This window comes from Atractosteus spatula, chromosome 6 (assembly GCF_055471065.1).
Source record: "Atractosteus spatula isolate fAtrSpa1 chromosome 6, fAtrSpa1.hap1, whole genome shotgun sequence".
NCBI lineage: Eukaryota > Metazoa > Chordata > Actinopteri > Semionotiformes > Lepisosteidae > Atractosteus > Atractosteus spatula.
Genome location: NC_142711.1, coordinates 1981016 through 2125194, shown reverse-complemented (window position 1 = coordinate 2125194; position 144179 = coordinate 1981016). Strand labels below are relative to the sequence as shown.

Below are 144179 nucleotides of genomic sequence, written 5' to 3'. Positions count from 1 at the left end.
ACAATGTAGAATGTACATTGCAAACATAATAAATAATGCAACCAGAACAATAAATATGTTGTAGAGAACAATAAATATGTTTTAGTGAAAAAAATATGCAAAAAATGCATAGTGCATTTGTACATATTTTAAATTATTTTTTAATTAATGAAAAAAAATGAATTGTCTCTATGTAGTCTATATTAAATTGTTCTGAAACACCTAAGGTTAAATAGCAACGACTTGATGTCTTCAATGTATTTGATATACCCTTATTTTGTTGAGTATCCCATCAAATCTGCATACATTTGACATTGCCTCTTTGAGTCTTTTTTAAGCAAATTATTTTTCCAACATGGCGAATTTCATGACTGATGCTTTCCAAGCTGTGTGTTTTCAGTGAGAAAGTGAGAACTTTACAAAGTACAGTGTTAAATTACATACAGTATTGTGTTTCATAATTGAAACAAGTGATGATCCTCTTCTGAGAAATCAATAATTCCACTTGATGGAATTTTGTTTATCCTCTGACATTTTTTTTTAATTTTACTGACTTAACTTCCAATAAAACATATGGAAAACATATTTGGATATAAAATAACTTTTAAAGTATGACATTAGAACATTATTTTTGCTCAATTTAATTTTGCATTTCGGATTTATTTTTTATTAAAATAACTTTTTTACAAATTACTTTTGTTCCTATATGTTCCTGTTGAACTAATGATAATGAGTCTAAAAATGAAGTAATAATGATAGCATAACTAATGTCTTTTTTAGGAGCGAAAACTTAAGCTTATTGCTTATAATGATTATTATATCACAGAAGATACAGTGTGATAAAAGTAGCCAGGTCAAAAATAATCTTTAAGAAAAGTAAGGGAAGCAAAGGATATCTGTAAGAAGAAATAAATTGTGGATTGTGGAAACAGTAGATACATTAAGGGGAATGTGCTTTCAAGGTCAACATTATGATTATCTCATCACTTTTAATAAACACGTATATCTCAGGAAGTATTGGGTGCAAGGCAGGACACACGCTGGATGGAACACAAGTCCTTTGCATAGACACAAACATGCACACACTCACACCAAGTTCAATTTTCCCACAAACCTACTAACCTTCCAGTATACCTTTTGACTGTAGGATAAAATTGAAGCACTGGGTACAAACCCACAAGAACATAGGAAGAACATATAAACTCCACATATATTGTACCCCAGGAATTCAAGCCGGACCCCAGCACTGCGAGACAGCAATGCTAACCATTGCACCACCATACCACCCAAATTACAATTTTAATATATAAGTACTATTTAATCATTTATAGGTACTTTATCTTTTGTAAAAATACAATATATTACTGTAATCTTTACCTTTACCATAGAGTTCTAGATATGGTACTCCTTGTGTATTCTCTTATATTTCAAATAAATTTTGTGACACATGGCAGAGTAAATTCCTCTAGCTTCAAACAAGAAGACTATGTTTCTGTCTGTGTAGTGTAGTTTGTATCTTCTCATTGTTAATAAACATTTGTTTAACGAAGTGTGCCTGGATTATTACTCCTTTTCAAAAAAAGTTGTACCAGAAAATTAAAAATCCTCTAATTATACCAACTGCTTGGGTATATTCTGGAGAAATCATTTACAAGTCAGAGGTTATAAATATTTATTTTACTTATTGACTAAACTGTATCAATATGAATGCGTATATAAAAATGTGGAAGTATACTAAGAGGCATTAAAACTAATGGTTCCAAAATATCGGTACCAATATCATTTGTTGTGTTTTTAATGCCTATCAGTATATTTTTCACATAGATAATGCTCAGAAAACTAATGAATCTGTGACACCTTGTGCCCTAGTGTTTACTTTTTGTAGTCATTTATGATGGCCATGTTCCTATGTCTCTACAGCCTGTAACCTAGTTCACTGAAGTTTATAGTCGACTCATTTAATGCAGGGCAGAGAAGATTAAATTTCCTACAAGGCAATTGGAAGGAAGTTAGATAACTAGTTGAAGCCCTAGGTTATGAGGCACAGCTGTTTTCAGTTCAGGCTGCATCTCATAGTACAAAAGGATAGGGCAAAAACAGTTCTTGGCCTTTGTTGAGATAAACTTCTGCTGCAGTTCTGTTTGCTGTGAAAGGATCAGGCTGTGCAGATCAAACACTTGGCCTTGACTCACATAAGCTAAGCACACTAATAATAATGAGAAAAAGAAGTTATTGACAGGAAGCACATGACAGAGGACAGCAGGAACAAAAGGGAGTAGAACCAGGAGGAAGAGCACAAGATGTTCCTGACAGGGTTACTGAGATATGATAATGAATAGATAGTTTTACCTTTGCATTTACCTGCAAATTTGCTCATCTTTCTGTCAGTTCCTGGGAAGTTGTCTTTAATTAGTGTGCTCCATACAAAGAATAAACCACTCAAAATGGGAAAACCGTTGATAGAGGAATATGGTTCCCTATTAACACTACAAAATCCTGATCTGAGATTTTGAGAGGGCGTAGGCAATGCAAGCACAGAGATGGAGTTTTAATGAATCATTGAATACAAGCTTTGAGTATCAGCAATTTATAGAAAGCCTACGCTATTTTGGTGTATTATTATTACAACTATTATTACAACTTTGATCATTAAAGTTTATTTTGGGTGAGAAGAAACCAAGATTGTCATGTAGCAGTCTTTATTCCACCATAATCAGATTATTCAAGAGGTGATCAAAAAAGTAAGTTATCCTTAGATGCCTATAGAAAGTGCTGTAGTAGCTAATCCATGGAATTAACTCATTGCCATGTGATTTTCAACATTAGCTGTATTTTTGTTTTCTTGTCATTTATAAAGCTAATGTCATACCAACAGTATTAGGTTTTGTGTTGTCCCTCACCCACTTCTAATTGAATAGGTTTGCTTAAATGTGCCGAAGATTAGGTTTTTACAACATGGTAAAAAATATGTATACTTTGAAAGATTAATAACAAAATTATGAGAAAAATGCAGTTCTAACAAAACCTTATTAATGTGATGGTATTCCATAACTTTCCAACACTGCATTATGATAAACATACAGATGCAGCCATTCAAAGTGCGCGTTACAGACACGTACCGCAGGTGACGTCGCTCAGTATGACGCAAGATGACGCGGGGCACCGCAGTACGTGATTGGTTGACCGACAGGGGCACTCGTGGTCCGTTGGTCTGTCGTAGAAAGACAGTAAACGTCTTTGCTGTGCCCGTTGTAGGTATTGAATTTTACCACTGAAGGGAAATCTTAGTAGCTGAGCATAAAAAGAATAGGAGCATACTGTAACGCGTGTGAAGGTCATAAACGATATTAATTTTGGAACATAAACATACAGTGTATAGCTGGTCTTGGTACTTTAAAGAAAAAAATACACACCAGTATTCCATTTCTCCCTAAACATTTTAAGCTTCGAAGTCTTTAACTAACGCGATACCGGAGTCAACAAGCATACTTTTAGAATTTGATTAAAAGGGAATATAATATGGAATCGCGTATCTAAAGAATTTAATAATGGTATTCGTGTGCTGCGACAGGGCTGTGTAGGGCTGTTTCGCCTGCCTGTTCATGTGAGCTGTCTTGTAGACGTGACTACCAGCTGACAGGTTGTGTTTTCGAATCCAGCTGGTGCTGGTCTTTTCTTTTAAGAAACATTTCTTCGAAAAAATAGAATAGCGATATTATGGACAATCAATTGACTTTTATATTTCAAAATATCGCAACATGATCGATATTTGCGATATTTTGAACATATCTTCCCTTCTGACAGCGGTGCCTGCTTCTATTGTGTGTGTGTGTGCAACAGAGTAAATTTTTAATAGCGTTTTAAGCGAATAGGTAATTAGATTGCTCGTAAACCTAATCGCTTTTTCTACATAAACACAGCATGATTACTCTCTGAAAATGCTTTTCCTTTATTTTTAAAGTAGGCTCAGATTTCAACTATAGATCGTATTATTATAAACTTTCTTGGAAAAATGTATTTTATGTAAACCATGTTTGCTATTAATTCATTTAGGGCTAAAATACGTTCATTGTCTTCCAATCGAGTCGAGTTGACATTGGAAGCCTGCCACACCCGGACTGTTAAACCAACGCATTAGCACGTCAAAGCCCATTGAGGGTATTGAGCCAGTATTGGCTTTAGTATTCCCCCCCTCTCCCCTCAATTCAATTCAATTCAAGGTGTTTTATTTGCATGACAGATGGGTACAAGCAGTGTTGGGTATGTATATTGTAACGCTTACGGCAGACAGGCACTGTGTAACAGCCGGCGCACCAGAGCAGCGCACCGAGGGAGCGTCTGCATTTATAACTTGGTTTTTAAAATTAGTCAAGCAATATGAAGCATCTTCTTTTACTTTTGAGTCCCTTAAATACATTGAACACAGCTTTCTCACCACTTAAGATTGCTCTTGATACCATCCTTACACAAAGCAGAAGGGAGATTTTAGTGCCTGAGCATAAAAAGAATAGGAGCATACTGCAACGCGTGTGAAGTCCATAAACGATATTAATTTTGGAACTTAAACGTTCAGTATATGGCTGGTCTCGGTACTTTAAAGAAAACATACACACCAGTATTCCATTTCTCCCTAAACATTTTAAGCATCGAAGTCTTTAAGTAACGCGATACCGGAGTCAACAAGCATACTTTTAGAATTTGATTAAAAGGGAATATAATATGGAATCGCGTATCTCAAGAAATTAATATGCAATAACTGAGTCAAGGGACTCAGAGGATCCAAGGCTAGACTGAGTATAATAGGCTTCGGGCTTCTATTGTGACATCTACTGTAAATTACAGAAATGTTAAAAGTAAACAAAATAAAGTAACTAAAATGTGGTCTAAAATCACCCCTTTAGACACCCCTTTTACTTCACTGGTGTCAGATATGAAAGGCAATAGTCTCCCGTTCTGTCTGCTGTGTGTTGCAGCAGAGGGACTCCCTGCCGCTGAAAGGGGCAGAGTAACTTGCATGCCCTCTAGTACAGTTTACACATGCACGACTTTAAAAGCTAGCAAGACAGGTTTCGATTCACATTAGCTGGCGAGCCTTGTTAAAAAAACGAATGATAATGTAACATGCCACTGTTCATGAACAAAGTTATACTGAGATTTCCTAAGATACGCGATTAAAAAATAAATAAATAAAAATTTGAATCTCCCGCGGAACACATTCCATAAGAATCAGTGGTTTTACAGTATATATCGCCTTTAAAGGTGGCTTCTCAAAACGCTTTACGGGATAAAAACAACCAGAACAGCAGCAACAACAATATTGTATTTCGTTGCACTTTGAAAACCAAGTAATAACTTAACTATACAGTACGTGCAAACGTTTCGTATGTTGCTGTCGTGAATGTCTGCGTACCCATAAGTATCTTATTTGCCTTGAGTCTGTCTACAGTATCTCTGTCCCACTACCCCCATCTCTCCCTCAATTCAATTCAAGGTGTTTTATTTGCATGACAGATGGGTACAATTCTTGTTGGGAATGTATACTTTGATATTTACACCCGGCGCGGCACCGAGGGAGCGTCTGCATTTATAACTTGGTTTTTAAAATTAGTCACGCAATATGAAGCATCTTCTTTTACTTCTGAGTCCCTTAAATACATTGAACACAGCTTTCTCACCATCCTTACACAAAGCAGAAACTGTCCGATGACTCACAGTACAAGTGGAAAGATTACAGATTTTAATCGTCTTTAATTTTGTCTTTAATTTTGCCTGTGGAGTGTATCTTATTAAGCTCTAAATTGCATTTTGAGCGCGGTTTTTTACTTTTTTTTAATTGCATTTTGGGCGCGGACAGCACATACAAGGGTTAATGAACTGCGCCAAGAAATTTAAAATAGTATTCTTTAGGTGTGAGGGTAGGAGTGGACCGCAGCAGGCATAATCAGCAAACCAGGAAAACAAAGAACAGGACAGGTGAGATGTGTATCCAGAAAGCGAGTGATCAGAAAAAGGAAATGGAAAACGCAGAAAAAGAAAACGCTTTACAGGATAAAAACAATAACAACAGTAGTGGCTGGGCAAACGATTTTTTTTATCGAAATACAAATTGAGATACTGTACTGTATAATGATGTGCATGAACAAAGGTATACTGCAATTTTCCTTAGATACGCGATTAATGCTTCGTAGGAGGAGGCGGTCTTTTCCTCTTGTCTAACAGTTTGTCCACAAACAAAACATTCCTGTTAGACAAAAGGAATTGAAAAAAACCAATTTTGTCAATGAAAACCGGTGTGTGTGTCTCTCCCTGCTGGATGTTCCTCTCACAAACTGCTGAATGAATAAAATAATTTTATTGAAAATGCGTTTGCGATTGTCTGGTATTTAATCTGGTCCCTTTTAACTGTTTTTCGATCTACTGTATTGCTTTGAGATGCCACTTTTAAAGGCGATATGTAAAATAAAGTTTTTTTTATTATTGTTATAGAGAAACATGATCAGATTTTCCCTGGTTCAGAAAAAAGATCTAAAGTGCTACACATAACTTTCTTAATTCGATGTATTTAAAGCAGTGAACTACTGTAGGTGTCACATAACATTCAGAAATACAATCACGTATTTGACAAATAAAAACGATTATAATCTAATCCTTCCACGTTTGATCCCAAAATCCCAAGAAATATAAATCTTGACGGGTAGAAAGCTATGCTGAAAGTTTATTAAGATGCTTAGAAGACAAAGATACTGTATCAATTTATGTTGCATTAGCCTGATTATGATTAAAAAACACATATAATTAAACACGCGTTTGCGATTTAAATCAGAACACGATTTAAATCAATATCGATTCCATATTATATTAGCAGAAAAGCTTAAAACTACCACTTTTTCACACGCTATTTCACATGCTAGTTAAATACTTCGATGCTTAAAATCGTTAGGGAGAAATGGAATACCGGTGTGTATTTTTCCTTTAAAGTGCCGAATCCTGGAATCTGACTGGCTGACACCCCTCTGAAGTGGTTCCATAAAATCTGGTATACGGAAAAGAAAGCGTTGATAAATACAAGTGTCTTTTAATACACTCTTTGCTGTGCTCTTGAGGCATGACTTTTTGCATGACTCCAAGGCATGACTTTTTTATGTATAAACATCAGTATTTACTGCTATTAATTACTGTACGATTTATAGTTGAAATCTGAGCCTAGATATAAAGTTAGATATAAAGTTAAAATCTTGACAAAGCAATGTAGGAAATACAGAGAAAATAAATTCTTTCTGACATCTAAAATCAGTTTCGATCAAGGTCTCTAAAACGAACAAGAAAAAGAAGATTTTCGGAGGGCAATTACGCTGTGTTTATATAGAATAAGTGATTTATGAGCAATCTAATTTCTTGTTCGTTTAAAACAGTGAAATGTCAGCTGTAAAAGATCGCACCAGAAACAGCACTCACTCTGCCTGTCATAGACGTTCAGGAAAGGCTGAATGAAGTCATGTCAAGTACAATAATTCGGAGAACAATAATACCAGTTGTAGGACAGTATATAAGGAGGATAAGGATTTTGAAGTTGACTCGAAATCTGATAGGTAACCAGTGCAAGGACTTGAAAACAGGTGTAATGCATCCCTGATAGGATTCTTGCTGTCATATTCTGAACATATTGAAGATTGCTCAGTGTGGATTTAATTTCCCCAGTGAACAGGATGTGCATTTATTAATTCTAGAAAAAAAGCCTTTCTTGATTTCTCTAGTTCTTAGTTTCTCTAGTTCCCTTTAAAATAAACTATTATTCCACAATGCAGAGTATTACATGGCCAGTATTTACACATGATATTTGTGATTTAAAGAAATTAACACAAGCAGCTTTTGGAGATTTAAGTGTTGGCTGAGTTATTGCAGGATAAAAGACTAGAGATGTTGGCAAGAAGAAGATAGTTTGGGGAAAGCTGAGGAATACACTTATAACAAGAACACTTCCTAATGGGGTTAGGCATACTTTTGATGAAGATGATGAAGTTAACAGACTATATGTTTACATAGATACTGAAATAAGGATTGTATTTTAGATTATGTGTAGTTGCTGGCATTGAACTGTGTGTTGGATGCACATGAATTGAAGGAATGGGCAAACATAGCTGATGCGGATCCACAGAGCCAGCATATTAAGATGTTTATAATTAGAGGCAATTTGTTTAAATAACTAGGTATGGATACTGATGTGCAAGAGAGGTGGAAAGGCTGTTTCCTTAAGCCAGCAGTAAAAAATATTTTATTCTCAGTGAGATGCTGCCATTTCATAGTGGGTTTCTAACACTGTGTATAGTTCCATCCACACAGTGCCTTTACTTCCATTTCTAATCTCTTTATCCAGTACAGAGGATTTGGAGCCTATCCCAGTAAGCAACGGACACAAGGCAGAATACACCCTGGACATAGCGCCAGTCCATCACAGGACAGACAGACACAAACACACACAGACCAGGGCCAGGTTTCCCATAAACTAATTAACTTACCAGTATGTTTTGGAGTGCGAGAGGGAGTCATATCACACATATGGAGAAAAACCATGTAACCCAGAGAGAACATGTAAACCCCACACACACAGGATGGCAGGAATTGAACCTAGGACCCCAGTGCTGCAAGATAGCAATGCTAACCACTTTGCCACCATTATAAATGGATGGATATCTTAGTTATCTTTCTAGTTCACAGGTTTGCATGCATAATTTAATTTTGAAAGCCACTGAGACATCAGGTACTACTGTTGTATTTATGAAAAAGAAACAAAACAAAAAACATACTAACAACTGTGCCATCCTACGCCTTAGCTAATACATTTTATTATTCATAAACAGTTAACATTGTTAGCAAAATATTTTGAATTATATTTAACCCTATTTTTTCTTTAGTTTTGTATTTAACTTATTATATGATAGTCAGACTTAATGTATATTTGAACAATGAAAATATATTTTTACAAGATTTTACATTAAGCACTTAAAATTAATATGGTTAATAATAGTAAACTGTAACATGCTGTAACAAGATCGGTTAAACAGCGAAGAAAATGCTTTCAGAGAAAATGTTTCAGGTGTGAAGAACATAGATCTCCAATGCAATTTCAACCAAACCTGTTCCCACACACCCTGCCCCCACTACCATTAGAATATACACAAAGCACTCAAATCTTTCGAGCTAATGATCAGGTGACCCGAGAGAGAGCGAGAGAAACACCAAGGGGTATCACCAAGGGTATTAATAATACGATCTATAGTTGAAATCTGAGCCTAAATAAAAAGAAAAAGCAAGTGATTAGGTTTATGAGCAATCTAATTACTTATTCGTTTAAAACGCTATATAAAATAAAGTTTATTATTAATTTGCTGCACAGAGCGGTGAATATTGTTATGCATAAGACAAAGATAACGATCCTGATCAGTTTAGAAATCTGTGTACGCTGTAAGGTTTTTACTTCTTAAACTTTTAAAGTACACGTTTTGAATAGAAAGAAATCCTCTTCCTGTTACAGTATGTATAGCAAACTAGCACGTCTTTTTTCTCCAATCAGAGGGGTGTCAGATGGTGTCAGCCAATCACCATTCTGCGTTGGGTAGCAACGGGTGACTGTTCTCAGGCGGAAGATGTAAACAGCTTAATGTTCGTGTTAAATAATTTTTTAAAATTCAATTAAACGGGCACAATTAAGACATTAAATATACATATACATACTGTATACAGTACAGTTTGCATACGGTAATATGTTACGCGATTAAAAAATAAATAAATAAAACTGGAAGGTTCAGCACCAGCTGGATTCGAGCACACACCCTGCCCGTTGGCAGGCACGCACCTAGACCAGTCGGCTACAGTCAGCTCGCATGAGCAGGCAGGCGAAACAGCCCTACACAGCCCTGCCGCAGTACATGGATATAATCATACCGTTATTAAATTCTTGAGATACGCGATTCCATATTATATTCCCTTTTAATCAAATTCTAAAAGTATGCTTGTTGACTCCGGTATCACGTTAGTTAAAGACTTCGAAGCTTACAATGTTTAGGGAGAAATGGAATACCGGTGTGTATTTTTCCTTGTGATATTTTAAGCTCTAGTTGAATGATAGGTGTCGCATTTTAAATCATTTTCGTAGTTAGAAATTATGAAACGCCCTGTTAAAAGCAAGGAAGTTTTTATGCCCGTTGAAGTAAAACAAAATGCCTGACAAAGTATGGCTTGGACAGATTCCAAGTGCTTGTACAAATGTGCTAAAGAAATTATACTTTGAGTATACAGCTTGTCCAAAGTCATCCATTATTAATACTATTAGTAATATCTCCGGTAAAGGCTTTGATGCATAAATATTTCTGATAAAGGTAGGTTGTGTACTTTTGTCCAACTGAGCAATCTTGCTTTCATAAAATATACCAACATTTTAATGACTGAAGATTAACATGCTGTAATACACTGTTCAAAATTAAAGGCTCAAATGCTGTACATGAGAGGTTAAGCTCCCCCTGGCGGTTTTACAAGGTGACGCCGGATAGTTTCCGGCAGAGCGTCAAATGACGCGCGATTAACACGTCACACTGCGTGACACTGCGAGATGCCGCGCCACGCCCACCGGGGTATGCCGCAAAATAACGCACGCATTTTGAATGGCTGCATCTGTACCAAACTGCTAAAAAAATGAGCTTCTTAGATGAGTTAATAGTTACTAAACCTGTACCTGTATGCAATTTAGAGACTTTTAAAAAAGTAAGACAAAAATTAGTGAGGGGCTAGCTGTAAAAAAAAAAGAAAATTAAGAGAAGCAAAGCAACATTCTTCTGTATCTTAAATATATTACAGAAGCAAACTTGTAAAGGCTTAGAATTTGGGCTATGAAATCATGTAAAGTGAAAGTGATTGGAATTGGGGTTTCTAACGATAACCACATTAGGCTAAATATATGGTATGCTATGTTATAATTACAACAACAGTGATTGAAAATTGGGTTTGAGGAGGTGGAAGCAGTAATATTAAAGCAAATCTTGAATGATTTATTCTGTTTAAAAACAGTTGAAATGTTAAATTATTGTACTGAATTAAATGCAGAAGTCGGCAATGTACAGTAAATTATTCATACCATATGATGGGTAACACTAGAACTTGAGCTTCTTAAAAATGCTTAGGTGTGCATGTGATGTTATAGAAGTCTTCAGAAAAAAATTGAAAAGCAGCATAAAAGATCAAAATCAAAAATAATATACAATTATTAGGTAATTCTATTGTTCTATTGTTGCTTTAATAGAACCCTGTGGGAAGTCATCTGATTTGATCTGGTTACCAAAGTGCAGCCTTGTCAAAACATCTGGGAAATCAAAATCTAATGTGTGATTTACTGGATGTGAAACCCATATTACAATGAAGAAGAATCTCAGGACATATTGAAAATGTATGGCTGGAAATATATGGATGTAAAAAAAACCTGAAGACACCTCTTCACACATAATGTAGGCTGTATAGAAACGGAAACAACTACTGATGTTTTTACATTTATTTGGGTGTATTGTGAACCGTTAATGAGGTGTTAGGAAAAGTAGTTACACACAATCAAGTGACTTAATATACTGAATTATTTCTCTTTGATTTTCTGTCTTGCAGCACTTGTTTTTATTTATAGTGAAATAATATCCATCAGGGGACATTCAATCACACAGAGGAATACTGTGTCTTGCAGTTGATTTGTTCTGTTAGAATCAGTCTAATTTCAGAACTGATATTTTTAAATTTACAAAAAAATGTTTTAAGACATGCATCTTTTTCATTTTCTCAATTATTTAGTTAGAATGTGAAACCAGTGACATCTCATTTATAATAGATGCTTGGTAGGCCATGAAACGCTTTACATTATGGAGACTTGAAAAAAAGTTCAGGAAGAGGGCAAACTATAATCTTCCACCTACCTACAAATAAATATCATACTTTTTGATTATGTGTTTCAGATTTGCATCCTTCCTCCTGCTTCATCTTTTCCCTTACAGCAGCTCCCTGTTTCATCCTTCATTAAAGGGTGGATAAGGGCTCTAACACCTCTTTCCTTGCAGATGAGTTGCTGGTCTCCTCAGCCAGGTGAGTTAACCCAGGAAAGCTCACTATTTGAGCTCTCCTTCAACTTCTGAAATGAACTACTGAAATGGTTCTTACACAAAATAAAAATTCCTCTGGTTAGGTATCAGAGGAAGTCCATCTCTACCACTGCCTCAGATTTTAAGACTAGAGTGACATGTTATGCACATATTTGGAAAAAATATCTACAATTGTTTTTCAAAGTCTTAAATATGTCTCACTAACTACAAATATAAGTAAACAGTTTAGAAGAAGTGCTCTATGTAAGGCAGGGGTAGGCAGAATATTGTGTTTTTCTTGTTAATCAAAAAAGTATGTCAAATGTCCTGCCTATGATTCTCATTTCTGAATAACTGTTGAATAAACAGTTGTTTTAGAATATTTTCAGCTCAATTAAAATAAAATATGCTGTTTATTTTATTATAATAAATTAAACAATTTAAGTACATTTTTTTTTCATTTACTATTTCTTTACATTGTTGAGGTTTTAGTGAGAATAATAAACCAGACTGCATTAGTTTCTTCAGCTCAAAGCAATTTCAAGGTGAAATTGCTGGTGTGTACAAGGCACATATAAATTGTTATCTATTGTTTAATTTGTCATAGCTTTTTTGAACTGTGACCTGTTTTGCAATACCCTTGATATATATATATATTATTATTATAAGATAACCATTATTACCACACACAATGTTTTTTTCTGGAAATAAAAGCTAATGATGTTGGGTTTAGCATTCAGCTAATTAGAATTCTATAAATAGGTTTTGGTGATATATGTGGTGTCAGAATTCCAGTGCTAGGGGAGGACCAAAAAGGCAGCAGCGATCAATACTGAGTTCTGAATGCATGACATTGCATATTCATTTAATGAACCCATGCTTTTATCTGTTAATTACAGCCAGGCTCTAAATTAACATTTGTTGGCAGTGTTGGATGAATTTCCAGGTTGTCCTGCAAAAGCATGTTTATTTAATTTATACTCACAAAACGTTGGTGATTTTCATTTTTAAATATTTTACAGCATGAAATAGTGCAAGATTTTTCAAAAAAGATGCTATGCCTAATTTGATAAATTTTCTACATCAATAGTATTTTAGAGACACTTTGACTTTGCGTGTCAAGGTGAGGAAAAGTAACACCCTATAAACCTATGAATTTTAAAGTGATCAAAATCTATATACTTTTAATCCACAACCCACAACTAAAAATAAATGATATTGTAACAAATTATATGTTGAACTACCTACAAGCAGTAGACAAATAATGGAAACACTAATGTAAAGTAACTTAATAGGGCATTGAACCAACATCTTTGCCAATATGGCCTGTATCACCCATGGTATACAGTACACCAACATTTGTAATTCTGCAAGAGGAATACAGTACCGTTCTTACTCCAAGAAAGTCAATCAGCTCACTCCTGGTTGAGTGAAGTCGAAAATGCTGTCTCGGGGGTCATTCTAAATATCCTATAAATGCTCAGTGTGGTTCAGAAGGCTATGATATATGGATAACAACATTGTTGTGCTTATCAACTGTTGGATGGCAATATGTGTTCTGTGGATGAGGGTATTGACATTCTGGAATCTACCTGTCCTGACAGAGAAGAAATGCTGCTACATGGAGTGACGTTGATCACTCAGTACTAGGGTAGCAACTAACATTGACCTTGCCTTCTAAGAGAAAGATGGCACCCAAGCCATACCACACAAATGTGCCCCAAAATATTAAGGAATCATTAAAACTCTTCACTGTTGGTACCCAGAGCTTAGGGATTTACAGTTCTTCAGGCTAGTGCCACGCGTGCACTTCTCTTTTGTCAAGAATATCAGAAATATCACAATTCTGGAGTATGTGCTTCCATCCACAGTTGCCCTTTGCTACTTATTGTTTTACGATGTTGACATCAAATTAAAACACTCCTACAATTTTCCTTTTTTCAATGTTACTCATGTCTTCACTTCCAGCCGAGCTTACCAGAAAAAACCTTGCAAGCAGGCCTGTCTAGAATTTTATGCGTAACCTAAGAATGCTGACGTGTTATTTGCTGAATTAAGGCATGAACTACATTGGTGTGGCTGTCCTTGTTTTCAATATACAATGGATCTCCCACTTACCCATTTTTTGTCCACTGCTTGTAACTGGTCATTTTGAATGGATAAAAAAAAAAGAAAGAGATGTATATGACTCGGATGTGCCTAACCTTTTGTGAGCATATTTCATACCTGCTGAAATTACTGTAGTATGTGGTACAGGAGCATTTTCTTATAGATAATAATAAAAAAAACTTTATTTTATATAGTGCCTTTAAAGGTGGCTTCTCAAAGCACTTTACAGAACGACAACTACAGCAATAAAAACAAACACAACGTATGCACAATGAGAATACACAATGAGAGGAGACAAATGGGGGTAACAGATGACAGAAGATGGGGATACTGAATACAGTAGGAGCGGAGGGGCAAAGAACAGAAACAGTTAAGTAAAGGCTCTTCTAAAGAAGAAGGTTTTGAGTATAGATTTGAATGAGTTTAGAGAAGGTGACTCTCTGATATCCTTATGGAGAGAGTTCCAGAACTCTGGGGCATAACAGGAGAAGGCCCTTTCACTCATAGAGTGTAGAGGGACTAAGAATAGTGAATATTGCAAGGTGGGGAGTAGGATGATAGTAGCTTGAACTTGAACTTTATTGCCATACTGTACGTAACCGGTACATGTACTGGTATAATGGGATTTTTACTTACAGAAAGTCTCTCAAATGTTAAAAAAAGTGCAAAACACAAAGTGCAGACAGTGCATCAAGAGAATATACAAACAAACAGTAGACAATGTACAAGTAAACAAATAAACAGTTTGAATGTTTATTCAGCAATGCAGATATGTAAACAATGACTACAATAAATAAAATTACAATAAGGTAGATGGTGTAGGTGTGGTCCGAGGGGCATGGCCAAATGTGTTTGCCAATTGCACTGCTTGGGGTAGAATCTGGTGGTAAGTGTTCGTATGCTCTTGTATCTCTTGCCTGAGGGCAGTGGGGCAAAGAGCTCATGCCCGGGGGAGTGACTGTCCTCTGCGATGGCCAGAATTCTACCACAGCAGCGGTCCTCATATAGCTGTTTAATCTCTGTGAAACCATAGCCAATGATCTTCTGGACCACATTCACAATTCTCTGCAGTGCCTTTCTCTTTCGAGAAGAGGTGTTGCCGTACCACAAGTTGATCCCGTTGGGTAGGACACTCTCGATGGTGCAGTGGTAGAAGTTCACCAACACAGGTACTGGCATTCCCCATCACTTGAGGCACCTCAGGAAATAGAGGCGATGCTGAGCTCAGACAGGTACTAAGGTGCCAAGCCATGCAGAGCCTTATAGGTGAACATGAGGATTTTGAAGTCAACATGAAACTTGACAGGAAGCCAGTGCAAAGGACCTGGTCAGGATTCTGGTTTCCAAATTATAGACATACAGGAGTTTGTTCAAAGTGGAATTAGAAACCGCAGTTAGTAGAGCGTTACAGTAGTCAATTTGGGAGAAGACATGTGTTGATCAGCTTTTTAGCCACAGTTAGCGATAACATAGGAAGGAGTCTAGCGATATTTTTGAGGTTAAAGAAAGATGTTTTGACAATATGTTGCACATGTGAGTCCAATGTCAAGCCTGAATCAATTATCACCCCCCAAGTTTTGCAATTTAGACAAAAGTTCAAATACAGTACCATCCACAGATAGGGTTACAGTATTGGCTTTACAAAACTGATGGGGGTGCCTATAAGCATGACTTCAGTCTTGTTACAGTTTAAATGAAGGAAATTTTGAGTCATCCATGTTTATACAGATGCAGCCATTCAAAACAAGCGGGGTATGCTTCGGTACAACGCAGTGGGCGTGTCGCAGTATACTGCATTATACCATATGCAAATTAGATTATGTTAATAGTATCCAGAATCACCTTGTAAAACAGGCAGGTGGAGCTAATAAAGCTTAACCTCTCCTGTACAGCATTTGAGCTGTCACCAGAAAACATCCGGTTTCGAATCCCGATCAATGTTGAGGGACAATCTTTATTCAATTAAGAATTTAAGTTGTATACTCTTTAGACTTTTAAATTTAAACTGTGTATTACAGCATGTTAATCATTATATATTGAAAAGTCGGAGTATTTTATGAAAGCAAGATTGTTCAGTTGGGCAAAAGTACACAGCTTACCACCTTTATCATAAATATTTTAATTATGTAGAAATATTTTATGCATCAAAGTCTTTACCGAAGATATTACTAATAGTATTAATAATGAATGACCTTGGACAAGCTGTAAACTCAAAGTATTACCCTGGTCCACATTCTTTGTAACCGTCTTTGTAAATGAAAAGACTTTATTTTTTAATTGACAAAAAGTAACACCACAGCATTTCGTTGATCCGATCACGCATTCATTTCCAATCATACAAAGTATGCCTTTCACATGCTCATAAAAGATAATAATTTAGGAACATAAACATATTACTGTATGTAAACTGTACTGTATATGGCTGGTCTTGGTAGTTTAAAGACACACCAGTATTCCATTTCTCCCTAAACATTTTAAGCATCTAAGTCTTACATGTGGTTATTTCGGAACCTTTTTTACGTGCTCCTTCTGACCATATTATTGTACGTTTATATACTTTGTGAAAATTGATTGTTTTAACCTTTTCTGTGAATACACTTGTTATCGGATTAAACAAAAGCATACATTTAGAATTGGATTAATAGGAAATATAATATGGATTCCCGTATCGAAATAAATTAATAACGGTATAACTATATCCATGTACTGTTGCACAAACAGTAGTATGAGACTTTCCATTGCTATGTGTGTGGTTGTCACTTGACTTGCATTGGTGGCGTGACAGCTTAAGTGACTGATTTATAACCCTGAGGTCGGGTGTTCAAACCCAGCTGTCGCCATTAGTTTTCTTTTAACAAATAAACATTTCTTTGAAAAACTAAAATAGCAAATATTATTGGCATTATATTGACATTTTTTATATTAACTATGCCACCGATAGCCTGTTTCACATGTGATGTTTGTACAGAGTTTAGGATTTCATGCCTGCATACCTGGGATGCATTTTTTCTTACTGTAAGTTCTCATTGATAGAGGAGCACATTTTTTTCTGTGTGAGCCAATCGCTTCTTTTGTATGTAGTATCTCTTATCTTCACTGGTATGACTAAATTAAAACGTTTATATCTGTTTTTAAAAATTATTAATGACAATATTAACAGTTTTTAAGTAAAATGGAAATTTCACCACCACCACCAAGAGAGAAACATACCACTGCCAGGGCTGATGTAAGAGAGCAAAAGGGGTGCTGTTCTTTATTTACAGTTTCTCTTTAATTTTTCTAAGGGAGTGTCGTGTTGGAGGAGGCAGAAAGCTGGGGATTCAACCATAAATAATGATTCAGTAGAAAATATATGTCTTGTATCATTAAACCTGGTACAACATACTGCATGAGTTTATAAATTAGCTTTTCATATTTTACAAAAATAGCTCAAAGTTTGCCTTTGCGAGTGCATATCTATGTTTTATGTTTACACGAATAAAGATTGTAAAAGATATCATTATTAAAAGTTCATCGGAAAAGCTGTTTTTGTCCCCCAAAATATAAAAATGCGACTGATTATAGTAACAGTAGTAAAATCATAGTCACATCCTCTATTTGAAAATGCTCATTATTTGGGTAATGAGTTGTGTTTACAGGAAAGTTTAAAAACTTTAATTTTCTTAAGTTGTTTTTATTTTTCAATACATGCATATGTTGCATTCCTTCTTGCTTGTTCTTGTTTTTTAGTCTGAAAATGTCAGAGTTAGAATGAAAAGGGTGATATAAATGAAACTTGCATAAGTACTCTATACCAGAAAAGTAAATGACTTCCTATACACAGCTACTATGAAATTGTAGCATATCTGCTACCAGAAGGGGGAGCTGAACTCACTTCAAACTTCTTCAAGCAAATATCAAAATCAACACTATTTGCATGTCTCTTCGTTGATGAGGAGTGGATTTCCAGACAATGACAGTAAAGATGCCTGTGGCCTTTCTCAGTTAGTGCTCTGAGTAATAAATGAGTTAATTTGAACATTTTAAAGATCATAACACAGAAGAAGAAAACATGCTTTTCATCTACTGTTTGCTTTTTATTACAAAATGCATTTTTATTACTACCATATATTGTAGGAGTTGTGTGAATTTACTGTCAATTTATTAATTATTAATAGTTAATAATCTTGATACCTGCTAAAGCTTAAGAAAGAAATACACTAAACATACTTAAGACTCCTATTTTCATAATTAAATACTGTTACTTACATTAATTAAATTTATATGTGTTAGGATAACAATCAAATTTTCAGGAATTATACTCATCCACAACTATGGATTCTAACTATTGAGCTGACAGCATGTGTCAAAGCATTATCCAATCTGTGCTCTGCTGGCTCAATGGTAATCCAGTCCTGGTGCGCTTGAAGTATTAGAAAGAGAGTTCTACTCTAACCTTTCACTGACAATTCTTTCTAGTGGGAAATCCGGGCTAGCATTGACTGAACTAGGACAGTCTTCTGCACAAGGGTTACTGTGAGTCACAAATAGAGAGGAACTCAGTTTTCTCCTGGCATTGCGGCTACTTATACTTAATAATTAATTAATTACTTAATAATGAGCTATTCAGGTGTGTCAGTGAAAGTCAAACCATGTTGATCTGGTGATTAGGCAGATGCTCAGTGGTAGCTACCTGGTCATGAAGTTTTGCTGTAACTTAGAACTCAGGCAGAATTCAGTCTTATGTATGCACTATCTCTAACTGGGTGGTTTAGCCAACAAGTTTAAGTCCCAAAGTTTAGACAAAAGTTTTGGCAGTGACAAGATTCTGCTGTCAACCAGACAAGTTGATTCGGCAGAGAGAAGCAAGTTAGGAGAGACATGCAGTGGTTTTTAATAGGGAAAATTCCGGCTGGTGACTGGTTAGGAAGTCACCAGATGGTGAGGGTCTCAATGTCTTGCAGGTCCTTGATTGGTCAGTCAACTTTAGGAATGATTGACATGACCAGTGAGTTTAAGATCATTGTCCAGATGTGTCCATGGCCCTCTGCTAGACATCCAAGCGCCAGCGGTGATCGTCCGTAATGGGGAGTGATGGTACTGGGGAGTGCTGGTACTGGGTTGTGTCACTGGCCTGGAAAATTACATTCCTTATGTTCCCACATGCAAACGCCACAAAGATCATTATGTGGCTGAGCTCACAGAGAAGAGCCTCGCTTGAGACTCAGCAACACCTAAATCTGTAATTTAGTAAGCATTGCTGCTAAAGTACCATATTATTGTGCTGGTGTTCAAATATTTAATTTAATTAAGCATTTAAACATTAATTCATTAATTTACTAATAAAGTAAACTTCATGAAATTCAGAAACCATATATTTTTAAGATTTCAGAGCAACAGAAAACTCTTTCTGTTGGTCTATCCAGTTGCAAGTTTCAGACTTCTACTACTCAGCACCTTTATTTATTTGGTATTTCTTTTCCTTGTATTTTGCTCTGTTCAAATATCTGAACAGACAGAACTAGAAAAATTGCAACAAATGTTTTTAACACTTTTAGAATGCTTAAAGAAAAGCTTTGTGCTTCTTTCACTAACACAGAAGCATGTGTTTCAATATTTAATATAATGTTGCCCATAATTCTGAGAGCCTGGACACCAAACAACCATTCAAACTGACAGAACCTTGCATTTAACCAGCAAGATTTTAATTTCCTGTGCTTATCTCTTGAATACATTAAATAAAGAAGTAAATTAGTGTCACAGGCAAGTTAATTATGGTATAATAATGAGGCCAAAAGAAAGATATAAAGAGTATACTTAATCTTTTGTACATACTGTGAATTAAAGTAAACAAAAATAATTTCCAAAGTTAGGTTTGAGTAACTGACAGTCGTAATCCAAGACAACTCTAGGGATTTTGAATTGAGAAGGTTTCACCATCTGTTATTTTCATACTGCTGCATACAGTTTAACTTTCATGAATTATATTACTTTTTCTGATTTTCTGCTTAGATTGTAATTCTAGGTAACTAATGCAACACAAATATTATACATTTCATTAACTGTTGAATAAAACAGAAAACATAATTCTGAAAATCATTTTCATTGATGTTGTTATTCTTCTATTGCTTTATTAGGTATTCTATAGCATGCTCTTAAAAAACCACTATTTAAGAAATGTAACCTATCTATACTACCCTACCACCATCTGAAAACAATAAGTCTCTCTGTCTTTATTGCCAATATTAAAATGTCAAATAGATTTTTACATATTCTGTTACAGTGGAAATATGGTATCATCAAGTATGATGTCACAAAGCCAACAACTAGTGATATTGTACAGATGTAGCCATTCAGAATGCTCGGTAAAACCCTGTAACACGGGAATTGGGCTGCAGGTTGATTTAATAGCCAAAAATGATCGACAGGTGACACTTGTGGTGCATTAGATGTTAGTGCAATATTTGCTTCATTTAATCTCTCTACCATGATTGTTTAAATCCACTTAAAATGGGATATTAATATGGAATTTTACAACAAAAGGGAACTTTTGGAAGCTGAGCATAAAAATAACAGGAGCATAACATCTATGAACATCATAAACAATATTAATTTAGGAATATTAATATATTATACATACTGTATATAGCTGGTAGTGGCAGCTAAAATTAAAAAAATACACAACAGTATTCCACCTTCTTTGTAAACATTTTATGATATTTTACTCAATCACTTACTGTTTTTATTTTGGAAAAGTTTTGACATGCTCGTTCTAACTACAGTATATTACGTTTAATTAACCTTTTCTATGAATATTTGCTGTTATTTCAGAAAGACGTGTACCTTTTAAGAATCTGTTTAATAGGGAATATAATATGGAATCGCTTAGCTAAAGAAATTAATAACTATATTAATTTAAGGATATAAATATAATATATTTATATAGCTGGTAGTATGACTGTATTCCACTTTCTTTGTATTTTAACTTGTCTGTTTCTGCACTGTTTCTAAGTGACGCTTTGGTATAAAGGATTTGTGCATGCTAATTAACTTAGAGATCTGTGTTTGATTACCGGTCAGGGCACAAGTTTTCTTTTAAAAAATAAACACTTCTTTTTTCAGAATAAAATAGTAAATATTATGGACTCTATATTTACATTTTATTTTTATATATCATGATGTGTTCAATAAGTTTATAATAATAGTTTAGATAAGAATTAAAAAACACTTCCTCGTGATCAGCTGTCACCAGAAAACACCAGGTTTTGAATCCCGATCACTGCTGAGGGACAATCTTTATTCAATTAAGAATTTAAGTTGTTTACTCTTTAGTCTTTTAAATTTAAACTGTGTATTAGAGCATGTTATTCATTATACATTGTTGGTATATTATATGAAAGCAAGATTGCTCAGTTGGACAAAAGTACACAACCTACCACCTTTATCATAAATATTTTAATTATGCAGAAATATTTTATGCATCAGTCTTTACCAGAGATATTACTAATGGTATTAATAATGAAAGACCTTGGACAAGCTGCAAACTCAAAGTATTACCCTAGTCCACATTCTTTGTAATCATCTTTCTAAACGAAAATACTATTTTTTCATTGACAAAAAGTAACACCACAGCATTTCGTTGATCCAATCACGTATTCGTTTCCAATCATACAAAGTAAGTCTTGAGAATCCCCGATTCACCATGCCTTTCACATGCTCATAAACAATATTAATTTAGGAACATATTATGTAAATAGTACTGTACATGGCTGGTCTTGGTAGTTTAAAGAAAAAATACACACCAGTATTCCATTTCTCCCTAAACATTTTAAGCAATAAAGTCTTAGATGTGGTTATTTCAGAAACATTTTTACGTGCTCCTTCTGACCATATAACTGTACGTTTATATACTTTGTGAAAATTGAGCGTTTCAACCTTTTCTGTGAATACGCTCGTTATCGGATTAAACAAAAGCTTACTTTTAGAATTGGATTAATAGGGAACATAATACGGATTTGCGTATCTAAATAATTTAACAACGGTGGCGTGATGGCTTAAGTGACTGACTTATAACCCTGAGGGTAGGCGTTCAAATCCAGCTGTCACCATGAGTTTTCTTTTAACAAATAAACATTTCTTTGAAAAACTAAAATAGCAAATATTATTGGCATTATATTGACATTTTTTATATTACTAAATATCACAACATATTTGTACTGTATGTACACAGAGGATACAATTTGTTCTTGCTTCGTTAAAATACAGATATTTTGCTTTGTGAACCAGCCCCCTCATACACTCTCAGTAATCTAAACACTGCATAACCTGATCTAACACGTGGGTGTAAAATGGAAAGGGATAAATAACTTCTGGTTAAAAAATATTTTAGAATTTAAACTCTTTTGTAGAAAGCTTTTTAAAAAAGTTTTAGAATTTGTAAATGTTGTAAGTGTTAGAAAATGGCAAATATAAATGTAATTCTACTGTTGATCACCTGATATTGCAATACACATGTGTTGTACCAGTTAATGTGGTTGGGTGTACAGTATTACTAAACAGGTTCAGTCTTAGCGCTTTCACAATGAAAAAAAATCTGTAGCTGCAATATTGATTTAGGTTATGTTTCATTATGTTCATTTCTGCCTAAACCCACACAGAAAAATGTATTTGTTGCCTATGATTTATATATAACATATTTATATTCCTAACTTAATATCCTTTATGATGTTCAGAGATGTAATGCTCCTGCTATTTTTATGCTCAGCTACCAGAATTTTGCTTCAGTTGCAAAATTCAATATTAATTTTCCATATTAAGCTGATTTAAACATACACAGTAGAGAGATTAAAATGAAGCAATCGTTTCACTAACATCTAATGCCACCTATCAATCATCCATGGCCTGTGAATCACATGCAGCGGTAAAGAGCAGCCCACGTAGCCCTTTACAGGGTTTTAACGTACATTCTGAATGGCTACATCTGTATACTTAATGTATATACAGTAGATAGTAGTGGTAGCTAAATATAAAAATTGAGTACACACAGTATTCTGCAGTCTTCATAAATATCTTATGCATAACTTAAAGTGGTTATTTTGGAAATGTTTTGATGTGCTTGTTCTAACTATACAAAGGTTATATGCTTCTGAAAAAGATATAATGTTTTATCCTTTTCTAAAAATATGTAATAAGAACACTTGCTGTTATTGTTGTAAAAAAAAGATATAATATTGATTTAATACCACATGATAGAGAAAATTAATATGGCATCAACTAAAGAAATTGTTTCAGTTAAGTTGAGACTGCTCAGCTTCCTGATGTTCTACGAGGAACAGTGATGTTGGCATGGAAGTCTGAGAAAAGACATTATCAATGACCATGATGTCTGTGCATTGGAACGAGATACAAGACAAAACAGACGAGCAACTCATCCGTTTGCACATGTCAATCTAAGGCATAGGCAGGGATTTTCATCAAGTACAGTCTGTTAGGAAACTTCACAGAGAAGGATACTAGCATCTGGTTTCAGTGCATAAACCCCCTGTGCAATTCTGCAATTTAAGTAGTGCTAAGAACGCAGACTGGTCTACTGAGAAATGCAAAATCTCATATGGTCAGATGAATCATCCTTCACCCTGTTCTCAACAAGAGGACAAGTATATGCGTGGCTCAAACCAAAACAAAAATCCTACAGGCTCAAGTGCTTCTTTCCCACAGTGAAGTGTTCAGGCAGCTCTGTTGTAGTGTGGAGGTTCATTTTCCTGCCATGGTTTTGGTCCACCAAACCCCTTAGAGGGCAAGGTAAATGCAAATATATACAAAACCATCCTGAGTGATAACTCATCCTATGATGAAGCATTTCTATCCTGATGGGACTAGAATCTTCCAGGATGATAATGCCACCATCTACAGGGCACTCACTTAAACAAGGTCAAGCTGCTAATTATCATAAAGAGCAATTATTGTATAAAATAACACAAATCAGTGTTAAGCTGTAATATGCTATGTGCAGTATTGGTTCTTAATTTATAAAATATACAACATACAATAATATGCATACACTGTACAGTAATAAATGAGAAAACGCTAACTCAGAAACTCACCCAAAAGTTGTCTTTCAGTAAGGAAGAGGAAAGAGGTGATGATTGAGACAGGCAGTCTCGGAATAGAAGGCTTCTCTTGAGGGATGTCAGTAAAAAAAAGGGACATAAAGCATTATAATAGGTCAGACAGTGTGACAAGAAAGAGGGAAAATGAAGTGACAGGACTAGTAATTCAGTAGTTCCTCAAAAACTAATTTTTCTCTGTGTATGTGTAAACAATATGCCAGTTCCATTGATCACATTTGTGTTCATGGAATTTTCATTTATTAATATATAGATTATATTGGATTAAATTGTAACCCATTAAAGGGAGATGTGAGGAGAGCACAGGATTAAAGCACAGAAAGAGATAGATGCGTGTAAGAAGAGTAAGAAGAATTTATACAATGCACTTTTTTTCTGCTAAAATCCTTATAGATGTCACACTTAAAAATGACCTCTTCGTTTCAACATAATTCTTAGTTTGATTATACATTGTTTAGAGTCCTTTATGTGGTGGTCTATAGCATACTTGGAATCCTATACCCTTGTAATGATCCTTATGGATTCAGAGACTTGATTGATTGACTTGACTGATTCCTCTGTCTTTATTTCCTGAACCTGAACTTGATACATACAGTGTCACTCCTCCCTGTTATCTATCTTCCCTTCCTCTCCAGAACAGTGTACTGTATATAAAACCATCATAATTGCCTGCTAATGTGGTACTTTCTGTCCCATCTAATTTGTTTCTAATACTCCTAGCATTTACTGTAAGTATAAATGGCCCAAAACATTAAATATTAATTGTTTATACCTGTCAACAGTTTAAGTTTGCATTCAAGCTAAACACTGTCAGCTTTTTAAATAAGACTCTGGGAAGTATCTTGCATTCCTGGACCTTGACCTTGCTGAATATTAACAGGAAGTATCTTTAAATTATCAAAACTCAGCTTGAAAAAGGTCTATGTTATCAAAAAAAAACCCATTGATCCTAAAAAATAGCAGAATCATTTTATAATGAAGTTACAAAATGAAAAGTATTTCACATACTGTATGAAGTGCTAGTGCCATCAATAAAAAGACAGAAACACAAGAAACAACTTCTACAATCAACCTTCCCTTTATCTGTCTGAAGAATAAAGCAAAACAATAGTAAAAACACTATGATTAAATATTTTGCAGTAATTTACACCATCTATTTTATTTATGTAGGATTCTTTATCCGTTGATTCACAAAACATTAATGTTATAATTATATCACGAATCAGGTTTCATTGACAGATGCTTCACAAATTTCGCTTCAGTGATCAAGTCATAAGGCAGTTATGGAACTACTTTACTCTGTGTTGTCAACCACACTGTTTTACCTTTATTTTAATACTTTATTGTAAATATATTTACAAAAATATTTACAAGCAGAAGTGTAAGCTATTATCATGTAATATATTTAGAATATTTTGTGTGAGGCAACCACTAAACATTCATTTTGTGCACTGTTACTGTGTTAAAGAAAATAATATATCTAGTTGAATACTTCTTATGTGACCGTATATACTGTATTTCTGAATACCAGAATGTACAGGTAACCTCCTTCTTTAACATTCATCCTCATGGAGAAATGGATTCATTATCTATTGATTTGCTCTACGGAACATGTGAAGAATGCATCCCAAACATATACTGGGATACAATATATATTTAAGTCAATGTCTTTCAAATATTTATTCTAAATAATCACCAGTATTTTTTAATGTAAAAGTTTTTAGCACAATATTCAACTAGGTTATAATGATGTTGTCATTCTTTGTCATGCAAACTGAAAATGTATCATGAAAGATTAAAACATTCTGACAGAAATAGTTAAAGCCACACCATATGTTTCTATTTACCTCAAAATAAATCAGAATGGTCCATTTGGAAACCATTGTTTTTTTAGTTTATGTTCATATATTTAATACGCCTATAATGGGGTTTAGTAATACTTCCTTGCAACTATCTAGTGCGTTTATCCCCATGTTTCTCAAAGCACTTAGTGGTGGATGAAGTGGACCCACTAAAGTTTCACAACCATCTGAGTGATGGAAGGCTCCCACTGAGCACCAACAACACCAGCAGCAATCTAAAAACAATGCTTTTTAGATTGACAGGTGAGAAACTCCTACATCAATTGAATTAATGGAGAACATTAGGATGGCCAAATTGTACAAAGCCAAAGTGGAATTTAGCCAGAACACAGGAGTTACCTCTTTCAAAAGCTGCCATAAGAATTTTAATCACCGAAAAACTGAGGATAACAATGAAATGTCTTCCCTGATGGACAGTACCTTCTACAGTAATGCATATAATGGGAACATTGTTTTTGGAAATTGTGGTTCAGGGGGAAGAGTGTCACCAGTAGCAACCTGCTTTTCCTTGGACATCTACTATTTCAGTTCAGACCAAGCTTTGTTTAGCTTCTGTGTCCTGAAACTGCTAGATTTTGTTTTAGTTGGAAAGATATACAGTACAGCTTTTAAGGGGGAGCGGAAATAGGGAACAGGTGCAGGTAATGGGAGAAAAACACGGAAGGGCTGGAGCGCCCTTAAGAGGTGGGTTTGCGATCGTGACAGAAAGCTTCATGAATGACATTTAGATTTGTGTATGAAAATCTTACAGTAAAAGAAATATTTGCCATTTGCTCGAGAGGGAATAATTTCTGAAAAGATGCTTACTGCAAAACAAAAATGCTTTAAGTAAACAAACATTCATAGTGAGGGTTGTACGGTTGGATATTAATAAATATTGAAGGTTGATATAAATACTATTTTATTACCTGGAGAAAAGGGCTCTTTTCTGGACACAATCCAACCTAAGCCACTTCACGTCATTATCTCTGTGTGCTGTGATCCAAATTAAAAACTAATTTAGAAGGAACCTAAATTAAATGTGCATTTAAATCCTTCAATTTGCAGAACTATTCCATTCCATTAGGCATCTAATTTCTACCTGTCAGATGCAGAAGGAAATCAGCATCCCTTAGGAGAGAGCTGTTGTAATTAAGGTAAGAAAATGAGGACAAGTAAAGTATTTGTCCATAAATGGTTGTTTAAAGCATGTTAAAAGCAAATAATAATAACAATAACAATAAAAATAGCATATCAAAGCAATTTATAGTATCAGTAAATGTTATAAGGACAGCAAATTACAAAACAACAAGCAGATAGAGGTACAGTAGAAGATTCATTAGAACATGGATCAGACATAGATACTAATTAAAGAAAAGGCTTTCTGAATGTATGGAGTATTTATTTAAATGCATTCAAGGTAAGTGTCTTTGTGCTGTACTTGGGAAATTCCAGGAGTTGGGGTGTAGCAAGAGAAGGCTCTTTCACCACAGAATGTAAACAAACTTGGAGGGCATATAGAAGACCACAGTGAGATGAATAAAAGTTATGAGGTGGGGAGTAGGAAGATGATAAATCAGATAGGTACAGAAGTTCCAAGCCATGTAGAGCCTTATGGGTGTGTATGAGGAGTACAATGACTCAAGACAGGCTTACACCTGATCTGCTCAAAACTCAGGCTGCCAAATTCTGGACATACTGAAGTTTATTCAGTGTGGATTTGTATACTCCAGCGAGTAGGGTATTGCAATAATCAATTATAGAAAGGACAAATGTGTTATCCAGATTTTCTGCTAAAATCAGAAAAGATACCTTTTAGGACTTACCTGAGTTGAAGTGTGAACTTTATTGTTTTTTTTCTAGCTAAGATTTTAGTCCAATATATTTATTTTGTGTGCTGGAGGGTAAACTGATAAAGCTAATGACATACTGTACTGTAGCCATTGAACACTGCATCAGTAAGCCAATACATATCAGTACTCAGGATCAAACAGTGAACACAGATCAGAAGCAAAGGGAGGCAGAGGCAAGCCACAAGCTGAACTAGTTTACCTATAGAGAGTTATATAGGTTAGAAAAAAGTCCTTGTCAGGTCAGGATTTGTTAGATTATCCTCTGAAATTACCCTGAAGTCTGTAATCTAGTACTCAAACACTTTCAGTTCAGAGATCAGGTTTTAGTGGGTTAATGTTTACAACTTGTAATTCAACCCATGGCCACAGGAGGGTGGTTAAATGTCCTCTTAACTCAAACATTGAGAAAAATTGAGAAAGAATATTTCCAGAGTATGATGTGAGTTAGCCTGGAGACTCCAACAGAGTGAAAGTGCAAGAGTTTTTAAAGTAATATTAATAGTGAAAGAAAAGGATTTTTTTTGTCCTTTGTTCAACCACGCAATCTGATTATAGAATGGGGGGTGGGAGAGGGGGTTGAGCTGTAAACTACAGCAGCAATGTAGAGGAAAAGTAAAATCCTTAAATTAAATTAAATTAAATTAAAGTGACAACTTCCTCAATCAGATATTTTACTTGAGGGTCAGCATGTCATAGGAAAAGAAAAATTGAAGTTGATAGTCCAGATCAGTGACACGTGTTGAACCTCTACATTTATATTTAACTTTATTGTCCATCCAAAAGGGTGGAAATCTGTCTTGGGCATCACCATACAAAACAACAATGAGCAAGTAATACTCAACATAAAATACATAAATGTTAAAACAAACAATAGTCCTAGCCATTCAACAATACATAGAGATGCAGCCATTCAGAATACATGCCAGATAATGCAGTACGTTGCGCTGCACACACCACTGCTTACCGAAGCATGCTGCCTTTTTAAAAATATTCTGCTGTCGGACTAAACTACTTTGTAAAATCGCCAGGTGGAACAGTGAATGCTTAATGTGGCATGTAGAAGCATTTGGGCTATCACCAGAAAATGCCTGGTTTCGAATCCTAGTCAATGCTGAGCCCCTTGAGATATTTGATTTAATTATATAATTTAAATTGTATACTGTTTAGACTTTTATTAATTTTAAACTGTGTATTTCAATATGTTTAATATGAAATTAATTTAAAAAGAAAGTAGGGCTATTTTACAAAAAAATATTCACTTGGATATATAAAAAATAGTTTATCATATTGTAGGTTGTTGTGGATGCAGTGTTGTTTCTCTCAGGTTTACATCCACATTGAGATAATCTATAATTTCTCTTAATACAAATTTCAGAAACAAGTAATCAGGAAACAATTTAACTTCACATTTTAATTTAAAAAAATATATATATATTTCACTCACCCTATCCTGTAGTGGCTTTAAAACCATACAGCATAATATCATTTTTTACTGTGTATGCCATGTATTTACAGTATATACTGATTAAATCATACTGCAGTTGATTACTGCACTGTACCATATAATGTATTGTAGTTTAGACCCAAGTGCTCGCTTATTAAATTCTGAGATCCGGACTGATTTGACTTTTTATTTGCCTCATTTAGTTGAAATGGAAAAAGGAGATTTAGTTAAACTTGTTGGATGAGTCTGTTTTACTATTAGACATTCGGACTCAAACTTGTGTTTTACAGCAATATAGACGTGGGTAATGCCACCCCAATTAAACAAATCCTGCTAAATCCTGCTAAAATAGAGGTGTTGCAGAAGGAAGTACTGTAGATTATTTGCATGTACTGAAGTACTGAGAGTACTGAAGAGTAAATTTCACCATGTAATTATTTCAGCATGCAATTAATCTTTACGTATTCCATTGTAGCCAATGTAGCAATGCAACTCCCTACTCAAACTTCTTTAACAAACATTATGTTTATTACAAAGGTTGGGGAACTTCTTAATGCAAACGTGGATGCAAGCGCCTACGGTCTAAGAAAAACTTTACTTAATAGAGCATCTTACTTCATCATTGTCCATCACCAAAACCACAAAACCTTTACAGAAAACCTTTTAACAATTGAAAAAGGTTTAACTAGGGCTTCACAAAACCGTTTTCGGAACCGAAAAAAGAAACATTAATTTAATCAAACCAAGCCCATGCGTGGCGTAGTCACAAGCAACCATGGTGTAAATCAATATTTACTTTTGATTCCTGTGTCATATTTAATCATTTTTTACCAACAAAACCACAAAACCTGTTATCAATCGAAAAAGGACAACCGGAGCTTTACAAAAAATGTTTTTTTTAAATAAGACAATTGTAGTGTGCTCTCATGAGGCACCAGTTCTGTAGGGGTTTGGGCATTTACTGGGACAATTATTAATTGTAGCAGTAAGTCACAAAATTGATTCTTTTAATGGCCTTAGAATCCAACCATGCGATATAACTCAAACAACGCACACACACAGGTACTAATACACGAGCATACATTTATTAATACATAAAATATGCATGTAAACCTAACAGATCTTATCGTGAGGGTCATCAGAATACAAAGATATATGTTCATTCAGTTACGAAGAGTTACATATATCAAGAATGATATATCAGTATATCATTCATTTAGACCGTTTCGTAAATGAACTTGGTTATAACTTCTACATTAGATACTCAAAACAAGTACATAACTCCTAGGAATTAAATTGATATCAACTGGTTGGGATAACAATTGAATTCTCGAGCAGTAATGCAGTGAAGTTGAATACTCATCCGATCTCTGGGGATTCAGATCTCCTGCGGGCACAAAGAAACAGTTGCAGGCTTGTTGCTTTCCAATCCGCGCTCGGTGCCAGGCTGTGCTGTGCGGCTTGCGACGGTGCGCTGCTGATGCTCTCTGAAGACCGGCTAGTTAGTGTTGGCTTTAACTAGCGAAGTTTGTGCACAGGAGAAAAGATGACTGTGGGTCCCAGCAGGTCAGGAAGAAGACCGGTTCGTTCCTGATGAAGCTAGTTCTGAATAGTGATTCAGCTGTCCACAGTTCCGACCTGTTCACAAGGCTTGCTGCTGATGCCAACCTCGGGTGGATCTTTTGGTTACTCTCTGGCAACCTCTGCTCTCGACTCTTAGAACAAAGGAAAGTTCTGGCACTCGAACACACTGGCCGTTCCGTGGTTGTCCGGGCTGAGTCTCAGGGTGGTCAGGAGGTGCACTGCGAGAATGTCCTGCCCTTGGGAGCCTTTCTGCTCCTGGGCCGTCCTGCCCTGGAATTGTTCTTCCCCTGGAATTCTCCTTAGAATTGTCTGTGTTGCCTATTTTTACCTGGAGGAACTTCAGCTCGTTCATTGGCTGAAAGTTTCATGGGCATCAGAGACCCACGTGGGTTACTCGGCCCTACCAGTCCCTGATTGGTTGATCAAGGTGAGATATGAGTCACTTACTCCTGACACTTAGGAATGCAGTCCAGATGTCCATCTGGCACTCCCTAGACAGATAGGTGCCAGTGGATGACCATTGATCATGATAGCCAGGCTTAGCTAAGTGCATCCCCATTTGGGAACTGTCCCTTATCAAAAGAAAACATCTTTAAATCAGCCTGCATGAATAGCTTCTCTGTGGCTGCACCACAGAGATGAAGAGAGAGATGGGGCCTCACTGGCAAGGGAGCAGAAAACCTAATTCCTGTATTTTAATAAGCCTCGCCACTACACAATCAATCACAAAGACACTTTTTATCTGATGATGCACTTCCAAACTTCCAAAGTACATCGATAAGGTAATCAATAAGCCAGCAAACAAGGCCGCAAAAGCAAAAATCATCTATATATATATATCCCATGTTTTTACCTTATTCCGAAGAACGATATATATCCACAAAGCTAGACTAACCCACCTCCAGACCTGGAGGAAACTGAACGTTATTGGCTTTGGAATAGATATTTGAAGCAGGACCTCCAGAAATAAGGTGATCTGATTGGTAAAAAAAGCTGTCATTCATTGAATTTTCAGCAATTCCCCTTAGGGGGTGAGACTTCCTCTAGAAGCCTCAGGCTGCATTCTGCCTGCCTTCTAGCTGTCAATCATTGACTCAGAAGGGGTAATCAATCAGTTTCTTATCAGTGCTCCTTTTTTTCACACCAGAAGGCAAGTCTGAGGTTTTTTTCAATGTCGTACAGCAGAAAAAGGCTTTCTCGCAGTGTCTAAAGGTTTTTATAGCAATTTTAATGGTTTTTATTGCTATTGTTTTCAATATTATTTATGATTTATTTATTATATGTGAGAAATTTCATTCCAGGTCCAGTCTTCACAAAACATTATGAAGAATTTTTTCAAATTGAAAACCAGATTTTAATCCAAGCTAGTAGACACCTAGGACAAGGCCTACAAAGCATTTCCAGCTACTTGACAGGCCTAGAATTTAAAATTCTGACCTCTGTAGACCAAAACAAAATTTCCACCTCCTGTTTTTGGCTTTTTTTTCATATGTTTGTCTGCTGAGTGGACACATTAAGAAATACAAGGAATTTCACACTCAAAGCCAAGATGGTTTGCTTCAATTTAAGAACTGATCCAGACTCCTGCTATATTCCGCTGCAGAGATATAACTAATGTTTAAAGGGAGGAAGTTCCAAGTGGACATTGGCTAAAAGGGTCTTCTTTTCTTCCTTTAACTTAAAGACTAGATAAACAAAAAAGAATGAAAACCAGAAGACAACTGAGTTCTCCAAGACCACCCCACTCCATGCCACTGTCAAGATCACAACAACCCCAATACATCAACATAATTTATTAAGCCAACCTGAACTGTTTGCACTGGAGAATTTCATGTCTAATAATACATTTTCATTTCCCTCATAGTAAGTCTGATAAAATTGGCTCTAACAGATTTTACTTCCCTGACAGGAATAGCAGGGATTAATCTTTTATGCTCTTGATTTAAATATACGTGTACCCCATTTAACCCATTTTTAGAAATGAACTACTTGCCTGGCACATAATCAAAACATTGTGTTTCAAGTGCACCAAGATTGTTCCCTCTCCAATTGACCATACGGGCCACATGGGCATCCTACAAATCACATTTTTTTTAAGGAAAGCATGCTTTTATTTTAATGAACTGCAACCAGTCAGAACTGGTTAATTGAAATAGATAAAATATTATCATCACACAAAGAAAACATGCAAAACAAAATGTAAACCTAGATGTATACAGGGGCTTACAATGTCTGAACTTATATTGGATCTTACTTACATTTTTTATATTATAGTTTGTATTTTTTATTTGCTTAAATTATGATCCAACAGCAAAAAAAATTGTATCTGATCAGTATTTCAGACTTATTTAAAAATGCTAAAATTACATTCTTCATAATTAACCATTATTACTTTTGACTTTTTAAAGGAATTTATTCAACAAAACTGTTTCTGCCAGAAACAGAGGCAGCAGGAATAATTTAACATCTCTCCATTTAACTATTTTAAATATTTTATGACCTGAGACATTTGTTGTTTATATAGTTCAAACATGATGAGTCTTTAATAAACTGCCATCTATAAATAATAGCAATAATAGTCTGGAAAAGTTCTTGCTTGACTATCTTGTGTGTGAGGGGGAGAGTGTGGAAGTATAGAAAACAGCAATACACACAGTGTTTGTCATGAGATAGCTTTACAGAAACACTGAGGAATGAGGAATGGAGGTTGCATAATCAATTAATACAGCTGCATTGTTTTAATATTGGAAGTCTTATAATAATTACATGAATTAAAAGATACTTTGGTAACCTAGGTAACAGGCATGGATTTTTGTCCAAGAAAAGTTATTCAAAATTTTTATTTTATAAAAAAAATAAAGAACAAGTAAAAGTTCAAATTGAATTGCTTTGCTATTAAGTAACATAAATAATGTGACCTTTAACAAATGCTGGCAATCACATGTTTTGTATGACATTTTAAATACATCAAAATACTGTATGTAAAAACAGTTATACTCTTCCAGTGCCTTAAAAGAAAGGAGAGAAGAATGGAGCAATCCTTCAATATTCAGAGGTTTTCCTTGGCAAGAGTTGGCACCCTAAGCAATTATAATATAGTATTGCCTCTTCCCAAGCAGTAGACCTCCACATTTAGCTAATAACTAGGAACTTCTGAACATAAATTTATTTGCACCAAATTAATTCTGAAAATTCAATGATAATTAATGCAATCAATGGTCTTGTATTATGTATTGTAAGAGGGCAGAGATGGGGATTAGTCTGCGCATAAATTTGCTATTAAGAGAAAAGGTCACAAGATGATATTACTTAAACGTGATTAGTACTACTGCACTATACCCTCAAAATCAATGTTTTTCTGTCTGTGGAGTTTTCTTTTTTTGGAAATATCTCTCCAGGGGTCTCCTGTCTTTTCACTGGAAGTATCAAAATATGCTTCTTCCTGTAGATATTAGACAGTCTGAAATTAGGGGGGATTTACTCTTTGGATCCTGTAGGATTTGCAGATCAATTAAATCAGTGATCCTGAAAGAAGACTACAAAACCACTGATTGCGTCGGTAACATGGCTATAATGTTTGGGCAGTGTGCTGGAAGGATTAATTACATTTCCAAATGGAAGCCTGTGTACCCCACACTAGAAACCTACGTAGACTTTACTCTCAGAAACATTAAAGACAGAACTCTTATGATGGACGACATGTGACTCCTACACTTAAGTCTCTACATCTGCTGTCTGTAAAGTCATGGATTCAATATAAGATCTTGTTACTGACTTTCAAGGTTCTAAAAATCTGGCTCCATCATACATACAATGCATTGTAGATATCTCATGAAGTTTAATGATAAATCTGTTCTTCTCAAGGTAATATCTGATACAGTACATCCCCAATACAAATGGTGATGCACAATATCTTTAAACAATAGTGTAAAATGCTTCCAGGAGCTGGCCAGCCACTAAGTCTCTTTTCTAAAGCGCTGTGTTCTTTTGCTCTAATTTTTACCTTAAAAATGTTGGATTGGGCAGTGTATTGTCTAACACTGTTACTTAAAAAATGTGTAAGACAAATCATGCCATGTATATATAAAAAATGAGCATTCAATCTATTATAAAATTTTAGATTTAAATTTTAAATGAGTCTTTCTTTTTTCTCTGGCCCTCCACTCGAAGCATTTCTAGTGGTGTCTTGTCATGCGTCATGTAAATTGACCCAGAAACCAGTTATTTCAGTGGCCCATTGTCTTTATGTGTTTAAAAATATTCCCTGGTGTCTGATGTGGTTTTTGTTACTGATTTGCTTCATTCTTGCAGACTGCCTTCATCTAGAGGCGAGGTGATCATTAAAACTATATTGCATAAATGTTTTCAAGTGGAACATACTGTACAGAACCTCAATGGTAAATTGCAATTAAAACATTTAAATATACTTAATATACTAAATATACATTAATTTTCAAGAATTTGATCTGATTGATCATTACCCGATAAGTAAACAAACCTGTGGGGAATAGTTATTTTACACAGAAATAATCCCTAATCCTTAGCATGGTTGAAAACATAATAAAGAACAGCAATTTGAACTATTAGATCAGCTTTTTCAGAGGTGGTCAGTTTGAAAATAGCTATAGGAAGCTTTCCAGTTAGATTACAGCTTGATCTGAGTAAACATTTTGTATGTATTGGATATATTTTGATTGTTTCATCTGGTCTTAAAAGGTAATGAAATGGGATTTTATGTATTTTGGAGATATTTTGCTTTTGCAATTGTAGTTTCCTCAGTCATTAATAAAGTATCAATGTATCACTATATAAGAAGTTGCTGTGTATTTCAATAACATAATACAAATGATTGATTTATTTTTTATGTGAACATATAGACTTCCAAAAGACATTATCCTTTATTGAGACAAATTCTACCTTTGTTCTTTTTGTTATCTATTATATTATACACTCATTATAGATTTGTAACAGATAACAATAGATGTTAAAAGCTAGACCAAACAGTATAAAACAGCATTACTGATACAGATGCAGCCACTCAGAAGGCACATTAACACTCAATGCTGTGCATAAGGCTGTTGCAGCATGACGTGGTGTAGTTTGGCTGTGTGATTCACAAGCCAAAGACAATCAATAGGTAGATGTTAGTGAAATGATTATTTCTTCTAATGTTTCCTTACTGTTGTTTTTAAATCAACTTAATATGGAATATTAATATGGAATTATGTAACTAAAGGGAAATTTTGCCAAATGATAATAAAAATAACAAAAGTATAATGTCTCTGAATGTCCTAAACTATATTAATTTCTGAATATAAATATATTATACAAACTGTATTGTATATACTGTAGTGCTTCAGGTGAAGAAGGCTCCACGGCCAAAACGTTGTGTTTTCTTTCTTCTTTTTTTCAGCATGGAATAAACCTATTACTTGTTCCTTTGCAGCCTATGAATGCTGACGCAGCTACCCACCTGAACTATACAGGAGATAGCTGTGTGAATTCGTGGGTTTGTAATAAACCGAAGTGGAGAGTTGGGGGTAGTTGATGGAGAAGTTGATGTCTAGAAATGGAAGAATAATGGAAGATATGGTAGAATAATGGAAGATATGTTAACCGTATATTTGAGGGACGTGTGGAAGTTGGTGAAATGATGCAGAAAGCACTCAAGGTGGTCGTTGGAGCATGTGGCGGCACCAACGCAGTCATCAATGTATCGCTTGTAGAGGTCATAGCTGGGACATAGCCAGTGTAGGAAGCGAAGAAGCATTCTTCTACCCAGCCGACAAAAATATTGGCATAGCTGGGTCCCATTCTGGTGCCCATGACAACTCCACTCACCTGGTAAAAAAGGTTATTAAATGAGAATGCATTCAGTGTGATGACCAATTCTGCAAGGCGTACCAGGGTGTGGGTAGGTGGATCAAGCACTGTGCGTTTGTCCAGCGTGTGCTTGAGGGCTGTAAGGCCATCTATGGGGAATGACAGTGTAAAGAGATGTGATGTCCATGGTAAAAACGTAGCATTCGGGGCCCTGAAATTGGAAATCATTAAAAAGTTGGAGCGCGTGGTTGGTGTCCTTGATGTATGAGGGAAGACCTTCAACCAGCGGTCTCATGAGGCTGTTGAGAAAGGCAGAGATGTAAGTAGTCGGACAGTTGCATGCTGATACGATGGGGCGTCCAGGGGTGTCCGGTTTGTGGATTTTGGAGAGGAGGTAAAATTGAGATACCTGCGGATGTTCAATGATGAGCCGGTTCGCCTCCTGGGGGAGCTCCTTACTGCTGATAAGAAGGGAGATGGTGGAAACCACTTCCTTTTGGTAGTCAGTGGTAGGGTCCTGTTGGAGAGGGAAGTAGGCAGAAGTGTCAGTTAGTTGTCTAGAGGCTTCAAAGATATATAGGTCCTGACGCCACACCACAACAGTGCCTCCTTTGTACGCTGGTTTGATGACGATATCATCTCTGTTGCGGAGAGACTGGAGCGCCTGAATTTCTCCTTGGGTGAGGTTGGACCTGTTTTTACTGGGTATAGAGAGTGTCTTGGGAGCTTGATTGGTGCATTGGTTAATGAAATAATCGACTGGTGGAAAATGGCCAGAGGCGGGAGCTCAACAGCTCTGTTTAGGATTAGTGTTGTTAATGACATCAATAACCGGATTGTTGTCAGCTGCCTGTAAAGAGGAATCATCAGCAAAATGTGCTCTGAGACGGATCCTGCGGTAAAAGCAGTTAAGGTCGACATTGGTCTGGGGGATGTCCAGCTTCCTGGAACTGGTACAAAACTGAGGCCTTTGCTGAGGAGGGATCGCTCATCCTGTGAAAGGGAAAGGTCAGAAGGTATAGTGACAACAAGGTTAGGATTGGTGAAGGTGTTTGGGGTGTTGAAGGTTTTCTTCTATAGAAGATGACTGAGTTTTTTGTCCTTGTCTTTAGTGAGAAACTGGTAGAGTTTAGAATTGAGAGATCTAATAAGATTAGTTATAAAGGGAAGCTGGTGCTGTCAGCCGTCTTCTACGTTGTTATGTGCTGGGGCAGCAGCATCATGACAAGAGATGCAAATAGGCTCAATAAACTTATCAGGAAGGCTGGCTCTGTGTTGGGGCTGAGCCTTGACCCCTTGGAGGTGGTGGCCGAGAGGAGAATGCTGACCAAGCTCACAGCCATCATGAGCAACGCCTCTCATCCACTTCATGGGACTGTTATTGGGCAGCGGAACACTTTTAGCAACAGACTGCTCCAGCTACGGTGTTCAAGGGAATGTTTCCTCCCGGCGGCTGTCAGGGTGTATAATGCTGCCCTAGGCTAGGACTGTTAGCCCTTCATTTGCTCGTCTATGGACAGCATGTTGCTCCATTGTACTTTTTTTTGGGACAATCAATCTGTATATACCTATGCACATTTTGCACCTATTTTATTGTTTTTACAGTGACTATGAGCATATTTTACACACACCTATGTATTTATTTTATATTTATTTTGTATTTGTATTGTATTACTCTTATTCTCGACAGACATGATCTAACAGCTAACCTCCAATAAGGCATAAACAAGGCGCTATAGCTCAAGAACAAAATCATACTTTTAATAACCCAAAAGCAATGAGTAAATGCAGGTGTTTTCTTTGTTTGTGCTGTTGTAGTGGGGCCAAATTCATAGCTAATTCCAAATTGAATTGAATTTGATCTTGCCTTGCGAAAGCCAAAAATTCTAACATTTGTCAGCATATGTACTAAAGTTATCTGGCTGAGTAATTTCACTTTGTTAAATAGTTCCCTGGTGCTCATTGAATCTTTACACCCTCAGTATAATCAAGACAAAAAACTGGCTGGACACTGTGATCTCATATGCAGACATGAAATACAGAAGGGTTAATAACTTATGTTTTAAAAGATTTCAGATTTGTTTTAAACAAATTTGTTTTAAAATTTGTATCTTATTTTAACTGTTAATACAATGATGAATATAATTGTGATTTTACTGTTTACTGCCTAATATACATGTGTGTTGTTGGTTAAGTGTACACTATTATTCACAGGTTTAGCTGTGCTGTGTTGATATTAAAGGTTTCATAATAATTCAGTCAGGTTTATTACATCATCATTTCTCAATAGCATTTCTGTTGGCCACATGAATCAAAAACTACAATTCATACACATGAATCACATGAAGTTACATAAGATATGCTGAAACAATAATGTACAAGTCAATGAACTGTAGTATGATCAGTATACTGTATAAATAAGCTGTGTATATAGTAAATACAGTATAATATCATATGATTTTAAAGTCACTGTAGTACAGTATTTGTGAAATATGTTGAATAATTTCATAATCAAAATCTAACAAGTATATTTGTTTCCTAATTACTTATTGCAGAAATTAGCATTAAGACAAAATATACAGTAGATTATTTTAATGTGGATGTAAACCTAAAAAAAGCATATAATGTTCACAACAATATATAATAAACTATTTTATATAACCATCTGAGTAATTATGCTTTGTAAAACAGCCCTATTTTAATGTTAATATTAATTTAATATTTAACATAATAAAATAAATAAATCTCAAAACGCTAAAACAAATTAAATTGGCAGTTTTACAAAGTAGGGCAGTCCTACATCACTGCATCAGATACATCAGATTACTAAAAAAATAAATAAAAAGGTTGTTGGGTATCACAGCACATTGTAAAGCAGCATGTATAACACATTATGGTCATTATTCATTGCAAATTTTGAATGGCTGGATCTGTATTATCAGAAAGCATTGCCTTAATTAGAATAAATATTGAACTGCTAATATAATATGCTTTTTAATTAAATAATCCTTTCAGAATATCCAGAAGTTAAATATTTTCAATTAAGGTTTACACAAAAGTAAGTCTGAAATTGCAAAGGTACAATGGCTCTTTATTATACTATATAGAATGTTATATTGTTAATGTTATGAGAGAAAAGGAGATACAGACTATTTAAGAACTCCACATGCATGTTTAATTAAATATTGTTATGTACCCCCAGAAAAGATTATGTTCAAATTGACAGTGTATTGAAAAATAATGACTTTGAAACTGCCATTTTATTATTGAGAATGAAGTTATGGACATCTTAAAGATATAAAGTAAGGTATCTGCGACAGGCTCTACCCTCAAACAGGGCATTGCCAAGGGTCTGCATGCACACAAACAAGAGAAGTGAAATCAAACTACACTGTCTGAATTTTCAGACCAACCACAAAATAACATGCCAGACACCACTAAGCACATACAAGTCCCTTAAATACCAAGCACAAGCCCATATACACCTATTTGAGAATGTACATTTCTAAATCTGTTTTCAGTTGACCAATGATTACATCATCCCTAACGTGGCTATTTACAGTATGAGTAACTGGAGGTTGCATAACAGGCTCTAGTGGTCGGTCTGCAGTAACTACAACTGCTTCTTATTAAACCAGCCTGCCACAATATTGTTATCTCATTAAAATCCATTCATCCATTTTCTAACTACTTTATCCAGTACAGGGTCAAAGGGGATGCCAGAGCCTAACCCGTCAAGCAACCAGTCTGTCACCAGGCACACACAGACACATTCACACATATTCATCCATTTTCTGATTGCTTTACTCCAACAGTCTAACAGTCCATTACAGGGCACACACAGACAAGGACACACTCACACGAAGACCTCTCCAACTTACCAAGGATCGAGTAGCAAGAGAGCAGACATGGTAAAACAGTTCTTCACCCTGCAAGCAAACCACATTTCACACCAAACAGTGATAGTGATAAATATGATGTTTTTGTAATGCATTATTCATTCAATATTAAAATATGGTTATTAGAAAAAGTAACAAAGGCCACCAAACATAATTGCAATAGATGTTTCTTGGAATAGTAGATTCAGAGATTATCATATCTGAAATCACTCTTGCAGTTTAAAGAGCCATTCTATGTACTTGTAAAATCTAAATGAGGCACATTACAGCAAAACACCACACTTAAACTAGAAGTGTACAATATATGACATGCATAGTGGTGAAAGAATAACAAGAGATTTTACTAAAACAAACAAGACTCTAAAGAACAGATGTATAATATCCACTTTAAAATATCCACTTAATTTCATGACATAATAAGAGCTCCAAGGCAAACCTTCCCAGTATCCAGGTAGATTATACAGGCCAGCAAAAAAACAACTGTTCATTGTTTTTCCCTTAACATAATGTTTTTTTTTTATATAGGAACAAGTAATAGGTTTATTCCATGCTGAAAAGAGAAGAAAGAAAACAACATTTCATCTGTGGAGCCTTCTTCATGTGTGAGGAACTTCGGTAAATTGCAGAGGTTTTTTTAATAGTCCAATTATATCCTATTGCAACTCTGTAATGCATTTCATTAAGGTGCTCATTTGGATTATGTACATGTATTCATTGTTTAGTGAAGGAACGTAAGAGTTTACACAGAAAAGTTTATTTTAAATGTTAAATTAAAGAATCTAGAAATGATAGTTATTTAGCAAATATGATATTGCATATACAGTGTAGATAAATACCCATTTTAAAATAAATTTTAAGCCGAGTTATGTGTATGGTTGTGTATGGTTGATGATTTTGCCAGTGAATTTAATGTTAAAACAAAATCTAATAATTACATTAAATGTTCTATCAATCTAATCAATAAAAATAAACCTCTTACTCATCTTTACATGTTTCCTCAAATCAAATGGAGAATTAATAAACTGCCGGGAGCTCAGTGAGAATTATGTTTTTTGACTTCCCAAGCACCTTCAGTTCTATTAGGCCCCATATACTTGGAAGGAAATATAAAGAACTTATGCTCCCCCTAGCTTAAATGGATATTGGACTACCTGCAGAAAAGACTACAATCAGTGAAACTTAAGGATTTAGTCTCTGATGTGTTTCACTGTAGTACACCTTATGTACCAATGATTTCAAATATAACCCTTCCTTTCATCTTCCAGAATTTTCTGATGATTCTTCAATAGTTGGCCTCATTAACAGAGACATTAATACTGAGTATAGGGAGTAGATTCACAAATTTGTGGCTTGGAGTAAAGACAACTGTTTACAACTTAACATCTGCAAAAGTAAGGAACTTGTAGTAGACTTTAGAAGGAAAAGAACTCCTACTATCCCCATTAAAGTCCAGGGTACTGATGTATTAAATGTGTCCTACATGTTCCTTGGTGTCCATCTGGATAAGAACAAATCTGGATTTCCTTAGGAAGCTTCTTTCTTTTAATGTTTGTCATTAAAAGGTCTTCTTCACAGATGTGTCACTCTTCAGCCTGTTCCACGCAGACAGGAGGGCCAGAGTGTGGAGGGAGGAGGTGTTACGTTTCTTTTTTCCATCAGTATATATTTTATTTTAGATAAAGAATGTGTTATTGAATTAAATGGGTATATATAACTACCTGTTTATAAAATGGACATTTTTGTCCCAAAGTAAGCACAAATGTGCATGTGATTAAATTTTATACACTCTTAATTTTGAAGAAAGATATAAGATGTGAAAAAGGGGTTAACTGATTTCTTTCTGCACAAAGACTTCTTGTAACACAGGACGTTCCATGCTTAGGCACCTTTGAGTTATGTTGGGATGGGAGTTAATTGATATGAAATTCCAAGTGCAAGATAAAGACCCCCTAATTAAGGAAAGATTAAACCGACCATTAAAAGTGTTCAAGGTCTTAGGAATGTCCAAACATAGGTGCCCCCCCATTACTATGGTAACAATCAGAAGCAGGTGAAATTTGCTATATAAACTGGAAGTTTTGTACCTACAGTATAACTTGAACAATACTTTGGTCTTATTGTTCCTTGCATGCAATAAACTCAGTTACTTAAACGTCATCTCAGGTTCCAGAACTCATTTGTCTGTTACTACAATTTCTTTGAGGGAATTTTTAATTTGAGATATGCAAACATTTCTTCAATAGTATTGTGTTATAAGTAATTTCCCTAATGAAGTTTATTTCCTTGATACTTATTTTTTGGGGTGATTGTATGACACAAAATGTGTTAATCACTACTGACTAGCCTTTTTGAGTCAGTACCATCTTTGACATACTGGCAACTCTCTTCTCAAAAACAAGATAATGACAATGACCCAAGTTCATCTTCCACTCATTCAGCTGGTGCTTAGGTGATGTCAGATTTCTTTGGAATAGTGTAAAACAAACAAATAACATGAGTGTAAACAGTACTTACAGTACAAAGAAGGACGTCCTGGAATTATATACTGAACCCATTGCTGTGAAGTTACTTTTAAAAAAGTTAATTTATGTTATAATTTACTTTAATTGAGATATAATAAGTTTCATTTTATTATTAGTTTGAACACAAATAATAATAATAATAATAATTGCTTACACTTATATAGCGCTTTTCTGGATACTCCACTAAAAGTGCTTTACAGGTAATGGGGACTCCCCTCCACCACCACCAATGTGCAGCATCCACCTGTTTGATGCGACAGCAGCCATAGTACGCCAGAACGCTCACCACACACCAGCTATGAGTTGGGAGGAGAGCAGAGTAATGAAGCCAATTCATAGATGGGGATTATTAGGAGGCCATGATTGGTAAGGGCCAATGGGAAATTTGGCCAGGACGCCGGGGTTACACCCCTACTCTTTTCGAGAAACACCCTGGGATTTTTAATGACCACAGAGAGTCAGGACCTCGGTTTTACGTCTCATCCGAAGGACGGCACCTGTTTTACAGTATAGTGTCCCCGTCACTATACTGGGGCATTAGGACCCACATGGACCGCAGGGTGAGCGCCCCCTGCTGGCCCCACTAACACCTCTTCCAGCAGCAACCTTAGTTTTTCCCAGGAGGTCTCCCATCCAGGAGTACAGAGAAGACAATACAAATATATTGTCAAGAATACAAATATATTTATTTCTCAGAGAGTGGCAAGACTTTTTACATTGGTTTCTACAAATTTCTACAATAATCTTGGTTTATCATTAACAAGGATTTGACAACCATTAAAAGGAGACATTGTGTTGAATAATGTTTTATGATACATAAATAATTTGCTGGATACTGTAAACCTGAGCATCTGGTTCATAGTTTTACTAATTGTGTAGTTTTATAAACTTTTCAAAGTACAAAGAAAATATCCAGATCTCCCTCTATGATATGAAATACACTGTTGTATATGTTTTTGATAACAGAATAATTCTAGTTTCTAAAATAAGATTTAATTACTGTATAATCATAATTCTGCCTGAAAGGTTATTTAAATGCTCATTATACTGTACTTGTGATGAATTAAGAAAAACTATAATTATTTGTAGGAGACGTTATTCATCTCAGTTTTTTTCTTTTACATGTAGAGTGTTCCTTGGAAAAAACATTATATAAACTCAATGAGGGTTTAGAAGTTTAAAAGTTTAATGAAGGCAGATAACTTAGGGCTCAAGTGATTAAAATCTCCATTCGGGTATATGATGAGGTCTACAATCTGGAGGCTGTGTTCCATACTGACTGTAGGCAGGATCCCTTAATTGTGGAGTATAGTTTTCTGCATGTTGCCAGGGTTAGTCAGGCAGGAGTCAGGTTGAAGCTCCTTCAGTTTTTTATGCTCCAGTGACCTCTACAGCTCATCAGTGTGAGTACACTAACCACCTGACACATAAGCTCTGTATTTTACATTATCTTCTCTCTAATGCTGGTTCAATCTTGCAAGTGGTGTTTTAGGCAGCATAACTTTACACCTTTCTATAATGAAGTATGTATATGTGTACATTTAATCCAATATTTCATTAAAAAAAGGCTCAGGTTGAGTCTACTTACATGCTCTGTTGTTCTTTGTAAAAAGGTTGAAGAGGTCTCAAAAAAAGAGCAGCATGGTGGTGCAGTGGATAGCATTGCTGAATAGCTCTGGAGCCGTGGGTTCAAGTCTGGACCTGGGGTGCTGTCTGTTTCGAGATTGTATATTCTCCTTGTGTTTGGTAACTGGTAACTGGTAGGTTAACTGGCTTCTCAGAAAATTGGCCCTGATATGACTATGTGTCTGTGCCAATGTGTGCCCTACAGTGGACTGGGTGCCATCCAGTTTCTTCAGGAGAACCCTGAAGGTTGTACCCTGCCTTGTGCCCATTGCTTTCCAGAATAAGCTCCGCATCCTCCTGCAACCCTGTATTGGATAAAGTAATTAAAACTGAATGCATGGATATCTCAAAAAACATTTGTAAAATCATATTTTTAAAATAGTTTTGCAAGAAACTATAACATGGCTTTTCTGTATCTGAGCATGAAAGACCTAGTATTTTACACCTAAAACGTACTGTACATTGATCTTCATTAAAGTCCTAATACAAGATGAAAAGAATGATTAAATGTATAACACAAATAAATAAGATATATTTGGATTAATAATTAACAAAAAAGACCCAATGGCAAATATCATCATGTGTGTAAGTATGTGAATTCTTAGATTCTGGTGGCACTTCCTTGTACAGCAATGACTGTTACAGTACTCAACCTACAGGTATATTAGGTGGCTCAAGCTGCCTAAGAGCATTAAAAACTTATGAGAACTTGAGGAGTGCAATGCAGGAGTCTGTATTCACCAGAACAGCAGTAAAGCAATAGTTTGTTATTCTGAAACCAACCAGCAGCTAACCCCACGAGGCTCTAAATATACAATATCACACCTGAATGTGATAAGAATGAGAATGTGTCTTCTGAGCCAATTATTGCATAATGAACTCACCCAAGGGCAGCATGGTGTTGCAGCCGTTACCATTGCTGCCTCACAGTGCTGGGGCCCTGGGTTCAATTCCTTGGGTGACATCTGCGTGGCGTATATTCTCCCCTTGTTAACATGGTCTTCTAGGTGCTCCAATTTCCTCCCATACATGACATGCTGGTAGGTTAATTGTGTGCATTATTGTGTCTGTGTGTCCTGCCCATGACCCACTTTTGGCTAAATCTCACCTGAAGGACGCATGGCCTGAAACTCTCCTTAGAATTTTCTTGCTGATCATTTTGGCAATTATGTCAAGCTGTCTGGATCCCAAGACAGCAAAGCGGCCTCAAACCATATGATGCCAACCGCCATTTCTGAGCTGTAAGGCAGTGTTTGATTTTTACTGAAAAACAAAAGTTCTGCATTATGGCCAACAAATTCAATTATTAACTCATTTGTCCAGGAAATATTCTTGCAGTAGTCTTGTGGATTATCCAGTTGCTCTTTGGCAAACTTGAGATGTGCAGCAATATTCGTTTTACAGAGCTATTTTTTTCCTGGCCATTTTACCATGAAAACATTTGCCATTCAATGTTTTCCAGCAGTGGCAGAGATCTGCAGATCCTTAGATGTTCCTCTGGAGTTATTTGACATCCAGATTGATCTATCTTATTTTCCTCAGGATAGTCTTGGGAGGATCACAAGTCTTGGGTAGAGATACTTTGGTCTAGAATGTTTTCCATTTGTACACATCTGACAGTGGATAGATGGAGCCCCAAATGTACACATAAATGGCATAAATTACTATTTTTCTGGTTCTCTGACCGTGACATGATGTGTTTCCCATAAACAGTATGCTGAAGACCAAACTCACAGTTTCTGAGCATTATATAGTGTGGGACAAGAATGGCTAATTTTAGGCCTTATTTACTGGTTATACAATTATTCAACCACCTGATTCCAATTCCCCCTTTACATTTTGTACAGAAAGTAAACTAGGAGTCTGCTTGTTACTTTTCTACTTCAAATAGCATTCATATTTAACATTTACATAGGAAATACAAACCTTTTTGCTTATTTAAGAAAATATAATTTTTTATTAAATAAGGCTATCATGCTATCAGGGATTTTTAAACATTTTTTGACATTTTAACTTGTAACACAATAGAAGTGGTAATTGCAAAATCATCAGTGAGCATATTTATAAGTCATTATTAGTCATCTGAATAGACTATACGAAGTCAATTTCTGTCAATTCATGTTGTTTATAAACCCATATATACAGTACATGTGTGACAATCTATGTATGAATATAAACCCCAGTGCCATTCAGCTGCAAATAATGACACAGCACATTAATGTACAATGGAGTTATTGACCTAGTAACCACTTGAGGGATAGCATCATTTTATTGAAATGACAGCTGTCATCTTTGCTTAAGAAAGAATCCTGATCATACTGTAAATCACCTAGATTATTTTGAATTCTGTTATCTTATAATTCTCTGTTATAAAAAATATAATTTTGCCAAAAGCAATGACTGGCAGGTTTAAAAACTCATGATTATACAATTACATTCAGTGTGTTTTTATCAAATATCCTCCTACAAATTATCAACTAAAACACTGTGGAAGTTTTGTGAATTTACTGGAACAATTTATTAATTGTAACAGTAGATCACGGGGAGATCACGTGATCACAGTAGCTCACAGTAGATCACGAGGAGATCACGAGGAGATCTACAATTTACTGGAACAATTTATTAATTGTAACAGTAGATCACGAGGAGATTATTTTATGGCTATAAGAGGATCAATCGTCAGAACAATCAGCAACGCACACACACAGATGCAAATACTCGGAATATTTTTATTAATACATGAAACTGTGCATATAAAAATAGATCAGTCTGCCTGGATACAGATGGCAGATCTTACAGTGAGGATTACCAATATATTGTACAATATCACAAGAGGTACAAAACACAAAAAGATACAGAGAATATGCTTCAACCTGTGTTGAGATACAATTGAATTCTCGATCGGCAATGTAGAATATTTGATTTACTTATCCAGTTATGGATTTATATCTCCCCCACGGACAGCAAAGGATCAGCCAACAGACTCTGTTGAGGGGGTATCCAATCTGTCCTTCCTTGGCTCCTGGCCAACCAGTCCTGGTGCAGCCACAGATAAAGAGTGTCTGTTTGTCAGCTGCACTAGAAATTCACTGTGCACAGAAAGTGACTGCAGGTCAATCTTTATGCCTGGAGCAAACCATTTTTTTGCTCCACCCAAGTGGCTACTTCTGAATAAAATTATTCAGATATCGACAGTCCGATGGTATGTCGTTCTGTTGATCAGGCGGACGTTCACGGTGTCGCTAGTGATACAGGAAGTCTTGCTGGGGCTTGACGTAGGGCTTCCCCCTGGCTCATCTCTTAGAATGAACGAAATTCAGCACTGACAGTTACGTGGTTGAGTTTGAGTTGAGTGCGAGAGAGAACAGAGGAGAAAATTCTGAGGCCTGTTCATGCCTTTTTAACTAGAGAAAATACAGCTTCTGATTGGTCGAGAGTTTGGCAGGCATTCGGGACCCACGTTCCCTGCAGGTTCCTGATTGGTTGGTCACTTCAAGGGATGAGTAACAATAAACTCTGACCCTAGGACTGCAATCCAGATGTTCGTAAGAATCTCAGAGACAGATAGGTGCCAGGAATGGCCATTGATCATGATAGTTGGGCTGTATCCCCATTCTGGGATGGTTCCTTATCAGTGAGAAAAAACTTTAAATCAGAAACCACATGGAATGGCCTCTGTGTGTCCTGCACCACAGAGGTGAGATAGAGGGACCTCTCTGGAAGAGGCACAGCAACACTTAATTCTGTCTTGAAACTAATGATCAAAGTCTTCCCAAATATTGTATAAATGAATATATATTCTCAGAGTGTAGAAGGTATAATCCAATAATCTTTTCAAGTTTCTGTCCCTGGAAATCCATCTTCCTATCTAACCATTAAGAGATGGCATATGTATCGTCTGCATTGTGTACAAATAACATTCTCCTTGAAGATGCAAATTGAAATAGTCATAAATGTTATGCATCACAAATGTGCTATAATATTATCTACATTTAATTAACAATGGCCATCTTTGTCAATACAGAATTTATTATTATAAATTAATAGTTTTCTTCAACACATATAAAGACAAGACTTGCAACTTGTAACTTTAGATACATTCGTTTTATTTTTACTGTTCCATATTATAAGTTATGACAAGACATGCACAATGACAACAATGAAATGCTAATACATATAAAATTGTCAGAAACTGGATAACTCTAAACACCACATAAAGCTTATGGAATATTTTTAGGCAACTGTAATGACACAGAAATCAGAACCTGGGGATAATGCACAGTAGTACATAAAAAAGTCACATTTCAATACAGTACCTGTTCTCAAATACTAAAATATTCTACATCAGAGCATAGTGCAGGTATTCATGTGCGTTAATAAATAATTCCTTGAAATTCTACTTTTGAAGAAAGTATTGTGTCAGAAAGACTTTTTAAACAAATGTCTGTATTGGCATCAGCTACACTCACCTATTCATATCAAATGCAGCCTTCATACACACAAAATATTTAACTTAAAGGTATATGAGACTACTCCATTCATAATATATAGAAAACATGGCCCCTGACAGCTGAGCCATGGATATTGTGCATTGTTCTCCTCAGACAGAAATGCAAGAGTTCACTGGGGAAAATGTCAATTCCATCACAACAGGGTATATTTGTTTTAATATGCAAGGGTGGGTATGCAAGTTAGGAAATGTCTTGTCATACTAGGTCACTGCTTGTATTTCTGTGGAGGTCTCTTCTATGCTAATACTGTTTAATACAGAGCTTTGTTCTGCTTCCTGAGGCATGCTGTTGACTAAATTTCACTTTTAGTACGTCAGCCATTGCCCTTTCATTTTCATTTTCATCCCATTCTTTTGTTGTTTTAATAGTGAAAGAACCTTTTTATTAGCTTTGACAGTAAGCACAATATTTTTTACTCTCTGTCTGTTGTTGTAATATCATTTTTAGTTGTGCTTGCAATTCACTGTACTTTTTTATTTTCACTATATTTTCTGTTAACTATTATGATTCCCAACTGAGCAGGGCATAACAAAATAAACTCAAATAGGTGGGTCCAAGATTCAAAAACAGTGCTCTTTATTTTATAGGAAGGGGAAACAAAAACACCCACTGCAAAGCACAGCAACAAACTGAACAAATGCCTAGCTGTTCATTGAGCTTCTAACTAACTTTGTCACTGTTTACAGCTACTGTAAGCTGCTCACTGGCTTCAAAACAAACAAAACTTCAGTTCCTCAGTGAGACTCTTTATAAACTACATACTGTAGAGTCCTAATCAAGGTCTTTGGAACACAGACTCTGTTCCACACTTTTCCATAAAAGCTAAACAAAATAGTAAAGATCAACTATTCATGTTTCTTTGGCTACAGTTCCTGGTCAGTCCTTCCTTTGATGTTAAACAGAGAATACCTCAGCCCTTAAATCTCTAGGCAACAGATCTCACTCACAGACTGACACATAAAGACTTTACTTCCTGCTTTTTAAATACCCACCTGACTAATCGTCTTTCCCCAACTGGTCAGGTGATTGAGGGTGACAGAAGTTCATTCCCCAAAGGCTTCTTCTTCCAGACAGGGAGGCCATTTTTTATGGACTGGCTGTACACCCACACAATATAACTCAATAGTTTCTTTGCCTTTATCGTTGAATCCTCATACTGTCTAGAAGATTAAAATAAATTGTCAACATTTTCAAACACCTATGTCTTGGTGTAGCATCACCAAGCTCAACGTTTCAGCATTTTCAAGCTCAGTACTTCCCATTTTTCTATCTTTTAAACCCAAGTTCCCTAAAAACACAGCATAGCATGCTTTAATAAGGTTCAAATACTTAGCTCCAGTCATTTTTGGTTTGGATGATTATAAATTAGGGGCTCTCGCCTGGCACAAGCTTCAAGTCCCAACTCCTCTAGAGTCCTCTCTCTTCTCCCTGCTTTCCTTGTTTTTTTCTTCTTCCTCTCCCCCTCTCCTCCTGCTTCTCCTCCTCCCTCCTTTTTTCTCTCTCTTCTCTGTGCTCTTAATGTGATCTTTTATTGTCTCTTTCTGTGTTGCTCCTTGCAGCTCACACTGCAGTGCCGACACGAGCCAGCGGGCGCTGATTTCGGCCAGAGCAGCATCAATCTATATAACTTGGTGCTGCTTCAGAAAACCAGGCCTGCTCTTGTATTTGGAAGACCAAAGCTGCCTGTGGTGATTTGGCTTCACAAGAGGGTACCGTTCAGGGAGCCTGGTAGAAAAGGCCCAACCAGTGACTGGCTAGATATCCCAGGAAGAAGGAACTGGACAGATCTTGGGTTCTGATTTATGTAATTCTGATTACAACATGTTCATAACTGGTAGTTTTGTTATGTTTTTTTTTTATTCTAACATTTGTTATGTTTTGCTTGTAGTGTGAGGCACTACTGTTCTGTTAGTGTTGTTTTGTTTTATTTTGACGTAGGAATTGTTTTAGCATTATTATTTTTTTTATATTCTTTTAACATTTGTTTTCTTGTTTTAATGTCCTTTGCCATCATTTATGTTGTGTCATTGTTACTGAGCTTAATTTTTAGTGAAGGACATGGCAAACAATTTCTTTACTTTTACTAGTGTACACATTTTATTTGTCTTGTTTGTCATGATGGTTGTATCCTGTGTTCTACAGGACTGGAATCTCTGCTATTTAGTATTTATTTGTTTACTATTAGTCAACTACTAAAATTACAACAAAATGATTATTTCTATGCAGATCATACTCAGTTCTATGTTAAAAAATATTTTCTCACTTTCCAGTCTTCATTATCTGTTTATCTCTTATTGTGTGTTTTAAGCCTATAAATCCATTTCATAATAATAATTATGAAATAAATGTTTTATTTTCTGTAACTATATTCTTGACTTTGTTATTTGCTTTTATTTTGTGAAATTTGGTTTTTAAATATTGTAAAGCAATAAGATTATTTCTTCTAGAAGCACTGTGTGAAATAGTTTATAACGACTGCTAAGAATATATGCTGCTATCAAACTTAGATCAATTCCTAATCATTGATAGTAGAGCATTATAAAAAAGTATAGTTTTCTATTCAGGGATTGCAAGATATCAGTGAATCTATATATTGCAATTAAGAAGAATGAATAAAAATGTTCTTATTCAGCCTCTTTGTACTTTAATGTAAAATAATGTAAAATATTTTGGATACATGCTTTTAAAAAGCTGAAAATGTTCACACATTCTTTTAAATTATATTTTTTCACTATATCCACGTAAACATATATTTCAAACAACAAAGAATTATTCAATTAAAGATTAATCTACAAAATTCAAGTTAGTTTTCTCTAATGCCAAATTTAAATAAACAACATTCCTTACACAGCATAAACCATGCACCAATAAAACAGAAACATGTGCATTATTAATGCTTGAGTTGCATCTCACATAACATGAGACATGTCCAAATACAGTACATCTGTGCAGTCACCTGGCTGGTGGAAATTGTACTTTTAAACATGATGATTTTCTCGTCCAATTTCACAGATTTATACTTTTTGAGCTAGTAGGATAACTAACAAGCAACTTAATCAATTCAAAGAGTTTAGTACTGGCAAGGGGACAAATTGATTTCAATACACATTTGGTATTAGTCTCTCTCATACTCCAGCTATTCCTGCCCCTCTGAGCCCCATGCCAAATCTTTCATCATAATCAGCCAACTAATCAATGGTCATTTATTTAATCTGTCATCTATTGTCTCTGCATGAACACAAACATATGGTTAAAACCAATGTACAAAATTCAAACTGAAGTATCAGTAAACTATCAAAACACAATATATAGCAAATTTAACAGTATATAATGTGCTACTGTCAATTAAAGAACTTTGTTCTTGTCACATTGATTTCTCAGGGTATGTTTGTACCATAAATACAAAGACAGCTGACATTATGAATCAGGAAAAAAGACAGAAAATTAAAACAAACTATGGTAAAGTATACACAGTTCCTGGAAATTAAAATAAAACTCAGACAAGAGAACCTATTATAATTTATTGTGTGATCATATATTTGTTGTTAATTGTGACACTAAATAATATTTAAAAAATAAATGATTCACATGATTTATGTCATGTGAAGGCTTTTCTGCATGTTAGTCAATCTTTAGATGTACTTGTAACAGTTAACTGGCAAGCAAATGTGATAGTGGATAAGAAAATTGTGGTTTGTTCTTCAGCCAGGTAATCCCAATGCCATAAAAAATTAACTTTTTCTTCACATTGACTTGCAAAAACCTGTTATAAAAAAACAGTGTATTTCATATCTAATGAATACAAGATAAAATCAATTAGGACAAAAAAATTTAAAATATTGATAAGCAATTTTTTTAAAGACCTTCTAAATTGTTCTGCTAAAACACCTTTCATTCAAATCTATTATAGTGGGTTATATATGTCACGCCCTCTACAACTAGAGGGCGCTCCTACTCTGTCGTGTCCCTAGTTTCCTGTGCTTTGCTTGTCCTTCCAGTGTGTCTCTGTCTGGGACTATGTATTTCTGGGTCACGCTTTCCTCCTCGCTCAGCATGAGGTTCAGATGCCCTGAGACCTGTCTAGCACCAGGTCACCCCACTTCTGTGGCCTAAGGGCATTGGTTTCTATACGGCTTTTCCTGAACAGCTGAGCCCGGACTAACCCCCGTTCCGCCGCTGCGCACAGGGTCTTTTGTCGCTCTCCTGCCATTCCGTGGTTCGTCCCTTCTGACATCCATGACAATATAGGTGCATAGATCCATGTTATTTGAAGAATATATTTGCATTGTTGACCTACAGATATAATATGTACAGTAAAAAAGCACCTTCTGAGAGGAACTGACCCCAGAATACTTAACTATAAGTAAAGTAAAAAAACATGATACTTGATATGTCTCTGGCTTTATGACCCATTTTATAGAAAATAGTATAGTTTGGGATCAGAACAGAACAGAGCAACTTGCCAATTTCAGTTTTCAAACAAATAGTTAGCCTGTGAAAATCCTGGGAATGCAAAGTACAAGAGTAGATAATACAAGTCATGCAATGATTAGTATGTCATCAACAGAGTCTTCATAAAGCAGAGGAGATTAAAAGACGATGCAGGTGTAAAAGAACTGGAGTGATGTCTGTTCTAGACCTATATTCCTTCACATTAATCTAGAGGACATAAGAGGTTTACTTGAAAACCTATTACTTCAGCCTAGCCTACTCACACCTTACATCATAACTCATTGCAACTATGGCTGCTGGTGGTCCTATTCTCCTCCCCACATGTCAACATGTCTGAGTTGGATGCTGCCTTACTGCTATGGATCCAAGAGGGACACCGTGAATACAGCTATCATTTAGGAGGTTTTGCTGGTCTACAGAGAACTGCATGGAGTACTGGCACACATAAGGACATGATGGAAGACCTAATATTCCACATTTAGTATTTTTATAGAATTGTATAATGTTAGCATGCCCAGAGGGGTTGGGCAGCCAGTTGGCCTTGGACCCCTAGAGGTTTTTTTTCTCCTTACAGAGGAGTTTTTGGTTCCTCTCCTCTGTTGTCTTCTGGCTTTTTCTCTTTCTGTATTGTAATGTCATCTATTGTCACACAGGAACAAGTAATAGGTTTATTCCATGTTGAAAAAAAGAAGAAAGAAAACACAACGTTTCGGCCTTGGAGCCTTCTTCAGGTGTGACATATACTGTCGCACAGCTTTGTTAAGTGCTTTGGGGCAACCTTGTTGTGAAAGGCTCTATATAGAAATGAATTGAATTGAATTGAAATTGAGAAGTAACCTTACAATATTTACTACTGTGAACATATAAAGCTACTGTAGCGTCAAAATCCTGAGATAATAAGTTAAAAAGATGACTAAGGTAATACACACAGAATCACAAAATATAGATATAAATAAAGATCAGCTAAAATAATGAGCCACATTTTATGTTCTGTTATCTGTATACACAGCCATTGATCTGCAGTGTTTTCAAAACTCCAAGAATGATGTAGATTTAGTGTACTGAAACTATGATATCAGGACAAAGGTGCTCTACTCACTAATAACAAAGCTAAAATCATTGTTGATTGCAAGAAACGTCATGCACAATTAAATTTAGTGTAATGAACTTAGCATGAAAAAACTGGCAAGCTCCTCTTCATGTAAACCATTAGTTTCCTCTTTGACTAGGCATTCCTCCTTTGGAGCTACTGTATAGAGGTGTTGCATCTTGCAGAGACCTATAGTGTTTATTGATATTGGTCGCCATGGGCACCAGGATTGGACCTAGCTATGCCAATATTTTTGTCGGCTAGGTAGAAGAATGCTTCTTTGCTCCCTATACTGGCTTTGTCCCTGATCTCTACAAACAATACATTGATGACTGTGTCGGTGCTGCTACATACTCTAATGAACAGCTAGAGCACTTCCTGCATCAATTCACTAACTCTCACCCATCCCTCAAATATACAGTTAACATATCTTCCACCACTTTTTCATTTCTACACATACATTTATTTATTAACCTTCCCCGACTATCTACTGCGGTCTATTACAAACCCACAGATTCACACAGCTACAGTGGTGTGAAAAAGTGTTTGCCCCCGTCCTGATTTCTTATTTTTTTGCATGTTTGTCACACTGAAATGTTTCAGATCATCAAACAAATTGAAATATTAGACAAAGATAACACAAGTAAACACAAAATGCTGTTTTTAAATGAAGGTTTTTATTATTAAGGGAAAAAAAAATCCAAACCTACATGGCCCTGTGTGAAAAAGTGATTGCCCCCCCTGTTAAAACATAAATCAACTGTGGTTTATCACATCTTTGGAAAGCTGAGTTCAATTTCTCTAGCCACACCCAGGCCTGATTACTGCCACAATCAAGAAATCACTTAAAAAGGACCTGCCTGACAAAGTGAAGTAGACCAAAAGATCCTCAAAAGCTAGACATCATGCTGCGATCCAAAGAAATTCAGGAACGAATGAGAAACAGAGTAATTGAGATTTATCAGTCTGGAAAAGGTTATAAAGCCATTTCTAAAGCTTTAGGACTCCAGTGAACCACAGTGAGAGCCATTATCCACAAATGGCGAAAACATGGAACAGTGGTGAACCTTCCCAGGAGTGGCCGGCCGACCAAAATTACCCCAAGAGTGCAGCGACGACTTATCCAAAAGGTCACAAAAAACCCCACAACAACATCCAAAGAACTGCAGGCTTCACTTGCCTCAGTTAAGGTCAGTGTGTTCATGACTCCACCATAAGAAAGAGACTGGGCAAAAATGGCCTGCATGGCAGAGTTACAAGACGAAAACCACTGCTGAGCAAAAAGAACATAAAGGCTCGTCTCAGTTTTGCCAGAAAATGTCTTGATGATCCCCAAGACTTTTGGGAAAATACTCTGTGGACTGACGAGACAAAAGTTGAACTTTTTGGAAGGTGTGTGTCCCATTACATTTGGCGTAAAAGTAACACAGCATTTCAGAAAAGGAACATCATACCAACAGTAAAATATGGTGGTGGTAGTGTGATGGTCTGGGGCTGTTTTGCTGCTTCAGGACCTGGAAGACTTGCTGTGGTAAATGGAACCATGAATTCTGCTGTCTACCAAAAAATCCTGAAGGAGAATGTCCGGCCATCTGTTCGTGACCTCAAGCTGAAGCGCACTTGGGTTCTGCAGCAGGACAATGATCCAAAACACACCAGCAAGTCCACCTCTGAATGGCTTAAGAAAAACAAAATGAAGACTTTGGAGTGGCCTAGTAAAAGTCCTGACCTGAATCCAATTGAGATGTTGTGGCATGACCTTAAAAAGCGGTTAAGGCTCGAAAACCTTCCAATGTGGCTGAATTACAACAATTCTGCAAAGATGAGTGGGCCAAAATTCCTTCACAGCGCTGTAAAAGACTCATTGCCAGTTATCACAAACGCTTGATTGCAGCTGTTGCTGCTAAGGGTGGCCCAACCAGTTATTAGGTTTAGGGGGCAATCACTTTTTCACACAGGGCCATGTAGGTTTGGATTTTTTTTCCCTTAATAATAAAAACCTTCATTTAAAAACAGCATTTTGTGTTTACTTGTGTTATCTTTGTCTAATATTTCAATTTGTTTGATGATCTGAAACATTTCAGTGTGACAAACATGCAAAAAAATAAGAAATCAGGAAGGGGGCAAACACTTTTTCACACCACTGTATCTCCTGCACAGCTCTTTTCACCCCACTCATACCAAAAACTCTCTCCTCTTCTCACAGTTCTTCAGGCTACATCGACTCTGCAGTGATCCAGAACCAAGTACTCAAAATCAATAATTTTTTTCATTAACAGGGATACCCCACCCATGTTATCGATAGGCCAAAAACAGACCTCGGATCATCAACTCGATCAGGAACTCCTGGTCTCACAACCGCTTCCCTTCCACCCTAACAGACTTTCTCCAGACTTTTTATCTCCAGGACAACTCTCAACCCACTGAAGCTCAGCAGGTGTGAGCCTGGTCAGTACCTGGATGGGAGACCTCCTAGGGAAATCTAAGGTTGCTGCTGGAAGAGGTGTTAGTGGGGCCAGCAGGGGGCGCTCACCCTGCAGTCTATGTGGGTCCTAATGCCCCAGTATAGTGACGGAGACACTATACTGTAAACAGGCACTGTCCTTTGGATGAGACGTAAAACCGAGGTCCTGACTCTCTGTGGTCATTAAAAATCCCAGGGCGTTTCTTGTAAAGAATAGGGGTGTAACCCCGGCATCCTGGCCACATTTCCCATTGGCCCTTACCAATCATGGCCTCCTAATAATCCCCATCTATGAATTGGATTCATTACTTTGCTCTCCTCTCCACTGATAGCTGATATGTGGTGAGCGTTCTGGCGCACTATGGCTGCCGTCGCATCATCCAGGTGGATGCTGCACATTGGTGGTGGTGGAGGGGATCCCCATTACCTGTAAAGCGCTTTGAGTGGAGTGTCCAGAAAAGCATTATATAAGTGAAAGCGATTATTATTATTATTATTCTGTTTACAGCTCCCTTGACCGCACTCAGCAATCATCCCCACCAGGCACCTTCCCCTGCAACAGATCTCGCTGCATCACCTGCAAATACATATCTAACAACATGCTCATTCAGGGCCACTCAGAGCAATTCTGGATCACTCAGATGACATCTTGTACCTCCAGCAACCTTATTTACTGCATCTGTCGCAAAAAATGCCCAGTTATCTACGTTGAGGAAACCGGAAGGAGACTAGGAGTCCGCTTCAGAGAATATGTTAGGACTATTAAGATTAAAGACTTCTCCAAGCCCATAGTTTCTCATTTCACCTCAGACGGCCATGATCACACTGATCTCTCTGTCTCTGTTCTCAAAGAAGGGTTTCTCAACTCACATAGCAGAAAGGCAACAGAAACGAAACTCATCCTAAAACTAGGTTCACACCTTTCTCCTTCTTTCAATGACAGACTTGTTTTTCGTGTAATCTTCTCTATTCTAATGCAGGTTTCGACTTCTCACCTTTCTTCACCTCTCTCCACTTTGCACCACCTGAGTGGCCTCTCTGCCTCTCCCCTCTCTTGCCTCCTCCACTCTCCCAGCCTTTGTTCCCCTATGCCAGTGGTTCTCAAACTTTTTGGACCAAGTACCACCCCTACTCCAACCAAAGCATCCAAGTACCACCTACAAGTCATCATCTCATAGGAACCCCAGAAATTCTCAATGACCAACATGAGCGCGCGTGCACACACACTCACACATACATATAATAAATATTCTAATAATAAACTTTATTTCATATAGCGCCTTTAAAGGTGGCTTCTCAAAGTGTTTTACAGAAAAAAACAGTAACCACAACTAATAAAAAAGCACCATTTCAGTGAGAGGGGTGAGCCTGTTTAGTCGAGCAAAGCAGATGTGAATTAATTTTTCTAGCCTTGATACAATTCACAACAGAGTCTAACAGATTTTAAATCGTCAGGCATTTTCTTGACTGCAAAGGTCTCGCGGTGGATGTTGCAATGCGTCCATTAATTTCTGCAGCAACCTCTCTAATTCATGCAACTACATCGTTATGTCGGCTTGTCATTGCTCTAGCACCGTCTGTACAAACTCCGACACATTTTATCCAGTCGATGCCATTCTCTTCGATAAATTCATTCAGAAGCTGAAATATGTGCTCTCCTGTAGTTCCTGTTGGTAGCGGCTTACAGAACAGAAAGTCCTCATGGGACATACCCTCAAACTCGTATCTAACGTAAACGAGCAAATTGGCCAAATCGACTACAGACTCATCTAATTGCAGTGAAAAACATCTGCTCATCTTAACGCACTCTATCAGCGTACTTTTTATATCATTCTTCATTTCAATAATTCTATGAGTGACTGTGTTTTTCGGAGGGGGCAGCAGGTGGAGCTGTTTAGCAGCTTTTTCTCCACACATAATATGTGTCAGCTCTTTTGCCAACGGTAAATACGGTTCTTCAAAAATAGTGTGGCTTACCTGCTTTAGCAATCCGCAAGCTTGCATTTTTCCGCGTTTCCGTTTTTATTTCCGTATTTATTTAAAGTTTTTATTTCATGTGCATGGGAGCGAAACACAGAGACGCTCGGTGTATTTTTCTCAAATTAACTTAGAACAGTTCTTAAATATTTTTCTGTTATCTATCACTCTTTCCTGTGCTCACAAGATTACCAGCGTTCGTAGCACGTATTTCTATGCATTCCTGTGTTTACAACTTGGCATTGTTCCAAAATCACGCACATTTTCCTTCCTCCCTCTTTGCTGGAGATACAGTAGCTTTTTTAAAATACAATTGATCACTTGCATCCGTAGCACGCATTCCTATAGAGTGGTATAGAATTACAGAGTATCTCTTGTGTCCACTGAAGTATTAGCGCGCACTGTATCGCAGTACATAGGCTGCGTATTGGACACGTTTAAAATACAAAATACAAAATATGAAAACCCGTCCCGATTTTTCAGCGCACACGACACAGTTCCAGGGTCATTTGGCGTACCACCTGGCGGCACTCCTCGTACCACTGCCGGTACGCGTACCACAGTTTGAGAACTACTGCCCTATGCTATTTAATCTTTGCTGTCTGCCCTGTCCTTTCCACACCTGAAGAAGGCTCCACAGCTGAAATGTTGTTTTCTCTCTTCTCTTTTCAGCATGGAATAAACCTATTACTTGTTCATTTGCCATATTTATTGATGGTTGTTTTGCCTATCCATCAAATTTAAGTTACCTGTATCACACTTTTTTCGTTACCTTCAGATTCAACACTTACTGTATATAGAAAACCAAGTGCCAAATTTTCCTCCAGATTCGTTTATTGATTTCATGCTTAAATTAACTCCAAGTGTTATAATGCATTCCACTAAACTGTCTCTGGATTACACTACATTGGTGAGTGTATAATTCCTATGAAAACAGGTTTTAGGATTTACATTTCCTGAAGAATTATGGGAAACTATTCTGTCTTCAGTATATCCTCATCTGTATATGAAAGGTTTGGTTTTATACAGTTCTAAATAGTTGACCGCCTCCACTTCTCTAAAGTTAAACTGGCCAAAAAATGCCCCTGCTACTGTCTTCCACGTGTACTGGTTTTGTTCAGCCCTGGAATAATTTTGGAAGTCTATATTTGAATCTTTCAAAAATTGTAGATGTGCCCCTTGAGCCCTCTCTTCTCATAGATATCTTTGGCATCCCTCATAATCATATTTTATCAAATATTCAGTTAGACATCCTGGCCTTCTCCACTTTTCTAGTGAGATGTTTGATTTTGTTCCACTGCAAACAACCGCTTGCACCCACCGTCACTCATTTGGTAAGGGATGTGATGTATTTTCTCCACCTTAAAAATGAGATTTTCCCTCTGTGGCTCAACTGCAAAATTGTATTCCCATTTTAATCTTCTTTATGAGGTTGCAGCTCTATCAAGACATATGAAAGACCTTAAAGACTGTGGCTCACCTCTTCTGTCCTTTCACTACTTTTTTCTTTCTTTACTCTTTTTCCTTTCCTTATCTCTTCCAAATCTCTGGTTTACTTTTTTCTACTCATTTATTCCTGTTTTTATGTTTTTGGTGGATTTACACAGTTTGTTTAGGTACATCATGACATCATCATGTCATGATGATTGTTCACATTTGTTCATTATTGTATATGGTACCGTGTAATATTCTTTCTTTTCCCTGAAAAGCAATTAACTAATTGAACATAAAACCCAAAATTTCAGAGTGATGATGGCATTTTTGATCATTTTGAAGTACATAGGCTGAACAGTTCAAATGGCTTGAAAAAGAATATTACAGTAAGTGGTAATACAGTACTTTCCAAAAAGACAAAAAATGTTGGGTATTTTATAAATTTTTTTAAATTTTATGCATTTCTCTTTAATTTAATTGTTTTAAAAGGATGTCATAGCATCCTTTCAATGCTGTGTGAATGCTGCAGAATCAGTTCATACAGAAACACTTGACAACATGAAAACTACTCTCTGCCCGATTTGATTACTTAATGAGAATTAAATCAGAACTTGTGATATTTCAAAAAAGAATGAGGCTCTGCTGTCCTTCAAAATGTAACAAATGATAGTTTGCAGAAAGTAAAGCAACTGTGATGGAACACAATAAAAACAAACTTAGAAAAGATAACAGTTTTGTACTGTCTTAATATGTACAAATCCAAAAATTACTAACTGATGATCAAATCAAAATTAAAACAGCAGCAGATGTGATAACTGCAGTTCTATCCCTGCTGGAGTTTCATTTCACAAATGGTTTGGGGAACAAAGAGGCATTTGAAGGCTGTCTCTTCATTAAATCATAAAACCCTTCCAAGAAAGAAAAACCCTGGCCCTAAATTCGACTAATGAAGAAATGGAAGTTATCTGGGATTCATATTTGCAAAGGTATAAACCAAAACCTTAATGTAAATATGTTGTTAAAAGAAAAAATCTCCTTATTTCCCACATGAGATACATTTAGGATAGCTCTATTCCCAAGTGAAATGGTTGCATATTATATATGTTCATTTATAAAACTTTATAAAAATGTATCAAAACACTGAAATTTATCTCACAACTATTTTATTTCATATGATTATATTTAAATACAATATGCTTTAATGCCATTCTAAAAATATGTATGATTTGAAGAGTTCCCTCAGGAGTTTAATATATATGACTTGCAATGCAGTCATCATTGGTAAGTGCCTTGCACTAACACAATATTCAAACTATACCAACTCAGTGTGGTAAAAACCCAACCACATCAACCCAAGGACTACATTCCTTGTACTGAAACTAGGATAATGGGGCTGTTCCGTCCTTTTTCTTACCCCTGTGTAGGCATATTTGCCAAAATGTGTGTATTTCCTTTAAACACTATGCTTTTCATTAACAAAAACAATATATGTTTTAATCTTTTTTTTTTATATTGCACATGACCATTAAGCTTGTTTTCACTGCTGTGATTTTTTTTAATAAAACAAATTAATAGTGTAATTCTGACAACAAAACTTTAGATAGAAACTGCACAATGGGTGAATAATATACAGTATATTTTTACCAGCAAAATCAAAACACAACACCACAAACTACAGTATACAATATATCACAAAGCACAAGACAACATAAGCTTTTCAGAACTGTTTCGTAACTAGATACATAAGCATAAAGCTTTTTAATAAGAATATCTTTTTAATTATAGGATTTAATTGTTATTAATAATTACTTAATTATTAATTAAGGGTTAATTTTTTCCATAGGAATATTAATCTTGATATTCAGTTTAGAGAAGAACCAACCTATATTGATAATTTATCTGTTCACCAGCAAAATGCAAGCACAAAAGCAAAACTTTGTTAAAATACATAAAGAAAGTTTTCCCTTACCTTGAAAAAAGTGCTTTCATTTTACTCAAGAAATTCACAATAGTATAATTATGTGTTAATTATGCTGTTATGTTGGTAATCATAATAACCAAACCGTCCTGATCAAACAAAAGCTCTCACATTGCAAAACTTTGCAACAGTGTCATGGGGTTATCTGGCCATATTGTCAGGCTTATAAATTCTATCCTTAAATTAAATTAGAATTTGAGCAAATGAAATGGAGTTTGTAATCACCCCTCCCTCCATCCCATCTTCACCCTTGCAACTGCTTCCTGACTCATTCCTCCCAAGCAAGAAGTGTCTCATCAGTCTAATGGTGCAAGTTACAAGGTATTCATTGTAAGAAGGAAATGCTGTAAAAGATGCATGAGTCACATGCCCATAGACACTGTCTACTATTTACTTTACACCTGAAGAAGGCTCCACAGCCAAAAAGTTGTGTTTATTCTCTTTTCAGCGTGGAATAAAACTTTTCTTGTTCCTTTGCAGCTACTACCTATGCTTTAACTCTCAGTGAGCCTTTTAAATGCTGTTAAATTTAAAGTTCTCTAACGTTGCAAATACTTTGTCATTTTTGAGTCAAATAATTAGACTGTTTTGTTTAATAATTTAAGTTTTTTTAAACTTTAATAATGTTGAATTTACAGATTCTTTATTTTAAATTTTGATTGGATGCTACTGTGTGAAAAAAAAAATTTACATTAATTTACAGTGTTGATTTTCATTTTATATTTTACACAATCCAAATATAAGGTACACACTAAGATAAACACATTTTATAGATTTGATTAGTAGGTTAGCGGCTGGAAGAACATTGTAATGAAGACTGCTCAGAAGATTATGTGTCACCCAAAATATTCTACTTATCCCTGCGCACAACTTATACTTGCAGAATGTATTGTCTTAAACACTCTGTTAAGTAGCCAGTTGTTGGCCACACCTATGTATGTTATAGTGAGAACTAATTCGTTCTAAATTAAGAATTAGTTTATATTCTTAAGGCATGTTAAATCAAAAGTGTTCAAATTAAGAGTTCATAAATCAAGAACTACTGCATTAAAACAGGCTGAGTGCCAATGAGCCCTGTCACATAGTATACTTCCAGTCACTTGCTGAACTCATCTTGAAAGGTGGATGTGCACTGACCTGCTGCATAAGATATGGGCAGTTTAAATCAGAATGTATCACCTAGGATGCTCCATATAGATATATAAGCTCCAAAAACTCTAAAAGTGACTCTGAAAGCAACACCAGCAAAATCATTCTCATTTAACACAATGTCTTGAATCTGTTGGACCATGGTTTAATCGAACACTGTAAGATGTATTACAGTTGTCATCTTCTTAAGTGCCTGCATTGACACAATGGAGGAAAGAATAACTGAGAAATACTCAAGATATGCTTCATTGTGCATTGTGTGATGTCAAAGATGCAATTACAAATTGTTTCATTGTGGCAGAAGGAAGAGAAAAAACAAAACTGGTGACGACTGTGTTAATGGTGATGAATCTGTATACTCTGACCACAACATTTGTGACTGTTTATGTGGAAGTTTCGTAGACTGTGTCATTGATAATGACATTTTGCATGTAAGCAGTAAAACGTGAAAGACAGATTAAAGCTCTAGCAGACAGACTGTCTGGACATTGAAGGACAAAAATTAACAGTACATACATGCTTATGGATTAATTTCGGATTTAAGGAATTTTATACATCTAAAGAAACATTAATGTATGGTTTGAACTTTTAGAGTTTGATTTTGTTTCGTGGCACAAGTACTTAGAAATTATTTGCATATGTTTTTCCTCATAATATTATATATTATTTTATTTTAAAGTGCTTGTACTGCATTTTTATTTTCATGAATAATTTTCATGAATAAATCAGTATTTTTTTCTGTGTTACAGAAACTTCAATATAGTATGTATTTTGAAGATAATCAAAAATAAAATCTTTATTCATTTAGGATACAGGTGGAACTTGGTGTGAGATCTACAGCCACTTAATAATTGCTGTCAGGGGGTGTAATCTCTGTACAGATACTACAATAATATCAGGTTCCATATTCTCTTGTGTAACTTGCTATGGCATCTCGATTATTGGTTTGCTATTACATTTTCCACGAAAAAAAACATTAAAAAAAACATTATCAAGGTGGTTTTCGCATGCTCCCAGAAAATCAGAATCATCTTCTTCTCTGTTGGAAGGGTTGTTCTACACATCAACAGTTTTTTTGTGAAAAAGTCTCAGCAGTTTTTGGTCCTAGAATTCATTTCCATTTATGTCTCCAGCCTCTCCTATTGGTATACTCCAGTCTTTTAGTATGGTTTCAGTTTGTAGTTTACTCCAACTTGAGACGTTGTTTATGTGCCAGACAAAGTTTAATACTTAGACTTTTAAGAATCCATCCAAATCCCTTGGACCTCCTGCTTTTCTTATGGTAACAAACTGATAAAGAAAATTTAAGGCATGATTTTATGAGGAAATTCACAAATGTTAATTTCCTAAATTGCCTAAATGTTAGGCAATGTTATGCTTGATGTTTCTTTCTACATGTTAATTAAAAAGCTGTGATTTGTCAGTGATTTTATTTGACAGTGCTTTACTAGAGCTGTTTTTAAAGCATTGATTGGTGGAGAACCATTCCAGTATAACTCAATAATGTTGTTTTTTTGTTTTAATTTAAAATGATGAACTTTAAATTATGGCTACAAACATGTTTATTAAACTTCCATTTTACATTAAAATATTATATTGCCATGTGGTAATGCAGTAATCAGTTAACAGTAGCATTGTTGCCAAGGATTAAGTCAGATTATATGTTACATAGATAGTGAAACCTACTATTTTCACAATTGCATGTAGTGCCATGTAAAGTATGTAGATGTGCAGAATGGAATAACTCCAGTGATTTTGAATTCCCTGTCAAAACACTGAGGTCTACTAACCTAAAAATAAGGACTACAGAAAAATGGGTTATCAGATAGAGACCCAGCAAGAATGGCAGTACTGCCTAGGAACATTTTGTTGGAATGTGGCTTTATGGTAATTACTTGCCAATGGTTTTATTGCTTCTAAAATTTTGGTATGCTAGACTCTGATATGTGTTAATTTCTGTGTCTATTTATATATAGGACTATATGCAATCAAAACAGATAATTCAATTATCCTTGTGATAAGGAAAGAAATACTGTGTATTTGCTTTGTAACAAGGATAAAGGATAACAAGGATAAAGTGTCATGAGTGGGGAGAGATGGAGTAACAATGTTAGGTTACATAAAAAATATTTAGGTGTTACTGAAACAATAGTACTCAATACAGAAGTAAGTATTGCAAACATCACAGAACAATTTTTATATACAACTGATAGATGCTATTTTCAATATCAGATGAATTTATTAGTATAGAACATTTGATAAATATACTGATTTCCTTTATTAGTATTTATTAAAGTTTATAGATGACACCTGAAGAAAGCTCCACAGCTGAAATGTTGTGTTTCTTTTTCTTACTTTTCAGCATGGAATGAACCTTTACCTTTTCCTTTGCAGCGTAAGGACCCAGCCAGTCAATGAGAAGGGAAAGCAAGTGAGGTGCGACAGTCTGGGAGATGCTGACCCTCTGTATCCCTGGTGACTAAAGAGACAGACTGACATGGCAAAGCACCAACCTCAGGTTAGACTGATCATCCCACCCTACTGACCGGAATCTGGGACCTTCGGCAGTGGGACAGAACCAGCCTCCAGCCGCCAGGAGGAAGGGGGCCGCATGGTTCTCGGAGACTGCCCTGTAAGTAGGGATGCAAGTCAGCAAGCCAACAGGCCGACATGTGCTGAACAGAGAAAACAAAAGGAGTCACCTCAGTGCAAAACAGTGCTTTCGCCCTTATACTTAACTGAGAGGAGGGTCCCACTGAAACTGGAGAGGCAGGAAACCCCCGAACAGTGGTCCAGTCAGAGGGCCCAGAAGTCATCATTTCAAAGTGGTGGGACTACGCCAAGACCAGGCCAGGCGTGCGCTGTCAGCTCGGTCTCCCAGGTTCAACTCACTAATGGAGGCGCCCAGGTGCGAATGGAATTGGATACCTAAGTGCCCTCTGGACCAACTGGGGAAGACATCTGCAATGTGTTAGTGACAAATGGGTGGAATCCCCCCCTCAAGTATAGCATATCTGCCACTACTCTTCCATTTCTGGACATAAACCTATCAATTAAACATCCGTGACTCTCCACTTCTGTCTATTACAGCCAACAGACATATCACTCTGCAGCTTACAACTGGCAACCCACTAAACCTAAGCAAGTGTGAGCCTGGTTAGTACCTGGATAGGAGACGTCCTGGGAAAAATGAAGGTTGCTGCTGGAAGAGGTGTTAGTGGGGCCAGCAGGGGGCGCTCACCCTGCGGTCCATGTGGGTTCTAATGCCCCAACATAGTGACGGGGACACTATACTGTAAACAGGTGCCGTCCTTCAGTTGAGATGTAAAACCGAGGTCCTGACTGTCTGTGGTCATTAAAAATCCCAGGGCATTTCTCGAAAAGAGTAGGGGTGTAACCTGTCCTGGCCAAATTTCCCATTGGCCCTTACCAATCATGGCTTCCTAATAATCCCCATCTATGAATTGGCTTCATTACTCTGCTCTCCTCCCCACTGATAACTGATAGCTGATGTGTGGTGAGCATTCTGGACCACTCTGGCTGTCGCTGCATTGTCCAGGAGGATGCTGCACATTGGTGGTGGTGGAGGGGAGTCCCCATTACCTGTAAAGCGATTTGAGTGGAGTGTCCAGAAAAGTGCTATATAAGTGTAAGCAATTATTATTATTAAAAACTCTCTCCCTGTTTCGGAGTTCCTCAGGCTCTGACAACTTTGCAGTGATGTAATGAACTTTCATAATTGAGCCCTCAAAATGCACTCTTTTTTCCTACGTTATTGACAGGGTCTTCTCCAGAGTCAAAACTAGCCCTCATATCATCAACACACTTAGGAAATCCCGGACACACAATCACATTCCATTGGTGCTTCTCTATAGCCCTTTCTATCTCCAGGAACACTAATGACATCTTACCCATATTACGGGATAATCCCTTCACTGGTACCCTTTTTTCCGACCGCCCTATCATCTCATATCGCCAACCACCTTATCTGTGTAACCTTCTTGTTCACAGATCCTTTGAACACCCACAACAATTTTCCACACAGGCACTTTCCCCTGCAACAGGACTTGCTGCATCATCTGTAAATGTATATCTAGTACTATGCACATTCAGTGCCCCACTGGACAATTCCAGAATACTCAGATGACATCTTGTATTTCCAGCACCCTTATTTACTGCATCTCCTGCAGAAAATGCCTAGCTATTTACATTGGTGAGACAGGAAGGAGACTGGGAGACCATTTCAGGGAACATGTCCGGGCTGTGAGGATCAAAAATCTCTCCAAACACATAGTTTCCCATATCACATCTAATGGCCATGATCATACTGATCTCTCCATCTGTGTTCTCCCAGAGGGATTTTGGAACTCCTATTGCAGAAAGACATCCAAAACCAAAATTATCCTGAAATTAGGATCACACCTTCCTCCTTCTATCAACGACAGACTTGTTTTCTTCTTATCTTCTCTGTTCATTTGCAGGTTTTGACTTCACACCTCTCTTCACCTCTCCTGACTTCACACCACATATCAAAGTGTCAATATTGCTTCTCTCCTACTCCCGCCTCCTCTTCACTCCTGGCTTTTGTTCTCCCATGCTTTAATAATTGCCTGTTTTCCTCTCTCCGCCACACCTGCAGAAAGCTCCATAGCCAAAACATTGTGTCTCTTTTCTTTCCAGCATGGAATAAACCTTGATTTGTTCCTTTGCAGCCTACACATGCTGACGCAGCTAGCTACTTGTACTTCATATCCACAGATATCCATACACTAAATATTATAGCAATTCTTGCAGACTGTCTTAATCTAGATGCAATTATTTACACTTAATATTAATATTTCCCCATAGCATGCAGAAGCTACTAGTTCGCTTTGCTTGTTAGGGCATATGGGTTAACATCAATTGCAGGGGTGCCAGGCTTCAGTTTTAAAAATATTATATTAAGTATATAAACTTCCTAAACAGTCACAAATTTACCCAAAACGTAAGGTGCTACAGTATGTCTTGGGAATGAAAGCAACTGGAAAGCTATTCTCAACAGCACAAACTGGCACAACACTAACAAAAGAGACCAGTTAGGTTCTCCTGCGCCCTTGCAGGGGGGCTGAGTGACAGCTGAACAGTAATTTTCACAGTATGAATTGATGATCATGCAAAATCAAAAAGCTAAACTTTCTAAAAATACAATTAGGTCATAGATATGACCTTTTTCACATTTCTTTTCACATTTGTGAAAAGAAACTCAAAAATAGTGGTCTTTTGCACATACTTTTGTACATGTAGGTGGTTTGACAGATAATGAAACCACAGTAACCTCAATAAAGATATGTCCAGTCCACACACACAGAACTTCTAATTTTAGATAAGATCACTTTATTAGCCATATACAATTTCTTGTATTAGGAATTCATCTTTTTGCATACCCCAGCTTGCTCTCCATGAGACACAGACACACAGACAGGGAGAGAAGCTTGGGGTCAGAGCACAGGGTCTGCCATTGTACAGCACCCCTGGAGCAGTTGGAGTTAAGGGCCTTGCAACGCAATTATAACGCAAATGGCCACTTCTGGAGAATACTGAAGGAGACACACACGTGGTGTATTTCCCATAGTGCCCCGAATTGCAACAGTTTTACAGAGATTTTTATAGTACCAGTTCAGCCATTTTATTATAATGAATGGGTGTTTAAGAGTCTGCATTCTACTCATGGTCCAGTGGCTATTCTTGAAGATATTGTCCCGCCTTTCAGCGGTGTCACATACAACAGCAGACAGCAGACCGCTTCAGAGAACACGTCAGGGTTGTGAAGATTAAAGATCTCTCCAAGCCCATTGTTTCTCATTTCACCTCTGACGGCCACGACCACTCTAATCTCTCCGTCTGTGTTCTCAAAGACGGTTTTCCGAACTCATACATCAGAAAGACCACCGAAACTAAAATTATTCTGCAGCTAGGATCACACCTTCTCCCTTCCCTTAACGACAGACTACTGTTCTTTTAAATTTTCTCCATTCATTGGAAGTTTCATTTCACACCTCTTTGCACCCATTCTGACTTCACACTTCTTGATTGGCCTCTCTTTCTGTCCCCTGCTCCCTCCTCTCACTCCTCCTCCCTCCCAGCCTTTGTTCTCCCGCTACTTTACCTTTGCCTACTACCCTGTCTCTCTCACACCTGAAGAAGGCTCCACGGCCGAAACGTTGTGTTCTCTTTCTTCTTTTTTTCAGCATGAAATAAACCTATTACTTGTTCCTTTGCAGCCTACGCATGCTGACGCAGCTCCCCACCTGAACTACAACAGCAGATGTCTGTTCTAAAATTCTTTAAAGCCAGGTCAGGAGACCAGGTCAATGACCCCAGGCCAGAGACAGATATTTACAGTAATAATCATGTTTTGAGCTATGGGGGGCAGTTTATATGTTTCAAGTTTATATCAGTTGATTCATGTTATCGCTATTTTTATATTATTTTAATATTTAACATGTTGTGATATAAAATTGATAAAATGTCAATATTGTATAAATATATTATTTATTGTGTTTTATTATGAGAGAAAGAGTCTTGATCATCTTAATTTTATTAAAAACACAATTTGTGCTGTGGACAAGAATCAAATCCAGCTCACTAATGTTGCAGGCAAGAACATTACCACTGAAAGCAAAACTAAAAACAAAAGTTGTTTCCTTTTCATTTACACTGCAACTAAGTATCATATATCATATATAAATATATACTGTATTTGTGTTTGTATTATAACCATGTGTTTAACACATGATGAAACTTACTTATGTTATAATTCTTACAGAGAAAATTAAACCAAAGGGATGTGTTTCAAAATTAAATTATATTAAATTAAACTTGCACGGAATTACTGAGAAACACACTAAAAAACAGCATATTATAAATGAAAAAAATATTTTGCCATAATTATTGCAGTGTTACTGGGGTGAAAGTGTGCTTTCCTTAAAGAAGAAAACATTTATATAGCACAGTATCATTCCCAAAGCATCTTACAGTATGAGATGAGTATACTGTATATTATGCAAAGGAACAAGAAGAGAGAAAACACAACGTTTCGGCCGTGGAGCCTTCTTCAGGTGTGAGAGAGACAGGGTAGTAGGCAAAGGTAAAGTAGCGGGAGAACAAAGGCTGGGAGGGAGGAGGAGTGAGAGGAGGGAGCAGGGGACAGAAAGAGAGGCCAATCAAGAGGTGTGAAGTCAGAATAGGTGTAGAGAGGTGTGAAATGAAACTTCCAATGAATGGAGAAAATTTAAAAGAAGAGTAGTCTGTTGTTAAGAGAAGGGGGAATGTGTGATCCTAGCTGCAGGATAAGTTTGGTTTCAGTAGTCTTTCTGATGTATGAGTTCGGAAAACCGTCTTTGAGAACGCAGACGGAGAGATTAGAGTGGTAGTGGCCGTCAGAGGTGAAATGAGAAACAATGGGCTTGGAGAGATCTTTAATCTTCACAGCCCTATATATAATACTGTATATTATATATAGTCATTCACGTCACTACAAACTTCTTTTTACATAGTTATTTGATATTAAAGATGTTTTTAAAGCTACTATGTATAATATATCTAGATGGTTAACCACATCATATTCAACTTAGGAGGCAATAACTTGGTTAATTCCCATTAATTTTAAATACCAACTGAGTCATGGAATCAGATACCATTTTTTTCCTCTAAGTAGACTATTCACATGGCTGTGAAACAATTGCTGTTTTATCTAAAAAATCAGCTGTTCAGTAAGTGTTGGGCCTATGTTGTAAAAAACATGATTTTATTCTGTATTAAAAACATAATTAGCTAAGCTGACAGTAAGTTCTTACCATGTGGGCTTTAAGGAAGCACTCATGAGAGTTCCTCTATTTGACAGTAAGGGCTTGATTAAATGAAAGCAGAAATGCATAAATAAGCAGATCGAAGCTCTGTGGGTGCGAATGTCTGCAACTAATAAATGCTTACAAAAGGACAGAGTTTTTTCTTTCTCAAAACCTAAGAATATTAATATCAGAATCTGAGTAGGTAGGCTTTATGGCATTGAAATGTCTTGTTGCTTCTATAAAGATACACTGTATTATATTCCATAAGCAAATTCTTGAGCAAATTAATATATATACAGGAATAGTATACTAATATGCATTATAATCTTTTTTTGCTATACAGAGCATTTGCTTTGAGATCATCGAGAATGATAAAAAACCTTCTCCATTCAAGTAAAGATAAAAGCCTGACAGTATATGTCTCTCTTGTGGTCTAATGCAAACAAAATAGTTTAAATTCTTTGATTTGGATCTTATTCCTTTGAATACGTTCTTCTACAAAATGTAGATTAAAATGAAAATACAAGGATGAAATTGCAATGGATAACTTTTTGGAAGGGTATTTAAAATTCTCATACATATATTTCCCCTCATGACTGTATAGTTGAATTTGTAAAACTACAGTTAGTATTTCTATCACTTAACTCAGTTATTTTGTAAATGGACGTTTGCCTAAACCATATATATTGTAACATGGGCAATAACACACAGACGAGTGGTAATGAAGGTGCTCTTTTATTAACCAGAAAGGCATAGAATTGCTATCATGAATTTTATTGTTGGTTTTATTAAGGTCTGAACATGATAAAAAACAAAAACTTTATAAGCATTTGATCCAATAATTATACAACGTTAAAAGGTTTAACAACCATCTTAAAATCATAACCTAAATTTTGTAATAAATGCCCCTTTGTTTAAATATGTTTCTAACATTTACAGTTTTTTATATGGGAGTACAGATCCGACTGACATACAGTACACTCCATATACTGTATATAGTACAAATGCTACTGTTTCAGTGTTATTTTAAAGTTATTTGTAACTGAACTCCTTATGCTATAGACCCTGCTCTTTAGCTTCGAGTTGTTCTTATTTCTGAGATAATGCTCACTCTACTCCTGAATGTAATAATGATGGCAATAATAACAATGATGATGATAAAGATGAAAGGTTACCATCTTGTCTGATATGTTCTGTACATTTTGATCTGTCAGAATTATTATAGTGTTTGACTTCCTTTCAGGATACAAGTTGAGAAAGAAAAATTATTTATCAGATTGTGTAATTGACATGCAATACTTTATGCTGTTATTGCTGATTTCTTATTGAGATTATGAATTTGCCTGCAGGCTTTGTATTGGAAATATAAATATAAACTTGGATTTCAATGCTGAAGATCAAGGTTCTTGACATAAGGAGATCAATGCTACAGTGCAACTTTGTAGTGGAGCAATTATAACAGACAAATTTGCATATTTATAAATCATTCAATACTATACTCAGAGTGCCACCCATTATTTATGTGAAGAACCTATTGTCTACTGGTCAAGTGAAAATTGTAAGTATTTTATGTAAGTTACAATATTTTATTTGGTATTTTTGCTGCAATAAACCAAGGAAAGTTGCCATATTATTGGTAATCTTGTTGGAGAAATGTTCCTTCCATGCTACTAGAATTCATGATTTATTGCCATAGTATATAATTAAAAAAAAACTTGCAACTGGACCTGCACACTGCATTTGGACCTATCTTTTTTCTACCTAAGGCAGAAGCAAGGTTCTTGTTACATCCATTTTATTTATTACAGCTTCTAAGGCAATTCGGACATTCTGTGCAGGATCAATATACTGTATAGCAATGAAACATGAAAATAATCTACTAGCTTTCAGCAGAAATATATTATAATACATTAGATGTGCCATTGATGTGCCTTTGAATGTGTTCAGTAATTTACATTCTCTCGACAGGTGTCTCCTACAGTAACTCTAACCCCAGTCTTATTTTTTTTAGTATATCCGGTTTGAGATAACACAATTAGTAGAAGCAGTAAATCTGTAATAAATATTTGTTTGAAAGATAAACAAGGTAAATCTCCTCTACAGGACATTATAAGGAAATTAATTGAATTGTCATTCAACGTGTTAGCACATTGTGCATCCTAACGTGTAATCCATCTTCAGTGATGTATCTTTGATTATCCTAGGTTCAGGGTGCTGATCTCTCCTTTTGTCATTTCATTGCAAGGACACAGCCACCTTGAGTGAAACAGCACACTGGGAAATCTTAGCAATTGTTCTTTCAAGAAGTGCATTTGAAGTGGAAAACTTCCATGAGGAAGATATTGAAGTATCCCATTAAAACTATCCATGTTTTAATTTAAATAAAATGTTTTTAGTGCTCCTTCAAGGCAAAAACACATAAGTATTGTCTTTCATCCTTCAAAGACCTTGACTTTTAAATGAATCCTTTATTATTGTTTAAGAATGTTATTTATGTAATCTTTCTACATAGTGTAAAAGTAATTAAAAGTCAGGAAATGTAATGTGGGAAATTTTAAACGTCTTTTAACTTAAATTTGTTTTGTAAGCATGTAGATTAAATAAATTGCTTCAATTTTTCCTCTTAAACTGCAATTAAACTGCAAACAGACAATCTGTTTGTTGATAAGTGTATTTTCCTCCTGCTTTTTTCTACTAAAACACTTAAAAGTGCTGTATTTTAGAGCTGCTATTTAAGATTTCACTTTACTCCTTAAATTCCTGTGTTCTTAGCCTAACACATAACAAAGGATTTAATCATTACAAATGACTCTTTTGTTTCTCACTTCTCTTCCCTCAAACTAGGCCTCTCTGACCACTTAAGTATTCTCTTCATTTCACAGCTATTCTCTTAAGTTTTCTCAACTGGCGATCAGGTTCACACATTCTGTCCTATCCTCCTTATCTTGTTTCTCTACCTCTGATTCTCTGGAGGACAAAATACATTTGCTTAATAGTGCTCTCTTATCTACCCTCGAAACCTTCGCTCCTCTTAAAACACGAACCATCTCTTTTTCTCACTCTGCCCCCTGGTACACTGATCATCTGTGTACAATGAAGGCATCTCCTGGAAACCTGAATGTAGGTGGTGTCTTTCTGGCCTAAACGTACACTATCAGGCTTGGAAAGATTCCTTACCTGAATATAAAGATACGACAGAGTCTGCTAGATACAGCTACTTCTCTCACATCATTGAAAATAACCATAACAACCCTAGACACCTTGTCTCCACCATCAACGACTGCTGAAGCCAAACTGCCCCACCACACTACCTGCCTCATCACAACTTTGCAACACATTTTAGATTTTTTTAGTCCAAAATCCACAACATCCAGCATCAATTATCTCCACAACACGTCACTTCCACACTTCCTTCCTTCTCTCCAACTTTTCTCTCCTTGACCTTTCCTTTACATTCCTCAGTAAATTGGTTTTACATATGAAATCCACCACTTACCTAATAGATCCCATTTCCACCACTTTATTTCAATCCTGTTTCACTTCTCTCTGCCTCATTGTCCTCAATATAATAAATGAGTCCTTGAGCACTGATGTTGTATCGATGGTCCTCAGAACAGCTGCCATTCCAAAAACAACAAACATGGCTCTGGACAATCCTAAACAATTTTCACCCCATTTCCAACATGTTTACAATTTAGTTAAATAACCACCTCATTGCAAATGACCTTTTCAAACCCCTCCAATCTGGCTTGCGACAACTTCACAGCACAGAAACTGCCCTGGTCAAAGTCACTAATGATCTTCTAAAAGCTTCTGATTCTGGTTCTCTTTATATCCCCATTCTTGATCTCAGTGTGGCTTTCGATAACTAACCATGATAACCATGCTATCTTACTTTCTTGTCTCGAGACTGCATTTGGAGTTTCTGACACTGCTTTTAAATGGTTCACATCTTACCTCACTGATACCTGTCACTTTTAAATTTTTGCACGTAAATCCTTCATCTGTTATCATTAACTGTATGATTGCCTGGAATTGTAATCTTGCACATGGGTTTATTCAGTAAAACATTGTCGCACAGTTGGGGTAGTAGTGTGGCTTAAGGGAGGTGGTAGCAGCTTTCTTAATAAAAGCAGTGTAGCGTATTCCATAAACTTTAATAATTCTAGACACTGATCTTGGACTTTTATTCCAGCAGTGTGTAAAGTGTATTTTCTAATGGTTGGCAAATGGACTTTTGAAGTAGGTGTCTTCCACAATTCAGAATAAACTGTTTTAAGAAGTTAATTCTTCTTTAAAAATGCATAATTCTAAATTACAGTATTTTTGATTTTCCACATCAGAAAAATGTACTCATATTAATTTTTCTGATGCACATGCCGAAAGTCTGAGGTATAGTTTGTGCAATGTAACTACTTTAATGGCTATGCAGAAATTATTTCCTTTGACTTTTTTCATTCTGTCACTGTTGTGTGAAAGAACACTGAGATGAAGGTCTTGTTCTGAGGCAAAATGAAAGACATGTCTTTGATGTGGAATAAAACTAAAAAAATAACATTTAACCAAGACTGGTACATATTTTTTCTCAAAGTTGAATGTCATAATACAGAAAGTTTAATATAATAATATTGAACTATCAAACAGGACAATAGAGTCTGACTTCACAGAAAAGAAAATTTGAGTTCATCATCACCATCAAATAGTCAGCTGAGGAAACAAGAGGTGTTCACATTTAACCAGGTAAACTAAATCATGTATGGTTGGCATCCATGAAAACTATACAGGAAAACTTTAAAATTCCTTCTCCCAAAACTTCTAGTGCTCTAGTTTATAAAGTTCATAAATATTTTATAACAATACTGTAAATTTGCTGTGTCTATATATTTTATTCGACAAAAAACACTTCTGCAGTGCCTAAAACATTTGTTTGTTCTTCATATCAGTTCAGATGTGGTTCAGATGTGCACTATTTAGAAATGCATCTTTGCATTTCTTCAGAAACTAGGAACGTGCCTGTTTAGAATTTTCAATTAATTTAAAGTCAATCACTGGGGCATGGCTATGCTCTGAGAGGAGGATGTGCATCTGTCAAGCTCCTCATCAAAATGAGCAAATTAGGCATAAAACACAGTCTTTTAACACAAAACATTTCTATAACAATTTTACAGTGAAATAATGTCACTTGTCCACTACTTCGGACAAAATCCTCTTTCCCAAAACCAAACTAAAATGTCAAGAAATACTCATTTATCATAGATAAAGTAACAAACATCACCGAAATATTAGATTCTAAACTCGCAGCAATTCGAAAACCTGTCACTGCTATATCCAATAAAATGGAAAAAATGACTAAAAAATGGATGGAGTGGAACAGCAAGTTTCGAATCTGGAAAATGGCAGTGAGATGGTGGACAATAGAATACGGGTGCTTGAGGCAGACCTGCGCAAGGCACTGGATCATCTTAAAGACTTCAAAAACAGAAGATGGAGGAAACATTTAAGAATCCTATGTCTAAGAGAAAACATTGAAGGAAACAACCCAGTTGAGTTCTTTGAGAAGTGGATCCCAGAAACCTTTGGCATGAAAGTGAAGGGGGATAAAATCAAGTTGGAATGTTGCCATCACACAGGACCGCGACACAGATCTGGGGAAGGCGCAACACCTCAACCCAGGGCTACACAACAAGCTATAATGGAAGGTAAATATGGTAATAATGAAGGGGAAGGGAAATGGCCAGGACAAAGAAAGAAATCATTGTGGAGGGAAAAAGTGTTGCCATCTTCCAAGACTTCTCTGTTATAAGTGCAGAAAAAGAGGGCGGAAACTGCCGAGTTGACGAGGAGGCTGGACTGAGGTATTTGTTCCTGTACTCTGCAACAATCCACTACTCTTTACAATATAAAATAAGCAGAAAAGTTTCTTAAAGCCATCAAGCAGTCCTCCTTGTTTGAATAGATTGTGAAAGGTCCACTGATAAACGAGCAGCCTTGGATTTACAGTAGTTTGTGAATGTGATCAAGCAGAGAACTGAACGATCATGCCTGTGCAGTGACTGAAGCTGAAAAGAAAAAAAAAGATTCTGAATGTCCTGAAACGAGATAAGATTCAAATAGCACTTTTACGGGAAACTCACTTGAATGATTTGGAGCATAAGAAAACTTAAAAGAGAGTGCGTAGGCCAAGTCTATTACTCATCATTCTCCACCAAAAAGCTAGGTGTGCTTATTCTCATTCATAAGAATCTCCAATTTACAGTCAACGCAACTCATGGGGAAAAAGGAGGTAGAGTGGTATCAGTTAAGGGATTACTATGCAGGGAAGAATTAGTGATGGGAGGTATACTGTATATGCCCCTAATGAACAAGATGAGCAATTCTTTATTGATGTGTTTGGGCAACTCACTATTGTGGACTGTAATAATATCATCCATGGGGGGAGATTTTAATTTTTCTTTCTGTCCTAGGATAGATAAGATGCCACCTGTTAATATGCCATCATCTAAAATCTCAAAGACAGTAACTAATTTATGTATTGAAATGGATTTTATTGATATACGGAGATACTTCAACTGCTAAAGGCTTCATATTTTACTCCTCACCACATCAAACAGCTTCTCACATTGACCACATTCTCCTGTCTAGTCACATGGCCATCTAGTAACAGGTCTATAGGTATCGATCTACTTACTATATCAGATCATGTTGCTGTTACAATGAGTATGTCCTCTTGTCTGGAGACTAAAACTATTCAATCTGCTGCATGATAAATTCAGAAAGTTCCTTAATGAGAAAACCAAACTATATTTAAGAGTGCAATGACACTGAAGAAACTGATCCTAGAACAGTATGGAGGCTTATAAAGCTTATAGATAGATAATACTTTATTAATCCCGTAGGGAAATTGATGTGTTACAGCAGTCCAGCCCAAGACAAGCAAAACAGACATCAGAATAGTTATAAAACAAAAGACAACAAAATAAATAATAATAAATAAATACATAGGTGTGTGCAAAATGTGCTTATCATAGTCACTGTAAAAACAATAAAATATGTGCAAAATGTGCATAGGTTTATACAGACTGATTGTCCAAAAAGTACAATGGAGTAAACATGCTGTCCATAGAGGAGCAAATGAAGGGCTAACAGTCCTAGCCTAGGGCAGCGTTATACACCCTGACAGCCGCCGGCAAGAATGACCTGCGGAAACGTTCCCTTGAACACCGTAGCTGGAGCAGTCTATTGCTAAATGTGCTCCGCTGCCCAGTAACAGTCCCATGAAGCGGATGAGAGGTGTTGTTCATGATGGCTGTGAGCTTGGTCAGCATTCTCCTCTCAGCCACCACCTCCATGGGGTCAAGGCTCATCCCCAACACAGTGCCAGCCTTCTTGATAAGTTTATTGAGCCTATTCGCATCTTTTGTCATGATGCTGCTGCCCCAGCACACAACAGTGTAGAAGATGGCTGCCGCCACCACTGATTCATAAAAAATGTGTAGCAGTGTTCCACACACACCAAAGGACCTGAGTCTCCTAAGAAAGTAGAGTTGGCTCTGACCTTTCTTGTACAGGGCGTCAGTGTTACCAGACCACTCCAGCTTATCATCCAGGTGTACCCCTAAGTACTTGTAGGAATGTACGCCCTCTGTGTCCTCACCCTGGATGGAAAAAGGGTTCAGCAGAGACTTATTCCTTCGAAAGTCAAAGATCATTTCTTTGGTCTTGCTGGTGTTAAGCTGGAGATGGTTAAGATGACACCACTCCACAAAATTGGTAATCAAGCTCCTATATTCCTCCTCCCTCCCCTCTCTAATACACCCCACAATTGCAGAGTCATCCGTCATGTCTCAGAGTTGTACCTGAAGTCAGAGGTGTAAAAGGTGAACAGGAATGGAGCAAGGACAGTCCCCTGTGGAGCCCCAGTACTGCTAACAATCTGTTCGGACACACAGCTCTGTAGCCGTACATACTGTGGCATGCAGGTCTGATAGTCTATAATCCAGGACAGCAAGGGAGTGTCCACCTGCGCCGCCCTTAGCTTATCTCTCAGTAAAGGTGGATGGATGGTGTTAAAGGCGCTGGAGAAGTCAAAGAACATAACTCTCACTATGCTCCCCGTCTTCTCCAGGTGAGAGTTAGCTCTGTGTAGCAGATAGATGACTGCATCCTCCACTCCCAGGTGTGACCGGTAGGTGAGCTGCAGGGGGTCCAGTGCTGTACTCACCAGGGTTCTGAGGTGGTCCAGTACAAGCCTTTCCAGAGTTTTCATTAGGTGTGATGTAAGTGCCACTGGTCTGTAATCATTCAAGACTTTAGGGTGCCCCTTTCTGGGTACTGGCACCAGGCAAGATGTCTTCCAGAGCATCGGAACCTTTTCTAATCTCAGGCTGAGGTTGAAGATGTACTGTAGCACTGAACCCAGTTGGTCCGCACAGATCTTTAGCACCCTGGAGCTGACACCATCAGGACCTTATATAACAGGTATGATAATTTTTTACTGTATATGAGTAAAAAGAAAAAGGACCAAATCTCCAGGAAAATAGCACTTGGGAAAAAATTCTAAATTGGAAGAGAGAGAGAGTGTCCTCATTATCCCGATGGGGGGGCAAGTTGTTTTACAGCTGCAGTGTTGGTGTACAGATGGACAGAAGAAAAAAAACAACAGGCACTACAATATACAATATACATATTTACATAGAAGGTATTAAGTAACAATATGGCTACAGGTATGAATGAGAACTTGATTCTGTTGGTTTTAGAGTTGGGGCGTCAGTATCTGCGTTCTGATGGGAGTGACTGGAAGTTATTAAACAAAAGATAACAGAAGAAGAGTTCTATGCCGATAAAACTGGGAAAATTCTAACTGAAATTAAAGAAGCTAGGTCACAGTTTAATAAGCTGTTGACAAAAAAAGCTTAAACGGACCATCCAAAAATGTAATTTTTGTGCAATTAAAGATGAGAACAGCCAGCGAAAATAAGAATATAAATGCATTCTTAAATTTTTTTTAACACAATATAGCTCAGAAACAGGTAAAAAAACGGATTCAGGACCGCACTATTTTTAAAGACATTGACATTCCTCTAATTGACGATACACAAAATTAATTTCTAATTAAACCTATTTCCAGTAAAGGGATTAAAACAGCTATCATATCGTTATAGTACAGAAAAGTACCTGGACCTGATGGCTACCCTGTAGATGTTTTTAAAATAATGAAGGATCGAATATGCAACATTTATCTCAAAGCCATCATTAATTTTTTAAGGAAGCTTCTCTCCCAGAATCTATGAATAGTGCCAACATAACAGTTATTCACAAAAAAGGAAAAGATCCTGAACTATGTAGTTCATATAGACCCATAGGTTTACTGATATGAAAGTACTAGCTAAAATACTGGCAACACATTTAGCGAGAATAATGACTAACATTATTGACTCAGACCAAACAGGGTTTATTAAGGGATGAAACTAACTTAATAATATTAGGAGATTGTTTAACATAATGCACCATCTCGACCAACTACAGGCTTTATGCCTTCTCATATCAATGGATGCTGAGAAGGCCTTTAACAGAATGGAGTTGGACTATATGTTTGATGTTATGAGGAGATTTAATTAATTAAATTTGTATTAAAGGCTCTGCTACCAAAAGATATTTTGGAGGATCTTGGGTCTGCAAGCTAACCACTATCCTTGAACCAGGGTGCACTGTTTGGTCTGTACTTGTTAGCAGTTCACTTAAATGCATAGGATCTGGACTTTTTATTTTGGAGGTCAGAGGGAGTACTTCAAAAAGTATTTCCTATTTGAAAATTGAGGGCCAATGTAAAGATTTTAAAATTACATTTAGACCTAGGAGAGTACAAGGACAGGTCATCTAAGGTTTCTAAAAATTGTCTGGTCAATGGTGTTACAAATTGCACTTCTTGTTAGAAGAATAAGTAGGATACAAGTTGAAAAAAATATTTTACAACAAAACGGTACTGTGATGTATAGAGTTGGATTTCAAATGACATTTGAGTACTTAAATACACATTTAAACAAACATTTTCATAATACAAAGGACTGCTGCTATGTATTGTAACTTGCTACAGTATTTTTAATTATAACTAAAATATTTTTCACTCAGCATTTAGACACAGACACATCATTTCCATAGTATTTGAGTAGATGGAGCTGGTAAAATCAGGATAAGTATGCACAATTTGTTGAAATAAGAATTTTACATCTAAAGATATCTAAAGATGATGTCTGGAGATGGAGGTAGACATGGATGACACAGACACTGAAGTGTTATCAGGATAAATAAGTAGAATAAAAATAAAAAAGAAAGCCAAATGAATTCTAGATGAATGTTTTGCGCCAGAGGGGTTGTAGATGTAGACTGTTGTGTCTACTTTAAGATAAAAAAGGTTTTACTCTTGTTTCTCTTAATTTGTATTATTTTCATTTTTTTTTTGTTTTAAGAGCTATTGCTAGCTTAAAACACTATAAAGTCTCCTTCCTATAACAAATCTTTGTTAAATATTTAATTTTTTACTTATTTGGAAAGCTTACTCTGTGTAATTGCAAGATAGCTGTTTGATCACAGCCCTGCAGCTATATATCAGTAGAATTGAGGTGAAGAACCTTGCTGGGCATAATTACGTTATCACTAGATTTTTCTTTTTTTTTAAATTATCTCTTGTGATCATTACCAAATGAAATATAATGTAAACCTCTGAAACCAAGGTAGCCCAGAGGGCTGAGAGAATAATGTTTCTTTGCATTCTGTCACCTTAATGTTAAAATAAATACTGAAACCTACTGGCTTAATTTTAAAATTTTGGTCAACAAATCTTTCTGCAGTCCATTTTATTAATTAAAAAAAGTGTGTAAAGATTGATATCAGAAGCACTCAAATCTCAACAGCCTGATGGTGCAAGAGAAATTATTCATACAATACATTTAACTCTCCACAGTCATTCAAAACAAAGGTAACCACTGACTGGAAAATTGCTAATGTAGTGTCCATCTATAAAAAGGATGACAATACTGAATCTTATTAATTCATAATTGAATGCCAATATGTTTTATGTATTCTAGATCTAAGGTTATGGAACTGATTATTAGAATTGAAAAAGACAGTATATCAATAGCAAAGGGATTCTAGGGGATGGTCAATATAAATTTAGAGGAGGCATGTCTTCTTATACTAAGATATTAGAGTTAATTGAACAATCTGCAACAGTAACACATTACATAATACAAAAATACTTTGTCTTCTCAGGCAGTTGTCTTGCATCAAAGAAGATGGTTTACACACAAATCATGCAAACAGTACAAATAAACAGTACAAAAATGTAACATCATAAAATAGACCCATACATAATCATTTAACAACACCCATAAAGGAATTCATATACTACACAAGAACCTGTAATTGTACTTAACCCACAATTACACTAAACCCACAGAATTACACATTACTCCTTTACTTTTGGACATACAGTAATCCACCGATTGCATTTGCACATAATCCATTACTCAATAATCCTGAACGTTTGTGAATAATTTGAGCATGAGATAAAATAAATTTGAAAATTCAAGTTTGATAAGCCTTCTGATAAGGCTTCTGTTGAATATGTCCAGACAAGATAGCCATTTTGTTTTTGACCAGCTATATTCTCACATTACATTCAGCAAAAGATACTGTACTATCACTATTTCCTAAAGATTATACTATAATTAATCCCTTAATTATGCTAAATCCTGTCTAATTGGTTAGACTGATCAATAAGACCCTTAAAGTATCAGATGGGTCAAGTTAAAGTTAAACAAATCAACACAGTATAAAATATGTATTTACCCCTTAGAGGGGTAAATATGTATTTACCCCTTACCCCCTATTCCAACAGCGTCAGCAAACCAGCTTGTAAGGCCGCTCTGTGGGGGACACGGTGTGGGTTTGCTCCTCTTGCGCCTCACTGGATTCCTCTGTCTACTGCCTCGGTCAGCCGGCCGGGCGCTGCAAGCCCCCCAGATAACGGCCTCAGCCCACGTAGCAAGGGCTGAGGCCTGCTCCAGTGCGACCAGAGCGGCCAGCTGTACGTGGAGCCACAGCTCCTCGGGTGAGAGGGCCTTGAGAAAGGCCTGGAGAGCCATCTTCTGCTGCGCCTCCTGGGAGAATGCTGGGTATCCCTGGCAGGCAAGGTACAAGACATCAGGCATCAGGTCCTGTGCCTCCATCACCCCCGAGCCAGAGAGCCTGACATTGAGGTACTGTACAGTGCACTCCACTCAAAAACATTGATGCAATATAATTTTAATGACAGCATGCAAAGCAGTAGTGTAATAGCATCTAGATTCAATCAGACTGCAAGAATGATGCTAATCAGTACTACTGTAATGTACTGTACAGTTGTGTTTAGATATCTGAGGATATGACTTCATGTGATTCATCTGGAAATGTAGACTTTTTGTTTATATATTCATCTCATGTTGCCAACTTTTTAAAACAACAGTATAGTCCGTGCTATGAAAGAAATACAACCTACTCTGTTTTAAATAGACCATTTAAAAATAAGAGTTGGGCATATTAGGTACTTAACTGAGAATAACATTTTTATTAAAAACTCAAACTAGCCTAACTTTGCAGTTTAGACCTAAATCACAGACCAATCAATCCCCTACAAAATGACAACTAATTACTGTATGTTAGACTAAGAATGCTTTTCTCATTGTGTCCAGGGGGTGCGGTGGCTCTGTGGCTGGAAGGTTGCCGCTTCGTATCCCGCAGCTGGCAGTGGAATCTTACACTGTTGGGCCCCTGAGCAAGGCCCTTAACCCCAACTGCTCCAGGGGAGCTGTACAATGGCAGACCCTGCGCTCTGACCCCAAGCTTCTCTCCCTGTCTGTGTGTCTCATGGAGAGCAAGTTGGGGTATGGGAAAAGACAAATTCTTAATACAAGAAATTGTATATGCCCAATAAAGTGATCTCTATAGTATTTTAATATTTAACATACTTTGATATTTAAAAATATAAAAAATGTCATTTTAGAGATCCAGCCATTCAGAATCTGTGATGAATAATGTGGCATATTTCAATGTGTTTTTAAAATAATCTGATGCTGGATGGCACTACTTTATAAAAACCTCAAATGGTGCAGTGAATGCTTAACAAGGCGGGTGCAAGCATTCTGGGCTATCAATGGAAACGTCCGGGTTCGAATCCTGTTCAATGCTCAGCCCCTTAGGGACTTTCCATTTACTGAATTACAATATTACAGTATGTTACATACAGTACTAAATTACTATTAAAAATGCAACTCTGACTGTTTCACAATGCAAAATTACTCATCTGGATATATAAAAATTGTTTATTATTATACCTTGTTGTGAACGCGATGTGCTTTTTCCAGGTTTGCACCTGCATTAAAATAATTTATATTTTGTCTTAATGCTAATTTCAGCAAAAAGTAATCTATGCTTTAGATTTTGATTAAAAACATATGATTCACAGATACTGTAATGTAGTGGCTTTAAAACCATTTGGTATCAATCGTATATACAGTATATTTATACAGTATATCAATCACACTGCAGTCCACTGACATGTATGTTTCTGTATCGGCAAATCTGTGGATATGACTTCATATGAATTGCATGTACAATATGTTACATCAGGAATTGTAGTTTTGTTCTCGGATTTCCTACTAGTGGTATAAAAACAGTACAACTTTTTTCTTCAACAATAACAGCAAGTACAGTATTATCAGAAAAGGCTAAAACATTATAGCTTTTTATAAAGTATATAAACTTATATACTTATATTATATATTAATATACTAATATAGTTAGTCTCAGAAGCCTAGTTCTGATCACCCAGAATAAACCCAGACTGCTAATCCAGTACTCAGAAATCCCATATAATGCCTCAACAGGCAAAAAAAAAGATAACTTTCTATCCTATTTAAAACAGAATACAACCCAGAGCTATGTTTCCCTTTCTGTAAACCTGGATGTTCTAAAGTAAACTTTACTATTGTATCTACTGTATATCTCCTATTCTTAAAAAGCATCACAAAACAGGAGGGTCTTCATAAAAGAATAAAGAAACAGAAAGCTCTCTTAACCAAGGTTCAAATACTTAAGTTGGAATCTGTTGTTTAATGTTAATCTGAACAAAGTCCTCTCACCTGGCACACTTCTTTCTCTCTTTGTTCCCTTTCTTCTCTGTAACAATATAATAGTTACAAAACCGGTATTTACAATGCAGTGAGTAATCAGTCTTGCTTTCTATAGACATAGAAATCCCAGAATTTTAAATTTATAATCTAGACATTCAAACAGAATAGAACAAATTAAATGCTAAACATGTTATTTTTTTATCAACCTAATAGTCCAAATTCTATTTAAGGTTGGAAAGCATTTAAAAAAGAGTAAATAGAATGCTGGTATATAGGTTCAAAAATGTATAATTTTAATTTAAATAAGAGGGTGTATTTTGAAACTTTACAATGCACTATTCATATCCTTTACAATACCATGTGCAATATTGGTCACCATGTTATGAAAATTATAGTATAGCTTTGGAATGAGTCCTGAGAAGAGCATCCAGATATACTGTATTCCCAGGCTAGAGAAATGTCCTCCTCTGACAGGCTGAAAGAACTGAATCCTTTTAATTTTGAACAAAAAAGACTATGAGGGGACTTGATTCACATGTTCAAAATTCTCAAAGGCATTGTCACTAGACCAATGCACACAAATAGAAACTACAATGGCACACCTTTAAAACTTAGAACCTTAGGCACATTTTTACACAAAGGGTTGGAGAAAGTGTGAACCTTATGATGTGGTTAAAGCAAATACCTTAGCTCCTATCAGGAAATGCTTAGACTCTCTTGGCATGAAGCTTGGCATTGATAGACGTGGTGGGGGTAGGGGAGCTGTTTCTATTTTTGTTCTATAATGAATTAGTGGAAAAAAATGTTCATAAAAAAATAAATGGTTATTTCAGATTCTTGGATCAATCTGCTACAAGCAAACAAACTAGATAGGCCAAATGGCCTCCCTGTTTGTTCGTTTTCTTATCTAAACATTGTGTCAATTCAAAAACATTGTTGTGACTGAATGAGATTCCTTATCTGACCCATGGAATAATTGAATTTGTGGTTACTGGTGTTGCTGAATTTTTTGCATCTATTTGTTTTATTAATAGGCAACAGTATTTGTTGCGCCCCACCATTCTAAAAGAAATTGCATACCATCATCACGTGATATGTATGGTAGTCTTTTCTGTTATTTAAGATTGTTTCAATCCTTCTAGAATATTTTGGCTTACAATAGAATAATTGATTAATAAGAATAAATTAATTTGCAATGATGTCAGAATATGCGGCTTCTGAAAGCTGAGGCCAACCCAAAAAACTGTTCCATTCAATATTTTTATGTTATTCTTGTGTTCTGATTTTTTTTAGTTTATCTAGAGGAGTTTCATCATTTCAAGTAATATATTTTAAAGCAAGTGCTATTCAGATTTTCCAGTAAGAGTACCTTCTTAGTTTTCAGCGTGAGCATCACAATTTAAACAAAAAAAATCCTTTCACTGCAACCAATAAAGCAAGCTGGTACAGACAAACCTCTTTGGAGGTTGGTTGTATGATCATACATACGGATCCAGCCAGTCAAAATGACAAGGTAGGCTGTGTTAAAACGCGGTCTACATAACGCAACATACCACCTCATACCGCAACATACTCCATGTTTTTTTTAAATAGAATAATGGTATCTGTATATTAGTATATTAGTATAGTATATTGTTAAACAAAGCAGAAGTGTATTGTACTTCCTAGTGGCATCACACGTGGAAAGATTAGATTGTAATTGTTTAAATTTTTAAATAAACATTAGCACAGTGTTATCTATATAAAAAAAGTTGTATTAATTTAATACCACTTGATAGTTATATTAATATGGATTCATGTAACTAAGCAACTGAAATATCACAGGTGGACATTTCGAAACATTTTGACAGCCATTTGTTTTTTAAAAACCAAAGCACTGCACCCAATGGTTCAAAGCGCGATCAGAGTATTACTTTTGGTTTGTTTCTTATATAGTGAATACTTGTTGTTGGCTCTGGTGTGAATTTGTGTATCTGGATAAATTAAGTGATGATTTTGTGATTAAGGATTTCTTTAACTTTAAGTTAAATAAAGGAGGGAAGAAGGGTTATTTTTACAATTGCCACTCCAAGATTCTGACTGATTTGATTCCCCTCATTTAGCTAAAACGAATAAAGAAATCATGCAGTAGTTCTATTTATTGGAAGGCGCTCTGTTTTATTAACAGACACTCCGACTCAAACCTGTGTCGTACGGTGATATAAACGTGGGTAATGTCATCCCCATTAAACAGTGTGCTTATCGCGCAAATCCTGCTAAATTAGAAGCATTGTAGAAGGTGATAAATCGTACATTATTTACTGGATCGCAGTTGAGTTCAAAGAAGGAAGTCTGTCAAGCCCCTGTTTATTGGTACCAAACATTGATGAGACGTCATGGTTCTGTACAGATTGCAGAAAAGTAAATGCTGAAACACCACCTGATATCGTATGTACTGTTTAACATGTTAAAGAGCAATAATAACAACAGAGCATGGTACTGAAAATCTGTTCCCCTCCCCCAGCAGAACTGTCTATTCTACATAACTTTACACAGCAGGGTGTTAACACTCCTAGCCTTTGTGAAAAGTATCGAGCTGCGTTACATAAAGTGGCTGCAATGGATTATACTGAAGTAGGTAAAAGTTAATTCCAAGCTGGAAAGAAAAGACTCAATGTGTCTCCTCTATAAATCTTCAGTTTACAGACCGTCCAAGGTCCTTTATTTTTAATAATATCTTACATATTGCATTAAAATTGGAACATTTTTTGCAAGTGTAAATCCACCTATTTTTTTACTGCTTTATCCAGGACAGGTAACAGTTACACCAATACTATTTAGTAACATTTTTACGATTTTGACTGATGCTTACAAATGTAACAATGTACTGTCGTAAGAGCACAGAGCATCTTTCCGCCTGTGAAAAGATTTGCATATGTAGTTTATTCTTATCTGTGTGAAAACAGGAAATACAGAGGGAGTTACAGGAATTAAACAGAGGTCTGGAACACCCTGTCTCATAAATAAACATTTAATAAATTGAAGGTTGTGAAAACAGTGACAAATCACCCCGAACAAAATACAATTTTAAAATACAAGCAGTTTGAAATTATTAGTTGTTATTAATAAATCACTTAACTTCAAACGTGTTGTGATAAATACCAAAAAAATCAATATAGTATCCATAATATTTACTATTTTAGTTTTTCAAAGAAACGTTTATTTATTAAAAGAAAGCTCAGGCCGGGAGCTGGATTCAAACCCCCGACCATCACACGCCAAAGCCATTACACCAATGCGCCGCTTGAGAACTTAAGCTATAATTGAAAAGGGCAGGCAAAATGTTTCCAAGTAATCATGGGTGAATGAGTTAAACTGATGCAGATATTTACAAAGAAAGTGGACTATGGTAATAATTTGAGCTATATGAAAATAAATAAATCCTTAACTATCATTATTAATTTCTTAAGATATTCCATATTATATTCCCTATTAATCAAATTCTAAAAAGAATGCTTTCTTTACTGCGATAATGACTGCAAGTATTCATAGAAAAGGTTAAAACATTATAACTTTTTATAAAGTAAACTTAATACAGTCAGGAGCACATAAAAAACTTTTCCAAAATAACATGCACAGTAAAGAGATTAAATGAAGCAATAGTTTCACTAACAACCAATGCACCAAGAGTGCCACCTGTTGGTCATTTTGGCCAGCCAATCATGTACTGCAGTATAACCCACTAATCTGCAGATCATTTTGTACATTATGTGGTTTTACAGCGCAATTTAAATGGCTGCATCTGTATGGGAGGGATTGTAACCAGCACCTAAAATACTAGAATTGCTGGAAAGTCTGATGCTGTAACTTTTACATATTTAATGTACATTTATAATGTAAATCTTATGTCAGCTGTTATCCTGTGCATCTTTCAAAGATTAAAAAGTGTTACATAAGTCTCTCTGTCTTGGTCTCTAGTGCTTATCACCACAACAGCGGGGTGCTTCATTGTTTGAATTAGGCAAACTCTTCAAGAAGACAGCATGACTGGAAAAGTAAAGATGCCTTAGCAAATGTATTTGCCAAAGAATATACCCAGCACATGAATTATGCCTTTGAATTTAAGAGGGCATTGTGCTTCTACATATTCATAATGACTTAAATTATATATAGAAAGTTTAACAAAAAACAGAGGTGTCATCTGGGACATAATTCATACTTCCATGCCACACATGTCTGAATAATTGAAAAAGAAGGAAAAAACATTAATTATGCGGTCCAATGTTCATAAAAACTTGTAAAACAGACATTGGATTAATAAGCACAGTCTCCAAATAGTAAACTGCAATTTTCTTGAAAACTTATCCAAAACAATAAGGAATCATGTATTATTCTATTGATGAACATTTTCTGCGGTAGTTGGATAGATAGACTAATTGAAAACTTCTTCCTTCTGGAACTTGATTAGTAAAATAACTGAATAGAGTCAGTTCATATTGTAACGCATACGGCCACCATTGCAGGTTGTTCAAGCCGGCTTTCCAGAGCAGTGACGTCACCGCCCTTCCCTGTGAATAGCAGGGACCGCAGCCGTCGGGCTGATGGGAGATTTCCCTTTAGCTCAAGTGGCTGGGCCCCTTTTGAATGACGCCGGAGGCCTGGGTTCGAGTCCCCGACGGTGGGTGGGCGACCTGAGGTGGCAGAGGCGAGGGCACATACCCATGTGAACCCCAGAGCATTACAATATTTACTTCTATAGCAATTGTTCTAATCGTTTGAAACTTGAAATTGTGTATTTTTATAACAAAACTGACCTACTGTGTTGACATAAGCAAATAAACAATAACAGTAATAATGCACCCCCACAATAAATTATAAAAAAATGCACCAATATATTTAACAATTTGATTACACACATCACAATAAGAATCCTTGTAAAAAACAAAATATAAAGTAAATATTTCCCAGAAAAAACAAAGCCTTAAATATTTAAAACAACGTGATTTACCAGTACAATTTAGCCATATCATCCTGCAACTCACAACCTGCAACCCACTTAAGCTAAGTGTCACGATTGTAGTCCCTCCTCCTTAAGGATGCTCCGGCTCTTCCTTGTTTGTCTTATTCCCCACACCTTGTTCCAGTCTCCTTTCTGTCCCCCTTTAAAAGCCAGACGCAGCCGCCAATCGAGGCTCTGCATCTGATTTCCACATGGTGCGAGCCCGGGACCTGGTTGCGCTGGCTCCGTTATGCTTTTAGCTTCCTGCTCCTGTTCCTGTACCCCCCTGACTGGTCCCGTTGGTCCCGACCCGGCACCTGTTTTTAATCCCTTGTTTTGGATGGATTACCCGGCCATGGACTTTTGCTTAGTTTTGGTTTCTCCATTGGACTTCTTCTAGGATTGTTTGCTTTGGCCACACCTCCCTGGATCACCAGCACTGCATGGACACGCCCCCCTGTTTTCATCCCCGTATTCCTGCATTACTTTTTCCTCAGTGTTTCCTCACAATTCTGGATTGTGTCGTCCGCATAGGGTCCGGAAAGAACTCTTTCGTTACACTAAGCAGGCGTGAGCCTTATCAGTACTTGGATGGGAGACCTCCTGGGAATAACTAAAGGTAGCTGCTGGAAGTAGTGTAAGAGAAGCCAGCAGGGGGCACTCAACCTGTGGTCTATGTGGGTGCTAATGCCCCAGTATAGTGATGGGAACGCTATACTGTAAAAAGCGGCTGTCCTTCGGATGAGACGTAATATCAAGGTCCTGACTCTGTGGTCATTAAAAATCGCGGGGCTTTTTGAAAAGAGTAGGGATGTAACCCCGTCATCCTGGCCAAATTTCCAATTGGCCTTTACCAATCATGATCTCCTAATAATCCCCATGAATTGGCTTCATTACTCTGTTCTCTGCCCAGGAAATTCAATTCAATTTCAAACTTTATTGTCCCCTAGGGGAAATTTGTTTTACGGCACAAACACAACACAATGACAATACACATCATCAAAAGGGAAGAGAATACAGCAGTGTTACAGGAGAAAGAAACAAGAGACAAGAGACAAGGTAGTTACTTTGCATTGTTTAAGAGTGTGATTGCAGTGGGGATGAAAGATTTCCTGAGTCTGCTGGTTTTACACCTGGTCTCCCAGAGGCGTCTCCCAGATGGGAGAAGAGTGAATTCACAATGGAGGGGGTGAGACACACACTCCCTGATGCTTTTGGCTTTCTTAGTCACCCTCTGTTTGTAAAGGATGCTTAAGTTGATTTGATTATTCCCGATTATTTTGCCACTTATATTTACTCATTTACTCAGCCTATTACAGTTACCGGTACTTATGTTGCCAAACCCACAAGTGAAGCAGTATGTTAAGACACTTTCAATAAATGATTTGCAGAAAAGTGTAAGAATAGTTTTATCCCCCTTAAAGTACCTGAGTTTTCTAAGAAAGAAGAGTCTCTTGGCCTTTTTTGTAGATCGTATCACAACATTTGTCCCATTTTAGGTTATTGTCAATGACCAGTCCCAAGTACTTACAGTCATCAACAATTTCAACAGGCTGACCATTAATTATAGTGGGTTGAAGTGGTGTGGTATTTTTCCTAAAATCAATAACCAGTTCCTTTGTTTTTGAAACATTTAACTTTAGGGAGAAATTGTTGCACCAGTTAGTAAAGTCATTAAGGATGGGCCCATGATGGTGATGTGGTGATCCAGTTGAAGTGTAGCGAATGTCAGATAAGCACTTCCCCAATTTGACCTGTTGAGACCTGTTAGGAAATCTAGCACCCACCTTATCAAGTTCTTATTTAGATTGAAGTGTTTTGAGAGTTTCTGTGCAAGCAACAGTGGTTGTATTGTGTTGAAAGCAGAGGAGACGTTAGCAAATAAAATCCTTACAAAGGTCCCTGGTTGATAGCCCAGATTTAACAATATGTGTATTGCATCGTCTACTCCTCTCCTTTCCCTGTATGCAAACTGCAGGGGGTCGATGAGGGCTTGTGTGATCTTTGTGATGTGTTGCTTCACTATTCTCTCAAGAGTTTTAAATAAACAAGGCATTAAAACTCCAAAATTAGTTATCACAACTTTTAATTCTCCTGCCTCTTAAACACTTTAAGTTTAAGATTCAAGTTTAGTTTTCAAGTTTAGTTTGATGCAGCCAGGTTCTCGAGTCCCTTCAGTTTCAATTTACAATCCATAACTGAGTCTGCCATAGAATGTGAGCCTTGTAAAATTTACAATAACAAGTCAGCTGATCACAATGGTTTTGAACCTTTTTATTATAAAACGTGCTGCTCATTTAATACTTGCTCTTCTGACCCACTTCTTTGCTCTATCTTTGAAAACAGCTTAAATCCCAGGAGACTGAAAGTGTGCCCTTGTTCTCTCTTGTTTCAAAGGGGGTGACATATCAAAAGTTAAATCCTAACTGCTACAGACTTATATCTATTTTACTTTGCCCTTTTGAGATAATGGAAAAAAATAACAAGCAAATAACTTGTTACAACAGCTTTAAACACTTTCTATCAAACTGAAAAGGCTCTTGACAAAAATCTAGAAAAGTTGGCAAACTAGTTAAGTTGCAGGTGATACAAAAATAGGGGAGGTGAAAATAGAAACAGTAACAAAGACATTTTAAAACAGCTACTGAGCTCCTAAGCTGCAGGAAGCTACTTATAAGGGGGATCTGGTTGTTTATACAGTTTCTGAGTGTACTGTATGTGCTTTTAAAATCAGTGAAGCAGCAATAAAAAGGCAAACAGAACTCTTTGGTTTAGAGTTAGAAACATAGAGTTAAATACATGGAATTTATACTTAAGCTTTACCATGTGTTTGAAGGACCTAATTTTAAGTATTGTGTTCACCTTATTCACAATAAAGGAGAGATACCTGGTCTCAGGGGATTGTCATATTTGAACAGGTTAAGGGAACTAATTTTCTTCATGTTAGAAGAAACTGAGAAGGGAACTGATTGAAGTATATAAAATAGTTTCAGGTAGATAAGGCCCAACTGCCTTGAGCTTTTTGAGAAACAACTGGATGAAATTTTAGTTTAACTTAGCCCTAAAACACCAAATGAAAATAATGGGCCAAATGACCTCTTTCATTTGCATCTCTTTTGCTTTTTTCACATTGAAAGTGTCCTTCTAGATAGATCTTCAGATACACAAATATATGTCTCATGGGACTGAGTCTGTACAGTATTTACTATCAAACAAAACATACCAGGGATTCATGTGTAGTTTGTTGTGCCCCATTTAATGTCCCTGGAAAGAACATTCCAATTGTCTTTATGTCCCATCTGCCACTCATCACAGACATCTCCTGTGAAGAAGACTGTGTTTTGATTTTCGTAAAAGATCACTAGAATCAGAGAATTTAAATAATATAAATGGATAGATATAAAGTTTTGTGAGCAGTATTCTTTTCAGATTTACATCAAACACAACCGACACCTCTAAAGAGCTCTTTTACAGAGCTTTTCATCCCTTGTGTCAGTGGTATTCAAGTGTCTCTCATGTCCCCTTCGCATGTTATTGAAGTTGACTATTTTTTAAGTATCTCCAGTTACAGGAGAGCCACACACTGCTTGTATACACATAATATGATATACCTGCCTTTGCCCGTTAGTTATAAGTTAAGGCTTGATTTAAGGTAATGTGGTGCCTTCATTTGGCATTGTGGTAGAAGAGCGCCTGGCTAGTGTGTGTGGGGAAAGGCAAGTTGGGAGTAGTAGTGGCAATGGCAGGGACTAGGGGAGCAGCTGACCACTTGTGGGATGGGTGTGGACCATTGTAAGGTCACCTCTGTTTGTGTAAATTGTTTCCCCAGTTTTGCACCCCCTTTTATACCTATACTCACTTACCACCCTTTACCCACGTACCTGTACCCCAAATAACCTCAGTGTGTTGTACCCTGCTTCCTTTTAGTTTTCTCCTTTCTTGCTGCTGTTGTGCTGTTAGACGTGTGTCCCACAATAAAAGCGCTTGCACTGTTATTTAAAAGAGCCTGAATTCTAGTCTTCCGTCCTCGCTGAACCCACCGCGCTACAGTAATAATTTGGGCTAAATGGTTATGGTTATAATTGAGGTAAGGGGAAGGGTGTAGGAAGTTTAGGACCTAAAGAGTTTAAATTTTGTGTGTTCTTTTACATTTTGAGGTGAGATGAATCATTTTATGGTGATTTACAGATGCAACTTTTTTTAGGACTGCAGTTGAAGGTATTGCTTTTCAAAAATAATAGTAAAACAGCTATCCACCTGAACTACAACATCAGTTTTCATCTTTCATTGTTTAAATAAGTGCCATTCCAGAATTCCATATGGGCACTCAATCACTGACAAGAAGTGCAGGAAAAAATGAAATCTCTTAGTAGCAATGGCTCAGCTGTACTGTTGTTCTCAAACATATATTTGCATATCAATAAACTATTTAAAAGTCTCCTTTAAAATTGACACAAAATATACTGTACCTTTCAAAAATTGATGGGAGGATATGAAACTTTGAAACAAAACTGACATATAAAGAATAAGAATTAAGGTTAAGGTTAAGAATAACTTTAGCTCTAAAGCTAATATTAGGATTACAGAAGGGGTACCATCAATGACAACATTTCTCACAATGTTTGAATGAGAAACATTTTGTTGAATTTTTCATTATGAGAAAATTCAGTGGTGGAAATGATATCAGTGACATTTGCCTTACATGCCATTGTAATTCTTTACAGTGCATCATCTCAAGCTTTTGAAGGTTTACTGGGGTATTTCGTCAATATGTTAAAAAAATCTTTCTAACTGTGTTTGAAAAAGCAATTGAGAGAATGTTAATCCATTTTCAACAGTCTCCTGTTTTCCAAGAAAAAAAAACACACTGAAAATTGATTTGAAATTGAGTAAGATGTCTGCCTTGTCTGTTAACCACTTTTAAATGTATAAAAGGTCAGAGGAAATTCTGCGAGTCAGCTTTTCTTAAATCACTTAAACCTCCATCTGAACAATCCACCTCTCTAATGATTGGATAATTATATTTAAAAAGCCAATTTTTCACTCCCCCATTAGTTAAGTGCATCCAGGACATTAACTCTGACATGAGGAATATGTTCTGCAGCTTGTGTTTCACATTGATAACTCATGAATGTACAGTAGCAAAGAAAAGCAGCTTTTCTGTTGTTTAACTCAAACACTGGATCTTCAAAACTTACAGAAAATGCCTTTCGATACATTATACATGTATTATGTGAAAAATGTAATGCTGCTGTTACTTTAGTAATTAAAATCTGGAACGTTTTTGTTACAAAACCATTTGCAAAGTAAATTGACATGGTTCATCTTGAAAAGAGTTGTCAGGTGTGTACTTCTGTTTCCTGTATTACACAACTGCTCTCGCATTCAAGAATAAAAGTTTGTTTTTAAACAAATCTTTGCTTTAATTTAAAAACCAATATTTTAGGGTCATACTGTAGAATATTAATATATATATACATTTCTGTTGTAGAAATGAAATTATTTAAAATGTAAATAATGCTTCTATTTTGAAAATGATCTTTCAATCTGAAGTGCACAGATTTTAAACAAAAATCCATAATCAGATTTCTCCATGTCATGGACCCCATGATAAATAAAATACAGTCCCATTTCAAGAGACACACCTCTTGCACTGTACACTATGTTATGATACAACATGGAGGACTATTTTAACCTGTGGATGTACTGTATATATCTATTGAGTTATGTACTGATGCTGAAACTGTCCTAGGTATTGGTGACCTAACATTGTCAAAATATGAGAGAAGTTACGGGACAGCGTTGCACTGAGGAACTTCTTCATCACAATGTTCTAAGGATAAAAAAATTGGATGTGCAGAACTGTTTGTTGCCTTAAAGAGGAAAATAGAGAAGTGAAAGTAGAAGGTCAGAAAATGAGCCACCAAATAGTGAAGATGAGAGGACTGCACCAGAATGTCCACATACAGGTAACACACAACGAAAACTAAGCAGACCTTTGGAATTTGGATGAATTCATACCCAAAAACAAGTGTGATTAGATGTAATGTGTTTAGCTTAGAAAAGGCCATTAATTGAAACTGGAAAATATTTTTTTTCCAAATGGACAGTCTACTAAGGAATCAGTTGGTAAGTTCAAATTTGACATTCTTGATTTCAAAGAGACAGAACTCCCTGAGAACATTACAGTATCTGACTGTATTTTTCAAAACTGGCATTGCAACTTTCTATTTGTTGATCATGTTGAAATTTGTGAAACAGTGACTGGAGACCTGTAGATGGCTGAGCGCCAAAGCACAGGCACTTTGACAATGATGGAAAATCCAGCAACTGAAACATTTCAAGTGCTTGTGCACTTGATAGTATTATTTACACACTTTCACAATATGGCTGAAAGTGCACATTCAGGCTTGGTCCTCACATGCAATAAAGAATAAATGCTCCGATGGTGCAAGTGATGCATTGACAATTTTTATTCTCCATGAACTTAGTGACTCTGAAGTCATGCTCCACCCAGGAGGTGCTATTTACAGCACAGGCATCAATTTGGATGACACTGTTCTAGTGTCGCCTGCTGAAAGAGATGCTGTTCCAGTGTAATCTTCCAGATGAAATAGATACCCTTCTAGTGTCACCAGTTGAAAAAGACATGTTACCATTTGCATCAGTTGAAATAAATAAATATTTGATAATTCATTGGGGAGCAATTGCATTTACAGAGATGTGCAACAACTTTAAAGACCTCAGCATTCTTGATAGAGAAATAGAATTTCTACATGTATTGCTAAATGGGTATATTGAGAAAGCACACGGTTTTGGGGGTGTATTGAAAAATACAGTGACAGAATTCTGGGAGAATTTTTATGACAAGGGTACTGAGGGAAGGGACACAACTTTGCATTGAAAAATAAAAAGCACTAGCTAGAGTTCTGGCATTTGGCTGAAAAAGATTAGGTACTGGCCAGTGAAGATTTCAAAAGCATGTATTTGCAAGCACTCCATTGCCTGCGTGACAGTGCGGAAAACAAAAAATACAAAATAGCGCCGTTACAAAAAGCGGTGCCGCGCCATTGGGACAGAGTGGCGCCCAGGCTGGACTCACCGTATGTAACGAGGTCCAGCCAGGAAAAATAACCCCGCTTGGCGGCGGGGACCAGACTGGACTATTCCCTATCTAGCGGGGTCCAGTCTGGGAGCAGTGCGAGGGGAAAATAAATAAAAATAAAATTGATGAAAAAGGAATAGCCTGCCCCGGTGAAATTCCATGGTGGGATAGGTGGAAAAAAAAGAAAAGGTCGGCCTCACGCTCAGGGTACAATCCCCTCGGGGACTGCTGGTGTAGTGTAGCTCCCCTTCCGGGGTGAAAGCCTCCTCGTCCTGTCAGAGGGGTGTCCAGTGTGGTTATATATTGCCTGTCGAGCTGCTCTTAATTAGGCTAAGGCGGTCCAGCTGTGACTTGTCAGGCAATGCGTCGCCCTTTGTCCAGGGCTCCGTCTCCACACCGAACACGCCCCTCGCATACCACACCTGTGTCACAAACCTCTGATTTCCAGCAAACAGTCAATGGATTAGTTCAATGTTTTTGTTGCTGTTCCAGACAAAAAGGTTTTGCAGCGTGCTGTTTCTGACCTCTCAGATGTTGATTTTGATGACCTCACAAAGGTTCTTGATTCCCATATCTGTTCAACAAGAATTACGCAGAACAGCATTGTGCCAGTCTTGCTGGAAATTGCTCACAAAGAAATCAGACACCTTTGTTTGTTGCTGACTGCTGGAGAGAAGTACTTGAAGCACTTTCCATTGCAAATTAAATTCTTGATTGCATCTACAATCTTAATTCTTAATTCCATCAAAACTGTATGGTGTATGGTGAATTCTACAATTGCCTAGCACAAATATTCATGAAAAGGAAGTTTTCACATTTTGAAGTGGTATGTGAAAGAACTGAATCTTGAGAAGCTTTCATTTTTCCTGCATTACTGTACTGGATCTGACTCAGTTATTGAAGACAAAATCACTGTTGAGTTAGTACAAATAAATGTATTTGGATGAAGACCAATTGGCCATACCTGTGGATGTGTCCTGGAGATCTCTAGAGCATATGACAGCTTCATGCAATTTCAAAGGAAGTTTGACAGTGTCCTAGACAACAAAATGTGGGTAATGGACATCATCTGACCTAAAATTATGTGCATAACCAGCGGATAAAGGGTCAGTGCAGACATTTTTTGATAATGAGGAACAAGTAAAGGTTTATTCCGTGCTGAAAAGCGAAGGAAAGAAACACAACATTTCAGCTGTAGAGCCTTCTTTGGGTTCTTGGAGCCTTCACCTGACTAATTCTGTCCAATCAGAGACTTAAACTCTCCTTTCTGTATCATGCATGAGTATTTTTTTTATTTTACAAAACCTGTTTTTATTAGTAATGTATAAGCACATAAATAACACAAAAGTGCAAAAAAAGCATTTAGAAAAGCATAAAAACACTTTTTAACTGTAAACATTATAAGAATTGCTCACACCCGAAGAGGGCTCCACAGCCGAAACATTGTGTTTTCTTCTCTTTTCAGCATGGAATAAACCTTTAATTGTTCCTTTGGAGCATTATAAAAAGCCCCCCTAGGACTGGCTGTAGTGAACTAAAACTATAAAAATAGTAAATTTATTCTTTTAATTTTTTTAAATGTATTTTACATTTTTGGAAAGGCTGAGAAAACAAATCTGTGTCCTGCCTTCTTACAAAATGTTGATTTTTTTCACATTTCACATTTCTTTCACATTTTTATCAAAGATAGTAGGCATTTTAAAGAACACCTACAAAAAGAAATGTACATCCTAAGTATACCACAACTTGAGAAATTGACTTGAGGAGAAAGACAATAAAATGTGTCTGTTTTTTTTTCCTGTTTATATTCTGGATATTTGTCTCTAATGTTTGTACTGAGAAAGACATATAAAAATCTGAAGTTTCAGACAGGATGTCCAAGGTGTTCTCTTTAATTAAAGACCCTAACCAGACTTCTACTGTGAACGCTTTCCAATATAATTAAGGATATTAAAGGGTACATCCATTCCAGGAGGACATTGACCTTGACTTCCATTTTGGGGAAGGGGATGAATAGGATAATGTTCCCTTCTGAAGGCTAAAATGGCAACTCAATTTTTGAAGAGAGATTTAAATTTATGTTTCACACAAATACACAGAAAATATTGGTATTCAAATATTACTCAACTGGTTCTAGTAATTCAGTACCTGAGCTGTCCAGACTGTTACTAATAGTAAAGCTTCTTGTACTTGATAATCACATGATTATCAGAAATATAAGGAAGAAAGCTGTTCAAACAGCAAACACTGACACAAAATGAGCACTAACAAATGCAGGGAGTTTCATTGTTTGTGCTTTTTGTATGGGGGCCAACTTCATGGAGTTAATTCCCAAGTGATTTCCCAACTGATCTTGATTTGTGACACCAAAAATCTAGACTTTTGTCCCATTATCCGGTCAAGTATTCTCACTTTTTGAAACAGTCACCTGGGGCTCATACAGTAAATCATTCACCCTCAACAGCCCTCAGTAATCAACACAGGTACACCATGATCTCAAACATGGGTGTGAAATAGAGTCAATAAATTCTGTTTGAAAAGATTTCAGAATTTTTTTAACTGTTAATACAATGACGAATATTGTGATTCTTCTGTTTATAGCCTAATATTGCAAGTCATAATGTGTGTGTTGAACCAGTGATGCAGTTGTTGGGAGTGTACAGTATTACTACTGTTTTTACAATGAAAAACTATGCATATGTTTTGTTGATGTTAGTGGTTTTATAATAAATTGAATACATATTTTTATTTATTTATGGCTTAATTTGTTTTAAATATTGTTAGAATATATTCTCTTACAAATTGGGAGTTACAAAAATGGTGAATAGCAGGAAATGATTGAGCAGCGTAGTCAATAACTAAACTAATAAAATAAAACTAATAAACTAATAAATAAACTAAGGATTTCTCCAAGAATATACCCGGTAGTTTGGTATAATCTGAGGAACGAGATTACTATTGTTAATGGTGTTCAGAAACTTCTTTTATTGCTACCAATTTGTTTCTTTAGTTACATGATTCCTTATTAATATTACATATTAAGTGGATTTAAATAAGTAGTATAACAGATTAAATGAAGCACTGTTTCACTAACATCTAACGTACCTCAAGTGACACCTGTCAATCTTCTTTGGCCAGTTGAAGATTCTTTGGGCAGTGTGCATGCAGTAGTATGGCGCAGCAAATGGGTTTTGACGCAGATTTGGAAATAAAATTCACTCAAATATTTTGCAGAAGTCTACTGTATGTAAATTACTTCAATGAGTGTAAATTTATAGAAACGTAAATGCCAAAGAAGTAGCATAATATTGGAAAAGCCAACCAGCTTGTCAGTATAATTTAGATTTTTCATTGAGGCTAAGGATCTGTGCCTGTGGCTGGAAGGTTGCCGGTTCGTATCCCGCGGCTGGCAGAAGAATCCTACTCCATTGGGCCCCTGAGCAAGGCCCTTAACTCCAACTGCTCCAGGGATGCCATATAAATGACTGACCATGCGCTCTGACCCCAAGTTTCTTTCCCTGTCTGTGTGTCTCATGGAGAGCAAGATGGGGTATGCAAAAATATAAATTCCTAATACAAAAAATTGTATATGGCCAATAAAGTGATTTTTTTGTCATAAATAACATACCTGCTTTGAAAACAATCTAATGCAACAGACCAAATGAAGCTGAAAATTACTTATACATTAAAAAGCAACATTGCAGATTTATCCAAATTATAATTTAGTTTTTTTCCCTCATAACAAAAGAGATATTAAACAAGAAGAACAGAGTAGCATACTATATATAATGGAGCTAGCAAAAAGAAAAATAGAAAGAAAAAAAGGAATAAAATGGGGCTAAAGAGTTTTTTTTGTCTATAGTTAAATCTGACTGTAAAAGAAGTTGTGTCTGGAGAAAGTAACCTGGGAGTTTTCATTCATCTAAATGAAAGTTTATAGTTTAATATACATTTACTGGTGTGCTATGTTTTCTAAAAACGAAAAAGTGGTCGACCAGTCTGCCTCCTAACAGGTCTACCATGCAAATTAGTCTAGATCCCCATCCCATATAAAAGTGGCTTATTGTCATAAGAATAAAGACATAAGAATAATGTCACATAGAGAAGAGATGAGATTAGGCCTCTTATAATGGCTGATGGAGAACTGAAATCAACCTCTGGAGGAGAGGTGTAGCGGCGAGGCTTAATAATAAGGCAGAATTAAGTGTTTCTGAGCTTCCCAAATGAGGCCCCATTTCTCTGTTCATCTCTGTGGTGCAGCCACAGAGAGACCATTAGGGTGATTTAAGGTTTCCTAGGACAGCTCCCAAAGGGGGGTGCACTTAGCTAAGCCTGGCTATCATGATCAATGGTCATCCACTGGCGCCTATCAGTCTAGGGAGTGCCGGATGGACATCTGGACTGCATTACTAAGTGTCAGGACTAAGTGACTCATATCTCACCTTGATCAACCAATCAGGGACTGGTAGGGCTGAGTAACCCACGTGGGACTCTGATGCCCATGGAACTTTCAGCCAATCAACAAGCTGAAGTTCCTCCAGGTAAAAACAGGCAACACAGGCCTGGAGATTCAGATTCAACAAGATTCAGATTCGGGAGATTCAGTAAGATTCTGGAGAGGATTCTGTGGACTGTTCTAAAGGGAATTCAAAGGAGAATTCCAGGGCAGGACGGCCCAGGAGCAGAAGGCTCCCAAGGGCAGGACATTCTCGCAGCGCGCCTCCTGACCATCCTGAGACTCAGCCCGGACAACCACGGAACGGCCAGTGTGTCCGAGTGCCAGAACTTTCCTTTGTTCTAAGAGTCTAGAGTGGAGGTTGCCAGAGAGTAACCAGCAGCAGGCCTCGTGGACAGGTCAGAACTGTGGACAGCTGAATCACTATTCAGAACTAGCTCTTCATCAGGAACGAACCGGTCCTCTTCCTGACTTGCTGGGATCCACAGTCATCTTTTCTCCTGTGCACAAACTTTGCTAGTTAAAGCCAACACTAACTAGCCGGTCAGTGAGCATCAGCAGCGCACCGTCGCAAGCCGCACAGCACAGCCTGGCACGGAGCCAGAGAGCGCGGATTGGACAGCAACAAGCCTGCAGCTGATTGTTTGTGCCTGCAGGAGATCTGAATCCCCAGAAATTGGATGAGTATTCAACTTCAATGCATTACAGCTCGAGAATTCAATTGTTATCCCAACCAGTTGATATCAATTTAATTCCTAAGAGTTATGTACTTGTTTTGAGTATCTAATGTAGAAGTTGTAACCAAGTTCACTTTACGAAACGGTCTTAATGAATGATATACTGAACGTATGTCCTCTTGATGTGTAACACTTCGTAACTGATTGAATATATATCTTTTGTATTCTGATAACCCTCTCGATAAGATCTGTTAGGTTTAAGGCATACTCTATGTATTAATAAATGTATCCTCGTGTATTAGTACCTGTGTGTGTGCGTTGTTTGAGTTATATCGCATGGTTGGATTCTAAAGCCATCAAAAGAATCAACTTTGTGATTTACTGCTACAATTGAAAATTGTCTCAGTAAATGCCCAAACCCTACAGAACTGGTGCCTTCAGAGAGCCACTATGATTACATATTTGGCGTCCCTGAACGGCTATGAAACACTACATTTATTTGGCGTCCCTGGCACGGGCGTGGCAAGACTGAAATGAATCAACCAAGCGGAATAATTCATATAAAACGCCGCGGGTTTCATACACGACAATACAGTGTGCTGAAAGCCGAAAGAAAAAAAGTTCCACTTGCTCTTTAAGCAGTGCTTGATTGTTTTGTGATCTTTTGCAATCTACCGGGTTGATTGCATACTTGATCTTGTGGTTTTCTGTGGTAAAACTGTGATTTCGTACTTAAAAGTAATACTCTTTAAGTTTAACGATGGTTGCTAAAAGGTCTGAATTCGAGTCGCTATTAAGCACTCTCTCTAGCAGCGACAAGTCTGACCACGATCTCCGTCATATCTCCGTCAGCGGAGAAGCTAGGAGAATAAATCTCCATTCTCTGAGAGAGCTAGCGAAGGACGTAGAGAGATTTGACCCCGCAGTGTCAGAGAATAATATCGAGAGTTATATTCAAGACCTCAGGTATAACCTGCAGTTCCTGCCAAACGCCACAGAACAGGAGAAAGTGTTTCTGGTCAGGAAAACTACCAGCAGAGCTGTACATGAGTGGATGGCTAGGCAGATGAAAGAAGTCTGTAATGACTTTGAGCAGCTATGTCAAGCACTTATCGAAGAATACAGTGCGTTTATTGACCCGACTGCCGCGATAGCCGCCGCCCTTAACATTAAGCACGAGAGAGCAGAGTCCCCTCGCGAATATTACGAGAGACTTAGACGAACTTATTTTGCAGGGCGAAATGATGAGGGTTGCGAAGAGAACATACATTTCAAGGGTTTATTCATTGCGAATCTCCACCCATCAGTCAGAAAGATGATCTTAATGCATACAGATGCACAGACCATGAAAATGACTGATATTAAGAGATTCGTGCAGAAAGCCTGGGAGTATGATGTCCAAAGTCGCTCTGAGCAAAAAGCTGCTAAAGCGACTGTGTTCGCCGTCAGAGCCAGCAGGGTTAATTCCCTCCTGCTCGAAGGAGCACAGGCTCCTGAGCTGGCTAAGCCCCGTTCCAAAGCAGGCACACAGGACCGCACCCAGCGTCCTAAGTGCCATGAGAACACCGGGGGAGGGAAAGGGCTAGAAAAGGCTGAACAAAAGGATTCAGTAGCCACCCGCCTGGCCAGGCTTGAACAAGCGTTATTAGGACAGGGACAACCGCTCCCCAAGGCTGCCGGAAGCGTGAATGAGCTGATACTCTCCACTGGAGGAGGCGGAGACCCGCCCCCTCCCACTCCCTCAGTCTATCTGATTGAGCGGAAGGGTTCCTGCCTGGATGAGGTCAGCCACTCCCAAGCGAGTGCTGACTCCACCCCTGAAGTCACAGAGCAGGCAGTAAAACACAGAGGAAAAGCACGAAGCTTTTACCTCAAGGCTGCCATGGGAGATGTCTTACCCAGTGAGACACTGATTGACACTGAGGTTGAAAGGTGTTTGATGTCACACGGCAAGCTCAAACGGGTTGAAAAAGAAAAGGGCATGCGACTCAGAGTGGAACCTTTGGTGGATCACCAGAAAGGCAAAGTGTGGAAACAGGTCAAGGCTCCTAAGCCTTCTGTACAGAAGGAAAGGGGGGCCAAGAGGCAGACTGTGCTTACACAGTGCCCACCGAACACAGAAGCCTATGCGGAGATTCCTTCTGTTCCCTCTGGACAAGAAATAAAAATATTTTCTTGTTCCCCGGATATACAGGGAAGTCGTGCCCTGGCCAAGGTCCCAACAGCCTCCATGCCACAGGAGCGGTGCTCCGAGCAGCCGCCTGATCCACCAGGTAAAGCACACACCTTTTACATCCCTAAAGAGGAGCAGATCTCCCCACCTGGCGATGAAAAGGAGCTTTCCCTGTGCACCCTGGCACCCAAGAGGGGTCAGGACCACCACCCTGCAGTGGTGGAAGGGATCCAGATGGCAGGAGAGCAGGTTGGTGATGTAGCCCTCGCCCTTAGCCCTGAGAGGTCCTCTATTAGTGAGGATCTGCTTGAGCAGCTGTCACAGGGCCACCGCCAGGTGCCCCTGGTGCAACATTCACAGGTTAGACAGGAGGTCCAGCTGGACGCTGAGACTACTGCGCTGTGGACACACCTGATCCCAGATGCCGATTCCCTCTGCTGTGACCCAGGGAACCTGCAGTCAGGTAACATTATTTCTCACAACTACCAGGTAGTGAGTGAGACTGACCTGATTGTTCCTGCCTCGACAGCAGGGTTGCCAACACACCCAGTCCCCCAGAAGGGACAGGGAATGAAAGCCGAGCCGGTTTTCTTACAGCCACCAGCTCAGTCTGTCAGTCTGAGTCTGACCAACAGTGGTTCACCCAGACTGGAGCTGGATGGTCAAGCCACCCGCCTGCCAGTGCAGGACATCGCAAAGAGGGGTATCAGAATCCCCGCCTGCACTGACATGGGCCTGGTGGGTGATAGTAAGTTCAAAGACAATGAACTAGCTATCCCAGTGCTGGGGCAGCTCCCTGAACCCCTAGCGAGGGAAGGGGGGAGCGAGCAGGTGTCCTACACCCACGCCCAGCGAACGATTGTAAACATGCCGATAGAGGGATTCCTCAATCAGGAAGTGTGCACGGTGGACCGGAACAGTGAGAATGGGGTAACAATCTCAGATCACTCAGGTGCTCCAGATGACCACTCAGCCGAGGGTCAGGCATGGTCCACCGCTGCACCGCCCCCTGCAGGGTTCCTAGAGCACAGGCATGAACAAATCGAAAAAGTAGATGCCCTGGAAAAGGAGGAGCAGCATCAGCAGCTGCGTCAGATCTCCCCAGATTTCCAGGATGTTGGTGCCCAAGATGCCACATGGCATACTGAGAAAGACACCATGTACACGCTGCGCCAGCTTAGAAAGGCGACAGTCACTCAGAAGGAGATGACTGGGATCAGCCACCCGAAAAGACTTTTGGGAGGACTGATCGCTGCCGCCACTGTTGCACGTTTGCTTTTTCTGGTAGGTTTGTGTGCTACTGGCACTCTCACCCTGACTGCCCCAAGAAGGCAGGTGTCAGAGATGCCAGAGGGTAGTGACAGACTGTATCGACAGCATCAAAAGTTGGAAAGCTTAGGGAAAACCCTACAGGCAATTTCCTATGCAACAGGGTTAAACCTTATTCCCCAACCAGTGGACATGATTGTTGGTGTTATACAGTGGGTTTATGCTTGTGTGCAACAGGCCAGAATGTTGACACAAGACCTGTTAAGGGAGTTTAGTGCCACTGTAGCCAGTCTAACCACGGCACAATTCCCAACCCACTTGATTCCACTCTTCTCAGTAGAGGAGTGTGTGACATTAACCCCATCGTTCATAGCTCACCCAGAAGGCAAACCAAGATTGAATTCGGTTCCAAATCTTGAGATGGGTATGGCTACCAAAGCTATCCATTGGCTGTGTCTAAACGATTCACCAATGAAGGGTGTAAAGCTACTAACGAGCAGAGGAAGGTTAATGAACCCCATGAAGAGCAGGTGGGAAGTAAATGGCTGGTCAGCACACCACGTTTAACTGACACTGTGACTTGTGACAGGCATGATGCAGCTACCTAATAAAACAGTTCCTTTAAGTTCCTGAGGAGGCCATAGTACAGCATGGTAACTTAACACTGTACGGTCTAGAACCAGACAACATAAGACCAAACTTGAGGTCGTGGATGCCTTCAGGTGCCACACTATTGAATTGGATAGAAATCCAAGAAACAGTAAGCCCTGAAGAGGTACAGGTAGTTGAGTTTGCTTTAATGGAACAAACCTCCAAACCACCCTAGCAGATACCCAACACAGGTGTTCTGGTTTATCGGGGGGCTGGGAACAGGAACTGTTGTTATTGTAACACTACCGCCGGGTAGCTGGATCATGACTGGATGTACTCTGAATGCTGTACTCTCACATCAAGATGTACTCTGGGTAGCACGAATGAGTCAAAGGTAGCATGTCAAAAGAAAGGAAGTGACTTCTCCCCAAATATCTACCACAGAGGTATCAGATATTGACAGTGAACTTCCTGATGTGTAATTCCTAGACTTAGATAATGTCTCCTACCGTTTTTATACATACTCCAGATGTTATTCATCCTGTTTGTATCCAATGCTGGTTCCGGTATGAATTCTCGAGGAGTAATGTGGACATTTAAGATTAATGTTCTAATGGCAAGGGACATCACTTAACTCTGTTTTTGTTTTGAAGGCAACAACGCCTCAGGACCTCGTGACCTTCAAAAAGGGGGGATATGTAGCGGCGAGGCTTAATAATAAGGCAGAATTAAGTGTTTCTGAGCTTCCCAAATGAGGCCCCATTTCTCTGTTCATCTCTGTGGTGCAGCCACAGAGAGACCATTAGGGTGATTTAAGGTTTCCTAGGACAGCTCCCAAAGGGGGGTGCACTTAGCTAAGCCTGGCTATCATGATCAATGGTCATCCACTGGCGCCTATCAGTCTAGGGAGTGCCGGATGGACATCTGGACTGCATTACTAAGTGTCAGGACTAAGTGACTCATATCTCACCTTGATCAACCAATCAGGGACTGGTAGGGCTGAGTAACCCACGTGGGACTCTGATGCCCATGGAACTTTCAGCCAATCAACAAGCTGAAGTTCCTCCAGGTAAAAACAGGCAACACAGGCCTGGAGATTCAGATTCAACAAGATTCAGATTCGGGAGATTCAGTAAGATTCTGGAGAGGATTCTGTGGACTGTTCTAAAGGGAATTCAAAGGAGAATTCCAGGGCAGGACGGCCCAGGAGCAGAAGGCTCCCAAGGGCAGGACATTCTCGCAGCGCGCCTCCTGACCATCCTGAGACTCAGCCCGGACAACCACGGAACGGCCAGTGTGTCCGAGTGCCAGAACTTTCCTTTGTTCTAAGAGTCTAGAGTGGAGGTTGCCAGAGAGTAACCAGCAGCAGGCCTCGTGGACAGGTCAGAACTGTGGACAGCTGAATCACTATTCAGAACTAGCTCTTCATCAGGAACGAACCGGTCCTCTTCCTGACTTGCTGGGATCCACAGTCATCTTTTCTCCTGTGCACAAACTTTGCTAGTTAAAGCCAACACTAACTAGCCGGTCAGTGAGCATCAGCAGCGCACCGTCGCAAGCCGCACAGCACAGCCTGGCACGGAGCCAGAGAGCGCGGATTGGACAGCAACAAGCCTGCAGCTGATTGTTTGTGCCTGCAGGAGATCTGAATCCCCAGAAATTGGATGAGTATTCAACTTCAATGCATTACAGCTCGAGAATTCAATTGTTATCCCAACCAGTTGATATCAATTTAATTCCTAAGAGTTATGTACTTGTTTTGAGTATCTAATGTAGAAGTTGTAACCAAGTTCACTTTACGAAACGGTCTTAATGAATGATATACTGAACGTATGTCCTCTTGATGTGTAACACTTCGTAACTGATTGAATATATATCTTTTGTATTCTGATAACCCTCTCGATAAGATCTGTTAGGTTTAAGGCATACTCTATGTATTAATAAATGTATCCTCGTGTATTAGTACCTGTGTGTGTGCGTTGTTTGAGTTATATCGCATGGTTGGATTCTAAAGCCATCAAAAGAATCAACTTTGTGATTTACTGCTACAATTGAAAATTGTCTCAGTAAATGCCCAAACCCTACAGAACTGGTGCCTTCAGAGAGCCACTATGATTACATATTTGGCGTCCCTGAACGGCTATGAAACACTACAGAGGGTAAAGTTCAGCTTCTTGTTCTATTTAAAAAATCACCACTATCTCTTCAAATAAGCTTATAATAATGGAGTTATTTTGTTAATTTTATGTTTCCACTAACTTAAACCTTTAGATCAATTTGAGTTTATTTTCTAGCTTCACAGTGATAACGTCCTATAACTTGAACATTCTATTGGGAGTTTTCCTTTCTTAAAAAACAAATTGAATCAAAACAGCATATCTTCAATGAACAAAATACTTTTTTAATAATAAATAATTAAAACTTTGAATTATGTATAAATGTCCAACTTGGTCCTACATAATTTATTTTTAATCAGTAAGATGTCTATTCTTCCTTTCTTGTTCATTCATTTTTGCTCTTTTTCAAGCTGCACAAATTTTTAATTGGGAAATCTGCTCATTACACTTTTTGTTCAGATTAGAAGCAAAAGGTGTACAGCAGCCTCTAATGAAGCTTTTAGTAACTTTCTATGTGGGTTGATGCCAGGAGAGTTGTTAATCTTTAAAGGCCTTCCATACGGTGGTTAATAAAATTTCATTTTTAATCAAGAAAGCCAGTGGTTACTGCAACTAACTCCTAGAAACTAGTTAAATGAACAGAAAAAATAGGTCTGATCCAGTTAAAGTATAGTTGATGCATATGTAAAATTAATGTTCTGCAGAATAAATGGCAAAAAAATACAACAGATCTAAGAATATATTTTGAGCCCAAATTAAAAAAGTAACATTTTTCACTTCATTATTTTTCAAACACCAGGAATCATGTTTATTTAAATCATGTGCAAATATATTGAAAGTTTAAAGGCAGAGGGGAGATGTAGGAGACCTACTAGAAGTAGATGTCCTGCAAACAATGTATTTAAAATACAATTAAAGTCTTTCCTAAGACAGTGCATGTATATTCTAAAAGTTAAAGCTTAACATGGTCTGAAAATGAGGCCTCTAATTTCTGGAACCTAGATGCCATGTACTGTATCATCTCTGCATTTTCCAAAAATTATCAATATCACTCAGGTCTGATGAGTAAGATGACCACATCATGGAATATCATATAGCTGCCACATTCTCATCTTGTAAGTTCTGTTCTTACCTGAGCAGCACAGGGAAATGTGCTGTCCTGCTGGACTGTTGTCACATCAGAATGGGCCTGCAGAAAGGGCAGCCAGTGTCCCAGAACCTTATGATTTCAGGAGAGTTGTTAATCTTTAAAAGCCTTCCATAAAATGCCTTAATCTCCTTATGAGTCTTCTAATTATTATTTAAAGAATTATTAATATTTCCACTACACTGTATGTAATTAAGATTTGTGTGACAGCCATACCTGGCAATTTTACAGAGTAGTGCAGTACCGCATTGCATTATCTGTACAAATAAAAGCGGCAAGACATGTTGCTGTTTGTTATGCCACAGCAGTTGTTGAGGTATGTCATTTGACACCTCGTGCTTTTTAAATGGCTGCAACTGTGGAAGGCACAGGGTCATTGAATTTATCTTTAGATTTTTCATCATGAAAACAACCCAAAGATCATATTGTAACTAGTTTAGACATAATGATTTTTGTTAATTGGCCATTGTTCATATCTGGTGGTGATAACAATGTTAGCAGTTGTTAGCAATGGGGTGCTGGGTTCAGTTCTGGACCTAAGGTGTTGTGTGTGTGGAGTTTGTATGTTTTCCCCATGTTTGTGTGGGTTTCCTCTGGGTACTCCAGTTTCTTTCCAAAGTCCAAACTCTTACTGGTATGTTATTTGGCTTCTGTGAAAACTGATGGTGGTGTGAGTGTGTGTTTGTGTGTGTATGTGCCCTGCAATTGGACTGGCATCCCATCTAGAGCAAGTCCTGCCTTGCACCCATGGCTCACCAGGAAAGGCTCAGGTTCCCCCATGAACCTTTTTTTTTTGATAAAGCACTTAGAAAATGGTTGGACGGATGTTAGGTGTGGGTCTGAAAGAAATGTTACTTGCCAGGAAACCCAGTAATCTTAATGCATTTCACCTACAAGAGGGAAATGTTTCACAGAACAGGCACTGATGATTAATGCAGGGCTACAAAACACCCAAATTGTTTGTATACTGTAAGATAATTAAAAGGAGGTCACACCAAATATGAAGAATCTGTCACTGCTTTGAGCCTTACTTAAAACCAGGTTTTTCCAAATACTTTTTTTAATATTACATATAGTATTTTATTTTTCTGATATGTCTAAAAATCTGTATAAGAATTTAAAGTTTGACCTTTAATATGTTCCATATTTCTTATGTTGCATAATTCATAGCAAATGCTTTAGTGTTTAACCATATGGAAAATTACTGAAGCACAGTTAGATCTTGTGCAGTTAACAGGAAAGAGAAATGGGATTAGAGGAAAATAAAACATAGTTTAAAAATTAACAGAGCTTAGCATGTTAATGCACCATAGTGGTGTTTAGGTAGAAAAATGCCTAAAACTAATTGTCTTCTGGTTTATTTTATTATTTAATGCATATTCAACTATGAAGAAATTAATCTTAATGTTTCCCAAAATAAAACAAGGCAATTATTACAACAGCTCTGCACCTACTGAAGCAACTACCTAATTATCAGCATTTGTAAAAGAAGATAACTCTCATTAGTGAAACTGAGAAACACTCCTTAGATACATGGAAACATAGACAAAATTCCTGCATTGTTGTTTAATGGTCAGTTATGACCAAAATTGAGTCATACAAGATAATGCTTTTCTTGCAAAAATATATCAGGTTTTTAAAGAAATCATGTACCTTCATATGATAATGAATATTTAATGGTAATTGTTGGTATTTAAACTATTCAATTGTCTAAATAAATCTCAAATATCAACACTTTTAATGAAAAAAGTTAATTTTTAAAGAAAGTGAAAAACAGAAGGAGAATCTATCAAAATGGTGTTGAGAAAGCATACTTCCTTTAACTTTCCTTTTTACGGTGGAAAGCAGCAATTCAAGTACAAAGTAGAACTTGCATGATGATATACTAAACTAGAAAAGTAGTTTCTACAATGATGTTGGTTACTTCTATCTATTGATTCAAATGAAATAGTAACATGCATCATCGGGTTCACTTTCAAAAACAACATGCTAGTGAGACAATTTTGTGAATCAGCTAATTTGATGTCTTGACTGGACAGCTAATGATTATTAAACCCATTATGCAATTGTCAAAATCATTTACATTTTAATGAAGAATATAATGCTGGTAAATGGAAATGAGTTGTAACTTGATGGGAAAATTGGAAACCCAACACTTACAACCTATCTAACTTGGAAGCTACAGTATGTGTCAGGCTCTCAAAAGTTTAAATTTTTGCCTTTTGAAATCATTATTGATATTACCATAAAGAAAATTAAAAATATACAGTATACGGTAAGTGCTTGTAATGCAGCTCAAGTCCTTTGGATTGTTTCCTCAATATGCTGCCAATTATATACTGTAAAACCTTTTAGTATAAGGATATGAAATAGCATATGTTAAGGCTAAAGTCCGAAAGTCTGCATTACAACCATTTAGTGGAAAATACAACTTTAAAATTTTAATTTCCATTTAAAGCTGAATAAAGATAATTAATGCCACATAACTATTTACAACTAACTAGACAATGACCTACAGTCATAGTGAACCAATTATTTCACATCCAATTATGAATACAACAAGTTTTTGCATAAGTACAGTATAGTTTTAATGAGGTATGTGGAGATATGTTCATTATTTAAGCTATATCATTTCCTATTCAAAGTTTTTTATCTGTAGCTTTGTAGAGTTAACTGAATTAAAGGAAGGTGCTACAAAGCTGAGAGTGATGAATCATCTGCTTTAATAGGACGTTAAAGGAGTATGTTACACCTCAAAAAATGTGTAAGTCACCTTCACGTTTGATGTAACTTATTTATTTTTCACAGACAGTTCTTTGTTTCTTCACTTTTATTATTGAACCTTTCTAGCACTCCTTCCTTAAAAGGCTTACATTTTTCCCTGTTTAGGTCTTTGTTCCTTGATCATTAAAAATGGTTTTACAGAGAATTTTTGTTCACTTGTGGATCTGTTTTCTAAAAATAATGAGGTGTACATTTTTTAGTTATATAGCTGTTCTTGCTAATGCATTCTTCTACTTTAACAAATTAAGATGAATCAAATATACTGGTTTTATTTATATACATTTAAGGAAGTTAACTCACTGCTGACATTTCTTATGTATGAAAAAAGTCTATAAAATAGAATCTATCCATTTTTCTTTTTTACAATATCAGCATTTGTTCCAGCGGTAGATTGCTTATCTACTGAGTCGTCACATAGCTTAATGTTCACTGCTTGAACGAATCTGGTGCTTAAGAGTTTACACTAACATATGGGTGCTTTGTCATGCAGTACGAATAGTACGGATTAGTGTTACCTTAGGAAAAGCTTGGTTCCAGCAGTATTGACTTGAGTAAAATACATTCCTTCAAGAAGAGCTGAACTAGAACAAGGGTGCATGTTCATGTTTATTTAGTTTTGATTTGTGTTTTGCATTTGAAACGTCAGTGCACTGACCTTTAGATATTTTTTGGATCAGGAAGCTCCATATTTATTACACTTATAGACATCAAAATGAAAGTAAAATACTGATTAAACATCTGACAAACCTTCCATATAGTAAATGGGATGAATATCAACTTACAACAGTTAGTGGAAAAAATACAGTACACTAATTGCAAAATAAATTGTTGTTTACATGTTAATGTAATTCTATATTAGATTAGATTCTGTTAATAATTCAGTCTGCAAGAACATAAGGGCTTTACCAAAGCATTTAAAAATGTATGAATTGCTGTCACTAGCCATTTCACCTTTTGTATTTGTCACACTGAAAATATATTGTCGTCAGTCCTTTTTATTTCCCTACAAAACAATAACATTCACAAACAGGTAAACATACAGCAGCATCCACATAGTGGCAATCATAATGTGCTTTTATCATCTATGATTTAGCATTCGATGGGTTTCAAGGGATGATTTCACCACACATGTAGCAAAGTGCTGGCAAGTAAGAGACAATGATGGATTAAGAATAGGCAATTCATATCCCTTTTCGTCTTAAAAACCAAAAAAGCAATCTCTTGGACTCACATAATAAGAGCAGAATTGACAGGCCTTTCATCATCTTAAAACTGTTTAATTCAATTTATAAATAAATACTGTTGTTGATCTATAATCAGTATGTTCCTTGTAGGCTGAGCAAAACAATTTTATTTTAGGAACAAATCTCTGCTTTAGATGCCAGTAACCTCTTAGTCCAACAAAGGGTTGTGATCTGCTGGAGACTAAGATAGCAAAAAGTGGGTGCAAGGCAAGATATAAGATATAAACTCCTGATTGGATGATTCTTCATCATGCGGCACACATACAGTGGAATTAAGAGAGACAAATTAACCTAGATAGCATGTTATTTGACTGTGGGTAATACATTATCACCCACAGCCTGGCATTTTACTGTATTGAGGTAACTGATGTATATTACTCACAAATCCCAGCATATGTGGGATTGAAACCCACACCTTTTCAGTTTTAACTCAAGATTACAATTCAATACTCCCCATTGTTTATTAAGAAATAACAGTAGGTTAGTCATAGATAATGCCATTACTTTTGTTTATCCCAGGTCCTGTATTACACTTACTGCATTATTAATCATATAAATTGAATACATTACTTGATTGCATTGCCAATGCAAACCTGATTAGTCTCCATAGTAAGTCACCTTATCTTTCCAATAGGGGCAAAAAGCAATCCTGTAGGAATAAGGTATAACTCACAGCATGTGTCATAGGCAATTTGAATTTGAACTTAGTCTTCTCTCTGCAAGGCATTTTTTCAAAAGAAATTCAGAATTTAAAAAAACATTTATGAAGTTAATATTTTTAACATATTATGCTGACCTTACTTTGTAATTTATGCACCACACATTTGCCACATTGCATATAACTTAATTGCATTGTGACAATAAAATTATGTCTAACAAAATATTAATATTCATAATATTTTATTATTTGCACAATTAAAATACTCAAATACATTTTGAGTATTTAACCATAATTATGACTATGTCTAGATATACTTAGTCTTAGATTTAATACATTAGATATATACAGTATAATACATATATAATAAGGAATAAGTAAAAAAAGAAGGAAGAAAACACAACGTTTTGGCCGTGGAGCCTTCAGAAGGCTCCATGGCCGAAACGTTGTGTTTTCTTTCTTCTTTTTTTCAGCATGGATTAAACCTATTACTTATTCCTTTGCAGCCTACGCATGCTGACGCAGCTACCCACCTGAACTACTATATATATATAATATATTTTTATATGACAGACAGAGAACAAATACACTGTGCATGTATTCCTAATATACAAGTACAAAAATAGTCTGTGTCCTGTTGTCTCTTGACGGCCCATCTGGAGAGTCTCTCCCTAGATTGACTCTCTACCTCTCTCTGACAGCAGGTGCATACTGAAAGCACTCTTCCTCATATTCTGTCTTGTTTATATCCAGGAACTGTCAGGGACTAGGAAATTAATGACTGTCAGCTGGGTCCCCTTAGGTGATTATTAAGGCTGACTGCCTGTCACGTATTGCCCCTACTATAATGGGTCTTTGACCCACTTCAGCATCCTTTCAGATAGAACGTCAGCGTTAACATGTTCCCTTCCCAGTCTGGACTTTGCTTGGAACGTCAATGACTGTAATGAAAAATGCGATTGACATATTTTGCTGTTGGAATCCTTAACCCAATGGAACCATCTCAATGGAGCATGGTCGGTTACCAGAATAAAAAAGCAAAATAACAAATAATACTGTAGTGCCTCAGTCACCCACTTGATGGCAAGATGTGCTTTTTTGAGGTTGAGGTATTTCTACTTCCAAGGCAAGAGCTTCCTGCTGAGGTAAGCAGCTGAGTGTTCCAGCCCATGGGTCTTCTGTATCAGCATTGCTCCCAGTCCTCTCCTGGAAGCATCTGTCTACAAAATAAAATGTGAAAAATCTGAGCAGTGGATCCCAAAACAACAAGTCCTTAATTGTGTCCGGAGCATCTTTTTTTGTCAGTTGGTCTGAGAAATAGCAAAGAACCTCCTGTAGTATCCTGCAAGACACAAAAACCCTGAACGTCATTTTTTTACTTTGGGGTTAAGCAGGCAGTGATACCTGCCACCTTATCCTTTAACAGTCATGAATCACCTCCTCTCAAGAGTTACTCCAAATACTTTGCCTTGATGCTCCCAACTAGTCAGCCCTGCATCCTTAATTTCATGGAGTACTTTCATGATATGTCTCAGATGGCTATTCAAGTCTGGACTATAGATAAATACATGATCTAGATAGGAAGGAATATATTCTTTATTTGGCAGTAGCAGCCTATCAATTTCTGAAATGTGTCGGGGGATATGTATAATCTAAATGGTGTGGTGACGAACATGTGAAACTTTAGAGGACTTGAGAAAGAATTGTATTCTCAGAAGTCTTCCACAACAGGCATTTGCCAGTATCTCTTTGTCAAGTCCACTTTCATAAAGAATTTTTAAGTGTCCAGTTGTTCTAGCAACCTGAACCAGTTGTCCTCCTGAGACATACTGTAGGGTAGGGAGTTTAGATACTACGTTGAGGTTTCTGAAATTAATGCAGGGTCAGATTGCTCCATTAGGGTTTGGTAGAGCTCACCGATACAGTGACATCATACAGTATATTCACCTTTGTGAGAACATATGCATTCATTGCAAATCATCCACTGTGTACAACAGTATTAACCCCTGGCTCAACAGGTAAATTAAATCGCTGTGGGAAAAGAAAACCAGGGCTTCAAAGAAGGTGATGATGCCAACTTCAAAACAAGCAAATATGAATTCCAACACGCAGTAAAGAGGGCCAAAGATGAATATAAAAAAACTAGAAAATAAACTAATTACCAATGAAAGTCTTGTGAGATCTTTAACTGATCACTGACTACAAGGTGAAACAAACTGCTTCAGTTGATAACCCCTTTCTCTCAGACAAGCTGAATGAATTATACTACAGGTTTGACATACATGAAACAAGCATTGTGCTGCACCTAGACAGCCAGTGGGGTTCCTCCAGCCAACCTTTATCATTCAGGAGCATGACGTAAGATAATTGTTCCGTATACAGACCAGCAGTAAAGCATCTGGATTATACCTGGTTTCAACAACTATACTGAAATCTTGTGCAAATCAACTTGCTCCTGTTCCTAGATATTTTCAGTGTTTCCTTTAAGCAGACTAAGGTACTGCAGTGCTTTAAGATAGCTACTATAATACCAGCATCTAAGAAATCCCCTGTAAGTTGTCTCAATGACTACAAACCAGATATTATGACATTTTTGGAATGACTCATTGCCAATTTCCTGTCTAATGTCTTGCCTACAGAGCAAACAATTCAGTGGATGATGCACAATATATTTCAACATCTAGAAGTACCCAGCATGTAAGCCTGGATCCTCTTTATTGACTATAGTTCTACTTTTTTCAGAATCATCTCTCTCAAGCTTGATAAACTAAACGAAATGGGTATTAATCCAAATCTGTGTTATTGACTACTGGATTTCTATCTGATAGGAACCAGGGGGTGAAGCTGAAGGATAGCATCTCTAAGGCTCTCACCCTGAGCACAGGAGCTAGAAGCTCCTCAATGTTGTGTCTTATCACCTCTCATTTACTATCTGTACAAAAATTACCTTATTTCCAGTTCAGATTCAGTCAAAATTCTCACGTTCACTGATAATACAACTTTCTTCAGGCTCATCATAAACAACAATGAGTTGGTATACAAGAATTAAGTATCTGAATCAGTTGAATGATGTAGGCTAAACAACATGGAACTAAATATCAGTAAAACAAAAAACCTTGTGATGGACTTCTGGTGAAGCAAGGGAGCACACTCACCACTATACATTAATGGTCAGGATGAAGACGTGATAGAGTTCCTGGGCACCACCATCTACAACACTCTAAAATGGTAAGACAACACATCCATTAAGGTCAAGAAACCTAATCAGAGCCTGTTCTTTCTGAGACAGTTAAAGAAGTTTAGAGTGTGACAGGAAACAATGATCCTCTTTTACAGATCTTTCAATGAGGGGGGTTTGACCTTCTCCATCACTGTGTGGGATGACAGAATTTCTGCTCAGGACTAGAAGCAGCTAGAGACAGTAGAGTATATCGCCTCTAAAACTGTAGGATGCCACATTCCCTCTGTGGACTTACTCTACCTCTCTAGAGTGAAGCACAAAGCTCTAAAGATCCTCGCCAACACTTACCACCCTGTCCAACCTCTGTTTACTCCCTTCCCCTCTGGAAAGTGGCTTAGGTTAATCAAGACAAGAAATTCTGTTTTCTGTAACAGCACCTACATGGAGGCTACGAGATGCATAATCTCTATACTTTAGTATTGACATTTGTGCACGGCTCATTATTATTTAATCAGGTCTCACTGTTATGTATTTTTTTACTGGTGTGTGTTTAGGATGATATACTGTATGAAGATGTGTTGGGTGGATGCTGTCTATTATTGCCTTTATTTGGTATATTGTATTGTATGTCTTTTAAAACAGTGATAGATGTTTATCAGGGACAGCATACTGTAAAAGAAAGGCAAAAATACAAGCATTTGTATCTGTCTAGAAAGAATCACTTTCAAACTTGTTTTAAATTGCAGCAGATTGTGACCCTACTTTGTTTCTTACACATTTTCTAACTTTTCCATTTATTTAAAATTATTTCACTTTAAATACAATTTTGTAGAAGAGATGTAAACTTTGTTCAATGATTTGATCCTTACTTAAACAAGAAGTCCCTTAAAATCTTCTGGGTTTGGAAACTGTGAACATCTATTACAGACTGGTATATTGTCTCTTTAGGGCAGTAACATGATTTTATTTTTTCCTATTGGTTATGTTTCCCATGATATTCCCCTTATCTTGTGAGATTTCATAATTTTACATTCCTAGCATCATCCAACAATTCTACAGGAAATAAATTATAACCTCAAAGCACAAGGGAGTCTGGGAGTGCCTCAGAGAAGATTCCTCCTAATATGTAATAAAGTAGTTGCTATCAATTTCATAAGCAAAATTGTAGTTTTGAGACACATGTAGGTTGCAATAAGAATGAGGTGTGAATATTAGAGTCTATTGGGGTATATGAAAAGTTTATTAAGAAGAATTATTAAAATCAGTATTCAATATTATTTTTCATACAACATAAAATATAACAGATAAGTTAAAATAATTATTAAAGACAAGAACATCTTCAGACTAAAAAAATCCTCAAGCAAAGTCAGTAGGAACTTGTTGTATTGCTTTTTTCAACACATAGTTTATCTCTTCAAATGTAATCGAATTAAATTTAACTTCACATTTACTATACTAATGTTATGATGCAGTACTACTAATATTATTACTATACTACTAAAATACTTAATATTATTACTACTTATATTATACCAAAAGCTTACCAGGTCCCTAAACTAGATCCAGACTAGATCCAGTGGCTTCACTAGAGGTTGAAGATCACTCTTTCCATATGCATACTTATGACATACACAACAGTATATTATAATTGTATGCTGTCTCATTTAATTCTGGTTTGCAAAAATTTACCAATACTTTAATGTTATTCTTTAACAGCGTTAATTGTGGTGCATCATTCTTAAATCTTCTAATATGTATACTGGGATTTGATTTTCATATTCTTTCCTCTTAGAAATCCATTATTTGTCAGCTGAAGTGTAATGCTGACCCCTGGGGTACCCACTCCTGGGAGTGAGACATCCCTAAAGTAACAGAATGACACCTGCTTGGTGTGGGTAAGATCGGGTATATCCAATTAATATTTTGGTACAAACATCCTGCCTCTGGTGTTTTGTCTGTTGTTGCAAGATCTGCCATAGGAACAGCAGCAGTACAGACGTTCCCACAGCATATCTCTCTTGTCTACTCATATCTGTTTGTCATGTCCTATGTAGCAATTTTTTACCTTTTTTTCTCCTTGACAAATTTAATTGTTTGGACTTTCTTAGCTGTCATTTAACATCCAACAACAGATGTGTTCCATGTGCTTTACAAATCTTACAACACACTCCTTTCTAGGTATTTAACTCTTATCTTAAGTGCACTGTCATTTAAGCATTACTTTTAAAACCCATCCCGTTTCAAAGTTTCTAGATGAAAAAGGTCACCCTGTTCAGAAAAAAAAAGTTTGTGAGGCTAAAACTTTGTGGTCCTAACGATAGTTAGTTTTCATAGAACTTAGGACTTAGATTTCTATCTTCTTCATGCAAGAATTGCTTTCAAGTGTGTTAGCCCACATTATGTAATTACAAATTTGGGAATTATGTTTTCACAATGTTTACAGCACATCACTATAATAACTAATAATCTAATAACTTTAGATCAAACTAATTGCATCAGGAAAACAATAAACACTTTAAATGAATTGTAAAGAGATTTTAAAATTTTATATCATGGGTTGCTTGATCATTTGGATTGAATTTAACCCACTATCTCAATGTTAGTATTGCTGATAAACCTACATTTATAGTACTATGACATTTTGGATACTAGGGATGGATCAAAGAGACAAAATGAAGGAAACTGTTAAACACAAATTGTTTTGGAAGAAAAGGGCGAGCAATAATTTATGTACTACAGTATGTGTCCGGACACTAAGATTCTTTGCAATTTCTTTATAGTAATATCTTATTAACCACAATATATCAAAGCTATATATAGCTTGGGTAATTCAGATTAAACCTTTGAAAAGCTCAGTTTAAACTGAGTTGCTACCTATCTTTTTTTAGTTAACAACACACTGCAAACTACAGATCAGCAGATCAGTGCATTGCGTAGCTTACAGTGAGTTGTTGTTCACATCATATCATCATATTACCAATTAGGATAAATTATGAATTAGTAACATCACTGCAAGGTTACTGTTGCCTGGCAAAACCATAGGTTATTGTGGTGTGGCAACCCAAATGTTCTGACCAATTCATGCCCACCCAGCCTTGGTTGTGCTTAATGAGTCATACTGCTTGGGAAATCTTAATCATATTTAGCTTATGATGTGCTCAAGATGAACTTCAAGTGAGTGTCGTGACTGGCTAAGCCACATAAGAGCCTGACATTCACTTTTATGTAGATTGTGATGTTAATGATACAGAGCATAATATCATTAAAATCCAATATGAGTTAGACATCATTGTAATCAGTGATGAAAGGGCAATGCTGGTCATTTTCCAGGGCACAGAATACTATAATTGAGCTCACTATAGTACATTTTATAAAAGGGTGCAAGACCAGCTAGGGCAAACAAATATAATTGACTATAACTACAAGTGATAGAAGTCAGAGAAAGAATGCTGAAATTTTATTCATGGTTACATAGGGGCTAACAAAACAAAGGTATAGACAGCAACAATAACCACATTTAATTGATAGTGGGAAATATCCTTGAAGATATATCTAGTTAAATGTATGTAGTGTGTTGGATAAGGTAGATTAGTATGGGTTGCAAAATAAAGTATAAAGATCAAGGTTTTCCTCTTTGGAAGTATCAAAGTATGACACAATTGCAGGGTTCCAAAACAAATACATTTTTAAAACAAAAACATGTATGAAAAAGACAGGCCGATTAATGAAATGCAGAATTACTTATACAAAAATCATAATACTGGCATGTACTGACATCCAATTCCTAACATTTCAATTAGACAAAAAAAACATGCTATATATTTTAGCAAATATATCAGAACAGTTTCAAAGTGACATCAAAGAAATTACTTCTAGAGTGACTTTGTATTAAGCCAGAGAGTCAATAACAAGTTTTTCTGTATTTTCAGTTTTAGTTTTAGTTCTTTTTAGCCATTGCAAATGATAATAATAAGACTTTGGAATACCTAATAGAAGTGTCTAAAAATAGTTGAAAAAAAGAAAGAGGCAAGAAGTGAATAGAATGCTGTTCCAAAGACAAAGTTTTTCTGTGATTAAGTTCCAAAGTTGTTGAACAGGTGGACAGTGCCAGAAAGCAAACTTGTAATCATGTGGAATGTTACCTACAGTAAACAATGGGGAGCTCTATCAGTATGTGGGCTACAAAGCCAAAGGCAGAGGCTAATCCCATATTGAAAGTAAAAAGAAAGAAGATAATTCTTTCAATGTTGCCACTATGAAACTTTGTGAATGATACATTGTCTTCAGTTTACTTTTCAGCCTGGAATATCTTAAACTTAGCTTGTTCCATTATTTGTTAAATTTGTGCTCGTGTCTAAATTTGTGAAACGCAATGTACAGAATTTACAGTATGTGTGCATTTACAGTATCTGTGCATTACTATGTATTTAACTCACTGATTATTCTTAATTACAGGCAATTAAGAAATTCCTACCACAACTTAATTTTCAGCAAAATATACCTTCATACTGTACATATGTGTGAAGTACATGAAGGTCTTCTTCACATTCATTTATGGTAAGAGAGGCAATATTATCTTAGTCAAAGGAGCTTTAGGTAATTTTTGTGACTGAAATAATTTGTAACAATATAGTAACATACAGGGGTGTAATGGTGCAGATTTAATGTTTATTTAGATTTATGAGCTTCCCTTCAAATATAATAAAAAATTAGCAGAGATCAAATGTCTCTTTTAAATTATCAAGGGATAACCATGAATCCTTTCCAAATGTGTGATGTTAATGGATAATACCTTTTTGTTTTCATAGCTAGAAAGTGATACTATTGATTAGAGAGTTGGTGGCTGTGAGGAGTGATGGGGAGAAAATAATTTTTGGATGAACTCACTAAGATGTGGCAAGTCTCTAGTGCATATGTCTTTACACTCAGCTTATAAAGTATCTAACCAAAAGTAACACTCTCTTTGGTTTTATCATTTGTTTGTAAATGTGATAATTTGTGACAGCAGGGAGGTGGGGTACACAACCAACCAATCTTTTAGTGACTGCAAAGCAAAACAAAGCCATTCCCTATCTAGCCAAAGAAGCAGTTAAGATGGAAACAGTCTCTCCCCAGAACTTTCTCAGAACTTCAGTCTCTCACTGAGACTCTTTTCTCATAGCCCTTACTTCAAAGAGACAGTTTTACAGTCCTACGCAGGGTTATTTCTCCCACTGCCGTGATTTAGTACAGTGTCAGCTTGATCCCTGTCCCCACACTGCAGCTGCAGAATGATCTTCTCTTTCTTCCTCTGATGTCCTCTTTGTTAGCCTCAGCTGCTTGGTTTTTAAATCACCACCTGACCAATTGTCTTCTCCCAACTGAATGAAGGATGCTATTTAAGTATTGTAAATGTCCTATATGCTATTGTACAGTATGCATTGTAATGTTATATGTATTTTTACATACATATGAAATGATTAATTAGATAACATGTTTTAATAAGCTAAAAAACGTTTAAACATCCTAATTACAAAAGGTCCTTCTTGATAATACATGATGTGAAGCCTTGAAACTAAAACAAATGAAAATCTTTCAATTACCTAACAGCAAGTTTTCACAAATAAAATTAATTTTTATCACAGCCTTCTGATACTCAGATCAGTGTTCCCACCCTCTGTACTGAAATGCAGCTCATGTGTTACTGTTTGTCAATTGTTCAAGTTGTATGATTTGTTACTAGTAGCTACACCTAGCTTGTGTGCTATCAGCTCACCTTTTCTAAATTAAGTTTGTTCTCAGTTTTTAATCGACAGTCAATAACAGTCAACAATCAATAACAATAATAGTCCTGTATTATCCCTCACTCCTTACTACAGTAAACCCTGTGTTTAATGGACTATAGTGACGTTAAAGGATGTCAATTATTATTGTCAAATATCAGTTAACTCATGATGTTTTTCAAGACAGAAACACACTATTATTTTATGTATACACTTTAGTATAGATTGGATAATTTTTCCTGGATTTTATTCTATTTTATTTTTATTTTATTATTTATTTTATTCATTTTTTTGCATATTGTCCCAGGAATGTCAATTCTTGATAAGGCCAGTTTTAATGTCTGTTTGGTAGTAATAATGGCTGTTAACTTGAATACAAGGAGGGGTTGTCATTTGGTCATAATACAAATTAAATTAAATCAGAAATACAGTGGGACATATGAACAGAGTTAAATTATTGAATGGCTTGGAGCTATTCTATTCTAATTAATTAAAGATCACTTCCATTCCCACTCTTTTGCGTGTTTCTTGGCCAAGTTATAATATCATATTATTCCCAAGGAACGCTTTGGTACAGTGGTTAAATACTTGCCAAATTGCAACTTTTTATTCTTCAAAATAAAAGTAAGGCTGTTTAAAAAACTAAAAATTACTCAGCTGGAAATATTAAAAATAGTTTATTATTATAGTTTGTTGTGAACACGATATGCTTTTTTCAGGTGTACATTAATATTAAAATCATGTATATTTTGTCTTAATGCTAATTTCAGCAACAAACAATTAGGAAACAATTTTACTTTAGATTTGAATTATGAAAAATATGTTTCACACATACTGTACAGTAGTGGCTTGAAAACCAAGCGGTATCACACTGTATTTACTCTACAGTATATGCAGATATACATTATATTTATATATTATACCAATCATACTACAATTCAGTGATTTTTTTTTGTTTTCTATCTGTGGATATTGTTTCTATCTGTTCTATACCTGGATATGAATTAGATATTGAATTGTGTCTTTGTTCACATATTCGATTCATGTGGCCAACATTTTAAAACTACTGTACACTCTGTGAAGGAAATATGTTCCATTTTAAAGAGACCATACCATTTCATAATAATAATGGAGTTGGGTCACTTTAATCGCACAATGTGCTGAGGAAGTAGCATTTGTGCTGTTTTTGTCTCAAGATGTACAATAACTGTTATGCTGTGGAGAGCATGCAGATTTTTCAAACTACTAATGAAAAAAAAACTACAATTTTTTTTTTAATTTTTCATCCGGTACAGGGAGTCAAACAGGCCAGTTCAGCAAGTGCTATTTTAAAATAAACGTATAATCTGAACAAGATCTCTGATGCACCGATTACACTCTAAAGCTGTGGACATATGCAACTATCTGCATTTGAAAATGATTGTGTTACCAAAAGTATATAAAATTATCACAACATTTACAGACATTTCCAATAAATACCTACATTAATAGTACTGTTTGTACTGTATGCAGTATATTTTATAAAATATATTTTTACAGTATTATTGGACAATCATATACAGTATGTTCAGCATTATTGAGAGGTGCACTGTCTGTTCCACACCATGCATCATCATCATCCTTATTATTATTATTATTGAGAGACAGGCTCACTGTTCCTCAGGCTGGGACAGGAGATCACACACTGTATTAATATTATTGAGAGACAGGCTCACTGTCTGTTCCTCAGGCTGGGACAGGAGATCACACACTGTATTATTATTATTGTGAGACAGGCTCACTGTCTGTTCCTCAGGCTGGGACAGGAGATCACACACTGTATTATTATTATTGAGAGACAGGCTCGCTGTCTGTTCCTCAGGCTGGGACAGGAGATCACACACTGTATTTTTATTAGTGAGAGACAGGCTCACTGTCTGTTCCTCAGGCTGGGACAAGAGATCACCCACTGGACTACTTTGAGCTTTGAGCCTCTTCCTTCGTTCACCTGTAGGCTTGGGAGCCGTTACTTACTCTGGCAGGTATGGATTTTCTGGGATTAGATTTATTTTGGAGGAAAAATATTTGTCCTGCTATTCCAGAATTAATTTGCATCTGAAAAGAAAAATAGCTTTCTTTCACTTAATTTAGTACATATGTTATTTAATTTAGTATTTTAGATTTTAGTATTAGTGTGTATTTATTATCCCCAAGGTGTGAGAAGGTTAGAAAATGCTGTACAGCATTATACAGTGTCATATTCATGTGATTTTTTATATGTATTTTTTATTAACTTTGTACTCTTATTATTATTGTTTTACAATTGGGCAATTTAAGACAGAACAAAGGCATTCGTGAAATTACATTCATAAATCACCCTTTCAGAAGAACATTGTTATGATCCCCGCTTCCCAGCAATGGAAGAGGAAGAAGAAGGCATAGCCCAAGTTGAATTAGACAACCTAACAGATCACGTATTCACCACCACACCTCCATCTCATCTTATACTTAAGCACAGTTTTTCCTTACCTCCTCGCTCAGTATTGGTGTTCCATGTGAGCTACTTTGTTGCATTACGCCTCATTCTCCTTTGCTACTTTTTTGGGTTTTTGAACTGCTTTTCTCTGTTTTTACTACAGTTTTTGGAAAACTGTAGTAAGTTTTCAAAGCTTGGCTTTGGAAAACTCTCTCCATGGTTTAGGATTACTGGCTTCCCCTTTTTGACTTGGTTTTTGTATTGCGGTGAGATCTATTTCAAGGTTATTTTTCAGCTCCCGCTAGTGGGTTAATTTCAATAGGTTGTTCCAAGTCTAGGGTTCTGGTAGATGGTGGCCGAGGAACCTCTAGCATTAATATCCAGGATCTTTCTCTACTTCTTTTTATCATTTCCCTGAGAGTCAAAGAGAAGTAGTAAACACATTCTAATTTGTTAACACAAACCCATCTACTAACATAGCCTCTTGTGAGAGTAAGGTAACTTTCTGCTCAGTCAAATAAATTACAATAAGGTCAGGCAGACATCTACAATCTGCTACTTTGCAAGCAGTACACAGCTTCTCAAAATGAATCCCTCTTTTTTTTGCAAACTGAACAAACATTTGATTTAATTTGTTTATAATTTCAAAACTTTTGATGGTATGTCTCAGAGACTAATTCATTGGCGCACAATACCGCTGTCTTGAACAGTATCATAATCCAATCCTTCTTCTAGAGTCATATCCACAGATATGCTGAAACAATAGTGTACAAATCAATTAATTGCTGCATAAATGGTATAATGCATTAGTATTCTGTATATACAGTAAATACAGTACAATACCGTATGGTTTTAAAGCCACTGCAGTACAGGATGTGTGAAATATATTTATCATAATAAAAATCTGAAGTAAAATTGTTTCCTGATTACTTGTTGGTGAAATTAACATTAAGACAAAATATAGATTATTTTAATATGGATGTAAACCTGAAAATAGACATCTTGTTCACAAGCTATAATAATAAACTATTTTTATATACCTGGCTGAGTAATTTTGCTTTGTAAAACAGCCCTACTTTCTTTTTAATACTAATTTAATATTTAACATACTGTAAAATAAATTAATAAAAGTCAAAACAGTATGCAAATTAAATTATATGTTTGGAGAAAAGATATTCTCAAGGGACTAGGCATTGGGTAGGATTTGAAACCAGGTGTTTCACATGGCAGCTGACAGGTTGCAATAATAATAATAATTGCTTACACTTACTGTATATACCGCTTTTCTGGACACTCTCAAAGCACTTTACAGGTAATGGGGACTCCCCTCCACCACCACCAATGTGCAGCCCCAGCTGGATGATGCGACAGCAGCCATAGTGCACCAATAGTAGTGGGGAGGAGAACAGAGTGATGAAGCCAATTCATAGATGGGGATAATTAGGAGGCCATGACTGATAAAGGCCAATGGGAAATTTAGCCAGGATGCCGAGGTTACACCCAACTCTTTTCGAGAAACGCCCTGGGATTTTTAATGACCACAGAGAGTCAGGACCTTGGTTTTATGTCTTATCCAAAGGACGGCACCTTTTTACTGTGTAGTGTCCCCGTCACTATACTGGGGCATTAGGACCCACATGGACCGCAGGGTGAGCGCCCCCTGCTGGCCCCACTAACACCTCTTCCAGCAGCAACCTTAGTTTTTCCAAGGAGGTCTCCCATCCAGGTACTGACCAGGCTCACAACTGCTTAGCTTCAGTGAGTTGCCAGTTGTGAGTTGCAGGGTGACATGGCTGCTGGCTAACTTGCCTGACTTGTTCCACAGTTTCAGCTGCTGAGTAGTTTATTATATTGCTTCTCTTAACAAAAGCTAAGTCACATTTACACAAGCAAATATTGCCCTGAATTCTGTTTTGTTATTTTAAATTTTGCTGCCAGTATTTGTTTTGTTTGATGTACAAATATTCACTGATGTTCCTTGACTCTATAAAAACCTAAGGGGGAAAATCCTTTAACATTTAATCCCAGGGTAGATGTGCTGTCTCTGTAACTAGGCGATAGATGCTTCTGAACTAAAATTACATTGTGGACTTTGTTGGCTCAACTGGAAACATTTTTTAAAACAGCCTTCACTAAACTGTGTCTTTTTTTTTTAGATGGGAATCAGCTATGATGATGTTATCCAGTCAGTCGGATCCAACTCTTGGCGATTCTATAGGCCATCTCTCGCCACGCTTTCCGGTCTTGGACTTTCCCTTATTTGAAACAATCAGCTATGAAGAGAATGCCGAATGTACTCATAAATGTAATGCCCATTTAAGAGCTCAGAATCAACTATTGGAAGAAACTAAGCAGCAGCTCAATAGCCAAATTCATTGAATCACTGAAAGGATTTAGATTAAAAAAAAAGATTATCTTAAACTAAAACAATATTTCTAGTTTTGAAATGCCCTCTAGACATTTGCATTACACAAAGAAAATCTAATCCAAATAATTCTACAAAGCAAAATTGGCTGGGAAATATATGTCAACAATAAAAAAACCCTCCTTTACAGAGGTCTGTTTGACCTTAAAAATCTTAATTTAATTGATTAAATGTGTCCAGTTGATAATAGTGCCTGATAAAACTATATTTATCTTTTTCTCTGAATCAAGACTTTAAGCAAATGTTTTGATATGATGGCTTTTATTGAAAATAATTGATCTTGTGGATATATAGTATAATTAACTCATTAGATTAGTTAATTAATTAGTTAACAGTCACAAGTTCAATTGTTTTAAAATCTCTCATTCAGACACTAAGTAATATAATAATATTGTTGCCATATCTGATTCAAAAATGTATTTTTGTATGTTATAATTGGTATATATTGTATGCATACAGACTTACATCATGTGACCTTTTGACACTTGTACCTCCACCTCTCCCCTGTGTAATGAGGGCTATTTGATCCTTATGTGTTTTAGAAAATAATAATAATAATAATAATTTTCACACTGAAGTGACTCTATGATATGAATTTTAGTGCAACAGATTAATATCTGAAAGAATACATCATACCTCAAATCAGTGTGAAATTCCAATTTAATTATTACCTATTATAAAACTTATGACTTGAATAATGTTCAAAGTAGAGGCACTATACTTCATTTATGAGAGTTTTAATGCCCAGAGCTATATTTTCTAATGTGCTATGCCTGCTACACACATTGTTTTTTTCATCTCCTCTAATTCAGCTTTTTAGATCAGCTTTTTAGTTTAATCTCTTTCCGGATCTCATCTGCCTTAATCATTAATCACCAGAGTCAATAATTTACTAACCTGATATGTGCCAACTATTTTTATACTCCTCATATATTTGCCATAGAATATGTACTCATGTAATATGTCTTTCCCAGGGACTGATTTTTTTTTTCAAATAGAAGATATGCATACAATAAAATGATGCTATTACAATAGAAGAGAAAGGCAAAGTGATATTCAATTACTAGTGTTTCACTTTTGGCAATTCTTTTCTCATGTCAGAAATATAATGCATATTCATATTACGGAGACCCATTGAAAACACATTAGTGAGTAGTGGAACTATTACTGCCATATGCTGGGATATTATATATTATATATTTGGGTGCGAAGGGATCTTTAAAATACTTCTTATAATTACTTCCTCTTATTTTAGAAAAGGACTCTCCCCTTCCTTTAACCCCAGGTTCCAACGTGGTAATGAACTGTTTTCTGAAGTTGAAGTAGTATCTAGCTATCAGTCTAATAAACACAGAGACAGGTAGCTGGATCATGCATCAGGTTGAAACATTACCAGCTACTTATGTAATCATGTTATGTACAAGGCTGAGTATGATTAATACTAGAATAGAAGACCTCCAAGGAAAACGAGGTTGCTGTTGCAAGTCATGCTGATGGACTAGTAGATGGCAACCTACCCTTTGGACCAGACTTCTGAAGAAATGGTTTCAGTGTTCTCAACAGAGACACCACATTATATTAGGTGCTGTCTTTCAGATGATACATTACATCACGTTTTCCTGACTACTTGGTCATTAAAGATACAAAATTATCCCATGGCATTTTTTCCTCTTCCTTAAAGTTCCCCCTTAATTCAAACGATGAATTATTTCTTACTTCTCCATCTGATCTACATCTGATGTGGTGGGGCTGATAGCGCATAATGACTGCTGTGTATCACCCACACGGTTTTTGCACTTCACTGGTGGGTAAAGTGGGTTGTCTCCTATATATAAATCAAAGTGCATATGTAGCTTATGTGCTTAGTATGTTGTAGACTACATGTAGTATGTAGTATGTAGAACTATGTAATTAAGAGAGTAGGAGATGAGACATAACATCCAACTTTAACACTTTAACACTTTCTTCTTAAAGTACCTAATACTTAATAATTATCTGAGCACTAATGGGTCTTCTTCTGCATTTACATTATTGACCTAAACTAATTTTTAAGCTTCAGTTAGTAGTGCAGACTGCTAATTTAGTTTATGTACTTTCTAGTACTTTTTACTCTAATAAAGATTCATGTGAACTTCTCTGTGCTTCAGGGTGTTTGATGAAGGAGAGAAAGGTGTATGTATGGTGTTTAGACTCTGAAACACACTCCTAAATATAAGGATGTAGAATGTGATGTAAAACTGAACTGCATTCCTCCAGTGTCCGAGGTCCTAACTCTCTGTGGTCATTAAAAATCCCAGGGCGTTTCTCGAAAAGAGTAGTGGTGTTACCCTGGCATCCTGGCCAAATTTCCTATTGGCCTTTACCAATTATGGACTCTAAATAATCCCCATCTATGAATTGGCTTCAATATCCCATTGATATTTGGTGTATGGGAAGCATTCTAGCGCACTATGGCTGCATTTGCATCATCCAGGTGGATGCTGCACATTGGTGGTGGTGGAAGGAAGTCCCCACGCAAAAAATGACACAGGAATAATACCATTTTCAGTTACTTGTAACCAGAATTGTATTTTGTTATTTACATGCAAAATATTTTAGAAGAAAGTATAATGTGCATGAAATTTGATACTTGTCTGTGCCATTTATGGTTATGTTCAGCTTAAGTATGTTGTAGACTACATGTAGTATGTAGTATGTAGAACTATGTAATTAAGAGAGTAGGAGATGAGACATAACATCCAACTTTAACACTTTAACACTTTCTTCTTAAAGTACCTAATACTTAATAATTATCTGAGCACTAATGGGTCTTCTTCTGCATTTACATTATTGACCTAAACTAATTTTTAAGCTTCAGTTAGTAGTGCAGACTGCTAATTTAGTTTATGTACTTTCTAGTACTTTTTACTCTAATAAAGATTTATGTGAACTTCTCTGTGCTTCAGGGTGTTTGATGAAGGAGAGAAAGGTGTATGTATGGTGTTTAGACTCTGAAACACACTCCTAAATATAAGGATGTAGAATGTGATGTAAAACTGAACTGCATTCCTCCAGTGTCCGAGGTCCTAACTCTCTGTGGTCATTAAAAATCCCAGGGCGTTTCTCGAAAAGAGTAGTGGTGTTACCCTGGCATCCTGGCCAAATTTCCTATTGGCCTTTACCAATTATGGACTCTAAATAATCCCCATCTATGAATTGGCTTCAATATCCCATTGATATTTGGTGTATGGGAAGCATTCTAGCGCACTATGGCTGCATTTGCATCATCCAGGTGGATGCTGCACATTGGTGGTGGTGGAAGGAAGTCCCCACGCAAAAAATGACACAGGAATAATACCATTTTCAGTTACTTGTAACCAGAATTGTATTTTGTTATTTACATGCAAAATATTTTAGAAGAAAGTATAATGTGCATGAAATTTGATACTTGTCTGTGCCATTTATGGTTATGTTCAGCTTAAGAGCACGTTGATTAATGGAAAAATCAATAAAGCAGCAAAGTCCTTAAAAACCTCATAGAATTGTTTGTCATGCATTTAAGGATGCAACATGCCAACTATACAAGTCTTGTTTTCTTTCATTAATGAGCAGGTAGCACCTTCAAAAGATATAATTCTTTGGCTTTAGCTGTTGACACTGTTTGATTGGTTTTAGGTAATAAATAATGGGAATAATCATAATGACTGATCATAGAATATTAAACATTTCTTATGGAAAAAAAGAAATTCTGTATAGGTGCAACATCAAATTATCAACAGATGTTTTCTTCCCAGGAAAGTGATTTCCTCACATCTGTTCAGCAGTAGAAATTTTCATTAAATGAAAGGGATTTATATCCATCATCAAACAGGTTTAAATGTTAACAACTTATAGTGATAATAAACATTCCTTATTTTCCATTAATAAAAACAAAACATTTTTGAAGTCTCAGCTCTCCAGAAGGTATTTCAAGGTCTCTTTCTTCTACTGAAGTTTGTTTACGAAATAAAACTTCAGGTGATTTGTTGGAAGAAAAATAACAGAAATATTCTTGGTACTTCCAATATCAATTATGCATATTTATTTAATGTGTTTCACCTAAAACTTATACATACATTAAAAGGAATCCCATTTAATACCACACTGCCTGGTTAAACACTAGCATGCATATTATTAATATATATGGCACTGTCATTTTTAGAATTTTTATTATGTTTTAAGTGTACTTTATAGTTAAAGTTCAATCAAGTTAAATTGAATTACTTTGTGAAAATCCAGTATAACACAATAAATGTATCAAATATGCAATTATATTATTATCCAAAACATGCATCCAAATATAAGACACAAAGAATATATACATTTATAATCACTAATAAAAAGTCCAAATTGTATCTTTCACAGCAAATTGTAGTGTACAGTACCGCAAATTGAGGCACCCTCAATTTGTTCTGAAGCACTCTCTGAAATGTGAATGCAGCAAGTAATTAGGGATTGTAGTAATTTCACATACTGTATTTTGTTCTCATTTCTTTCTAACTAACCTTGTAATTGCACATTTGCTATGCTTCTCTCCCAATAAAATCTTAAACCAAGAAACATTCTAATTTCATTAATTCCTCTTACACCTGTTGCACTACCCTTGGAGAAAACAAGCCAGATTTCTGATGTTAAGTGGGTCTTACATGTTGAAAAGTGCAATCTGTAGGGTTGGAATGGGTACTACACTATTTCACCATCTCTTTTTTGAGATTGTTGCAAGGGAATAAACAATGTACATGTATATCAGTTAGCAAATCATTAATGTAAAGCAGAACTGGTGTGTTAAGCTATAAGTAACTTATGAGGCAAACTCAGGTCCCTCCTGGCAACTTGAACTCTTTTCCAATATCATAGCAGTGCCTTCTTTTGAAGATTCTCATTTTTATGATATTACTGCTTTGGAAATAAACTTTGTTTAAAGAATAATTCACTTTTCTGCTTATACTTTGTAGTGAGTTTCTTATTTTGGTACCTATGAAGTTTAGGTAAATTATAATTTTAATCCTAACCCACTCATCTACTAGTTCTGAGAAACAGCATCAATAAACTGCTTGTGATAATACTTTAGATTTGATAAAGAGATATCAATCAATTAATCATGGTTTATTTATCAATGCACAACAATACATCATACAGCGGTTTGTCGACAATGAAATGCTTTTCCGGCAAGCTCGCCAAGGAGAGATAGGACAGAAGTTGACAGATTTAAGGTTACAGAGTAGAATACAATAAATTACAATTTACAAGATTTACGTAATAAATAGCACAAGGAGATATGGTAGGGATAGGAGGTCTTTTATAACCTGAGAATGCAAAGTATTAGGAAAGATGCATTTTTTGTTTACAATTCTAAACAGGGATATTCCTTGGTCTCACTTAGTATTAAATCCAGTCTTGTCCTCTAGGTATTATACCTGCTTGAGTGGTGGAAACTACACTATACAGCAACCAGCAGACCCATCAATCAACTGGTTGCTATGGCAACATGCTCTGATTGGAGATCAGTTTCACCTGTGTGCAGTTAATCAACTGGCTATTGAAGATCTGCCCCTGCACTACTCTGATGTTCGATCTTAGTGATCATTCCTAGTCTTGGCATCCCCCTTTGTGCTTACCTTTGTGCTCTAACTGTGTTTCGCTTGACCCCACTTTTGGATTTTCCTCTTGTCTGCTTTCTAGTGTTTTTATCTGGCTTTGAACTTGGCTTTCCTCCCTATGACGTCACTCACGGATTCCCCTGGTGCCTTGTTCTCAGTTTCACCTGTCTCTGACTTCTGCTTGTCTTTTAACTGCATCTTAGAACTGCGTTTTTTTCTCTTTGCTCACCACATCACCATGTTGTATAACTGCTACCTCACCTGCTCTTGGATCCAACCCACAGCCTCAGACATTACACTGGGAACAGCAGAATTGAAGCTGATTGACTGGGATTACCATGGTTAAAGTATTATTTGCACTGAAGTGGGAGCCTCTACATTGACTCATTGGATCCTGTTATACTGTATCTTGACCTATCAAACAGTATCTATCTGGCTTTATTTTAGGAGTTTTTTTGTGAAACCAGGAGAAACCTGGAGAGCGGTAAGAATGGAGGTTGGGGGCAATGGAGAAATGTCCCAGGCCAATGTTTCAGCTGCGGAGCCTTCTTCGGGTGTAAGAAAGATGGAATCTTTGGATCTTTCTTACACCCAAAGAAGGCTGCACAGCAGAAATGTCGTGTTTTCTTTCTTCTCTTTTCAGCATGGAATAAACCTATTCCTTGTTCCTGTGACTGCTATACTGGTAACACTGAACATGCATGTGTGCACAGGTAATAATGTAGTTATAACCTGATTAGGTACCCTAAGGGTAAGAGCTCCAGAGGAATGACTAAATAAGTAAATATTCACCTACAGTACATAGCATTTACAGACCCAGCCATTCAAAATGAGCGAGGTACAGTGCGTTATAACAAGGTGGGCATTGCTCATCATACCGCAATTTACCACATGTTTATTGAAATAGGATAATAGTATCCGGAAGTATCTTGTAAAACCGCCAGGTGGAGCTAATAAAGCTTAAAGTCTCATGTACAGCATTTGAGCTGTCGCCAGAAAACATCCGGTTTCGTATCCCGATCACTGCTGAGGGACAATCTTTATTCAATTAAGAATTTAAGTTGTATACTCTTTATACTTTTACATTTAAACTGTGTATTACACCATGCTAATCATGCTAATCATATAATAAAAAGTTGGTATATTTTATGAAAGCAAGATTGCTCAGTTGGACAAAAGTACACAACCTTCCACCTTTATTATAAATATTTTAATTATGCAGAAATATTTTATGCATTAAAGTCTTTACCGAAGATATTACTAATAGTATTAATAATGAATGACCTTGGACAAGCTGTAAACTCAAAGTATTACTCTGGTCCACTGAATCTTCAATTCACCATGCCTTTCACATGCTCATAAACTATATTAATTTAGGAACATAAGCATATTATGTAAACTGTACTGTATATTGCTGGTATTAGTAGTTTAAAGAAAAAATACACACCAGTATTCCATTTCTCCCTAAACATTTTAAGAATCAAAGTCTTGACTTGTGGGTTTGTCTATATGTGTGCAAGAGAGATAAATTAGAAGAAGAATCAAGGAACTGTAAGCGAATCCTTAAATGTCAGTAAACATTTCTCTGCATTCACCATGTGTTTTGTTTTTATCTGTGTGCACATTTTAGCTCATGTGTATTATTATTATTGTTGTTGATTATACTGCTTTCCCTATGAACTCTTTATGTTCGGTATTATCTTACAATATTATACTTAATTACATTATATTACAACTGTAAAAAAATAACTTAGGTCCATTATTTATGTACTATACATCATGGAACATGACAGTATAAATAAATGCATATCTAATTTAATGGGCAATCATTTTAAAACGCAAAACAAGATTTTACCGGGAGCGTTCACATTTCTGTATTCTGACACAGATTTGCTTTCTAAAATACTGTAACTTGATGGACTTGATGTCTGCTACAGCTAGCAAATACACCTAGCAACATTTATTTTCATTGAAACATTTGTCCTTTTTATACAGTTAAGTTACTGAAAATGCAAAATAGTGTGTGCATTGTGAGAAAGGTAAGGAAACAGCATGACTTAGTTACTGTTTTTCATTAATACAGTATGTTTTCATCCCATTGATATCAAACAGAGATCTCATGCTGACAGGATAATTTACTTCATATAACATTAAATTGTTATTATATTCACACTAAACATACAGTACCATATGAACTATTTTACAAAATAGACAAAACACAAGGATTTCTTTTAAGAATGATGTTCGGTTTTTGCTTGACATCAAAGTCTCTGTAATAAAATTAATGCACTATGTTACTTTGACAATAGGAGAGAAAAAGGGATTTTGGAGTATGGGCCAAAATGAACTTGAAATATTTTAATATAAGGTAATTAAATTATTCTAATAGAATGGTCTGTACTTCATCATTCACTTCAGAATTTCATCATTTTCTTTTTGGTAAATGTAAGAAACTGAACAAAAAAAACAATAACGGATAAATATCAAGTGGGAGATTTTGGGAAAATGGCATAAACTATTTGTTTATTCACAGAATCTTTAAAACTGGACAGTTTCAATCAACAGATTTGTTTCTTCTTAGAAACAAATCCTCAGAATGCCATAACATACTGTAGCTCTCTCAGGTTCACGTGGGTATGCTCCCTCGTCACTGCCACCACATGTCATCCCCCCACTGCTGGGGACTCAAACCCGGGCCTCCTGTGTCACTCAATAGGGACCCAGCCAGCTGAGCTAAAGGGAGATCTCCCATCAGCCTGGCGGCTGAGGTCCCTACTATTCACAGGGAAGGGCAGTGACATCATTGCGCTGGCAAGCCGGCTCGAACAACCTGTAATGTCGGCCGTATGCGTTACAATACCATCTGCATAAAAGTTTCTTGCATGTTCAGTGACTACACCGGAAATATGACTTAATGGCTGATAATCAAAGCTGTTGCCTTGAGTAGGTGACAATGAATATAGTGGTGGAGTGTTTTTAGGGACATTATGTAATGAATGGTACTTTGGCTATTGAGGAACAAGTAATAGGTTTATTCCATGCTGAAAAAAAGAAGAAAGAAAACACAACATTTCGGCCGTTGTGTTTCCTTTCTTCTTTTTTTCAGCATGGAATAAACCTATTACTTGTTCCTTTGCAGCCTACGCATTCTGACGCAGCTACCCACCTGAACTGCTTTGGCTATTGTGCTGGCCAAACTAATTTTATTTGTTACATTATATATACTCTTCAACAAAAGATCTCACCATATTAGCTTTGAAGACTGACTAACAGCTAGTAATGACATATTCATAAGCTCCTTCTGCCAACTACTAAAATTCCACCCAGAAGTTCTAATTTTCCAGCAAGATGAAGGACAGCCTCACAATCCTCAGATTACAAGAGCATTTTAGCAGGACTATTCTGTTTTGTTAATGTATTGCCAGTGGATAAAGTTTTTTTTAACTTATTTTAGTCCAATACAACACTTATAAGAGCAAATTGCAAATACCGTCAACAGAAAACAACAACTTCCATCAGTGAACCTTTACCAGCTTTTTGCAGTCACACAAAAGCAGTGGCAAAACACGCATAAGTAAACTATCCAGAGGTTATAAATAGTGAACCACTATTATTGCACACAGACACAGGCTACTCAATTCATTTTGTGACTTGTTCAGGTAATGTCGTGCACCTAAATTAATTTTGGCTTGCAACAGCAAAGTGTTTGAATACTTAAGCAATTATGACCTTCTTCATTTTCATTATATATATTAATTATCCATTAATTAATTATTTTTTGCTTTTAATGTGTGTAGTAGGTTGTGTATGTAACAAATATTAATTGTGTGACTATGCACTGAGAGGAGAAGGATGTATGTCTATTGAGCTCCTTGCTGAATGTAGCAAATCTGACATAAAATGGTGTTTTAACACAAAATATGAATATACAGTTTTCACAGTGAAATATTGTCACTTGTTGTCTACGTTGGACAAAATCCACTCACAAAAACCAAATAAAGATGTTATGAAGGACTCGACAACAGTGGGGAGAAGACGAGCAAGATGGCGATTGTGCGGTGTAGATGAGACAGTTCAGGATAACCTTATCTTAGACAAAGTAACAACAAACATCACTATATACTGTATATTAGGTGTAACCCAAACATTAAATGGTCGGACTGGGGGAGAGACATCACAAAATCATGCTGTATGCTGATGGTATTATAATGACTGTAACAGATCCTGTTCACTCTTACCTGAATTTTTTACCATTACTATTACTATTTACTATTATTTTTGGTATAAAAATGTTCTCGACCATATCTGGCTATAAGGTTAACTTTAGTAAGTTTAGGATAATGATTATGGTAAACATAGGAAAAGTCGAATCCACCTATATTAAATCATTCCACTAGAATCCCAAAGGTATCAAATACCTTGAGATTCACATGACTCAAAATCTCGCATCTCTACACTGTAAATATAAGACCTCTTTTGATACACTTAAAGGAGAATATGAACCAGCGGGCAAATTTACCAGTATCATTCTTGTGTGGAATTAACGCAGTAAAAATAATATTACCTAGACCTCTCTACCCTTTATCTATGTTGTTTACTCCCATGACTAAATGTGACATAAAGTATCTGAATAAAGCAATATCAACATATGGGCAGGAAGAAAACCAAAAATCAAATATAGGACTTTGTAGCTACCCAGGCATTGGGATGGATGTGCTCTGCTGAATCTGAAATACTGTATCTGGGTAATACAAGCAAGAATTCTCCGGCAGTGGGTTCATGCCCCACAACACTCCACCTGGGTGGATATAGAGGCGGAACTTGGTAAACCAGTTTCTCTTGTAAACCTCTTAGGCAGGAAGATGTCTAATTTATCCCCACTTGCTAAAAAGAACCCATTGATAATAATGTACTGGAAACATGGATCAAAATAGCTAAATTATTAAGTCATCATCCCTTTCTTTATATACTATCATCACTAGTGGGCAACCCTGACCTATGCCCTGAAAAGACAAGCTCCCACTTTACTGATTGGTATACAGCAAGTAAACATAGAATTTCTGACCTATTTGAAAGAAGCATATTTCAATTTAATTTTAATTTCAATTTAAAAGAGGAGATCAATATATACCCTTAAGCCATTATAAGTAATTAAACTATGAACTTTATACTTTTTTATGGTAAACTCTGATGTAAGTTCAAGTAGGTAGCTGCATAAGTATGTGTAGGCTGCAAAGGAATGGGTAAAGGTTTATTCCATGCTGAAAAGAAAGAGATACTTTGTTCTGGCCTTCTTCAGGTGTCATTGATCTATAAAGCACAGACAGATATTCTGGTGACACCACAGCCTACAATGTAGGCATGTTGTGTCTCTATTCTTTTCTATTCAGAATGGAATAAACCTTTACCTGTTCCTTTGCAAACTCTGATATAGCTATGACTGTACTTGTGTTTTTAATGTTTTTTTTCTTTTTTTTCTTTCTCTCTTCTTTTTCTTAATTTTATTTTTAATTTCCTTCTCTCGATTTGTTATTCTCTTAAAAATGTAAAAACAAGTGATTCTACTGTGACAACCTAGTAATATTTAATAACCAAATTGAGAAAAAAGTGTCATGACTGCTAGCTTTAAAGCAACCAAATGTGAAACCCTGAATACTTTTGCAGAGCACTTCATGCCATATGGATTTTCTCTGCCTAAACAGTAGAACACATAAATGACTAGTCTAAGGTGTTAAACTTAATCAGGTATAAAACAAATAAGTCATTAATGGAATACATTTTAGGGACAGAGTTAAAAAAATTGAATCCATTAAAGTAATTCCATTATTGGTGTCTTGTGTATTCAGAAAAGACACTAGTCAACATTAAGCTTTCTTTCTTTTAACCTCTGGGGGTTAGCAAAGTATCATCTTTTGCAATAAGTACCAAGTTCTGGAATTTCTGCATTATTTTAAGAAAAGGCATGGACTGAAGAACAATAGCACTCTTATAAAAAGTCCTAATAATTTAAGAAAATATCCAGTAAATCTGTATATATATATAGTTACTTCCATAGTATGTCTTCTGTGTCTTAGCTAATTATATGTATGAAAATAGTATTTAACGGCAATTCATATCTGTTTAAATTAATCCAGATTGAAATACTGTAAACTAGAAATTCTTTCTTTAAGGCTTTTTATTTTCAGTGTGCATCACTTAATCTAATGATAAGGTAATTTTAGGATTTGTGATTCTAATGAATGTAATGAAATTAAGACAAATACAGTACATTAAAAGCTAAATGTAACTGAAGGACTGTTTTAGATTTTACTTTAAATAAGTAGATATGTTTTTCTATTTATGTCTCATAGACCTGAAATGCATTCATACCTGAAAGGTCATCTATTGCCAAGGGAGGCATTTTGATTAAATTTTGTACATTAAATTTTCAATAAGGTGACTTTTCTTCTTTCAGAAAAAAGACTGAAAATAATAAATCTTCAAGTCTTATTATTCATACAAAAGGCTTGGATTATATTCACAGTACAACTATGGCATCAAACCACAGAAGTTTGTTTCATTTCTTAAAGCCTTTTGGGAAAAATGAATTGGTACTTGGAAATATTCAAGTTTGGCCTACAGTATGTGTCTAATGTTTCAACAGTGAATGTATTGTTATGAAATGAATTGTGGCTCTACTTGTCTTACAAGAAGAGTAAATGTACATATTTTCCTGCAAGTGATGTAGGCCTCCTTCTATTTTATTAACAATGTGGGTAGTGAAATAGGATTGATTGCATAATTAACAGCAGAAATTAAACATAAAAGACAATTAAAGGTACAAGTTAATACAAATAGTATTAGAACTTATAGCATTTATTGTATTTTTAATGCTGCTAAATAAATGTAAAGTTAAAAGTAAAAAAGGAGGAAATGTTAAATTTACAATAATTAGAAACTTAAAACAAAATACAAAACACAGATTATTACCTAAAAATTATTTAGGAAGGTCTCTGAGTACCACAGTACATTTTCTACAGTACATAAGACCCACCACAAGACAGTCTGCTTTCAAAAACTAATGCTCTAAAAATCTCTAAATCAAATGATGCATCCCAGAGATACAAATTCTGTCTGGAGTGTACTAAGATTAAATAAGCCTTCTCTTATATATAAACAACCCTTTTGCCTGTCTCTTCAGAACTCAAATATCAAATAAACAATAGTATAGTAGTAGAGGAGTTGCCATATGTACATATAGATCGGAATTCTTATTAGTGATGATCTCTCAGGACATACAAACATACATACCAAACTCTCGACCAATCAGCAGCCGTATTGTCTCTAGTTACAAATTTTCTGCTCCATACGCTCTCGCGCTCTCCCCATCTTAATCACATGACTGCCAGCACTGTTGTCTGAATGTGGGACTTGCAACTTTGTTCCAAGCGCCGAGCCAGAGGAAGCCTGTACGTAGAGACAGAATTCTGGGGACAGAGGGTCAAGCCTGCAGCACTGACCTTGTGAACATTCGCAAACTGCCGTGGACACCCGCCTGATCAACGGAAGCATTATGGTGGGAACTGTGTCGACAACTGAATCCCTCTATTCAGAAGTAGCACTACACTGGAATCGAACCAGTTTTCTTCCAGCTACTGTAAAAGAGTGACTTGCTCGGACCTGCAGTCACTTTCTGTGCATAGATTCCCTAGTTCAGCCCAGACACTAACTAGAGTAGGTTCTTGGAGAGCAATGCTGTCTAGCGCGTTGCAGCAGTAGATATCTCTCCTTCCCATGACTTGGAGCCGCACCAGGACTGGGTTGGCACCGAGCCAGAGGATGCTGATTGGATGCTGCGACAGAGCCTGTCAGCTGGTCCTTTGTGTCCTCGGGAAACACAAATCAATATCTGGATAAGTAACCCAATATTCTACATTGCATCTCGAGAATTGTTATCTCAACACAGGTTGATATCAATTTAATTTGTATGAGTAATGTACTTACGCATCAGTATCGAACGTAGAATTTGTATTAATGAGACTGATTAACGATATAGTATATATAGTATAGCCGAATGGTATACTGAAGCATATTCCTTGATTGTATTCACAGATGAATGCCTACCCAGATGGAAGACAATGTGAATGTGAGCATTATGCTGACTGTTGTTGCTCAAGCCAACTACAACTAAACAACCTTCATCAGCTGGTTGTTGCTACTCAGGAAAAGGTGGTTGATTCCAAAAAGTTTCTCCAGATGCTGATCATTTCTATACATCAGTGCTTCCTGGGCTGTGATAAATCTTAGGTCAGAGCCATTATCTTGTCTTTTTGACAACATCAAAAAGTCAAGTGTATTACAGTGTGAGAACTGTCAAAAATGCTGATGGCATTTATCTTCTGCAATAACCTGCGTTCAAAATCAGTAACAATGTGAACCCTGAGGTTTTAAAAAGTGAGTTATTTTACAACATAGGCAGAAAAATGATAATTTAATTTATTTGCTTTCTATTGCAATGTTCTCCAAATAAACTCAAGGCAATTTTCAGAACTTTGTCTCAGTAATAATAATTAAAATATTTTTTTCTCTCCCATAATTATACAGTGTCTTTTTACAAAATTTTAAAATTTTACAGTTACCTTATGAAAATAGGAAGCTCATCTTGCTCATTAAATACCTCTAAAAAGCAACTTGCAAATTAAAATGGTTGTGGGTAGTATAATGAGAACCCAAGAAAAGAATTTAAAGCATAAGAGGCAGAAGTATTTTTAAGAAACTAAGAAATGTTTTAGAAATTTTAGGAAATTAACAAAAAGAGGATACAGTTACACAATTTTGATAACTCCAGATTTATTTATAATTTATTTACAAGGACTTTACATAGACTTTACAATCAAATGCTGATGAAGACATTCTTTTTCATGTGCATCTTCTTTTTCTTATTTTGAAAAAAATAGTGGACAAATAGAAATCATTACTGTCTGATATCTAAATTGGATGAAATTATGTATTTTGTATTTGTTATACTATATATCCACATAAGTTTTGGTGGTACTGAATTCATAAAACAATTAATAAACAATAATATGATGATAGATTTGTTTCAAGTCCTAGAGCGAAAAATGTTATTAATAAAAATACATTTCAATATCCATATTAAGTGGTCATGCTGTGGACACAACTAAAATCAGCCACACAATAAGAGCTTTGGCTTTATTAAATCCTCCAAAAGTGGTGCCTTAGACTGTTTTTTACTCCACTGAAACTGGTATATCATGTTGATTACATCAAAAATAGCCAGGGCTAGAGCAGATAAGATTGCTTGAGCATTTAATAAAAATGCATGAGTTGAAAATAGGCAAAAATGATGAATGTGGTGATCTCCTGTTACCCTTACAACTCTGAAATTGCCTCATGGCTTCAAATCCTTATTCTCTCAAATAATAGCACCAACCAGCTATTAGGATCAATGGGTCAAGCATGAGTACACTTTTTACAATAGAAAGAAAAATGAAGTGAATATTGCCCTAAAAATGAAGTAAGATATTGCATCTTATCTATTCCACTCTTGTGTCTCTACCCCCTTACAATCATTGATAGTTCTTTTGGGAT

General features: G+C 36.5%; 1 pseudogene; it reads right to left on the bottom strand.

Annotated features, from left to right (window-relative positions):
* Positions 1 to 37127: 37127 nt before the first annotated feature.
* LOC148831675 (uncharacterized) lies at positions 37128 to 84007 on the bottom strand (annotated as a pseudogene).
* Between the last annotated feature and the right edge of the window lie 60172 nt (positions 84008 to 144179).